We start from the raw sequence: 144,179 nt of genomic DNA on the forward strand, positions 1-144,179 counted from the left end.
CTTGGGCATTAAAACAGACAAGAAGGGCTCCCCTGGTTGTCCAGTGTCTAAGACTTTGCACTCCCAATGCAGGGGGCCGGAGTTTGATCCCTGGTCAGAGAACTAGATGCCACTTGCTGCACTAGAGAGTCCATATACCACAATGAAGAGAGAAGATCCCACATGTTGCAACTAAGACCTGGTACAGCCAAATAAATAAATAAATAAAACTAAAAATAGACAAGGTCCCTGCCCTCAGAGACAGTCAAGGGGGAAAGACAGATATATAAACCCACCAAGATAAGATTACAAAATCAGCACAAGTGCTACAGAGAAAAAAAGAGGATGTTTCTATTTTGATTCACAGCGTCAGATGTTGCAAAGGTAGGGCCCCAGCAGGGAAGGAGCCTACCCTGCTGACCCAGGACTCATATTTGGTCCCTCTCCTCTGCAGCCAAGATGTCTGGGCCAAGGCACTTCCTAGCTGGCATTACTGACTGGGAGAGAGTCAGGGGGACAGATGGATCCCTCCCACACAGTGTGGTGAAACACTTACAGCAAAAGGGACTTGGCCAGAGGAAGACTGGGGACCAGGGCATGTTATGTGAAAAAATAAATAGCCTTCCCACTTCTTCAGCACCAAAAGAAAATGTGAAAATAAAATCTTGAGAATCCACTTGGCAAAAGAAAAGAAACATTTTATCTCCTGCTCTTCTAAAGATTTTTTTTTAATGAAAGTGCAAACCACAGAGTGAGAGAAAATACAGTATATATATTTGAAAAAGGATTAGTGTCCAGATAATGTTTTAAAAATTTCTGCAACTTAAAAATAAAACAATGCCCAATAAAAACTGAGCCAAAAAAAAAAAGTGAGTAGACACACCACAAAAGACATAAAAATAACCAATAAGCCCACAAAAAGATACTCAACATCATTAGTCATCAAGAAAGCCCAAATTAAAATCAAAATGGAAAGATACCAGTGCACATTCAATAAAAGAGCTAATACTAAAAAGACTGGGGCCTTGTGAACTTCCACTGGCAGGGGATGGGCAGGGCAGGGGGCAGGGGGTGCTGGGGAGGTGGGGGGCAGATTCAGTTCCTGGTCTGGGAACTAAGATGCCACATGCTAGTGCAGCATGGCCAAAACCACATAAAAAAAAGTGGGGCGGAATGGGGGGAGGGAAGACCAACATCACGCATCATCAGTGCGGACGTGGAGTGACCCAAGATTCTTACACATCGCTGATGGAAATGTAAAACAATCTCCTTGGAAAGTAGTTGGGCATTTTCCTTAAAGGCTATCTGTTATCATATGTCTCCTGGGTACCTACCAAAGAGAAATGGAAGTGCATGTCCACGCAAAATCTTAAACAAGGAATGTTCATGACCGCTTCACTCACACTGTCTAAAAACTGGCAACAACCTAAATGTCTACCAAGAAATAAACGAACAAACAAATTAGAAAAACACAACGGAATCCAGTCAGCAACAAAATGAACACGCAGGATCTATATGAGTCTCAAAACATGCTGGGATAGTAAAGCCAGCCATGAAAGGATTCTACTTACAGAAGCTCTAGAAATGGCAAATCACATCTTCAGTGGCAGAAAGGAGATCCGTGAACACAAGGAAGTGTGGAGTGATGTCAGTGTTCTATATCTGAACATGGTGGCAGCGGACGCCTGGGTGTAAACGTTGGCCAGCGCTCGTGCCACTGCACACAGAAAAGGGATGCATGTTATTGTGCAAATTCTATACCTCAGTAACGCTGGCTTTAAAAATATCTCAGGCCTGGAGACTTAAAGCATGACGCCACTGAAATAAGGAAGCCAGGAGAATTTTCTCGGTGAGATAAGAGAGTTGAAACTTGCCTCTGGCCCTACCTTCTCATGCCAGCTCCACCCTCTGCTGGCCTTTTCTCCCAGTGAGTCCAGATTTTCCAGCTGCCCAGACAGAGTGGTGTCTCATCCATACAATAGTCCTGCAGAGAATTCTCTAACAGTCCAGTGGGTAGGACTCTGTACTTTCACAACTGAGGGCATGGGTTCAATCCCTGGTCAGGGAATTAAAGTCATATAATTCCAGTGGCACAGCCAAAACAACAACAACAAAAAAATAGTCTTGCAAATATATAAAGAAAGGAAAATACTAGGTTGTAACAAGACCTAGAGTGAGGAACCAAAAGCCCCTCAGCGTTGCCGTCCACCCCCACCCCCAGCTGGGCAGCCCTAGACAAGAAGACGCTATACTCTGTGGCCCTTGGCTTCCCGTCTGTAAAACCCCTGGTGACCTGCAGAGGGCGGCTTGCTGGAGTGACGAGGCTGTAGCTGGACCACCTGGACTGAGAAGGGAGGCGCAGGAGAGCACAGTGCTCTGCGTTCCCGTCTCATCCAGCTCAACCACAGAACTCACGGTTCTTAATTCAGGGCATTAATACCGATGAATCCAGTCAAGAAAACAGGCCTGGGACTTCTGTGATGGGCCAGTGGTTAAGACTCTTCGCTCCCAGTGCAGGGGGCCAGGGTTTGATCCCTGACCAGAGAATTGGATTCCACATGCTGCAGTTAAGACCTGGCACAAATAAATTAAATAAATAGGTCAATTTTTTTTTTTAATAAAGAAAACAGATCTGTGGGCCCTTTGCTCAAATGGTACAGAATCTGCTTGCGATGTGGGAGATCCAGGTTCAGTCTCTAGGTCGGGAAGATTCCCTGGAGACGGGAATGGAGACCTGCTACAGTATTCTTGCCTGGAGAATCCCACAGACAGAGGAGCCTGGTGGGCTGCAGTCCATGGGGTCGCAAAGAGTCGGACAGGACTAAGCGACTAGCACAAGCAATTGTAAGAGATTGGCATTTTGTCCCACTCCTGCATTTTCTCTCTTAGCTTATTCCCTCAACGGATCTTGACAGGACAGTTTTCTCCTCCCTAGATGCGTGTGCCTGCACATGGAGCAGGCACCTTATTTCATAGGAATTCCCTTTCTAACACTGCAAGTCCTTTTCCTTGGCCCTCTTTCCTCTTTTCTGTATAATCCAGTCTATGGTGGAATTGGCAGTTTGAAGCAGCTTCGATACAGTCATTGTATTCAATCATTTTAATATTCAAGTTCATTCAGACCCATAAGCAGAGATGTAGCCCTTTTTCGGGGAGGGCACAACTCAACACTAACCCTCTCAGAAAAACAGCCAGTCCTCAGCTCAGTGTTTCCCTGGAGTCATGTGAATATACCTTCCTTATCCTGCTGAATGGAGAAGGCAATGGCAACCCACTCCAGTACTCTTGCCTGGAAAATCCCATGGATGGAGGGGCCTGGTAGGCTGCAGTTCATGGGGTCGCTAAGAGTCGGGCACGACTGAGCTACTTCACTTTCACTTTTCACTTTCGTGCATTGGAGAAGGAAATGGCACCCCACTCCAGTATTCTTGCCTGGAGAATACCAGGGATAGAGGAGCCTAGTGGGCTGCCGTCTATGGGGTTGCGCAGAGTCGGACACGACTGAAGCGACTTAGCAGCATCCTGCTGAATTGCTATTGCATATTCCCTTGAGCTGCACTTAGTTGCTCAGTCCTTTGCAACCCCATGGAACTGCAGCATACCAGGCTTCCCTGTCCTTCACCATCTCCTGGAGCTTGCTCAAACTTGTCCATTGAGTCAGGGATGCCATCCAACCATCTCATCCTCTGTCATCCCCTTCTCCACCTGCCCTCAATCTCTCCCAGCATCAGGGTCTTTTCTAATGAGTCAGCTCTTCGCATCAGTGGCCAAAGTATTGGAGCTTCAGCATTAGCATCAGCCCTTTCAATGAATATTCAGGGTTGATTTCCTTTACCATTCACTGTTTGGATCTCCTTGCAGTCCAAGGAACTCTCAAGAATCTTCTCCAACACCACAGTTCAAAAGCATCAATTCTTTGGTGTTCAGCCTTCTTTATGGTCCAACTCTCACATCCATACACAACCACTGGAAAAACCATAGCTTTGACTAGATGGACCTTTGTTGGCAAAGGAATGGCTCTGCTTTTTAATATGCTGTCTAGGTTTGTTTCTTCCAAGGAGTAAGCATCTTTAATTTTATGGCTGCAGTCACCACCTGCAGTGATTTTGGAGCCCAAGAAAATAAAGTCTGCCACTGTTTCCATTGTTTCCCCCATCTATTTGCCATGAAGTGATGGGACCAGATGCCATGATCTTCGTTTTTCGAATGCTGAGTTTTAAGCCAATTTTTTCACTCTCCTCTTTCACTTTCATCAAGAGGCTCTTTAGTTCCTCTTCGCTTTCTGCCATAAAGGTGGTATCATCTGCAGATCTGAGGTTATCGATATTTTTCCTGGCAATCTTGATCCCAGCTTGTGCTTCACCCAGCCCTGCATTTTGCATGATGTACTCTGCATATAAGTTAAATAGGCAGGGTGACAATATACAGCTTTGACATACTCCTTTCCCAATTTTGAACCAGTCCTTTGTTCCATACCCAGTTCTAACTGTTACTTCTTTACCTGCATATAGATTTCTCAGGAGGCAGGTAAAGTGGTCTGGTATTCCCATCTCTGGAAGAATTTTCCACAGTTTGTTGTGGTGCACACAGTCAGAGGTTTTAGTGTAGTCAATGAAGCAGAAGTAGATGTTTTTCTGGAATTCTCTTGCTTTTTCTGTGATCCAATAGATGTTGGCAATTGGATCTCTGGTTCCTCTGCCTTTTCTAAATCCAGCTTGAACATCTGGAAGCTCTTGGTTCACGTACTGTGGAAGCCTAGCTTGGAAAATTTTGAGCATTGCTTTGTTGGCATGTGAAATAAGTGCAATTGTGCAGTAGTTTGAGCATTTTTTGGCACTGCCTTTCTTTGGAATTGGAATGAAAACTGACCTTATCCAGTCCTGCAGCCACTGCTAAAAGAAAGTGAAGTCGCTCAGTCACGTCTAACTCCTTGCAACCCCATGGACTGTAGCCCACCAGGCTCCTCTGTCCATGGGATTTTCCAGGCAAGAATACTGGAGCGGGTTGCCACTTCCTTCTCCAGGGGATCTTCCCAACCCAGGGATTAAACCCAGGTCTCTCATATTGCAAGCAGTCTCTTTACTGTCTGAGCCACCAAATTTGCTGACATATTGAACACAGCACTTTTACAGCATCATCTTTTAGGATTAGAAATAGCTCAGCTGGAATGCTATCACCTCTGCTGGCTTTGTTCATAGTAGTACATCCTAAGACTCACTTGACTTTGGACTCCAACTAACCTAATTTTCTTTAAATCAATTTCATATCAATTTATTATTTTTTAAATATCATTTATGGGCTGGAAGAAGCACAAGCAGGAATCAAGATTGCCAGGAGAATTATCAATAACCTCAGATATGCAGATGACACCACCCTTATGGCAGAAAGTGAAGAGGAACTAAAAAGCCTCTTGAAGAAGGTGAAAGAGGAGAGTGAAAAAGTTGGCTTAAAACTCAACATTCAGAAAATGAAGATCATGGCATCTGGTCCCATCACTTCATGGGAAATAGATGGGGAAACAGCGTCAGACTTTATGTTTTTGGGCTCCAAAATCACTGCAGATGGTGACTGCAGCCATGAAATTAAAAGACGCTTACTCCTTGGAAGGAAGTTAGACCAACCTAGACAGCATATTCAAAAGCAGAGACATTACTTTGCCAACAAAGGTCCGTCTAGTCAAGGCTATGGTTTTTCCAGTAGTCATGTATGGATGTGAGAGTTGGACTGTGAAGAAAGCTGAGTGCCGAAGAGTTGATGCTTTTGAACTGCGGTGTTGGAGAAATTCTTGAGAGTCCCTTGGACTGCAAGGAGATCCAACTAGTCCATTCTAAAGATCAGCCCTGGGTGTTCTTTGGAAGGAATGATGCTGAAGCTGAAACTCCAGTACTTTGGCCACCTCATGTGAAGTGTTGACTCATTGGAAAAGACTCTGATGCTGGGAGGGATTGGGGGCAGGAGGAGAAGGGGATGACAGAGGATGAGATGGCTGGATGGCATCACCAACTCGATGGACGTGAGTTTGAGTTGGTGACGGACGGGGAGGCCTGGCGTGCTGCGATTCATGGGCTCGCAAAGAGTCAGACACGACTGAGCGACTGAACTGACTGACTCACCAGGTCTTAGTTGCAGCATGCAAGGATCTTTAGTTGCAGCTTGTGAGATTTAATTCTCTGACCAGGAGTCAAACTCAGGGGTCAAACCCAGGCCATCTGCCTTGGGAGCACAGAGTCTTAGCCATGTGGACAACCAGAGAAGTCTCCAGTTTATTAGTTTTTAACTGAGTGCACTCTAAACAATAATAACCACGAAAGCATGGGTATATGTGTTAATAACACATTTTCCCATTTTTCAAACAGAGCTTCCACTGTATCTGCTCTGTCTGGACTGAGGTTTTTGCTTTGGGGGCTTATATTAGTTTGCTAGGGCTGCCATAACCAATTACCACAGCCTGGAAGGCTTAAACAACAGAAGTGTATTTCCTCTCAGTTCTGTAAGTCTGAGATCAACTTGTTGGTGGTGCTGATTTCTCCTGAGGCCTCTCACCTTGGTGTGTGGATGCCGCCTTCCTATGGAACAGGCAGAGACTCTATGAGGTCAGCAGCTCAAATAGTGTTACCCGCTGTCCTACAAACTCAGAAAGATCAGGCGAATGACTTGCCTGTGATTCCCTGGGTAGGAGAGAAGGGCACTCATGCCAGAACCCAGGTCTGACTCCTGGCCCAGTGCTCACTGCATGGCTCCAGTAAATAAAATAGCACAGGTCTAATGACAGTCTAAAACGTAGGGGTCTACGCTGGAAAGGCCTCCTTCTCTTGCTACAGAGGAAACATACCAAAAACTGTTAGGACTGGGGACTTCCCTAGGGGTCCAGAGGCTAAGATTCCATGATCCCAATGCAGGGGGCCAGGGTTCGATCCCTGGTCAGAGAACTTAATCCCACATGCCTCAGCTAAAGATCACATGTGCATTTGAATCAGTTCTAATGAGGTGGATGAAACTGGAGCCTGTTATACAGAGTGAAGTAAGTCAGAAAGAAAAACACCAATACAGTATATTAACGCATATATATGAAATTTAGAAAGATAGTAACAATGACCTTATATGTGAGACAGCAAAAGAGACACAGATGTAAAGAACAGAGTTTTGGACTTTGTGGGAGAAGGCGAGGATGGGATGATTTGAGAGACTAGCATTGAAACATGTATATTATCACATGTGAAACAGATCAGCAGTCCAGGTTTGATGCATGAGACAGGGCGCTCAGGGCCGGTGCACTGGGATGACCCTGAGGGATGGGATGGGGAGGAAGTTGGGAGGGGGGATCGGGATGGGGAACACATGTACACCCATGGCTGATTCATGTGAATGTATAGCAAAAACTACTACAATATTGTAAAGTAATTAGCCTCCAATAAAAATAAACTAATTTACAAAAAAATAAACAAACCCAAGGAGGGGAACCATTGAGAAGTTTGCATTCTGGGGCAATTTCAAAGAAATAAATTAAAATGACTAATAAATATATACTGTTCAAAACTTCAAACAAATAAATAAATAAAGATCACACGTGTGGCAACTGGGGAAAAAAAAAAAAAGATCCTACCTGCTGCAAAGAAGATTGAAGATCCTATGTGCCACAACTGAGACCCCACACAGACAAATAAATACATAAGCACTAAGGAAAAATAAAAAGAAAGAAAGAAACTGTTAGTATTGTTTGCTCTGGAGCCAGGCTACCCTGAGTTCCCTCCTAGATCTAGCCTTCACCTCCCAGAGCCTGAACAAATCGTTTCATCCCTTTTCATCTCTGCTCCCGCAGCCCTGCAACATTACCTGTTGCAACAGTACCTGCTTCAAATAAGCTAATCCATGAGGAGGACTTGGCGCACAGTATGAGAAAGGCTCAGTAGGATGTAGCTATCAATTATCCTGTTACCACAGACCGACTTCATTCTCCCCAGTGGCATTCTGAACGGTAATGCCAGGCTCTTGCCACAGGGTGGCACTCTTGTCTCTGGCCTCCGTTCTTTCCTGAGACAGTTAAAGCTTCATTTCTCAAAACTCCAGATTGGGCAAGGATGAAAGACACACAGAAAAAGATGAAAAAGTCTGGGTACTACAGCCAAAAGGATGTCTACCCTTTCACATCAAAAGTGCAGAAACTGCTTCATTCATTTATCTCCGCTGGCTCTTACAACTATGTTCCCAAGCCTGGCTGGTCCCCAAGCTTCAGAAAAGGCTGAAGGAACTGGTAAAACAAGATGGTCCAGCCCTCCACCCTCACCGCCCCCCCACACCCCCACCCCCACACACGCACTGTGGTGAGGGGTCAGGAGTCTGGCCTGGAAGGAGTCTGAGGGAAAAGGGTGACTGAAAGACACTGCTGCAGAGCAGACTCTCAGACTTTTCTTCTTTTTTCCTTTTAATATTTACCTTTATTTATTTATTTGGCTTCGCCAGGTTGGGTCTTAGCCATGGCACATGGATCTTTGTTGTGCCATGCAAGATCTTCCTCATGGAATCTTTAGTTGCAGCATGTGACTTAGTTCAGCATGCAGGATCTAGTTCCTTGACCAGAGATCGGACTCAGGTCCCCTACATTGGGAGCAGGTCCCCACTGGACCAGCAGGGAAGCCCCTCTCACTAACATTAATGCATATTCAAAGCACCTGGGGACCATGCTAAAATGCAGCCTCAGATTCAGCTAGTCTGGGAATGGGGACCTGGAATTCTACATTTCTAACAAGCCCATCAGTGATAGACTTTATTTTCCTGGGCCCCAAAATCACTGCAGATGGTGACTGTAGCCATGAAATTAAAAGATGTTTGCTCCTTGGAAGAAAAACAATGTCAAATCTAGACAGCATATTAAAAAGCAGAGCCATTCCTTTGCCAACAAAGGTCCATCTAGTCAAAGCTATGGTTTTTCCAGTAGTCATGTATGGATGTGAGAGTTGGACCCTAAAGAAGGCTGAGTGCTGAGGAATTGATGCTTTTGAACTGTGGTGTTGGAGAAGACTCTTGAGAGTCCCTTGGACTGCAGGGAGATTAAACCAGTCCATCCTAAAGGTGATCAGTCCTGAATATTCATCGGAAGGACTGATGCTAATTCTGAAACTCCAGTACTTTGGCTGCCTGATGTGAAGAGCTGACTCATTAGAAAAGACCCTGATGCTGGGAAAGATTGCGGGCAGGAGGAGAAGGGGATGACAGAGGATGAGATGGCTGGATGGCATCACTGACTCAATGAACATGATTTGAGCAAGCGCTGGGAGATGGTGACGGACAGGGAGGCCTGGTGTACTGCAGTCCATGGGGTCTCAAAGAGTCAGACATGACTGAGCAACTGAACAACAACAAGCTCTCAGGGAATGCCTATGTTGCTGGTCCCTGCACTGCTGAACCTTGAGTACCAACAGCCTAAAGGACCTGGCCCTTTGCCTGGAAAAGAGAAGCAGCGTGCACTCTGAGCACTTACTGTGTGTAAGCTCCTTATGGGCACTGACTCTTCAAGGCCTCACAGTAGCGCCACGCAATCAGTGCTACTGCCCCTCCTTTATGGATGAGAAGCAAAAATGGTAACTATCCCAGAGTCATTGCAGCTAATTAGCCCCAGATCCGAGGCTCACAATACACTTTTGCTAAAGCAAAGGTGAAACGTGGCCCAGCTTTCCTCCTCCACTTTCCAGGACAAACAGGAGAGGCCGCAGAGGCAGCAGGGCAGTGAAGAGCACAGACTCCGGAGCCAGACTCCCCAGACTCACGACCTCAGCTCTACCACGCAGGAGCTGTGGGGCTTGGCCGGGTGGCCTGACCTCTCTGTGCCTTGTCTTCTTCATTTGAAAACTGAGGCTAAGGATAGCACCTATTTCAGGGAGTCGTTACAAGGACAAAGTGAGGCGCTTGAATAAGGTGCTGAGCAGGCACCCGGGACAAGATCAGGGCTCGGTGTTGCCTGTGCCCAGGTGGTTCCTCCAAGGCTGAGAGAACAGCAGGGACGACGGAGTCTCCACTTCAGCTCTTTAGGAGCTCACAGTTCCGTGGGAGCAGTGGAAGAAAGTGCTAGTGAAAGGGCCGTCAGAGCACTCACGGAGTGCCCCCATGTGGCACTGGAAGAGGCGGCACCCAGCACGTCTGCGAGCAGTTTATATGGATTCACTTGTGTGCATCCTCCCCCCACAGAAAACTTTAATACCTTGAGTGACTCCCCCACCACGCCACCCAGCTGATCTCTGCAGCCTTGGCCTGCGGTGGCTTAAAGCGGGATTTCAATTCCTGGCCGGAGACTGAAGTCAGGCCAAGGCAAGGAGAGCACTGCATCCCAACCACGAGAACACCAGGGATCCGGGGCCAGGGACAAGACTGCGACCATCAGCTGCGCAGAGATGAATTTCCACGTAGAGATGGAAAGTGGTGAAGCAAGCGTTTATTAGGAGGAGAAAGCATACCTGTGGGTAGTCACAGGGGCGGGCTCAGAGAGAGACTTGCTGCACCCTTGTGATAGTTTGAATCACTTACACGGGCATTTCTTCCAGTTTCCTCTGGCCAATTAGCTTTCTTCGCCTGCTTCTGAGCCTGTATTTGGTCTGTCCTTGGTGGTTCAGACGGTAAGGAATCTGCTTGCAATGCAGAAGACCTGGGTTTGATCCCTGGTTCAGGAAGATCTCCTGGAGAAGGGAATGCCAACCCACCCCAGTATTCTTGCCTGGAGAATTCCAAGGACAGAGGAGCCTGATGGACTACAGTCCATGGGGTCGCAAAGAGTCAGACACGACTGAGCGACTAACACATGCAGGCTCCTCCTGTGTGCACATGGGCGTCTCTTGGCCAAGACGGATTCTAGGAAAGAGGCCTATGAGTAGGCTGGCATCACCTACTATGGGGTGACACCTCCTCCCTTTATGATCTTCAAGGAGCCTTTCTGCGCTTGTGTGGTCAGGAAGGCCTCCTTGACTTTGAGAATGACGAATATGCGGGTTGTTTTTTTTTTCAAATCTAAATATTTTATTATATTCAGTTCAGTTCAGTTCAGTCACTCAGTCGTGTCTGACTTTTTGCGACCCCATGAATCGCAGCATGCCAGGCCTCCCTGTCCATCACCAAGTCCCGGAGTTCACTCAGACTCACGTCCATCGAGTCAGTGGTGCCATCCAGCCATCTCATCCTCTGTCATCCCCTTCTCCTCCTGCCCCCAATCCCTCCCAGCATCAGGGTCTTTCCCAATACACCCAACTGTGTTTTTGCTATATACTTTTAACTTGAGGACATCTGTAAAACCAGTACATTAGAGAAATCCTGAAATTCCATTAGCTATAAGCTATTTAAATATTGCTTATACAAAGTATTTAGGGGGTGGGGGACGCGGACAACGCTTATTTACAAAACAGAAGTCAGATGCAGAAAACTCACGATGATCAGGGGATACGGGGGAGAAGGGTACACGGGGAGCCTGACACTGGCACCCACACACCGCTGCTGCTGAGTCGCTCAGTCCTGCCCGGCTCCGCGCGACCCCAGAGACGGCCGCCCACCAGGCTCCCCGGCTCCGCGCGACCCCGGAGACGGCCGCCCACCAGGCTCCCCGGCTCCGCGCGACCCCGGAGACGGCCGCCCACCAGGCTCCCCGGCTCCGCGCGACCCCGGAGACGGCCGCCCACCAGGCTGCCCCGTGCCTGGGATCCTCCAGGCAAGAACACCGGAGTGGGTTGCCGTTTCCTTCTCCAATGCATGAAAGTGAGAAGTGAAAGGGAAGTCACTCAGTCGTGTCTGACTGCTAGTAACCCCATGGACTGCAGCCCACCAGGCTCCTCTGTCCGTGGGATCTTCCAGGCAAGAGTACTGGAGTGGGCTGCCACTGCCTTCTCCCATGTACACACTACTATACGTAAAACAGATGAGAGTAGGAAATGGCAACCCACTCCAGTATTCCTGCCTGGAGAATCCCATGGACAGAGGAGACTGGCGGGCTACAGTCCATGGTTTTGCAGAGAGTTGGACACGACTGAAACAACTTAGCATACATGAAACACAGAACTAAAACTCTGCATAGCGCAGGGAACTCTACTCAGTGCTTTGTAATGGTCCATATGACAAAGCAATGAGTGGATACATAACTCATTCACTTTGCTAGATACCTGAAACTAACACAACATTGTAAACCAACTACACGCCAACGAAAAAATAAAATAAGTACTAAAGGAAAGCCAGCACTGTGTAAACAGCATACACTTGAATAAGAGATGAATGTTTCACATACAATGTTTTCTATCCACTGATAAGCTAAAGGTCCATTTCAAGATGTTTCTTTTGTATGCTTAATTAGTTTTATTAGCAAGCAAAGCCCTACGAAGGATGGCATCACCTAGTCCTCAGACGCAGATTCACCTTCATCTTGACTAATCTGGAAGTAACGAAGCTCATAAGTCTCCTTGTCAGATGCAACCACATGACGCCAATCACGAAGATTGTTCTTTTTAAGGTATTTCTTGGTAAGGTACTTCAAATACCTTTTAGAGAACTGTTTCTCAGAAATGACTATGAGTTTATCCTTGAAGCGTTCAATGTGAACGACATTGCCAAGATTTCCAGTTTTTCCATTCACTTTAACCTGCTCCCGCAGAAACTGTTCCTATTTTAAAACAGAAAAAAAATGCCACACTAGGGAAGAAAACCCTAGATATTCACTAGGGAAGGTACCAAAATTTCCAGAATCAAAAATTCCATCTTCTACTGGATGAGTAAGATCCAAGCTAAACTTCCAGGTTGACTTCTTAGGCTTCTTGTCTTTCTTCGGCGCCAACTTGAAGGCTTGCCGCGCGATGAGAGAGCAGAATACGTGGTCTTCTATCTCTTATCTGGGCAGGACTGAGCTTTTCCTCCCTCCCGCTATTTTAGAGAATCTGTCCACAGGGGATGAATTCTGGTGCTCAGCCTAGGACCCGTCTATTTCCTGCCTCACAACAAACCCAGAGAGAGCCTGAGATGGGGACTGAGAATCTGCAGGACCCTCTGCGGCATAAGCCTTTCATGGTGTGGGGTGACCCCACCGTGTGAAGACACTTGGTTTGGACCACAAGGCCCCTAAAGGCACAGCTGATACCCTATACGGCACGTGATCCATTCCAGTACTGGAAGAAAACCAACCTGGGATTTACTGAGGGAAGGGGTCAAGGCTTGAACGTGGGCCTGTCCATTTTCAAGGGTGAGTCTAAACAGTACATTTTATTTTGATGTCATGATTTAAACTCTGGGTAAGTTGAATGGGCTCCTTTGGGTGATTAGTTTCTTGAGTCTTCAAGAAACTGGAATTAACCGTAACGCCCATCGGCAGGGAGTGGTGAGTGCAACCGTGGTGTCTGTACGGTGAGCAACTGGAGTAGCTAACAAAGGCAAGGAGGTGTGGCATTATTTATTACACAATAGCCAAGATGTGGAAACAACTCAGGTGTCCAGGGATGAATGGATAAAGGAGACGTGAATTTGTATGTACACAATGGAACACGATTCAGTCATTAAAAAAAAGAAGGAACTCCTGCCATTCGACGTGGGTGGACCTTGAGGGTATTAGGCTAAGGGAAATAAGTCAGAGAAAGACAAGCATCATATGATCTCACTTATATGTGAAACCTAAAACAAAAACCACACCCACAGCTGCAGAGCAGGGCGTGGGAGGGTGGAAAATACAGGCAAAGGGGGTTAAAAGGTACAGACCTCCAGTTATAAAACAGATGTCGTGGGGATATGGGGTTTCCCTGGTGGCTCAGACAGTGAAAAATCCGCCTGTAATTCAGGAGTCCCGGGTTTGATTACTGGGTCAGGAAGATCCCCTGGAGAAGGGAATGGCAACCCACTCCAGTATTCTTGTCCGGAGAACTCCATGGACGGAAGAGCCAGGTGGGCTACAGTTCACGGGGTCAAAAAGAATCAGATACAACTGAGCGATTAATGCTTTCACTTTTCACAGGGATATAATGTACAGCATGGCAACTCTAGTTAATACTGTACTGAACAGATATGAAAGTCGTTAAGAGAATTAATATTAAAAGTCCTCATCACAAGAAATTTCTGTAAGGTGGCAGATGTTAACTGGACTTATTTTAACTAACTTATAGACTTATTGTAGTTAATGTATACAGATGTTGAATCATTATGTTGTACACCTGAAGCTAATATAATATTACATGTTGGTTATACCTCAATTTTAAATTTTTCATTATTAATTAATTTTAAAAAGGAATGAGGGGCCTTGCTGTTCTGATATACAAAGATCTCCAAGACATAGTGTCCTAGGACAATAACAAGATGCAGATTGGTATGGATAGTTTGTTATTCTTTGTGCAAAAAGGAAAGGAATAGGATGTGTTTCTATTTACTCCCGTGTGCTTTAAAAAGGGAAGATTGATATGAAACTAACAGCAATGCTTACCCATGGTGAGGGGTCACTAGACAACAGGGGACAACGGCAAGAGAGAATCCTTCCACAGAATGCTTCCTTTAAAAAATTGTGGTTTAAAAAAAAAACACATATTAAAAAATAAATACATAAAAAGGAATAAATTTATAAAAACATATAAAATTCACCATCTTTAAATTTTCAAGCACAGTGGTTAGGACTGTGAAGCGTATTGACACTGCTTTGCAATGTGCTGAATATGTTTTAGTAGTAATACTTCAGAAAATTGCTGAAGGTGTCCCTGCTGGCTCAGTGGTTAAAATCCTCCTGCCAACGCAGGCGACATGGGTTAAGATCCCACAAGCCTGGGAGCAAGTAAGCCTGTGTGCCACAACCACTGAGCCTGCGCTCTAGAGCCCCAGGAACTGCAGCCACTGAAGGCCATGCACCTAGAGCGCGTGCTCCGCAACAAATGAGAAGCGCACACCGCAGTTGGAGAGCAGCCTGAGAAGGCCCTCTCACGGCAGCTGGAGAAAAGCCGGCGCCAACAGTGAAAACTCAGCGCGGCCAGATACATGAATAAGTAGATATTTTAAACATTGTTGAGACGCATACCTGTATTGCCTGTTTTAAAAACTAACTGTAAAATCACTATACCCAAATAATATGAATAAAGAAAATCACTGTATTGGGACAAGTTGAGGGAAAAGAACATATACCTTGAAATCAGAATGAACTGAATTTCAAGCCTCCCCCTGCCATTTACTGGTCTGGGGCAAATCAAGTAATCCTCTAAGCCTTAGATCTCCTCTTTCTTTAAAATGTACGGAATGAAGGTGCCCGCATAAAGGGCAGTTGTTGTTCAGTTGCTAAAGTGAAGTCGCTCAGTCGTGTCCAACTCTTTGCAACCCCATGGACTGTAGCCTATCAGGCTCCTCCGTCCATGGGATTTTCCAGGCTAGAGTGCTGGACTGGATTGCCATTTCTTTCTCCAGGGGATCTTCCCGACCCAGGAATTGACCCCGGGCCTCCTGCATTGCAGGCAGATGCTTTACCATCTGAGCCACCAGGGAAGTCACTTAGTTGTAAGCTGAGTCAGACTCTTTTGTGACCCCGTGGGCTGCAGCCCACCAGGCTTCTCTGTCCATGGGGAATCTCTAGGCAAGAACACTGAAGTGGGTTGACATTTCCTCTCCAGGGGATCTTCCCCACCCAAGAGTCAAACCCGCATCTCCTGCATTGACAGGCAGATTCTTTATCACCGAGCCACCTGGGAAGTCCCTTCAAAGGGCAGTGGTGAGTTTTAAATGAGAATTCTCATAATGTCCAGGTGTACTACCTAGTAGGAAGTTTCCCATCCACAATCAGTTATTTTTTTACCATACCTGGAAGAAGCCTGGACAAAGAGGTGCCTTTCAGGCCAGTGCAGTGGTGTGCAAACTTTGGAGGACACTGCAAAGAATCACTGCAGGGGTGACTTCCTGGACCCAAACCCACTGCCCCATAATCTACGGGGGAGACCAGAACACTCCACTTCTAACGTCCGCTGCCCCCCGCCCCATTCCATCGAAATGCCCCACCCTCCCATCCCCACCACAACTCAGACCAAAGCGAGAAAATGCCTAAGGTGGAAAGCCTGTGCTCCTGGGGGCATCCCGGCCTACAGCTGCAAAACCTAACTGGACTTTGAGCTGTTTGCTCAAGTTACCACTAAGTGGAGGTGGTGGGGTGCTGGGGGTGGGGGGGCAAGAGGTGGCAGGCCCAAGCAGACTGAAATGGAGATGTCACTCTGGATGCAGAGAAGTTCCAGCCTCCTAGCTGAGGCTGCTAAGAAAGAGAGCTTTGGGGAGCAATTTCAGTATGTGTTGCCGGGGGTAGAAAGGGGGGATGCCGTTTCTGTACCTTCGATCTTGGATCGCCTTCAAAATAGCAAAAAGAATGCACTGTCCCAACTAAATTCATTCATCATCCACTTGCTGAGCTTCTGGTGCAGCTCCGCAGCTTCTCTCTCCACACGGTGGATGTGGTGGGGCATAGTCCCAGCGACTCGTTGCTTGCCTGTGGGTGCCAGGTGTAAGCGTTTATGTCAGAGAAAATCACGGCGGGACGGGGCTGCTGCTGCTGCTGCCCACTTTTCTTCGGTTCCCTCCGAGGCCCTTCCTGCCGTGGGAGGCTTTTTTGCCTATCACCCGGATCTGTTTACTTTGCATTCCCTTTCGGCCTTGCCATTTCCCTGGGATTTTCATCCTCTGCCTCCGCAGGAAGGGCGCTCGAAATTGGCGGCTGCACTGCCCCATAGAGACAGCAGGTGGCGCCCTGAGCTTTAGAAGGCCTTGCGTACCAGACTTTCCTAGAGAGAGCCGAGTTGCCCCGTGCGGAGGGACCTTATAAAAAAGCCAGTGTGCACGTGAAACGTGAAGTCGATTCCCGATTCCCGTTACACCGTATCCCGGTCTAAGCTCTAGAAGTGGCAGGAGAGGGAAAGAAGAAGGCGTCTGCTGGAAGGGCGGCAACCTCCTCATTGCAGAAAAGGGGAACTCAGCACAGGGCAGGGAGGCCCCCAAGAGGAAGGGCAGAGGCCAAATTCTAGTTCTGGAGCTGGCTCTAAGACCCACCGACTGGGCTCAAAAATTTCCACTATTCTCCCATCCCTGCTTACCGGAAGGTGTGCTGGATTCTGAACTAAGATGAACAGTTCCCGCATCCAGGCTTTTACATCCCTCTACATGATTCTGGACGTTATCTCTACATCACCCAAGTTATAATCTGGTTATCATCTGTCTTAACATCAACTAACTTTTTAAAGTTAAATATAACTATACAGGAAACACTTTATTGCTATAATAACTAGAAGCCCGATATTTCTTGCCAAAACAGGACTGTAAAAATAAATACTTAACAATTATGATTCCTTAGAAGTCGGGCTATTTCCCAGTGAAAATTGTTTGCCATAGCAGCAGTGTCACGTTTTCCACATTTTAGGAAAAACAGATTCTAGCACAAGCTCTCCCAGGAACTCTGAATGAGAGGAGACAGATGTAGGGGTGCGGGAGAAGGAGGCAGGGGGAGCTGGAGAGAGAGGCAGCTACACTTTTTACCCAGATGCAGAACAAAGAGAGCCTTGACGGATAGCCCATGTCCTTCCTGCAGTGTGCACATATTTCCGGAAACTGCAAGTTATTTTTTATTCTGGAGAGCTGGAGGAAAAGGGTGGAGGCTTGGCTTCCTGTGAGCCTGCCCCACCCTGGAGCTCTTATGGAAAGCAAGATAACATCTCAGGGTAAGGAGCCAGAGTGTTAGAGTGGAATGAAGGCAGGCCTCCACCCTTCTGCTTTTGCAGAGAAGTCTTCAATATTCCAGACCTGCTTGGCCAGTTCTGCCTCTATCCCTTCCTCATGATGGAAACCAGATGAGTTCCTTCACCTCCCTAAATCTCAGTTTCCTCATCTGTAAAATGGGAATGATGCCTGATTCTTAGAGTTGTTTGTGGGAGCTAAATAGGATTGTTTGTGTAGAGTCAGCCAATCAACAATTTCCAGAACACCTACTATTTTAAGTGCTGAGTGCACAGCTCAGTTCCTCATGTAGGGTTAAGCATGCACAGAGTATTTGGAAAAATAGCATATGTAATATACATATAAGTTAGTATAGTGTCTCTTCCACGCTACAGCAGTTTCAGCCAATCCCCTCCTCACATGTGGTCTGCATCCTCTGAGCCCCCCTCAGCACTCCCTCATGGGGTGACGCATCCTCCCTTCCACTATGGAGACATCGACTTCCCTCTCCTTCTCCAGGAAGACAAGCAGAACCCACTTTAGTCATCGCTGCCTCCTCCCTCCCACCCAGCTTCTGTAGAACACCCTGAACATTACAGGCACTCATGTGAAGTTTGTTGTCTCAAATTCCACTGCCCACATAGCTCAGACCAGAGGTCCCACAAAGCAAACACCTTTTGTTGCGCCATTTTGTTCTGAAAGCCTAACGAGCCAGGTGCTAAACCTGATTAAGGTTGAGCACCCAGAGGCTCCCCATCCACCCCCCAACTTGGTGGCCTCCCCAGCTCGTGAACCCTACAGCCCCTCCCACCTCCCCGGCTCAACCATGCCTCCCACAAACAGAAAATCTAATTACCGGGATGCTGAAGCCCTTGCCTCTGTGATTTGGAGCCCTCATTTATCAAGGAACATTGATCATTCTCTGATGACTTTCCATCTCATGTAAAATAAAATCTAACATCCTTCCCCAGTTCACTTGGCCCCCATGCTCCAGCCACTGCCCACCTCTCAACTTCAGTCCCTTCTCTTCTCACCCTTACTCCCCAGCTTCAGGCACACAGGTCTTCTTGCTGCTCTGCAAACATACTAACCACTATCTCTGCCTAGAAGCTCTTCTCCAGATGTCCCCATGGCACCCGCATCCAGATTTCTGCTCAAACGTCAGCCTCTCCAAGAGGCCTTCCCTGCGCAGCCTGTGTGGTGGTGGTGGTGTTCTGTCACTAAGTTGTGTCCAACTCTTTGCGACCCCATGAACTGCAGCACGCCAGGCTTCCCTGTCCTTCGCTATCTCCCTGAGTTTGCTCAAACTCATGTACATTGAGTCGGTGATGCCATCCAACCATCTCATCCTCTGTTGTCCCCTCCTCCTCCTGCCTTCAATCTTTCCCACCATCAGGGTCTTTTCCAATGAGCGGGCTCTTCACATCAGATGGCCAAAGTATTGGAGCTTCAGCGTCAGCATCAGTCCTTCCAATGAGTATTCAGGATTGATTTCCTTTAGGATTGACTGGTTTGATCTCGTTGCTATCCAAGGGACTCTCAAGAGTCTTCTTTAGCATCACAGTTCAAAAGTGTCAATTCTTTGGCACTCAGCCTTCTTTATGGTCCAAATCTCACATCCGTACATGACCACTGGAAAAACCATAGCTGTGTAAATAGCACAAACACAGCTGCTCCTTTGCAGAATCCTTGTCACTGTCAGGACACTCTTTTTTCTCCATTTTTCATACCTCCATGCGGAGGGAGACCAGCAGACCATCTCTCTTGGCTTGTCGCCCTACCCGTCACTCCCTGTTCTCCGCGGGAGGACTGGGTTGCCAGACTGATGAGTTTGGGCAAGACACTGGCTCCCTTCTTGGGGAGCCAGCCTTTCTGAGGGAAGCAAGTCCTCTTCTCTGGTCTCAGTCTCACAAAAGAGGCCTCCCACCTGCCCTGGATGGAGGGGGAAGAAGAGCAGGCCCGAGGGTATCCAGCCGCACCAGTCACTGGACTCTAGTTCACGAGTAAAGCATTATCTAGACACATCCTTCAGTCAACATTGCTAGTGATAAGCTCAAACATCTATTGCTCTTATGTTGACCTGTCAATTGGTTATGGATTTAGATGTGTTTCTGTTACCTACCATTGCACAACAAATCACCCCAAACTCAGTAGCTTAAGTTAAGAATGTACTATTTTTCATGAGTCTGTGGGTTGACCAGATAGTTCTTCTGCTTCCCAGGTTGTCAGTTGGAATGATGGACCAGCTGGAAAGTCCAAAAATGGCCTCCCTTGCATGGTTGGTACTTGGCGCTAGCCACTAGCTGGGAACTCATCTGGAGCTGTCTGCTGGGCCTGGAAAAGGGGCTGTGGGGGAGGGTCTTGGCTTTCCTCCATATAGCTGCTTGGGCTTCCTCTCAGCATGGTAACTAGGTTCCAAGTAGGACTGTTCCACAAGCAAGTGTTCCAACAGGAAGGAAGTAGAAGTCGACAATCTTTTTTTTTTTTTACATATTTATTTATTTTTAGTTTGGAGAAGGCAATGGCAACCCACTCCAGTACTCTTGCCTGGAAAATCCCCACGGACGGAGGAGCCTGGTGGGCTGCAGTCCATGGGGTCGCTAGGAGTTGGACACGACTGAGCGACCTCATTTTCACTTTTCACTTTCATGCACTCACTGGAGAAGGAAATGGCAACCCACTCCAGTGTTCTTGCCTGGAGAATCCCAGGGACGGGGGAGCCTGGTGGGCTGCCGTCCCTGGGGTCACACAGAGTCGGACACGACTGAAGCGACTTAGCAGCAGCAGCAGTTTTGGTTGCACTGTGTCTTTGTGGCTGTGAGCGGGCTTTCTCTAGCTGCAGTGAGTAGGGGCTCTTCTCCATTGTGGTGCTCGAGCTTCTTCTCTTGTCATGGTGCATGGGTTCAGTTGTCCCACAGCATCTGGAATCTTCCTGGCCCAGGGATTGAACCCATGTCCCCTTCATTTGCAGGCAGATTCCTATCCACTGCACCACCAGGGAAGTCTGCCAGCACTCTCCTTAAGAATTGGCCCTAGAAGCCCTGGATCGTCACTCCTACTGAATTCTATGGGTCAGTGCAGTCACAGAGCCAGCCCAGAGTCTTGATGTGAAGAGCAGTCTTTACATACAGGGAGGGAAGAGCCAGAATTGAAGATTACTTACCACAGATGGGGGATGGAATATTGAGCCCTCCAAATTCCTACAGTTACTTCCCCACACTGTATCATTCATTCATTCATAATTCATTCATTCATTGTCTCTTCCCTTCTACTAAGTTCATGAGAGCAGACACATTGCTTTGTTGATTGCTGTAATCCCAGGACTCAGAACAATGCTGGACGCATCGTAGGCGCTCAGTAAATATTTGCGGAATGAATGAATTAAACAGTCATTCAACAGCCCTCACCGACTACAGGAAGTTGAACAGGCCAACACGAATTCACGAAAGATTTAAGCTTGTATTTAAAGGCAGGTAGTCCTGGCAAGCACATGTTCTACAGACAGGTTGAGGAGAAGCAGTGATAGAAGCTGAGTTGCTCAGCCACTTGCCTGGTGGACACATGACTGACCAGAACTCTCTTGAACTCTGCTGTTCAACATTTGATACAGACAGGAGAGCAAATTAAAAGGAACTCAGGGAGCTTTCATTACACTCGTGTGTGTGTGTGTGTCCCTCAGGGAGTGTGCAGAAAGCAGGAGGAGGTGGAATCTGAGTTTCCATTAGCTCAGCCCCAGAGACAGGGCTTTCCCTGCACTTGTGTAGCCCAGTCATTCCCATTAGAGATAATGGTGGGATTAGCGCCCCCAACACACACACACACACACTTCCTCAGGCCGTATATCTGGACACACTTTTGTTGTGGTCACAAGTAAGGTGGGATGGTGCTACTGGCATCCAGTGAGTGAGGCCAGGGATGCTGCCAAACAGCTAATAATTCAAAGGATAGGCCCCCACAACAAAGAATTAACTGCCCTAAATATTGACTGTGTCTTTGTTGAGAAACCCTACTGTAAAGAATGATGGGAAAATACTGTGAATTAGGAGCATCTGGGAGCTGGCAGTCAATATCTGTAGCAGCATTTGGTCCAGAAATTGTGTTCCCACTTAAGATGACTGAGTTTTATAAATAACTCCTCCTCAACATTGTAGCAGTTGTAGTACATTAAATTGATGTAAAGGGAGCTTCAATAGCATGGATTGGCACCCCACTCCAGTACTCTTGCCTGGAAAATCCCATGGACGGAGGAGCCTGGTAGGCTGCAGTCCATGGGGTCGCTGAGAGTTGGACACGACTCAGTGACTTCACTTTCACTTTTCACTTTCATGCACTGGAGAAGGAAGTGGCAACACACTCCAGTGTTCTTGCCTGGAGAATCCTAGGGACGGTAGAACCTGGTGGGCTGCCGTCTATTGGGTCACACAGAGTTGGACTGAAGCGACTTAGCAGCGGCGGCAGCCCCAGCAGCAATAGCATGGAAAATAAAAATGCAAAGGAGTTATGGAGGCAGAAAAATACATGATGAGAAGTAGCAGAAGCAGCAAGGTTTTTTCTGCAGTGAAGGAAAGAGCCCTTTGCACTTTAAAAAAATATTTATTTTTATCTATTTATTGGAAGGACTGATGCTGAAGCTGAAGCTTCAATACTTTGGCCACCTAATACGATGAACTGACTCATTGGAAAAGACCCTGATGCTGGGAAAGATTGAAGGCAGGAGGAGAAGGGGACAACAGAGGATGAGATGATTGATGGTATCACTGACTCAATGGACATGAGTTTGCGCAAGCTCTGGGAGTTGGTGATGGACAAGGAAGACTGGTGTGCTGCAGTCCATGGGGTTGCAAAGAGTCAGACATGACTGAGCGACTGAACTGATTCATTTATTTGGTTGCACTGGGTCTTAGATTTGGCACAGGGGATCCTCGATCTTTATTGTGGCCCTTGGAATCTTTGGGGGACTTCCCTTGTGGCTCAGCCAGTAAAGAATCTGCCTGCAATGCGGGAGACCTGGGTTCGATCCCTGGATTGGGAAGATCCCCTGGAGAAGGAAAAGGCTACCCACTCCAGTATTCTGGCCTGGAGAATTCCATGGACTCTATAGTCCATGGGGTCCCAAAGAGTCGAACACGACTGAGCGAGTTTCTCTTCACTTCTGGAATCCTTTGGCTTTGGCATATAAACTCTCAGCAGCATGTGGGATCTAGTTCCATGATCAGGGATCGAACACAGGCCCCTGCATTGGGAACTTGGAGTCTTAGCCCCTGGACAACCAGGGAAGTCCTGAAGTCCTTTCATTTTAATGCCAAGATTCCACCACCAAAATCCCACTCAAATTTCCCTTCTGTCTCCATTCCAGTGTTCCTGGTCCAAGCCTCTGTCATCTCCCTCCTAGACCCACGGTTTCCCCACTGGCTCAGCAGTAAGGAATCCACTCACAATGCAGGAGCCACAGGAGACATGGGTTTGATCCCTAGGAAGATCCCCTCGAGGAGGGCAATGGCAACCCACTCCAGTATTCTTGCCTGGAGAATCCCATGGACAGAGGAGCCTGGCGAGCTACAGTCAATAGGGTTGTACAGAGTCCAACACTGAAGTGACTGAGCATGCCTAGACCCATATCCCCTGAATGCTTTTCCCAGGTTCACCCTGCCCCCTTTTCCCCCAGGCTTCCTCCCCCAGGGAAAGGCAAGAGATCCTGGAACATAAAACAAATGCACTTGCTGTTTAAAAACCTGCGAAGGCTTCCCGCTGCACTTAAAAATGAAACACAGCATCTGTAACTGGCCCACCAGGTTCTGAAGGATCCAAACTTATTTGGGGCTTCCCTAGTGCTTCAGCTGGTAAAGAATCTACCTGCAATGCAGGAGACACGGGTTCACTCCCTGGGTTGGGAAGATACCCTGGGGGAGGGCATGGCAACCCACTCCAGTATTCTTGCCTGGAGAATCCCCATGGACAGAGGAGCCTGGTGGGCTACAGTGCATGGGGTCACAAAGAGTTGGATGCAACTGAATGACTCAGCGACTAGGCGCAGCATAGCACAAACTTGTTTTACCTGTGGGTGCCCCCTGCCTCACAGCATACTCCAGCCATGAAGGGCTACTCACCATTCCTGGAATACTTCCAGCTCAATCCAGTCTCAAGTCACTGCCCCCTTGAAACTGAAGGTCTGATGACATCTAGAGATGGGCATGGACCAATCATATCACACAAATACATGTAAAAACTGGTCCTAGTGCTGCGAGAGGGCCGGAGGGACCCGGGAGCCTGGGACCAGGGGGCTTGACTCATCAGAGAGACCAGTGAATGAATTCTTGAACAAATCATTGCAGAACTGAGATCTGATGGGTGGGCAGGAGTTAACTCAGCAGGGGGAAAAAAGGCTGGAGGAAGTAATGGCTTGTGCAAATACCCCCAGGCAGTGTAAGCGAGGCCAAGTGGAGAGAGGAGCAGAGGAGTAAGCAGATGGATCTTGCAAGTGCTGCAAATCAAGGTAAAGATTTTGAATTTTACTCTGAGCACATTGCAAAGCTCTTGTAAGGTCTTAAGCGTGAGATTAACTGACGAAATTTGCAATTTGAGAAGAGAACTCTAGACACAGCATCAATACTTGTAAATAATTTCTCCCAATCTTATAGCAGTCGTTGCTCCTGAAATTTAGAGACAGGCCAGGAAGAATTGTGAAGGAGACCCCACAACTGTCAATGGGAGAGATGACATGACTTGGACTAGTGACAAAGGAAATCAGAAACACTGAACAATTTGCCACTGTATTAAAATTTGTGTGTGGCTAAGCACAGTTGTATTCCTGTTTCTTAAGTCCTAGGTGTTATTACACCAAAGTAAAAACCCAGGAAGACCTGTCATCTTGAGTCTGTTTATCAGATTAGTGGGTGAACCAAGCAATATGACAGGTGCAAGCCTGTCTGGTTTTGACAGCATCCCGAGGTAAGGAGGATCGAAACATTAGGGGGTTGGTGGGCTTCCCTGGTAGCTCAGACTGTAGAGAATCTGCGTGCAATGCAGAGACCCAAGTTCAATCCTTGGGTTGGGACGATCCCCTGGAGAAGGGAATGGCATCCCACTCCAATATTCTTGCTTGGAGAATTCCATGGACAGAGGAGCCTGGCAGGCTACAGTCAGTGGGGTCACAAAGAATCAGACATGACTGAGCGACTAACACACACACAGGAGATTATATTGTCTTCTCTTGCTTACTGTCAACATAAAAAATATTTGCAACCTAAAAGTTGAGAGTTATGTTTCATTTGGCAGGAATATTTAGGACCGGCAGCATCTCAAGTAGTTCTGAGAGAACTGCTCTGAGGAGGCGAAGGCAGGAACCAAGTTATATAGAAGTTCCGCAACAAAGGGCAGGTAATGTGAACAGCAAAAGATTGTTACAGGAAGATGCAAGGGTCGAGGCTCACTGGAATCATTCCTTTGACATGAACCTCACCTATCTGGGGTCAGTATCCTGTTTTCACATCCTGAATTTCCTCAGGGCTCACTGTAGGTCTGATGGCTACTAGGTGGCAGGTATTATTTCCTTCTTGAGTTCCCTCAGGGCTCACCATCAGTGGTGGCTGCAATCACTGAAGACTGTGATATCGCTGTTTACTGATATGGCAGGAAATACTTCATTTCTCATTACTTTTGCATAAGGGCAGAAAAGGAGGCCCATTGCACATAACAACACTCAGTACAGAGTCAGGCTGCCTAGATTCAAATGCCTATTCCTAGCACTTCACTTACCAGCTCTGTGGAACATTCCAGAATCTCTCTATGCTTCTCTTTCCTCATCTTTAAAGTAAGCATGATAAAAATAGCAACCACTGCTGGAGTTTTTGGAAACCAATAAACACTCTTTCTGCCCCTCCTGTGTTCAGAACTGAGAAATAAAAGCAGGTGTCAGACAGGTAGAGATCAAAGTGTCATTTTTATTACTGACAAAGCTGGACTGGAGGATGTGGCTGAGGTGACAATACTTCACCCAGTCACTGACATAGCGAGCAACCACAGACAGCAGACACACCCTCTCTGGGAGCAGAGATCCTTCTCGGAAAGTTGGCAATTGGTGGGGTCTGACAAGTTCTGCTCCTGCCCTGGTGGAGCGTGGGCAAGTGGCACTGCACCTGTTCTTCCACAGTCAACCCTGCTGGAGACAAGGGGAATACACTTTCTCCCCTCCCATGAAAACGTGGCAAGGGGAAAAGTGATTCCCTCAACACCCTCTCATTGGTTGCTATGGAGACTAGAGAAAAACTGCTACAGCATCTGTAAGTAGAATAGAGACCATGAAGGTCTCTTCCCTGGTGCCAGCTGTCGTGGGTGAGAGAAACCAGCCAGATAGTCAAGGCTGACCAACAGATGGAAGTTGTGGTTCAGAAACTGCAGGAAGCAAGGGAGTTTCTTAAAAGGGGATTTCTCTCTCTCCTTGTTCCCTATACTCAGGAAACCTTGAGAGTTCCCTAAAGGGAAATGCTGACCAGGATGGGAACTGGCAAGTCTTCTAACCAGGGGAAAAAAAACCAAAGCTGTATCTCTGGCGATACACGAACCCAATGACTTCTGAACAGAGTCCAAATGCCCAGCTTTCTTTCATGGTTGTGTGTATGCACTACTTAAGTAGTTTCAGGATGAGCTTTGGTGGAGAAAGGGGAAGAAGCTGTAGTATGCTTTTCAAAGCAGTGTCTCTCTCAGTCCTAACAAGCAATTAGGACTCACCAGCAGGAAAGTCGTTGGGAGCAAACAGGAACCACCCGGGGAAAGCCCTGTCGGATTACTGAACAATAGCAACTCCATTTAAGGCGAGGGCACTGGGAAGACAGGAAGTAACATGCTGTGCTGACGCCAGCTCCGAGTGCAGTCTATTTGGGAGGCCACTGCTCTCCACCTGACCTGCCTCAGCCAATCTCAGGTCATCCACCTGATGGATGAAGGTGGCGGGCTATTCGGACACCTAGGGAAAAGCCCAGGGGAGCAGGAAGTTATGCGTCTGTTAAGCCTAGTGGTTCTCTTCCCTGTGCTGAGTCATCCTTCGGTGGGGGTACCAGGGGACCACACCTGTCTGAACTTCTGAGGCATATGGAAAACCCCAGCAGCCAGGATTCTTGAGAGGTTTTACCTTGGGTAATCCCTCTCACCAAGACCTTTTCCCCTTTGGCCTTTCCAACGGCAACATTTTTAGATCCCCTTCTTTCTCCTCAAGGGGTAATCCGTACAGAGCAAGGGGGTCCCCAGGCTCACTAATTCAGTATGGCTGCATAATCCATAGCACAAAGCTTTTCTGTGAAAATAGAGCCCTAAATATATTGCGAATTTAACAATAATAATAGCTAATAATGCATGCTCACTTAGGTACTATATTGATTTTCATAACAGCAGGAAGTACTGTTGCTATCCACATTGACAGATAAGAAAATGTGGGCTTAGACAAGTAATATGCTCATGGTCCCGAAGTCTCTTATTATATGACAACATTTAGGACAGAGAAAGGAAACCACTTTATCTTCCACAATTTGTTTTCATGGAGTCAGAGAACATAAAATCTGGAAAAGACTTTGGAGATATCTGGGAGCAACCCAGGTATCTAAACCCCAAGAGGGTTTAGAGTGTACTTGCCCACGTCCCACATTAAAAAATCACACAAGAGCCCCCAATCCCCCAGGTCTTGTACATCTCATTATAACACAACCTCCTCCTCCCCTCCCAAAAGAAAACATGTTTTGACTTTTCTTTAATCATTCCCTTTTCAACTCTCCATACACATTATTCCCACTTTCTTCTCTGTTACCATTTTTACTGAAATAACAACGGAAAGAGGGAAAACAAAGGAAGCGAGGAGGAGGGGGTAGGAGAGGAGGAGAGAGGAGAGTGAGAGGAGGAGGGAGGAAGAGAGAACCATCTATCAACGCATGAGAAGCTGGATAACTCAATTTGCTAGAGCCCTAGGTTGGACTTCAAAATGTCTGAAAGCAAGCCAAATCCCTAGCGTGACACTGGGTCAGTCTCGCGTACTGGCTGGGGGCTTCAATTTCCCCATCTGTGAAACCATTAATTCGCCAGCCACCAGGCCACTCAAAAGCCTCAGTGCCCTCACCGACGACCACCCGGGGCCCTCTCGAGCGCCATCGTTGTGCCAACAACAAACATGGCGACTGAGCGTGACGTCCACTTCTACCGCCTCCGCCCCACGCCCGCCCTCACGCCCGCCCTCACGCCCGGGGGGTGGCGACTCTCAATGACGGCGGCGGGCGGGGCGCATGCGCGGCGGCGGGGCCCGGCCCGCGGCGGCGGCGGCGGTGAAGGGGCTATCTGCCCTCAGTTGCCCAGTTGCGGCGGCCGCGGCGGGATGGTGTAGCTGGCCTTCCGGCCAGGCGGCGGGGCGCGGGCCGGGGCGAGGCGGCCGAAACGGCCGACGCCGCCTGACGGGCTCGGGTGCAGCGGCAGCACGCTGAGGGGGCGTCGCCGCCGCCGGCCCCCGGCGCCGCCGCGGGAGGCCGCGCCCGCCATGGCGGCCCGGGCCGTGCTGGACGAGTTCACGGCGCCGGCCGAGAAGGCGGCGCTGCTGGAGAGGAGCCGCGGCCGCATCGAGGGCCTGTTCGGCGTGAGCCTGGCCGTGCTCGGCGCGCTGGGAGCTGAGGAACCGCTGCCCGCGCGCATCTGGCTGCAGCTCCGCGGGGCGCAGGAGGCGGTGCACAGCGCCAAGGTGAGTCCGGCCGCCGCCCCCGCGAGATGGCCTTCCCCGGCCCGGCCCCCTGCCGCGCGCGCGGCCTTGCGTTAATCGGGGGTCCCTGGGCGGCCCACCCCCTTCTTCCCCGCGCCACCGCAGCCAGGCGCGGTGCTGAGAGCGCCGTTCCGAGCCTCGGCGCTCGAACCATGTGACCTTGGCTAGCGGTTTCATCTCCGGCGCCTCAGTTTCCCCGTGTGTAAAGTGGCGTTGACGAAAGCACCTGACGCGGAGGGCTGCGGCGAGGCTTCGCCTAGGTGATGTGCTGAGGCTGGCCCGGAGTGAAGGCGTCGAGAGTGTTGCCTGTTGTTCAGGCTGGTGCGTAGGGCCTTGCTGGCTGGGCGCGCGACCTCCGGCCCACCACCTCAGCCACTCTTCTCTTCCCAGGCCTCCGCTACAGGGATTCTGACCCTTCGAGGGATGTCAGTCCCTCTGAGAATCTGACAAAACCTTCGTAGTAGTGTAGTACTCAGAGAACATCAACAAGAGAAGGGAATGTTTAATAGTGGTGCTAAAAATAGCATGATTCCTCGTATTGGTTTTGTGTGCCACTAACATTTATCGAATGGTTATAGCACATCAGACGTTATGTGCAATACTTCAGAAGGATTATCAGCTGCAGCCCTTAAAAAAAAAAAAAATCCAGTGAGGTAGATTTTATTATCTTCCTGTCTGTAACAGCTGGGGAAACTGAAACTTTCGGAGAGGTGACTCACCTTCTCTCTAAATCAGCATTTCAGACTTACACCTACTTCAGACATCTACTCCCTTCCCTCCGCAAGCCAAAATACTGCAAGAGTACATCCTCCCCTCACCCTCATCCCACCCCCACCAGCCAAGTTTCTCCAGCTTTTCCCATCAAGTAAGTGGGAGAGTCACAACTCAGACAGAGGCAGTTTGTTTCCAGAGACCTTGTTCTTGATACCATCTTCGAAATGATGAGCACTGGGGGTGGGGGGATCCTTTGTTCGTGTTCTCCTTCAGAAATTTCACAATGCCCTTGAAGAATCTGATTAGCTGTAACTCTTTGACTTTTCTTAGCTTAAAGAAAAAAAAAAAAAAAACTGGTTGCTTGCTTTTAATGTGTTTAGAAAAGATAGGACATTTAACTGTATGATTCTTGTCCAAGCTTAAAGCAGTGCAGATGTTGAATCAAGTTTACTTTGCTGTTCTTGATTTTTTTTTTTTAATTACCTTCCTGATTTCAGACAGCTGGTCTTAACTTCTTCGCAGTCCTCTTCCTGGTTTTCTCTTCCAGCTACTCAGTCTTTTCCCACTCAGCAGGGCTGAAAAGCTTGACATGACCAAGTCCTATAATGGCTTCTGAAGTCTCTTCCATGCACTCATTCCGTTCTTTTCCATTACTTTTGCAGCAGTTAAGACCTTCTTTCTTGGTATGTGCCCTTTCTATTTCATTGCCTTCCGTCTCTCCCCACTACAACTTGCATGAGACTAATCCTCCCACAAGAAGTCTCCTATTGCCCAGCTCATTTCACTCTAAACCTTTCTGATTTACGAAACACTTATTAATCCAAGCCTACTTTATTTTTGCAGTTTTCTGCCTTAGCATCTCTCAGCTTAAAACTCAGCTGTAGTTTGACTACTACACTGCTTTTATTGTGTACTCTGCCTGCTCCAAGTTCAGCTTCACTCATGGCTCACTGCAAAGCGTGGAAAGTGCTGCTTTTGCTCTGCAGAAAAACCCTGCCAGACCCTCCCAGCTCCAGTCCTCTTGCCTGTCCCTGCTGTGCAACTCAGCATAAGCTAATTGGAAAAGGTGTGTCTTACCTTATCTTGGTAGTATGTGTCACCTGCCCGTTTATCTTTGTTATATGTGTTGTGCATAATCCAACCTTCCCACTTGTAAGAAATCTGTTTTTTTCCCCCATTGAGAGTTGCTGGTAAGAGTTCAATGCCATACTCAAAGGCTTTGTTCTCGTTAATTCATTTTGGAGGTTGCTTTACCTTCTTTTGAGAAGAGAAAATTTGATTTTTAAAAAATTTACTTGATTTCTAAAAACTAAGAACAGAGGGACTTCCCTGGTGTTTCAGTGGTTAGCACTCCGTGTGTCCACTGCAGGCAGGGGGCATGGGTTCATTCCTTGCCAGGGAGCTAAGATCCTGTATGTTAGGCAGTGCAGCCAAAAAAAATTCAAGAAGAGGAGAACAAACTTCAACATCTACAATATTTTAAGTTAAGCTGTGGAAGAAAAGATTTAGGGGAAGGAAGTTTCAGGGGAAGGACTTTTTGAAGCTTTTTTAGCTTAGTTGTGGCTGACTCTGTGTGACCGTATGGACTGTAGTCCGCCAGGCTCCTCTGTCCATGGGATTCTCCAGGCAAGAATACTGGAGTGGGTTGCCATTTCCTTCTCCAGGGGCTTTTCCCGACGCAGGGATTAGAACCCATGTCTCCTGCATCTCCTTGCATTTGCAAGCGGATTTTTTTTTTTTTTTTCCACCACTGAGCCACCAGGGAAGTAGAGTCTCTGATTAATTGCAACTTTCTGGGTCTCATCAGATGGTTCCTGTTGTTTTCCTGCTTTAAAAATGTTAATTCACTACTCTTCAGCAAATGCTCAGGTAGAGGAGAATGTGGAGGTATAGTTAGGGCTCCATGGAGAGATGAGGTGTGGCCTCTGATAGAAAGTGATAATGTTCTGGGAAGGTTTTTTTTTTTTTAATAAAGGCACATGCTCTAGGAGTGACCACTTTTGTCAAAGGGAAATTTGTTGGAGGAAGTAACACTTGGGCTGGTCTTTGAAGAACCAGGACATTCCCAGGTAGAAATGGTTGCATGCAAGGACCTAGAAGCCAGAAAAACATGGAGTGTTTGGGTAGGAAGTGTCAAGGTGCCCTGTGAGAGGTGAAGCCTCCAGGGACCCAAATGCAGGCCAGTTGGGCCTTATCAGTAGGGAGTCAGTGAGGATTTAGGGAAAGGATTTGCTTGAAATTCTGTATTTGAAGACTCAGACAGTAAAGCCTCTGTTTACAATGCGGGAGACCCGGGTTCTAGCCCTGGGTTGGGAAGATCCCCTGGAGAAGGAAATGGCAATCCACTCCACTGTTGCCTAGAAAATCCCATGGACAGAGGAGCCTGGCAGGCTGCAGTCCATGGGGTCCCAAAGAGTTGGAAACGTCTGAGTGACTTCAGTTCACAAGACCCAACTGTAGAGGGAACATTGTTCCAAATTAGAATTAGACATGAATAAGGTGAGGAGGTTTTCACTAGGACTGGCAACTAAGTGTGTGTAGGGACTGAGGGAGAGCCAGTGCAGAAAGGATGGTTGGTGGATACATTGTTTGACCTGTAGGTTGGTGGGATCAGCTTTCCCATACTTAAAAAACTCCTGTGCCAAGAAGTATGTTAGGTTGCCTCTTGACCTCAAGGAACCCACGGCGTAATATGAGAGACAAAGTTGGAAACATTATTAAAGAGTTGATGTGCAATGTGTTACATTAATAGGGGAAAGGAAGGGTTGCTCTGCCCAAGGGGGTGTAAGGCCATCAGATTTACATTTCTAAGCATTGCCTGCATCGTCAGTGTTTATACCGCTTGTCTTATGCTGCTATAGTACTACTTGCTGGTTAGTGATGATATGATTACAGAAATTGGGGATAAGTGTTTGCAACTTTTATAGCAATGTGACATTACTACAGGGGCTAGAGAAGCAGTGTCAAAGTGAGAGGGAAACAGGAAGGGGCATTGTGCGTAAAGGACCAGTGGGCGGGGACTGCAGTCCAAGGTGGTAGACATCATGGAAACAAAGGAGATTGACTTTCAGAGAGGAAGTGGAGGCACTGATATGAGCTGCCCAATTTACAAAGAAATCAAAGATGCAAAGCAAGGGTGGGATCTTTGGAGTCTGGCATTAGTGGGGAGAGATGAGGCTGAAGAGATCTCAGCTTCCGAGAGTGCCAAGGGTTAGATCCTTACTTCAGATCAAAGAGCCCCTGGGACCAGGTGAGGAGACTGCATGGGGAAGTGGCTGGTTGGTAGGAAGGAACTGGTGACCAGGGTGCTCCCGCACAGTGTGGGTGTCTGATCTTCTCACCCAAAGGAACCCAGACATCTTCATTTCATAATGGGAAGTCTGTTTTAAGAGACAACTAATTTATGTTTTGAAAACCATGCATGCTGTGAATTACAGCTCAATAAAAGTTCTACACCACTATATTTTTCAAGTACATATTCTGAAAAATAAAAATAAAAATCAATCACGGATACTAAACAGAACATGTCAGTGGACCAGGTTCAGCTTTTGGATTACATTTTTAGGACCTCTGCTTTAGATAGTAGGAGACAAGATGAATAAAGATACACTTTTTTTTTTTTTCCCATTTGGGAAAGAGGGCATTTGAAGGCCCAGACTTCACTTTCACTTTTCATTTTCATGCAGTGGAGAAGGAAATGGCAACCCACTCCAGTGTTCTTGCCTGGAGAATCCCAGGGACGGGGGAGCCTGGTGTGCTGCCGTCTTTGGGGTCGCACAGAGTTGGACACGACTGAAGCGACTCAGCAGCAGCAGCAGCAGTAGTGTCTCAGTAAAATAGGATGCCAGTTTACACCCCAAGAGGGAGGCTAAGAACTTGAAGACAGTGCAGTGAGTCAGCATAGATGCAGTGGAACTGTTGGAAGTGCATTGGAAAGGAACAAAAAAAGTACTGGAATTGAACTAAGGACCAGGGAAGATTAGATGGTTTGAATTTATTGTATCACTTGCTCTAGAAGTTCTCAAGTAGGTGATGATTTCCGGCACTCAGAATGTTGATGAGGCCAGCACATAAAGACTGCAGGAGTCTAAGGTGCAAATGAGGAAGGCAGAATGGGGCCCAAGAAACGCTTCTGAATGGTCATCTAGGACAGTCCAAGAATATGTAAGACTTGCCTTCTACTGTCAGTGAACTAATAGCTTGAGAGATTCAGACCAGAGAGGAGGGAGGTGAAGGCAGAAAGAATATAAAGAACTGTAAGAATCAAGGAAGGGACAGGACCTTCGACTGTGTCCCCTCCTAGACTCGGGATCCTGCAGGCAGAGGCCAAGTTCAGTGTTGAAGAATTCTAGAGGTGGTCGTTAGGCAGTTCAGAGATCAGAATCTTGGATATGGAAGATTTCTGAGGACCGAGGGGTGGTGCCTCAGTGGTCACGGGTAAAGCGAAAGCATTCTTTTTAACTTAGAGAAAGAAATGAAAGGCTAAAGGATGGTAGAGTGTGACATCTAGAAGATAATGCAGTGCTGAGGTCACTGAGGTCCATAGCAGGGAGCTGGGAGCTAGAGTTAGTCCATGAGCTAGGAGCCGGTCCTGGAAGTTAACAAACGAGGAGTGATCGGAAGTAAACAGCATGGCTGCTTGTTGTATGACTTCTCCATGAGCCTTTATGGTACTGAATTTGCTACAGCTGCCCATCAGTTGGTGTTATTTCAGGCATTACTTCATGGCAATGAATAGCCACCATGAAGCATAGCCAGTGACCTACCAAAACCATCAATCTGGAGGGCTTACAAGGAGGGTAATTTGGAGGACTTATCAATCTTAAACACTGAAATTATTACTCAGTACACCTGAGAAGCTGTGGTCAAGTAAACTTAACATCCAACCTGCTTTTAATTTGGGAGGAAAAAAAGAGAGGGTCTTATGAAGAGTTGGTGATTGTCTTTACCTGAGTTTTTGCTTACGTATTTGTGGAGTAAGAGAGGAGAAAGATAAGGGTAAAGAAAATGCAATTCCGGTAAAAGTGGTGTATATTACTTCACTGACTTCAGAGGGTTAAAATGCACCCTGTGTTGTTTAATTTCCTTTCGTGTTAGAAGAATTTGGTATCTGGTTTCATGAGCAGATTCTTGAACAGTAGATTTGTTCATGGAGGAAATAATCCATAGATGTAATAGTGGGTAGTGACAGTTTTTGTTTTGATTTTACCAGAAAAGAGGTTGGAGGCTTTTTTCCATTTCCTGGAATGATAATTTTTAACTGACTCTGGTTGTGAAAATCATCTTCTTAAGAAAAAGTGATTTGTTCAGTCTCGTTTTAATGGTTAATATTTTGGGGTTATATCCAGAATGTTGAAATAAGGGATACTTTCACTGCTCATACTAGGGTCAAAGTGATTGCTTATGACTGTAGTTTCCCCTTCCCGATTTGTTTACCAGCTAGTATTGCAGGGTTTTAATTAAATCAGGGATATTTTGTTCGGTGTTGATTTTCTACTAAATATAATTGTATGAAGTTAGAAATCTTGCATTTCAAAAACAGTTAATAGGGGGAAGATCCTTACAGTAAAGATCTGCTTTTTAAAAGATCAGTTATGTCTTATGGAAACAACATAGGAAAATCCTTTTGTTTAAAGAAACCAAATTATTTCTTTTTTTTAAGTTGTTTATTGAATTTGTTACAATACTGCTTCTGTTTTTTGTTTTGGTTTTTGAGCAGTGAGGCATGTGGGATCTTGGTACCCCCATCAGGGATTGAACCTGCAGCCCCTGCATTGGAAGGCACAGTCTTAACCAGGGCGCCACCGGGGAAGTCCCCCAAAGTCTATATCTTTTTTTCTTTTTCTGGCTGCGCTGGGTCTTTGTTCCTTTGTGTGGGCTTTCTCTAGTTGCAGTGAGTGGTGGCTTCTCTTCATTGTCACTGTGGTGTGCTGGCTTCTCACTGCACTGGCTCCTCGTGTGGAACACAGACTCTCGGTGCTGCAGTATTGGTGACTCGCGGGCTTAGTGGTGCACAGGCTTAGTTGCTTCCCAGCATGTGGGATCTTCCCAGACCAGGGATCAAACCTGTGTCCTCTGCCTTGGAGAAGATTCCTATCCACTGCACCACCAGGGAAGTCCAGAATAATTTCTTTTAATTGTTAATTTAAGAGTTTCCTTTCAACTTGGAGAAAAATTTTGTTCAGTTTTAGTGCTGACAGAATTAGCTACATTAATTGATGAGTAAGAGCTGTGTGGATTCACATCTGAATTTTCTGTGTAAAAGTCAGTTGTGATTATGGCACCTTTTCTTCAAAACTGTCTGCCAGTCACCGGGGATCTATATCCATTCTTGAACCTGCATGTTTAGTTCACAGTGTGTTTCATTATTCACCCTATTTTTAGGCCATTTTAAAAATTAAGATAGTTTAGGTTAATGCTGATGATATTATCTCTAATAGGCTGATAGATAGATCAAGATTTGGCTGAAGTGACAGAAATCTATACAATACAAAATGGTTTAGTTTTCTTTCACTCAACAAGAAGTCTTAAAACAACAGTTCAAAGCTGAGTAGTAGTCGGGAGCCATCAGGGTCAAGGTCTCTGCAGTTCCTTTGGCCTTTCCCTTACGGTCACAAAGTAACTGATGCAGCTCTTCACCACATCTCTGTTTCAAGGAGGAAGAAAGAAGACACAGTAGCTTTCAACAACATCCCAGCAGACTTTTCCTTATGTCTTGTTGACCAGGATGATGTCATATGGCCAGTATGGAAAAGGAGCTAGGTAATGCTCAGGTTTAACTAGATACATTACTGCCCTGAACACAATCTGGATTCTGTTGTGAAAGAAGCAGAACATGGGTATTGGTAGACAGTAGCAAGGACCGCTGCACCATGTCATCTGCTTCTTAAAATGGGCCCTGAATCTCCACTGTTTTTTGGGTTTTTTTTTAGTTTTGTTTTCATGAATAGGATTTTTTTAAATGAGCACTTTAGTTTCATTTTTATAAAAAATGTAATTTCTAAAGATACAAAGTGAGCACACATCAAACATTTACTTAACTCATCTGTGGGGTAACTAGCTGCATAGGAAAACTGGCTCAAGAAACAAGATATGATCAGAAGTACTGAAAAAAGAATGTTGGAATAAGACTGCTAGACTGGATCCAAAACTTGTTCATACCGTACAGGATAATGAAACTGTGATTTTGGAGGTTATCTCAGAAATCATCTGTGTCTTTACTGGACAAAAATCTGCAAGTTAATGTGTTCTTGCTTTTTTTCAATATAAAATAGTATGTTAAAAAGCACATACTCCTAGAGCATACAGACATGGGCAAACTTTTTCCATAAAGAGCCAGATAATAAATTTTCAGACTTTGCCATGAAAGGTGAGGAGACTCAGTAGAAGTGGACCAAGTTTCCCTTTTGATTTGACACAGTTAATAAATATTCCCAATTTAAGAAATGCCGAGTGCCCCAAAGAAAGGAATAGTTTTAGCATCCTTTTGAGGTGAAAGAGAAATCTTTGTGATTGATTGCCTAGTGACCTTTGCAAAACATCAAAGATAGTTTAGGTGTAGAAGACTTTCAGAGTGGTATACTACAAAGTAATAGAAAAGACAAATTATTCAGACATTCAGTAACATGGATGAATCTCAGAAATATTAGGCCAAGTGAGAACAGTCTTACACAAAACACTGCATACTAATTCTATATGTGTGATGTACTAGGCAAGGCGAGACTTAATTGTATAATTATGGTGGGGGAAAAAGATTAATCAGAGCAGAACAACTGGAAAAAGACATTAAATACAGACTGGGTATTAGATGATACTAAGGAATTACTGTTCATTTTGTTGGGTACAATAATGACATTGTGCTTATATTAAAAAGAAAACATGTAGTGTGTGTGTTTAAACTATGCTTGGCGTCTCTCACTTGGAAATTAGCCATGTATCCAAAGAATGTCCGTTAGGGAACCATTTACTGTTAGTCCAACCAGGGTCTTAAAATTAAGATATTGGAAATTATGCTTAAACTGACAAGTACTGAGCAACATATAACTTCTGATATATATTTTAAAAAGTTATAATTCAGTGTAGTTGAATGTGTACATTTTTCTTCTGCATAATCAGTCTTTTCATGAAAGGAAAACCTTAAAGTAAAAAGAAATCTTATGCATGCATTGTACTCTGCACTGGTAAAATCAGAGAAAGGACATCTGTTTTTAAGTTAGTATTAAAATGATCAAATCAGATAGATTTGTAGGACTTTTTTTTAGCCATGCCATATGACCTGGATTATCTTAGTTTTCTTCCAGGGACTGAACCCAGGCCACAGCAGTGAAAGCGCCGAGTCCTAATCACTGGACCACCAGGGTTTGTTTTTGTTAAGCATGAATTTATATTCTAAAAACAACTGCCTTTGGAGTTTCAGCTTTTGTGCATTTTAGGTTGTTTTTGTTGTTGAGAAGTTAACTCATTATGAGTTCAGATGTTTCATTTTTTTATTTTCTAGGAGTAATATAGATTTATGTGAAAGCTTGTTGTTCTCTATAAACCAACTTGAACAGAAGTTCTTTAGGAAACTTTATTATCTACTTTATTAATAACCCCTGGAGATAGGAATATATTTCACATTCACACCATGAAGAAATAAATGCTTTTTCTCATTTAGAGACACAGAAAACTTTTAGCTTTGATTCCCTGATCTTAGCCACAGGTTGAAAAGTAATCCCAAACCACAAAACTGGTGCAGGTTTATAAGGGCTGTTCTGTCAGTAGGCCTGAAACACGTTCTTGCACAAACAGAAGAACAGAAAAAGCTAAAACCAGATATTCCTGTAGTCTCTCATGCCACAAAAAGTGGTTCCCTGTTACCTGCTGACAGGTGGCCGTGTGCTCAGATGCTAAAATCAGATTCCCACAGACTAGATTCATGTGTGAAACCGAGTAGGTGGAAATGCCCAGGGGATAGTCTGCAGCCTAACAGTATTAAAGGCTAGATGGACATTTGGAGTTACTGTCAGAGAAGTAAAAGTTATCTTTGGAACTTAAAAGAGCCTATTAGAGTATAATTGAGGGAGAGGCCCAAGACAGAACCTTATGGAATATCTGCACTTAAGGGACAGTAGAGAAAGGCAGCAAAGGATTTGGGGGGATAGTCAGAAAGACAGGCTTTCGTTGTCATTCAGGAAAGTGGTTTCAGTTTAAATGGAGGCAGAATCCAGATTTCAAGGGGCTGACAGGGAATGGGGTTTGGGATACTTTTTCACACAGCGTGAAGAGGAAAAGACAGAGCGGCTCTGTGCATGCGCAGTTGGGCTGAAGGAAGTGTTTTTTTAGGATCAAGGAGACGCACACCGGTTGAGTGGGTGGATGAAGGGGGAGTGATGAATCAAGGTCTAAGAAAATGGCATGGCTTTGAAGGAGAAAAAAGGAGAAGGGTTTATGAAAGGTAGAATGTTTAGATGAAAGCAGAGAGGCAGTCAAAGGAATTCATACATTCCCGGCTCATTTACTAAGAATAAGGAGAGTGACAGAAATGACATTGGAGACCCAAAGAGCTTACTTGGTGAAGAGTGAAGATTAAATTGCTCAGGAGAACTGAAAGTTTGGGAAGCTGTAGGATTGGAGAGACTCTCAGTTGTAATGGGGGTGAAGTCTAGAGTGAAGTGTGGCTCCTAGTACTGTCCCCAGAAGTACACTCAGAGTGAGCATGCGGGGAAGTGTCTGCAGGGCTCCTGGGAAGAACTTGTAGGCATTTCAGAAATAAAATTGAGAAGAAAGATGGAACAGAAAGCAAATGTTGGAAATGCACTGAAAAAATGGTTAAAATGGTTATTTTAATTCTCTAGCAATATTATTAATGTTGCTGGTCAGATAGAGACATGTTATCTTAACAGGTTAAAATGTTATCTTAACATGTTACAGATTTGTCAGTCAGTTCAGTTGTTCATTTGTGTCCGACTCTTTGCAACCCCATGGATTGTAGCACGCCAGGCTTCCCTGTCCATCACCAGTTCACAGAGCTTGATTAAACTCATGTCCATCGAGTCAGTGATGCCATCCAACCATCTCATCCTCTGTCGTCCCCTTCTCCTGCCTTCAATCTTTCCCAGGATTGGGGTCTTTTCCAGTGAGTCAGCTCTTCACATCAGGTGGCCAAAGTATTGGAGCCTCAGCTTCAGCATCAGTCCTTCCGGTGAATATTCAGGATTGATTTCCTTTAGGGTTGAGTGGTTTGATTTCCTTGCAGTCCGAGGGACTCTTGAGTCTTCTCCAATACCACACTTCAAAAGCATCAGTTCTTCAGTGCTAAGCTTTCTTTATGGTCCAACTCTCACATCCATACATGACTATTGGAAAAACCATAGCTTTGACTAGATGGACTATGCTGTCTAGGTTGGTCATAGCTTTTCTTTCAAGGAGCAAGTGTCTTTTAATTTTATGGCTGCAGTCACCATCTGCAGTGATTTTGGAACCCAAGAAAATAAAGTCTGTCACTGTTTCCATTATTTCCCCAATTATTTGCCATAAAGTGATGGGACTGGATGCCATGATCCTAGTTTTTTGAGTTGAGTTTTAAGGCAACTTTTTCACTCCTCTTTAACTTTCATCAAGAAGCTCTTCAGTTCCTCTTTGCTTTCTGCCATAAAGGTGGTGTCATCTGCATATCTGAGGTTATTGACGTTTCTCCCGGCAGTCTTGATTCCAGCTTGTGCTTCATCCAGCCTGGCATTTTGCATGATGTACTCTGCATGTAAGTTGAATAAGCAGGGTGACAGTATACAGCCTTGACATACACCTTTCCGAGTTTTGAACCAGTCCATTGTTCCATGTCCAGTTCTAACTGTTTCTGGACCTGCGTGCAGATTTCTCAGGAGGTAGGTAAAGTAGTCTGGTATTCCTATCTCTTTAAGAATTTTCCACAGTTTGTTGTCATGCACACAGTCAGAAGCTTTGGCGTAGTCAATAAAGCAGAAGTAGATGTTTTTCTGGAACTCTCTTGCTTTTTCCATGATCCAGCAGGTCAATTTGATCTCTGGCAATTTGGTCTCTGGTTCTTCTCCCTTTTCTAAATCCAGCTTGAACATCTGGAAGTTCTCAGTTAACATACTGTTGAAGCCTTGCTTGGAGAATTATGAGCATTACTTTCCTAGCGTGTGAGATGAGTGTAGGTAGTTGTGTGGTAGTTTGAACATTCTTTGGCATTGACTTTCTTTGGGATTGGAATCAAAACTGAACTTTTCCAGTCCTGTGGCCACTGCTGAGTTTTCCAAATTTGCTGGCATACTGAGTGCAGCACTTTAACAGCATTATCTTTTAGGACTTGAGATAGCTCAGCTAGAAATCATCTAGCTTTGTTAGTAATGATGCTTCCTAAGGCCCACTTGACTTCAGACTCCAGGATGTCTGGCTCTAGATGAGTGATCACACCTTCTTGGTTATCTGGGTCATTAAGATTTTTTTGTACCGTTCTTCTGTGTCTTCTTGCCACCTCTTCTTAATATCTTCTGCTTCTGTTAGGTCCATACAATTTCTGTCCTTTATTGTGCCCATCTTGCATGAAATGTTCCCTTGGTATCTGCTTTTCTTGAAGAAATCTCTAGTCTTTCCCATTCTATTGTTTTCCTCTATTTCTATGCATTGATCACTCAGCAAGGCTTTCTTATCTCTCCTTGCTATTTTTTTGGAACTTTGCATTCAGATGGGTATAGCTTTCCTTTTCTCCTTTGCCTTTAGCTTCTCTTCTTTTCTCAGCTATTTGTAAGGCCTCCTCAGACAACCATTTTGCCTCTTTGCATTTCTTTTTCTTGGGGTCTTGATCACTGCCTCCTGTACAGTATCAACGAACCTCTGTCCACAATTCTTCAGGCACTCTTATCAGCTCTAATCCCTTGAATCTATTTGTCACTTCCACTGTATAATTATATGGGATTTGATTTAGGTCATACCTGAATGGTCTAGTGGTTTTCCCTGCTTTCTTCAGTTTAAGTCTGAATTTTGCAATAAGGAGTTTGTGATCTGAGCCACAGTCAGCTCCTGGTCTTGTGTTTGCTGACTGTATAGGGCTTCTCCATCTTCGACTGCAAAGAGTATAATCAGTCTGATTTTGATACTGACCATCTGGTGGTGTCCATGTGTAGAGTCATCTCTTGTGTTGTTGGAAGAAAGTGAAAGTCACCCAGTCGTGTCCAACTCTTTGTGACCCCATGGACTCTATAGTCCATGGTATTTTCCAGGCCAGAATGCTGAAACAGTTTGCCATTCCCATCTCCAGTGGACCACGTTGTGTCAGAACTCTCCATCATGACCCATTACAGATTTGTAGGTATTTATAGTAAATGTTTGTTTTCTGCAAGGCATTGTAATGCTTCTAGTTTACATTCATTCTGTAGGACTCACGTGTCAATGTCTAAAAATATTACTCTTCCTCCTTTCTTTTCTCTTAGAGATAACATACAGTTTATGCAAGGGCATCCTGAGTTACGAGAAATCTTTAGAATCCTTAAGTGTACAGCCAAAGCAGAGAACTACTGGTCGGAATGATTTTAGAGCTCTGCCTGTAGTACACTGAAGCTTCCTCGCCTGTGTCGTTTCTCCTTCCCCACTGACGTGTGTGTCTTCTGTTATGTTGTGCCAGAGCGTGTCAGCTCTGCGGCCATGACAGGTGACCCCGCGCTGCTGTGCTTTCCCTCCATTGTGTCCTGCGTGTTTTTGCGCCTGTGCTGTCGGTTATCTGCTGTTGCGTGCTCTGCAGGTAGCACCCCCTGCTGCTCCTTTCACACTGTTACTCAGCTGCCTCAAACCACATGTGACTTGGGAGACAAGCTGATAAAGTCCTTCAAGTGTGTGCCCAGAATAAGAGATGGTAGCTGGCGAACAGTGGTGCCAAGAACCCTTTCCCCAGGGCGCACATATTCCGGAACAGCCACTTTGATCCTTTCTGTTTTTAGCTGTTGTGAGTAGCAGGGGTTGCCAGGAGCTTCTCCAATACATGAATTGTTATGATCGAGTTAAGAAGAACTGAACTTGCAGAAAGTAGAATAATAGAAATCCGTCTTGCCATATGCAAGGGAAGTTACTGTTGTATATATTATATATTCTCCCCCACCCCACCCCACCCCGACTTTTTTCCTTAAAAGCCTGAGTAAAGTAAAACAGTGTTAACATTACAGGATGGAAGAAAACAGTTTTTGACTAATATTGAAATGTTCAGATGCCAAATACAGTCAAATGGAAATGATCACTGCTTGGATCCACAGAATCTTTCTTATCAATACAGCTGATGGCCAAACATCTAGAATGTAATAACACTGTATGCCTGTATACATTATTTCTCACTCCTGGAGTATAAAAATCAATTGTTGCTACTTAGTAATTTCCCAAAAGTAAATCATTTATGAAAAAAAATTGAATCTGAATCTCAAGGGATAATTACTCATTCCTCTTGGGAAATAACTCAAAGGAGTTTGGGGTAGATGAAGCTATAACATTAGCTCCTAGCACAGCTCTTCCTCAAGCCTATGCAGTTAGTCTTGCATTAATAGTTTCGGTTATCTGGGGATAATGTCAGACAGCTCTGCTTGTATTGGGCATGTCTCTGCCAGTCTTCCTAGCGCTTACACAACAGGAGTTCTCCTGAGGCCCTCTGTAATCTTGTCATACAGCATCAGAGCATGTTACACATCCACTTAAAATTAGGAAGGAGGGAAGGTAATAAAATAATATTTGCACATGGGTAAAATAAATCAGATATTACTGAAAGCTTTTATGGTGAAGAATAGCAGCCCCTTGCTTTCTTCCCCACCCCCAGCTTCCTAAAGGCATCTGCTGTTTTTAGCTATTTGTTCTGATGTTTACCTAAATAGTTATGAATAATATACTGCTATTTCTTATCAATATTGGACATTATTCACTTTCTTTAAGAAAAAGGATGAGGCAAAAACTAGATCCATTTGCCCAGTTGCTATGGTCTGAATATTTGTGTCTCCTCAAAATTAATGAGTGTTGAAATTCTAATGCCCCCTGTGATGGTATTAGGAGAGTGGGCTTTTGGCGGGTGATTGGGTCATGAGGACAGAACCCCCATAGATGAGATTAATACCCTTAGACAGTAGGCCTGAGAGAGCTCCACTGCCCTTCGCCACATGAGGACACGAAGTCCAGTCTGAAAGAGGGCCCTCACTCGACCATGGTGGCACCCTGATTTTGGACTTCCAGCCTCCTCCAGAGCTGAGAGAAATAGATTTCCGTTGTTCATACGCCACCCAATCTGTAGTATTTGATACAACAGCTCAAACAGACTAAGACACCAACTTTTTTTTTTTCTCTCACTTAAAGGAAGCTTATATAATTATGATATATGAATACTACTCATTGCAAGGGCAAGTTCTATATATATTACATTATGTTCTCTTTCTGATTTAGCCTTTTTTCTAGGATTTTTATCTGTCCCTTTCTCATCTACTTAGGAAATTTGCTCTAAGCGCATCTCTAATAGTTTATAAATATTCCTTTATATCAACTATTCTTTGAGTCTCTTTTTCCAGGAAAACACCCCTAGAGCCCTCGTCCCTCCTCCAGTCAGCTGGTTGCTCATCTTATCTGCTGCACGGCTGTAATCTGTGGACTTCTATTCTACTCTTGGATGGAATTTATTAATTACTTCATCTCCCATATTTTTGGTGGCCTTCATCTTAAAATAGTTTCTCAAGAAAAGAATCTGTGGGAGTAATTTTTTCAGCCTGTAGCATGCTAGAAATGTTTTTATTCTGCTTTATATTTGGTATGTAATGTGGACATTATAGACTGAAAATCATTTTTCCTTAGAATTTTGAATGCATTGTTAACCTTTTCCCCCTAGTTTTCCAGAATTGCTGTTGAGAATTTGACATTCTGATGGTCATTCTCTTATGTATGTCCTGTTCCCACCCTGCACCCAGGATTTTTCTCTAGTGAACCTTTAAAAACTCATCATGTTTGGATATTCTGTGGACCCTTTCAAAGTGGGATTTGGGTGCATTGGCCTCCAAACAAGACTTAATGTAATTTTTTGACTAATTATGCCTGGGGTCTTCTATATTTTAGTTTGAGGGAAAGATTTGTGTTATTTCTTTATTAAGCGTCACCCTGTCTTTTGGAAATGCCAGTTATTCAGATTTAGGATATCCTCGATAGACCTTTAAAGTTTCTTTTCTGTCATTTTTTTCTGATACTTTTGGAGAGTTCTCTTCCACTTTGCCTTTCAGTTCTTCTATGGACTCTGTTAATACTCTTTTTAAAAAATGTTCACTGTTTAATTGGGCTGCACCGGGTCTTCTTTGTGGCGCCCAAGCTCTAGAGCGCACAGGCTCAGTAGTTGCAGCATGTGGGCTCTCCAGTTGTGACACAGGTTTAGTTGCCTCTCAGCATGTGGGGTCTTAGTTCCCCAACCAGGGATCAAACCACGTCCCCTGCTTTAGAAGGTGGATTCTTAACCACTAGACCACCAGGAAAGTCCCTGGCCATTATATTCTTAATTTGCTAATGCTCTTATTCTGATTATTTTTCTTTTTTTTTAATTTGATTCCTGTTTTATGAATTCATTATCATCTTACATCTGTTTGAAAGCACTAATTAAAAATTTGTTGAAGTTTTCTTTTCTACCCTGAATTACCTACTTTCCCTCCATTTTGTGTTCTATTTTATTGGTTTCTGTCTTCATATTTGCCAAACTTTCTTCTGACAGGTTTTTTTTTTTTTTAATGCTAATGCTAAGTCGCTTCAGTCGTGTCCAACTCTGCGTGACCCCATAAACGGCAGCCCACCAGGCTCCCTCGTCCCTGGGATTCTCCAGGCAAGAACACTGGAGTGGGTTGCCATTTCCTTCTCCAGTGCATGAAGGTGAAAAGAGAAAGTGAAGTCGCTCAGTCATGTCTGACTCTTAGCGACCCCATGGACTGCACCCTATCAGGCTCCTCCGTCCATGGGATTTTCCAGGCAAGAGTACTGGAGTGGGCTGCCATTGACTTTATTTCATATTAAATCTGAAAAGCCAATTGGAAGCTTTGTGTCTGGGCAGGATCTGTTGATAGGTGGCCTTTATTTTAGATCAAGTAGAGAATCAGCCCTTGTTTAAGAGGGTATTTGTTTTAGAAGTCTGTTATCTGGAGAAGAAACTTCTCTCCAGGTTGATTCACTGTTGCCGAGTGGATATAACCAGCTTTTTCTCATCCAGTAGCTGCATAGTCGTCTCCGCATATTTGACTCCTGTGAATTCAACCTTACTTATGCTAAATAGGCAGCATCATTTACATATTAGCAGGCAGCAGGGAGCAGCTCCAGTTCTGAGTAAGACTCCACCCTGCCACTCATACTGGTACAGTGATAAAACTTGGGCAAAAAGCACTGAGCAGCTACTTGAGAACTCTGAGAAGTAACCAGCAGGCAGAGTGGGAAGGAGGACCATGGTTCACAGTACAACCAAACCAGTGGTGAGTTTACATTCTACCCCTCTGTTATCCCTCAGCCTGGACTCAGTACAGCCTAACCTGGAAGTGGAAATGGGCACTAGGGCACAGAAAGAGCACCAGGAGAAGCCCTCCAGTTTTAACTCACGGGACAGAGAATGGAGTATCTGTGATAGAATGTAAAGATCTCTCTTTGTTTTTCTTCATTCCATTGGATACCAGGTTCTGAACACCCATGATGGTGGCAGTAGCCTGCAGAAGCCAAAATTCTGAGGGAGGAGAACCTTCCCCTCTGATTGGTAGGGCTGTCATCCTGAGAGGATAGGGCCAGTCTTGTTGCTTTCTCTCCCTCTCTGTCCCTTGGCTGGACCCAGGCACGGTTGCAGAAGTGCAACAAAATGGGATAACCAAAGCCCTAGCTTTCTGACTGGAAGACTGAAAAGAGGAGCCCAGGGAACCAGAAAGCACTAGAAAGATGGCAGAGAGGGAGGAGCTCAGAAAAAGGACTACCTAATAGTTGTTTATGATCTCCCAGGCTCATCCCCAAGCTGCACACATGCATGGATCTACTCCTTGTCAGCACAGCAAAGACTTTCAAGTACTGAACTAATAGGAAAACCACCAGCCAGGTCCAAGATTGGCTACTGGGTACCACACCTGTGGGACAGATACACATAGCACTGCAAAGGCTTTAAAAAATGAGCTGATATTGGAACCACAGCTCACAGAAGACTGGGTACCTCTTGCAGCCTGAATCTAACTAGATTGAATACCTGCTAGAACAAAAGTGCTGACTTTCATCACAGACTTATTTAAATGAGCTAGAACTCACTATTAAAAATGGATACAATACAAAATTACTTGGTATATGAAGAACCACGAAAATGTTGGCTCTCATGAGAAAAGCGGAGAAGGCAGTCAGTGGCAACCCACTTCAGTACTCTTGCCTGGAAAATCCCATGGATGGAGGAGCCTGGAAGGCTGCAGTCCATGGGGTCTCGAAGAGTCGGAGACGACTGACCGACTTGACTTTCACTTTTCACTTTCATGCATTGGAGAAGGAAATGGCAACCCACTCCAGTGTTCTTGCCTGGAGAATCCCAGGGATGGGGGAGCCTGGTGGGCTTCCGTCTGTGGGGTCACACACAGTTGGACATGACTGAAGCGACTTAGCAGCAGCAGCAGCATGAGAAAAGACAGAGGACATCAGTGCCAAGACAACACAGGTGTTGAAATTATCAGAATTTAAAATATGTATTATAAAAATGCTTCAACAGGCTAATGACAAGTACTCTTAAAGCTGTTAGAAAAATAGTTTCAGCAAAGAAGTAGAAGACATAAAGAACCAAATGAAAAGGTTAGAACTGAAAGCTACAATAACCTAAATAGCACCTCTCTGGATGAACTTAGATTTTTAAGTGGAGATGACAGAGGAGTTCAGTGAACTTTGTAATCTGAACAAGATGAGTAGAGGACAAAGTGTGGTTCCTAAAAAAAATATTTGGAGAAATAATAGCTGAACACTTCCCAAAAAATTTGGCAGAAGATGTAAACATAATGATTCAAGAAGTTGTGAATGCAAGCATAATAAACTCAAAGAATTCCACACCCAGACATGTCATAACCACACTGCTGAAAACTGAAGACATATTAAAAATCATAAAAGCATCGAGACAAAAAAGTTCAGGGAACAACTATAGTGAGTAAATGATCAGAAACCATGGAGGCCAGAGAAGTAGCACATTATTATTTAAGTGGTGAAAGAAAAGGACCAAGAATTCTCTGTACAGTGAAATTATTCTTTGAGAATAAAAGTAAAATAAAGCATGATAAAGTATTCTTGGCTGAGGAAAAAACTAAAGAGAAATCATTGCCAATAGCCTGCTACAAAAGAATTGCTAAAGGAAGCTTTTCAGACAGAAATGATAACACTGTATCTGGTAAATATAATAGATTACTGTCTCCTCTTGAGTTCTTTGAGTTAGTGGTTGAAAGTGAAATTTATGCCATTGTCTGATAGGATTTCAACTTTATACTTATGTAATTTATGAGATAGCTATAACTTGCAAGAGAATAAGGAGGGTAGACCAAGGGTAAAGGAACTCATGTGATGAGTCCCTACAGGAGTTTAAGTTATGGAGGTGGCAGAGTGATGGCATGGAGAAGTCAGTGCTGTTAAAAGAAGATTCTGATTACTTACATTTTCCAAGAAAAGAGAGCATGCCTCCCCCTGGCCAGGCGTTTCTGGTTGCTGCTGTTGTTCACTCGCTAAGCCGTGTCTGACTCTTTGTGACTCCATGCAACTCCAGCACGCCAGGCTTCCCTGTCCTTCACTATCTCCTGAACTTTGCTCAAACTCATGTCCATTGAGTTGGTGATGCCATTAAACCATCTCATCCTCTGTCGTCACCTTCTTTTGCCTTCAGTCTTTCCCAGCATCAGGGTTTTTTCCCCCTATTGAGTCACTCTTCACATCAGGTGGCCAAAGTATCGGAGCTTCAGCTTCAGCATCAGTCCTTCCAATGAATATTTGGGATTGATTTCCTTTAGGATTGACTGGTTTGATCTCCTTGCACTCCAAGGGACTCTCAAGAGTCTTCTCCAATACCACAGTTCAAAAGCATGAGTTTGTTGGCACTCAGCTTTTATGGTCCAACTCTCATACATGGCTAGTGGAAAAACCGAAGCTTTGGCTATATGGACCTTAGTCAACAAAGTGATGTCTCTGCTTTTTAATACAGTGTCCAGGTTTGTCATAGGTTTTCTTCCAAGGAACAAGTATCTTTTAATTTCATTACTGCAGTCACCATTCTCAGTGATTTTGGAGCCCAGGAAAATAAAATCCATCACTGTTTCCACTTTGTCCCCATCTATTTGCCATGAAATGATGGGACCATATGCCATGATCTTTGGTTTTTTTTTGAATGTTGAGTTTTAAGTCAGCTTTTTCCACCCTCATAAGAGGCTCTTTAGTTCCTCTTCACTTTCTGCCATTAGAGTGGTATCATTTATATCTGAGGTTGTTGATATTTCTCCTGGCAATCTTGATTCCAGTTTGTGAGCAGTCCAGCCCAGCATTTCACATGATGTACTCTGCATATAAGTTAAGTAAGCAGGGTGACAATATACAGGAGACAGAATCCCAGGTGCCACAGTGGTAAAAAACCTGTCTGCTAATGTAGGAGATGCGGGTTTGATCCCTGGGTCAAAAAGAGCCTCTGGAGAAGAAAATGGCAACCCACTTCTGTATTCTTGCCTGGGAAGTCTCATGGACAGAGGAACCTGGCAGGCTACAGCTCATGGAGTCACAGAGTCAGGTACAGCTGTGCAGCTGAGCACACAGGCAGAAGCAGGAGTAAGGGAAAGACGCAGTGGGGCAGGGGGCAGCAGTTTAGGATTGGCTAGTCTGGATAACTGCTGTTGGTTTGGGGGCATAGGGGCTGTCCTTAGTTGTTTGGTACCTGGCCTTGGATTGTTACAAGGCTTGGTATGTGAATTAGATAAGGAAAATGGGCCTCTGTATGTGAAAGGGAAGCTCTAAGCAGGCTGCCCACAACTCCCAAGGAATCAACTAACCCTGGCTAGGTGGGGGAATCTCTCCCCATGTCTGAAAGGCCTCCCAAGATGTCAAAACATATAAAGATACAGGAAATAAAAAACAAAATAGTATGGGTGGGAAGGCTTATACATTCTTCTTGAAATGGTAGAATATTGATTTTAAGTGGACTGTGAAAATTAAGTGTATATTGTAGTTGACATGACTATTATAAAAACTAAATAAAGAGATACAGTAAAAAGAATGCAATAAATTAAATTGTAGTACTAAAAAATGTTTGCGTAAGGCACAAGAAGTCCAGAGAGGGGAAAAGGAATTAAAAATAGAGAACAAGCTGAAAACAAACTAATGGTAGGCTTAAATCCAAACTTACCAATAATTTCATTAAAATTAAATAGTCTAAACACACCAGTTTAAAAAGAGATTGTCAGAATGGATTTTAAAACCAAATTATGTGGTGTCTTGAAGAAACTTGTTTCATTAATATAGGTGAGTTAAAATTAAAAGGAAGGGAAAATATACTGTGTAAACATTAATCAAAAGAAAGCTGGAGTGGCAATACGCAGATAAAATATTCAGGCAAAATACCCTTCAGAGTGAAGAGTCAGTTCACTGAGAATACATAGCAGTGCTAAATGTGTATATTCCTAATAATATAACTGTAAAATAAAGATGAAAAACTGGTAGAACTGAAAGGACAAATGGACATATTCACAGTTACAGTTGGATGCTTCAACATGTTTCACTTAACAAATGATAAACCCATTAGACAGAAAATCAGCAAGAATATAGGAGGACTCAACACCATTAACCAACAAGGTTCTAATCAGTGTTTATAGAACATTCTGCCCAGCAATAACACAGTACACGTCTTTTTCAAGGCCTGTAGAATGTATATCAAGATAGACCTAACCTGGGCATAAAACAGCTAACAAATTTGAAAGAACCAAATCATATGGAATGTGTTCTCTGATCACAAAGGAATCAAACTAGAATAACAGAAAGATAATAAGAAAATATCCAGATACTTAGAAACTCAATAACAGACCTGTAAATATTGGATAATTTGAAGAGAAATTTTAAAATACACTGAACTGAAGAGAAAATGAAAATAATATATATCAGAATTTGTGAGATGTAGCTAAAGTGAAAGTTGGTCAGTTGTGTCCCATGCTTTGCGACCGCATGGATTGTAGCCTGCCAGGATCCTCTGTCCATGGAATTCTCCAGCCCAGATTACTGGAGTGGGTAGCCATTCCCTTCTCCAGAGGATCTTCCCAACCCAGGGATCAAACCCAGGTCTCCTGCATTGCAGGCAGATTCTGTACCTTCTGAGCCACCAGGGAAGCCCAAAGAGAAAGTCTGTTTCCACCCCAGTTTCAAACCAGGCACCTTTCCTGTGAGGCAAACGTGATAACCACTACACTATGGAAACAAGGTCTGTGTAGCTGAAGCAGTGATGAAAGAAATATAATACATAATTAGAAAAGAAGAAAAGTCTCAAATCAGTAATCTTAACTTTCACCTATCTTTTTCACTGGAAAAAGATGAGTAGAATAAACCGAAAGTAAGCAAACGGAATGAAATAAAGAGTGGAGGTCAGTGAAGTTGAAAATAATAGGTAAACTTGATTAAATAACAAGCTTGTTCTTGGGGAAAAAAATCAATGAAACTGACAGACTTCAGTAATACCGAAGAAGATATAAATTACTAATACCAGAATATCAACTACAGTCCCTGCAAACATCAGAGATAAGGAAATCCTATAACTTTACACACATAAATTTGACAGCTCAGATGAAATTAGCCAATTGCTAAAAAAGTATAAACTACCATAACTTCAGTTCAGTCACTTAGTCGTGTCCGACTCTTTGCGACCCCATGAATCGCAGCATGCCAGGCCTCCCTGTCCATCACCAATTCCCGGAGTTCACTCAGACTCACATCCATTGAGTCAGTGATGCCATCCAGCCATCTTATCCTCTGTTGTCCCCTTCTCCTCCTGCCCCCAATCCCTCCCAGCATCAGGGTCCTTTGCAATGAGTCAACTCTTTGCATGAGGTGGCCAAAGTACTGGATTTTCAGCTTTAGCATCATTCCTTCCAAAGAACACCCAGGGCTGATCTCCTTCAGAATAGATTGGTTGGATCTCCTTGCAGTCCAAGGGACTCTCAAGAGTCTTCTCCAACACCATAGTTCAAAAGCATCAATTCTTCAGCGCTCAGCCCTCTTCTGGCACCCCACTCCAGTACTCTTGCCTGGAGAATCCCAGGGACAGGGTAGCCTCGTGGGCTGCTGTCTATGAGGTCGCACAGAGTTGGACACAACTGAAGTGGCTTAGCAGCAGCAGCCTTCTTCACAGTCCAACTCTCACATCCATACATGACCATAACTTACCCAATATGAAATAGATCATTTGAATAGACTTACAGTTATTAGGGAAATTGAATTAATAATATAAAAATTCTCATAAAAGAAATTACTGGGCCCAAGTTGTAGCAGAGAAATCTGCAAGGTGTTTTTCAAAGTTAACATCAACTCTATGCAGTCTCGTGCAGAAACTACAAGGAGAGTGGAGACTCCTATATTCATTTGCAATCTGTGTTTTCTCAATGCCCAAACCAGACAAAGGTGGTACAAAATAATAGCAAGTAGAATCCATCAATCTACAAAGAATTATACCTCAATGACCCAATGGTGATTATCCCACAATGCAAGGCTGGTTCAGTATTGAAAAATCAGTCAATGCAATCTATCATGCTAACAGGCTGAAAAAGTAAATCAGGACATGATTACATCGGTGCATTTAGTAAAGCATTTAACAAGTTTCAACACTTGAGTTTCATGTTCATACTCATAGCCAAGTAGGAATATAAGATACCATTGTATCTACTACCGTGGGCAAGAATCCCTTAGGAGAAATGGAGTAGCCCACATAGTCAACAAGAGAGTCCAAAATGTGGTACTTGGGTGCAAATCTCAAAAGTGACAGAATAATCTCAGCTCATTTCCAAGGCAAACCATTCATCACAGTAATCCAAGTCTATTCCCCAAGCACTAATGCCGAGGAAGCTGAAGTTGACTAGTTCTATAAATACCTATAAGACCTCCTAGAACTAACACTAAAAAATGATATCCTTTTCATATCATAGGGAATTGGAATGCAAAAATAGGAAGTCAAGAGATACCAGGCCTTGGAGTACAAAATGCAGCAGGGCAAAAGCTAACAGAGTTTTGTCAAGAGAACACATTGGTTGTAGCAAAAACTCTTTCCTAGCAACACAGGAGATCCCTTTAGAGATGACTTCACCATCACCAAATAGTATTGAAATCAGATTGATTATGTTCTTTGTACCCGAAGATGAAAAAGTTCTATACAGTCAGCTAAAACAAGACATGGAGCTGACTGTGGCTCAGCTCATCAGCTCCTTACTGCAAAATTCAGGCTTAAATTGAAGGAAGTGGGGAAAGCTACTAGGCCATTCAGCCTAAAACAAATCCTTTATGATTATACAGTAGTTGTTGTTCAGTTGCTAACTGGTGTCTGACTTTTTGCAACCCTATGAACTGCAGCACACCAGGCTTCCCTGTCCTTCACTGTCTCCCTGAGTTTGCTCAGCCTCATACCCATTGAGTTGGTGATGCCATCCAACCATTTCATCTTCTGTCACTCCCTTCTCCTCTTGCACTCAGTCTTTCCCAGAATCAGGGTCTTTTCCAGTGAGTCATCTCTTTGCATCAGGTGTCCAAAGTATTGGAGCTTCAGCATCAGTCTTTCCTGTGAATATTCAGGGTTGATTTTTGGGGGGATTGACTGGTTTGGTCTCCTTGCTGTCCAGGGGACTGTCAAGAGTATTCTCCAGCACCACAATTCAAAAGCATCAGTTCTTTGGCACTCAACCTTCATTACAGTCCAGCTCTCAAATCTGTACATGACTACTGGAAAAACCATAGCTTTGACTACATAGATCTTTGTTGGCAAAGTGATGTCTCTGCTTTTTAATACACTATCTAAGTTTGTCAAGAGAAGTTGCTCAGTCTTGTGCGACTGTTTGCAATCCCATGGACTGTAGTTTACCAGGCTCCTCCGTCCATGGCATTTTCCAGGCAAGAGTAGTGGAGTGGCTTGCCGTTTCCTTCTCCAGGGGAACTTCTCGACCTGGGGATTGAACCCCGGTTTCCCGCGTGGCAGGCAGATGCTTTACCCACTGAGCCACCAGGTCTGTCATAGCTTTTCTTCCAAGGAACAAGCGTCTTTTAATTTTGTGGCCACAGTCACCGTCCACAGTGATTTTGGAGCCCAAGAAAATGAAAGCCGTCACTGTTTTCTCTTTTCCCCAGTCTGTTTGCCATGAAGTGATGGGATTAGATGACATGACGTAGTTTTTTGAATGTTGAGTTTTAAGCCAGCTTTTGCACACTCATCTTTTACCTTCATCAAGAGGCTCTTTAGTTCCTCCTCACTTTCTGCCATTAATGTGGTATCGCTATATCTGAGGTTGTTGATCTTTCTCCCAGCAATCTTGATTCCAGTTTGTGCTTCATTCAGTACTGCATTTCGCATGATGTATCTACATAGAAGTTAAGTAAGCAGGGTGACAATATACAGTGTTGATGTACTCCTCTCGATTTTGAATGAACTCATTGTTCCATGTCCAGTTCTAACTGTTGCTTTTTGACCTGCATACAGGTTTCTCAGGAGGCAGGTAAGGTGGTTTGGTATTCCCATCTCTTTCAGAATTTTCCACAGTTTGTTGTAATCCACAGAGTCAAAGACTCTATAGCATAGTCAGTGAAGCGAAAGTAGATTTTGTTTTGAATTTCCTTGCTTTTTCTATGATCCAGTGGATATTGGGAGTTTGATCTGTTTACCTTGCCTTTTCTAAATCCACCTTATACATCTGGAAGTTCTTGTTTCATGTATTGTTGAAGCCTAGCTTGAAGGATTTTGAGCATTACCTTTCTAGCATGTGAAATGAGCACAGTTGTGCAGTAGTTTGAACAATCTTTGGCATTGCCCTTCTTTGGGATTTGAATGAAGGCTGAGCTTTTCCAGTCCTGTGGCCACTGCAGAGTTTTCCAAATTTTTTGATATATGGAGTGCAGTGCATTAACAGCATCATCTATTAGGATTAGAAATAGCTCAGCTGGAATTCCATCATCTCCGTGAGCTTTGTTTGTAGTGAGGCTTCCTAAGGCCCACTTGACTTCACATTCCAGGATGTCTGGCTCTAGGTGAGTGATCACACCATTGTGGTTATCTGGTTCTTTAAGACCTTTTTTGTACAGTTTCTTCTGTGTATTCTTGCCACCTTTTCTTAATGTCTTTTGCCTCTCTCAGGTCCTTGCCATATTTCTGTCCTTTATTGTGCTGATCTTTGCATGAACTGTTTCCTGGGTATCTCCAGTTTTCTTGAAGAGATCTCTAGTCTTTCCCATTCCATTGTTTCCCTCTATTGCTTTGCTTTGTTCATGAAAGTCTTTATCTCTTTTTGCTATTCTCTGGAACTCTGCATTGAATTGGGTATATCTTTCCCTTTCTCCTTTGCCTTTCACTTTTCTTCTTTTCTCAACTATTTGTAAGACCTCCTGAGAAAACCGCTTGACCTTCTTGCATTTCTTTTCCCTGGGGATGCTTTTAGTCACCACCTCCTGTACAGTGGTACAAACCTCCATCCATAATTCTTCAGCACTCTGTCTACCGGATCTAGTCCCTTGAATCTATTTGTTACCTCCACCGAATAATCATAAGGGATTTGATTTAGGCCATACCTGAATGGCCTAGTGGTTTTCCCTATTTATTCAGTTTGAGCCTAAATTTTGCAATAGGGAGCTGATAATATGAGCCACAGCCAACTCCAGATCTTGTTTTTGCTGAGTGTTTAGAGCTTCTCCATCTTTGGCTGTAAAAAATATAATCAGTCTGATTTTGGTATTGATCATCTGGTGATGTACATGTGTAGAGTCATCTCTTGTGTTATTGGAAGAGGGTATTTGCTATGACTGGTGCGTTCTGTTGACAGAACTGTTAGCCTTTGCCCTCTGCTCCTGGGCGTCCTCCAACATTGGCTCCAGCCTTCTCCAGATCCCTTCCCGGTGACTCCAGCAGGGCCTCTGCCTTGGCCCCTAGGTGGTACGCTGACTAACACTGAACGGCCAGTGAAGGTTTACACACTCAATAAGGCAGTGGGACAACCAGTGTGCCAGGCATGCCATCTAGCTATGGTGGAGTAGCTAAAAGGCACATCCCTGCTAGTCAGGGCCTGATAAAACGTGGTCGACTGGAGAAGGGAATGGCAACCACTTCAGTGTTCTTGCCTTAAAACCCTATGAACAGTATGAAAAGGCCAAAAGATACGACACTGAAAGATGAACTCCCCAGGTTGGTAGGTGTCCAATATGCTACTGGACGAAGCTACTGGGGAAGAGTGAGGAAAGAGCTCCAAAAACAATTAAGAGGCTGAGCCAAAGCAATGACAATGCCCAGCTGTGGATGTGTTTGGTGGTGAAAGTAAAAGTTTGATGTTGTAAAGAACAATACTGCATAGCAACCTGGAATGTTAGGTCCATGAATCAAGGTAAATTGGAAGTGGTCAAACAGAATATGGCAAGAGTGAACATCAACGTTTTATGAATCAGTGAACTAAAATGGATGGGAATGAGCAAATTTAATTCAGATAACTATTATATCTACTACTGTGTGCAAGAATCGCTTAGAAGAAATGGACTAGCCCTTATAGTCAACAAAAAGAGTCCAAAATGCAGTTCCTAGATGCAATCTCAGAAACAACAGAATGTCCTGGGGAGCAGAGGGCACCTCACCTCTTCCCTGCCACCCGCTGCTTTAGGACCAATCTGCTGCCCAGGGCAGATGGCACCCCAGATTATACAGTGGAGATGATGAATAGATTCAAGGGATTAGGTCTAGTAAACAGAGTGCCTGAGAACTAAACCGTCCCCAAGAAAAAGAAGAGGTGGCAAGAATACACAGAGAAACTATACAAGAAAGGTCTTAATAACCACGATGGTGTGGTCAATCAGATAGAGCCAGACTTTCTGGAGTGTGAAGTCAAGAGGGCCTTAGGAAGCATAATTACAAACAAAGCTAGTGGAGATAATGGAATTCCAGATGAGCTATTTCTCATCCGAAAAGATGATTCTGTTAAATTGCTGCACTCAACATGCCAGCAAATTTGGAAAACTCAGCGGTGGCCACAGGACTGGAAAAGGTCAGTTTTTATTCCAATCCCAAAGAAGGGCAATGCCAAAGAATGTTACGCTCACTTGTCATGCTAGTAAGGTTATACTCAAAATCCTTCAAGCTAGGCTTCAACAATATATGAACCAAGAACTTCCAGATGTACAGGCTGGATTTAGAAAAGGCAGAGGAGTCAGAGATCAAATTGCCAACATTCGCTGGATCATAGAGAAAGCAAGGGAATTGCAGAGAAACATCTACTTCTGCTTCATTGACTCCACTTAAGTTTTTGACTCTGTGGATCACAACAAACTGTGGAAAATTCTGAAAGAGACAGAATACCAGATCACCTTACCGGCCTCCTTAGAAACTTGATGCAGGTCAGGAAGCAACAGTTAGAACCCTACATGGAACAACTGACTGGTTCCAAATTGGGAAAGGTGTACAACAAGGCTGTAATTATTACCCTGCTTATTTAATTTCTATGCAGAGTATATCACACGACATGCTGGGCTGGATGAACCACAAGGTGGAATCACTATTGCTGGGAGAAATGTCAGTAACCTCGCAGATGGTACTACTCTAATGGCAGAAAGTGAAGAGAAACTAAAGTGCCTCCTGGTGAGGGCAAAAGAGGAGAGTGAAAAAACTGGCTTAAAACTCAACATTCAGAAAAATAAGATGGTACCATCTGGTCCGATCACTTCATGGCAAATAGATGGGGTGAAGAGTGCAAATAGTAACAGATTTTACTTTCTTAGGCTCCAGAATCACTGTGGATGGTGACTACAGCCATGGAATTAAAAGGCATTTGCTCGTTGGAAGGAAAGCTATGACAAAAGTAGACAGTGTTTTAAAAAGCAGGGACATCACTTTGCCAACACAGGTCCCTCTAGTCAAAGCTGTGGTTTTCCAGTAGTCGTGTACGGAGCACTGTAAAGAAGGCTGAGTGCCGAAGAATTGACGCTTTTGAATTGTGGTGCTGGAGAAGACTCTTGAGAGTCCCTTGGACTGCAAGGAGATCCAACCAGTCCATCCTAAAGGAAATCAACCTTGAATTCTCACTGGAACGTCTGATGCTGAAGCTCCAGTATTTTGGCCACCTGCTTCAAAGAGCTGACATTGGAAAAGACCCTGATTATAGGAAAGATTGAAGGCAAAAAGAGAAGGGAATGGCAGAGAATGAAATGGTTAAATGGCATCACCAGCTCAATGGACATGAATTTATGCAAACTGGAAGATAGTGAAGGACAGGGAAGCCTGGTGTGCATGGGATCAAAGAATGTCAGACCTAACTTAGCAACTGAACAACAACAGTCCTTAATGTGATAAAGAATATATACAGAAATCTAACTTGGTGGTGAAAGACTGCATGTTTTCTTTATAGCTTGTGATCAAAGGAAGCATGCCACCTCTCATGACTGCTCTTTGGCACATTGCTAAAAGTTATAGCTGGGACAGTAAGGTAGGAAAGTAAAAGGCATATAGACGAGGAAAAAAAAATCTACATGATGTGACTATCTAACTGGAATACCCCAGGGAATATAGAAAACTCCTGGAATTAGAAATCGGGTCAGCAGGGTCACCAAATATATGGTCAGCATACAAAAGTCAGTTGTATTTCTGTTTATTAGCAGTGAACACATAGGAACCAAAATTAAAATGCAGTGCCATGTTCAGTTACTCAAAAACAGGAAAAACTTGGGAGTAAACCTCACGAAACATGTGTAGGACTTGTATGCCCCAAACTATGAAACAGTGATGAAAGAAAGCAAAGATCTAGAGAAATGAAGAGCCAGCATGTTCATGCAAGAGTCTACAGATGTAATTTATCCTCAAATTAAAGTGCAAATTTAATATAATTACTAAATAAGAGTAAAATTTGATACGGAAAGGCAAAGGAAGTAGAACAGCTGAAAATAATTTTTAAAAGAAGAAAAATGTGGAAGCAGTCACTACCCAGTTTCAAGAGATTATATAATTACAGTAGTTGATACTGTGTGGTATTGGTGTGGTGTTGATGAAGGGATAAATTCATAAGTTGATGGAACAGAATCAGGAACCCAGAAATAGCCCCACACAAGTATGTCCAGCTGATATTTGACGAACACACAAAAGCAACTTAATAGAGAAAAGATAGTCTTCTCAGGAAATGATGCTAGAGCAGCTAGATAACCACAACCAAAAACATGAACCTTGGCTTAAACCTTGCATTTGATACTAAAATTAACTCAAAATGGGTTCTAGATTTAAACGTAAAACTTTCAGATGCTGACACACAAGAAGTCTTTGGGACCTAAGGCTTGGTAAAGGAAAAAACCAATAAACGGACTTCATTAATATGAAAAATGTTTCCTGTCATGAAAGATCCTGTTAAGAGGATGAAACAAGCTATAGGAGAAAAAAATGCCAGCCTCTTACTTCACAAAGTATTCATGTCTAGAATACATGAACTTTCAGAGTTCAATAGTAAAATCTACACAGTCCATTTTTAGAAAGTGAACTAAAAGAAATGAGCAAACAGTTCACCCAAGAGGGACTATAGATGTAAATAGAATGTGCAGAACGTTCAACATTACTTGCCATTAGGGAAATGGCAAAGACCATGATGAGATACACTGCACTCTTACTGGTTTGGTCTAGTTGCTAAGTTGTATCCAACTCTTTGGGACCCCATGGACTGTAGACTGCCAGGCTCCTCTGTCCATGGGATTCTCCAGGTGAGAATACTGGAGTGGGTTGCCATGCCCTCCTCAAGGGAATCTTCCTGATCCAGGGATCGAACCCAGGTCTCCTGCATTGCAGGCAGATTCTTTACTAACTGAAGTACGCGGGAAAAACTCTTACTAGAATTTCTAAAATAAAAGCTAGTGGCAATACCAAATTCTGGGAAGGATGCAGAGAAAGTGGATCTTTTATACATTGCTAATAGGAACATAAAATGGTTTAGTTGTTCTGGAACATACTTTGGCAGTTCCTTGTAAAACTAAACATGTACTTATCATAGCACCCAACAGTTGCACTCCTGGGCATTTATTCAGAGAAATGAAAATGTAGGTCCACATTAAAACCTGTACATGATTGTTCAGAGCATCTTTATTTGTAATAGCCCCAAACAGGAGCAACCAAAATGTCCCTCAATAGACAGATGATTAGAAAACTAGTTAAGAGGACTTCCCTGGTGGTCCATTAGGTAAGAATCCACCTTGCGATGCAGGGGAGGTCCGCAGAGCAGCTAAGCCCTGCATACGGCAACTAGAGAGTCCGTGTGCCACCTGAAGCAAAAGATCCCACATGACACGATGGTCCCGTGTCCTACAGCTAAGGCCCGACGCAACCAAATAAATAATCCATGTTGTAGAGTAGTACTCAGTGGTAACAAGAAATGAACTGGTCGTACATGCACCAACTTGGATGGATTTTAAAGAGTTACATTGAGTGAAAAAAAGCCAGTCTCAAAAGTCACATATGGTATGAGTCTGTTTATATAACATTCTCAAAATCACAGATTAGTGGTTGCCAAGGGTAGGCATAGTAGATGGAAGTGCAGTAAAGTGTGATTATAAAAGGATAACATGAAGGAAATCTTTGTAGTGATAATTCTGTGTCTTGATTGAAGTGGTGTTTTCATGAAATCTATACTTGTGAATTAAAAGACGCTTGCTCCTTGGAGGAAAAGCTGTGACAAACCTAGACAGTGTATGAAAAAGCAGAGACATTACTTGGCTGACAAAGGTCCGTATAGTCAAAGCTATGGTTTTTCTGCTAGTTGTGTACGGATCTGAGAGTTGGACCATAAAGAAGGCTGAGTGCCAAAGAATTGATGCTTTCAAACTGTGGTGTTGGAGAAGACTCTTGAGTATCCCTTGGACTGCAAAGAGATCAAACCAGTCAATCCTAAAGGAAATCAATCTCAAATATTCATTGGAAGGACTGATGCTGAAGCTAAAGCTCCAGTACTTTGGCCACCTGATGTGAAGACCGACTCAATAGGGGAAAAAACCCTGATGCTGGGAAAGATCGAAGGCAGGAGAAGAAGGTGACGACAGAGGATGAGATGGTTAAATGGCATCACTGACTCAATGGACATGAGTTTGAGCAAACTCTTGGAGATAGTGAAGGACAGGGAAGCCTGGCGTGCTGCAGTCTATGGGGTCACAAAGAGTCAGGCATGACTGAGTGACTGAACAGCAATACTTGTGGTAAAATGGCATAGAACTGTGTGCACTCACTGTATAAATGTAAATGTCCTGGTTTTGATTTTGTACTGCAATTATTAATATGTATTATGTAATGATTGGAGGAAATTGGGTAAAGAGTACACAGAACTTTTATGTACTATCTTTACAACTTCCTTTGCAATTTCAAAATAAAAAACTTCAGACCACAGTCTACATGCAGCATAAGTTCAAACAAGTGATAGTAAAATGTCGCCCATTTGGAAATCTTAAAAAGACGCTCACATTAATATTTAACGCTGCTTGCACATCTAGGGAAAAAGGACAGTTGATAACTGTATTTTGTGTTTAACACAATTACCATGGTACAAAAGTCAGTTCAGTTCACTCAGTTGTGTCCAACTCTTTGTGACCCCATGAACTGCAGGGCGCCAGGCCTCCCTGTCCATCGCCATCTTGCGGAGTTTACGCAAACAAATGTCCATTGAGTTGGTGATGCCATCCAACCGTCTCATCTTCTGTCATCCCCTTCTCCTCCCACCTTCAGTCTTTCCCAGTATCAGAGTCTTTTCCAAGGAGTCAGCTCTTCACATCAGGTAGCCAAAGTATTGGAGCTTCAGCTTCAGCATCAGTCCTTCCAATGAACACCCAGGACTGATCTCCTTTAGGATGGACTGGTTGGATCTCCTTGCAGTCCAAGGGACTCTTGAAGAATCTTCTCCAACACCACAGTTCAAAAGCATCAATTCTTCAGCACTCAGCTTTCTTTATAGTCCAGCTCTCACAAAAGTAGCTCTAATAAATTGTTCTTTTTTTTTCTTTTAAGGCTCCTCTGTCCAGCATCAGTTATTTTTATCCTTTACTAACAAGCCCACAAATATTCCAGGTTTATCCAAAGGAGCCTAAGGAAGTAAAGAACTCATGACTGAACATTATACTACTTGGGTCGAGTTTTTCCCCTTGTTTTCCTTGTATTCCTTATGTTTCATCTCTTCATCAGGAATTTTGTATTCTAATTGTGTAAACATGGAATATGTATACATTTGTATATAAATTATAGTAGAAGTTATGTGGCCATTGTAATACGTATACTACATGGTAGGTGCAGGTTTGTAAAGCCTCATAACTACATAGGTTGAACTTTTAAATAGCATCGTTTTGGATAACACCATTCCAATTTTAGTTTCAAGTTTAGATTGGGTATCCCCAGGCTGTCTGTCCAGAAAGCTTTCACTGATAATTTAAAGTAACAGTGTTTCTATTGTTTGGAAAGCGCTTATGACACCCTGTTGTTAGAACTTTACATTCATTATTTAGTTGAATTTCTTCACAGCACCTCTGAAATGGCACTAGCCTCTCTCTCTCTCTCTCTCTCTCTCTCTCTCTCATAGTTGCAGAAACCGGGCTGAGAAGGGTTAGGTAACTTGAGCAAGGTCACCAGTTGTATGGCTGCAGTTTGAGCCTGGGAACTGACTCCAGTGCCCAAGTTACTAAGAACTGTGTTCCACTGTGGGTCTGAGGGCTCACATGTTTACTTGATTCACACTTCTCCCTCCAGTGGCAACCAAATTGCTCAAGAACCCAGTTCCCTTTCTTACCTCGTACAGGCCTCTTTCAGTACCAGATTTCACTAGAAACTATGGCTTCATGTCTGCGAATGGCGGCACTATTCAGCATTCTCTGGTTCTTTATATTTAGATCTGCGTTTCAGTAGTCTGGTCATTCTCAGAAAACAGACATAAAATTACGTAGGGTATATACATTGTTCCAGCCAGCTAGGCAAATTTTGTTGTTAAACTGATCTTATTTTAAATGTCTTCAAAAATCAGTCTGTTTCATCTGGAAACAATAGTCGCAAAGAAAAAGCCAAGGTTTGTTTTAGAGTAAATCCTTTGACTTAACTCCTCTCTGAATTATGTCATAGTAGTAATAAATGACAACTAGTAGCAAGCAAAGATATTTATTCTTTATAGGCATCAATAAATCCAGTCTTGGTCATTATCAAGTGTGCAGCTGGGCAAACTCCTAAAGATTGCATTGTAAGATACACTATTGAAAATGTTACAAATACCTGCCTTTTATGCTTAGATGCAGAGTTTTCAGTTCCTCTGAAAACAATTAAAACAGCTTATATCTTTTGTTTTAAAAACATGTTATTTTTTTCAAAGATACTAGTAGGCTTTTGACTTTTGTAAGGTTTGGTATTTGTATTTCGTATGTAGCATAATATGTGCTGTAAAGTGCTTTTATAAATTGATCTAATTTCTTATCTTTTCTTTACAGGAATATATTAAAGGAATCTGTGAACCTGAACTAGAAGAAAGAGAATGTTACCCCAAGGCCATGCACTGCATTTTTGTTGGGGCGCAGAGCCTATTTCTGAAGAGCTTGATTCAGGACACCTGTGCCGATCTCTGCATTCTCGACATCGGTCTCCTTGGCATCAGAGGAAGTGCCGAAGCTGTGGTCATGGCTCGGAGTCACATTCAGCAGTTTGTAAAGCTCTTTGAGAATAATGAGAACCTACCCAACAGCCAGAAAGAATCAGAGGTAAAAAGGGAATTCAAACAATTTGTTGAAGCTCGTGCAGACAGTTACACAATGGATTTGTTAATTTTACCCACTTCCTTGAAAAAAGAACTCTTGGCACTCACCCAAGGTGAGGAGAATCTGTTTGAAACAGGAGATGATGATGATGTTGAAATTAGAGATTCTACACAAGGAGAGTTTACACAGAATGCTGCCACAGGGCTGACTATTTCCAGAGATGAAATTGTTTTGCAGGAAGATGCAAGAAATAAAGCGGGGACTCCCGTTTCTGAGCTTACAAAACAAATGGACACAGTCTTTTCTAGTTCACAAGATGTACTTTTTGTTCCAATGAATGGTGTAACCCCAGATGAAGAGGCACTTTCCAAAGACAGAGTTTGTCACAAGAGGAGGTTTTCTGATTCTGAAGAAAGGCATACCAAGAAACAGTTTTCTTTGGAAAATGTTGAAGAGGGAGGGCTTCTACATGATGGTAAGACATTAGCTGGACGTGTAATCACTGACGTCTCTGATTCTTCCACTGAGGCCGAAAATTTAAGTCCAGACATAAAAGACACTACTGAGGAAATGGAGTACAACATTCTCGTGAACTTTTTTAAAACCATGGGCTATTCCCAAGAAATTGTTGAAAAGGTCATTAGGGAGTATGGGCCATCTACTGAACCATTATTACTCTTGGAGGAAATTGAAAAAGAAAATAAGAGATTCCAAGGAGACAGAGAATTTTCACCTGGTAGTGTGTATCCAGAGACCAACAGAACCAAAAATAAAGGTGTTTGTAGCAGCATAAATGAGCTTGCAGCAGATTCCACTCCAAAGAAAACACAAACTCACACACAGCAAAATATGGTGGAAAATTTTTCTCAGTTACCATTCAGAGTTGAATCAAAACCATGTACCTCAAATTGCAAAATGGATACTTTCAGAACAGTGCCAATAGAACAGAAACAAGAAATCTGGAGTTCAAATCAGAGCTACATTTGTAACATAGACCTTGAGACTGATGGCCTTTTACCCTCTGTTGTCCCTTCAAGTCCCAAAGAAGTTGTCAGTTTTGTTTCAAGAGGAGCTTCAAGTCACCAGCCCAGAATTCCGGTTTTTCCTGAAAACGGTTTGCAGCAGCAAGCAGAACCTTTGCTTCCAAATAGTGTGAAGTCTGCCTCTGAAAACCGCTCGAGGTGTTGTAGCTCTCCTCAGTCTAAGCCCGGCTGTCCACCCCTTTCTCCACCGATGCCGCTCTCCCAGCTGTTGCCTTCAGTTACTGATGCTAGGTTGGCGGGACCTTCTGAGCATATTGATTGCTCAGTTACGGGGGTTCAAAGATTTCGAGATACTCTGAAAGTGCCCTACAAGCTGGAATTAAAAAATGAACCAGGGAGGACGGATTTGAAGCACATTGTTATAGATGGAAGCAATGTTGCGATTACGTAAGTCCACTCTCTTCAAATTATAGCTTTCAATAGGGCTCTTAGCCATGTCTCAGAATTGCAGTGTTTATAGGAACTATCCTGTGTGTAGTTGACCCCATTCTCTGGCATTGTAGACTCTTCCTTCACTCTGCTAAACCTATATTTCTGAGGACAGGGAATGATGGAAGATTTGGCTTTTCACATTGCATTTCCCAGTGATAAGCAGTAGAGAGACTTAAATCCTCAAGTTCTTAATGCTGTCTTAACACCACTGGGTTCTGAATACAAGGATGAAGCTTAAAACAAAAATGAGATTTCTTTTTCTGTTTCTGTACATGCCAGGTCTTAACCCAAGAATGTGCAGTGATAATAGGCGTGATGTATTTCTATAATACTTTTGTTGATAAGAGTGACAGCAGTTTCCTTTCAAAGGAATTCTTCAGTTTGAGTTTCTTTATGGGCCTCTCCTCTTACTGAAAGTTTGTATAGTAAAAGAAGTTAAATGATCGTTTCTATTTAACCTGTCTTAGAACTCTTAAGGGGCAGTTTGATATAAGAAGAGTGTAGGGGTCAGAGTCGAGTCTCCGCCCACTGGGAACCAGCTGTTTTGACCTCAGACGGGTTTCAGCCTGCTTGGTTTCACTTGATACAACCTTTTGCCCTGAGCTAAAGGACATCTTTATCATGCTATTTCAACAACTGCTAGGTAATATCTCTCCCTGGTTTTCAAAACCAGTCACTCAACTGATTTTGAAGATGTCTTTAGTTCAGTTCAGTCGCTCAGTTGTGTCCGACTCTTTGTGGCCCCACGAACCACAGCACACCAGGCCTCCCTATCCGTCACCAACTCCCGGAGTTTACTCAAGCTCATGTCCATTGACTTGATGATGCCATGCAGCCATCTCAACCTCTTTTGTGCCCTTCTCCCCCTGCCTTCAATCTCTCCCAGCATCAGGGTCTTTTCAAATGAGTCAGCTCTTCACATCAGGTGGCCAGAGTATTGGACATCAGTCCTTCCAGTGAACGCTCAGGACTGATCTCCTTTAGGATGGACCAGTTAGATCTCCTTGCAGTCCAAGGGATTAGCATTTTAAGTAGTTGCAATTCAAGAAAAAGGGCATCTGGACATGGAATGAAGGAGAAGTTGAAATACAGTTGGCCCTCTAAGGTTGTGGGGTTGGGGGCCATCGACCCTCTGCATGGTCAGAATTAACCTTATTGTCAGCCCTCCATGAAGCTGTTCTGTATCTTATAGTACTGTAGTATTTACTGTTGAGAAAAGGTCCATGTTTAAGTGGACCCTGTGTTCAAACTTGTGTTGTTTAAGGCTTATATGTACTTTCCTGAATTGCTGGATGCTTATATGACCTCTTTCCTCGGAGTTCTAAAACATCAATTAATCCCCTGATTTTTCAGGAATACTTGATAAAATTGAAAAATGAATTGAAAACTATTATTAAATTATGCATCTATTACATACTTGTTATTTTTTGTTATAATTTTCAGAGAAATTCACAAGAAGATAATATGATGAATTCCATTCATGTTGGGATTCACATTCATTTGAGATTCCATTCATTTGAGATTCACATGTACCCACCAGCTAACTTCAGTAATTATCAACTCATGGCTTGTCTTGTTTCGTCCTTTCACTTTGTTTCATCTGTACCCCACCTGCTGCCTTTCACCCATTTTGAAGGAATTTTCAGATATCTCATTTCCATCTATAAATATTTTAATATTTTAGTATCTATTTTTTTAATATAAAGATTCTTCTGATTTTTTTTGAATGGTGCTGTTCTTTGCTGTCAAAAATAAGAAAAGAAAATGCCAGCACTTCACATGTAAAAGTGAATATAGGCAGTAAAAATAAGTAATCTGGTTGTCTTCATTTCCAAATAATGCTGTTTATTGTCATTTCACTTTGTTTTTTGGCAGTTCTTTTGGGGGGAAACCCAGCAAATGGCCCACAACTGTACGGCATTATCTAAGTAAAAATGTAAAGTGCAATTTTAATTACTCACAGCCCAAGCCCGACAGCAGTTCCTCATTGTTAAACAATTTCTTGAGCCTAATGATGATATAAAATTTAGGTCACGATTATGAGTAATATTAATCCTTTTTCATTTTTCTGTATGTGGAGAGATTTGGGTGTTCAAAGACTAAGAAATGCAAATTAAGATGGAATGAACGGTGATAATGATACTTTTAAAAAGCCTTTTTGTAGTAACTAGTGTATTTCTCAGAGGAGTTACTGTTGGAATTTATAGAGTCACACTGGCTGTACAGAAAGGATGTTTTTGCATATCTGGTCCCTCCTACTTTGCCCATAATGCCCCCAGGCCATTGTGACACCCCAAAACACTGTTACATAATTCCTAACCTCCTGCAGTACAGTGCCATTTCTTTTGAAAACCACTGAATTAGTGCACTAAGGGAAACCACAGGCTGATTGAGAGGATTTTAATTTTCTTTGAATTCATAGATGTCTCAAGTAAAAGCAACTCTTTTACAAAGGATATATTATCCTAGACAGACAGACTTATACTTAATTTAATGGAGATTGATCTCAAAATGTCAGTAATTAAAATTAACTCTTATTCTTGGAAGAAACTGTTTAATGGGTACAGGGGTTTTTTTGGGGGGGGGAGTGATGGAAATGTTTTGGAACAAGATACAAATGGTGGTTGCACAACGTTGTGAATATACTAAATTGACTTTAAAATGATTATTTTACATTGTGTGAATTTCACCTCAGTTTTTTTGAGTCAGAAAAAAAATTTTCATTCTAAATCAGCTGCTTCAGTTTAAATGGGAATTATAGACTATAAATTCCATAAAGGAAGTGATTCATGTGTGTTTGGCTCACTGAACTATCCCCAAGGATTAGTAACCACTTGGTGACAATGTGTTGAATGAATGAATGAATTAAAGACTTAATGAAGATTAGAATTGTTTAAATGACTTTTCACCACCTATTTATAGCTTGGTCTTCCAGTTGCTGTAGTAAATCAATTTGGATTACATTTCAACAAATATTTGGAATCTTAAAACTGAAACACTTGTTATATGTCAGGTACTGACTTTATCTTTTAAAACATAACCTTTACACCAGTTTTGTGAGATAAAAATTATCTGTAATATACATAACATGAAATGGCTTGAAAATCTTTTCCAAGATTATGCAGCTACAAAGTTTTGACCCATGATACAGTTCTCCAGAGCCATCGTGCACCCCACCTCTTCCCACAGAAGTTGAGATTGAATTTTTAGGCCTTAGTGCCACTGGATACATTACTCCTGAGTTGCTTAAGCACTGCTGAGTAAACTTCACTAGCTTGACCTAGCTAGTTGGGGAAGTAGTTAAAAAGGAAACTTGAGTATTTGAGCAATAGGTTTGAACCCTTCCTTAAAGCCACTCAAGCCCACTCATCCCTGGGTTTCTGTAAAGCTTTATTTATTTGCCAGGCCAGTGTGAAGTCTGCAGCTTCTAACACACCGTGAGAAATTCCGAAATACCCTACTTAACGCTGCTGATTATGCATATCTCTACTTGGTTTTTCCCCTTTGTCACCGTGAATGAGTCAAACGATGAGTAAATGGAAATTGTATGTGGTGTATGGCTAGACATCACCGCAGTGGCCAGATAACATTTGGTCTCTGTCAGTCTGAAACTTCAGCAAAGAGCACCTGACTTATCTGAATAGATAATTTTCCATGTAGATGAGGTTTGTCCCTTCACTTGCCTATGTTTTAACCATTTTTTCATGGTAGTCTTGTATATCAGGGTTCCATGGCTCTTGTTATTACATGGAGGCTGTAGAAAAGAATTACTCTTTCCTGGGTAACTCAGAAAGGGTTTTTCTCTCTTTCCCCACACTACCCTGCCTGGTTCTGTGATGGCCCTGCATTTTCATAGTTTTTATCAGGTGTTTATCACCCATCTCCTCTCTGCTTTGAATCCTCTTCTTTCTAGTTGACTGCTACAATACAGAAGAGGAAAACAACACAGTGGTGTAACTTGTCTCCAAGTATATGGAAACAGAATCTCCCTTGAGAGCCTGCACATCTGGCTTCTCAGGCTTAATATCTGTTAATTCTCCATTTGCATCTGGGAACCCCAGAGTTTTGGCCTTCACCAGGGTAGAGAGGTATTATTGTATGTGTACCCTTTGTCTCTGAGTCAAAAAGGACAGTTGGTCTATGTTTACCTGTCAGCAAGTTGTTTTTTTGTGATTACAGAGAGGCTAGGAGACAGCACATCTTTTGTTTGGTTATGATATGAAAATAAAAGTGGGACCTTATTATTTTAAACTCAGTAATTTGGCTCTACTTGATTTTATTTATTTCTCTTCTGGATTAGTCCATATATTCTTTACCAGAAGTTTGAACTGCGATTTATTCCTGAATCAGCTCTAGAAATTTTTCAGGGTATTAAAAGTGTTTTGCTCTTATCACTGAGGATAACTAACCCTTTGAATTTTTTTTTTTTTTTTTAATCTGTGCTGATTCTTCATTGCTGCTCAGGCTTTTCTCTAGTTGTGGACAGCAGGGGCTCTCCTAGCTGCAGTGTGCAGGCTTCTCTTTGTGGTAGCTTTTCCTGTTGCGCAGGGCACAGGCTCTCGAGCACACAGGCTTCAGCAGTTGGGCACATGGGCTCAGTAGTTGTGGCTTCCAGGGTCTAGAACACAGGGGCAAGAGCCTAGTTGCCCCTAGGCTTGTGGGATCTTCCCAGACGAGTGATCAAACCCGTGTCTTCTGCGTCAGCAGGTGGATTCTTTACCACTGAGCCACCAGGGAAGCCCCTGGAATTTTGTTTTCGTGCTAATGTTTCGAGAAACTCCACTTTCCCCCTCTAAGCTTGAGAGAGGTTCCAGGGCAGTAGAATTTTACCTACTGTCATTTCCCTCCTTTTCCTTGAAAAGCATTAGTCGCTTGATTGTGTCCAACTCTTCATGACCCTGTGGATTTTGGCCAACCAGACTCCTCTGTCCATGAAATTCTCCATGCAAGAATACTGGAGTGGTAGCCATCCCTTCTCCAGGGATCTTCCTGACCCAGGGATTGAACCCAGGTCTCCTGCATTGCAGGTAGATTCTTTACCATCTGAACCACCAGGACCCAAAGGAATGGACTGAGACTTTATTTCCACTTAGTTTCTGCTGTTGCTGTCAACAGAAACATTTAAGGAAAAGAGGAAAAAGAGTTGATATACATTTGTGTCTGATGAATTAGCTAAGAAGGCACTTAATAAGCTTTTTTAGTGCATGTCTCTCAAGACTAAGACCCTCTGTACAAAAACTACCCCCCTCAAGCCGATTTTCCAGTAACAAATGCCATATTGCTACATTCCTGCCTCATTTAAATGCTTTTAGATAAACAAGCCACTGCTAAGTTATTTCAAGAATGGGTTTGTTTACTTGTGTACATTTCCTGGTGTGGAGCTGATGCCTGTGCAGTCTCTGATTTATGATTCACTGAGAAGAGTGGGTTTTAGCCTCTAAAAGGAGGCATTTCTGAGCCACTCCTCTGGATGTTAGATGCTTGTTACAGGTCCAGCCCATTCTTGCTCCATGAAAATGGAGATTTAGTTGGGGACAGTACCACTGGCGATAGTGGAAAGGGTTAACACCTCTGCTTTTCCTTAACTGCTGGAGAATAATTTTTAAATATTGTTCTTCATTTCTTTTGAAATTGGTTTTGGGGTGGAGAAACAGTTTTTAATCCTCTGAACCATGAGTTACAAAGTAAGGGCCCGATCTGGCCACCACCTGTTCTGGTAAACATGGAACTTAGCTCCAGCCCCTCTCTTAGAGTTGACAGTTCTGTGGTGTGGCCGTGTCTGGTGCTCACTTGTGTTCAGTACCGTCCCTTGTTTAATTACTTTCCCCTTGCTTTCTGCTTCCTTCACGAGAATCATATGCCAGGGCCCCCAGGTAGTTGCATGTGAGTCTTGCCGTCAGCTTGTTTCCTGGAAGCTGTAAACTGAGTTGGTTTCCCAGTTGTCCAGAGAGGGGATGCAGCCCTCCTGGATGGAGGCAGATGCATTTGAAACCCCTGGGAGCTGTGGTGAGAACATGTCACGGGATCATTCTGATCATAGCTGCTTCTGCTGCGGCCACAAAGTCCTTCTAACATTCATCAAAGATTCTTAGAGGCCAGTGGACTAGGCCTCTCGAGAATGGGCTCTTCATCTAAAACCAAACATAAAAGGTTTCGTAAACAAGTATAGCCCCGAAGCTCAAACTGCCCTCTACCACAGAAGCACACTCAAAGCAACTGAATAAAATAAAACAGAAATCACAAAACTACTGAGTCACATCTCCTGTCATGGTTTCTCTTGGCTTTGCAAAGCAGCAGACTGTTAAAGGAAATATTGTCCTAATTGTTTTTGTTGTTTGTGGATTTTACTTTTTCACTTCATTCTGGTAAAACTTAACATGCTTGAAACATGCTTTCAACTGAAATAAATTTTACTTATTTTCATATAGCCATGGTCTGAAAAAGTTCTTTTCTTGTCGTGGAATTGCAATTGCGGTTGAATATTTTTGGAAGCTCGGCAACAGAAACATCACTGTATTTGTTCCACAGTGGAGAACAAGGCGTGATCCTAATGTCACAGGTGAGATGAACTGATTTTTCCAGGTTACTAATAATTAGGTAATCAGTTGGCTCTTAATTGCAACACACACTACTTAGAATAGTGCCATGTGTCATAGGCAGCAGCTTTAAAGCTTTAAAAACAGAACTAAATTTGTTGGACCCAGTTAAAAAAAAAATCAGTTGAAGAGAGTGTTATAGCATAAGACATACTTGGGGGAGGGATGGAAAGTTTAATAGATGTTTATAAAAAGTTATGTTAGTCTTCATTATATATCACAAAAGTTTTCTTTGACTTTCTAAAAGGTTGATTAAATATGTCTTTCTACTATGCTAGGTTTCTTCCTCTTTAAATAGTATTTTTGAAAATGATCATTTGATAGATTTGGAACCTTCGCATAAGATGTCTTTTTAACAGTTTGTTTAATAGCTTAATATAAGTCATTTATGTTCACTGTGTAGTACTGCATGGCTGACCTGCAGGCCCCACACGGAAGATTTTAACTTATTATGGATCCTGAAATATCCAGAGAAAGTTAAGGTTTTTCTTTTCTTGGGTCTTAATAGGAAGATTGGTGAAAGGGCTGTGCCAAGCAGCTTGATGCATCAGACTGCTGCTGCTGCTGCTAAGTCGCTTCAGTTGTGTCTGACTCTCTGCGACCCCATAGACGGCAGCCCACCAGGCTCCCCCATCCCTGGGATTCTCCAGGCAATACTGGAGTGGGTTGCCATTTCCTTCTCCAGTGCATGGAAGTGAAAAGTGAAAGTGAAGTTGCTCAGTCGTGTTCGATTCTTAGTGACCCCATGGACTGCAGCCTACCAGGCTCCTCCATCCATGGGATTTTCCAGGCAAGAGTACTGAAGTGGGCTGCCATTGCCTTCTCCGATGCATCAGACTACCTGGAAATAAAAGGTAGACTGGGAGGAGGAAGGGTGAGAACAGGACCCACGCAGCACATTCACCAGGAAGTAATAAAACTCAGTTGCTATTGAGGGTAGAAATGGTGACAGTACATTTCCCAGGTATCCCAGCTTCCCTCCCTCAGGGGAAGTGTATTTGTCCTAGCAGAGGGTACTTGAGAATAAGGCAGAACTACTCATTTCAGTCATTTTTGCAGTAGGATCCCTGAAAGAGTCTTGTAAGCCTTATGTGCTGTGCATTTCTAGAGCCATAAAGCACTGTGTGTGGACATTTCAGCCTGAGTCAGTGGTGAGTGCCACTGTAGGGAATGCAGTAGTGGGACTCTCAGACCCTGAGCCTGAAGCTGCTGTTTTGCCTATTACTCGTTTGTGGTTTTGGCCCTCTTCTTTCTCTGTCATGACCCACTCCCATGAAAATCAGTAAATATTTGTACCGATAACAGAGAAGAGATTAGATAGGGTAGCAATCAGAGGGAGGTTTGACAGACTCTTGGAATAGGGACCAAGCAGTCCTTTTCGGGATCAGGACAGAACAGTCTGCCTGCCTCTCTGGCATCCCTCTTAGTCCATCCCCTGCCCTCTCTCAGGGACTTTGGCCCTCACTCTTTGTCCTCTATTGCTTGTAATAGAGCTGAGAAAAAGTTCTTAATAGTAAGATCCTTTATGTATAGGTTTATGGTTTATTCTTAAGCAAATAAGTTGAACATTTTTAAGTTTAAAAAATAGCTAAAGTCAGTTTTTACATTACATTTGTTTTGGAATATGTCTTCCTTGGTTTTTTTCCCCCTTCCCAGTAAGTTCATAAAATGCAATCTTTGTGAGTCAATAGAAAAAAAGTTACCCACAAGTCTCCAAGTGAAACATTTGGGGGTGCTTTCATTCATTGAAACATCTGGGTAGATAGCCTTTTTCTGAATGTGTATTCAACTTATTCCATAAACAGAACAGCACTTCTTAACCCAGCTCCAGGAGCTTGGAATATTATCTTTAACTCCTGCACGGATGGTCTTTGGAGAAAGAATTGCTTCTCATGATGACAGGTATGGAAGGCTGTTTTCTTTCTAAAGTGGGTGTGGGGTGGTGAGGAGCCAGCCACCTGCTCCACCAGACAGTTCATCTGGCACTTGAATCCACATCTTAAAAGGACATGCTTGACCCAAGTTTGAGAATTTTAACATTCATAGTCTTTAAGGTTATACATTCAGGGACATTACCAAAGAAGGTATTGAGTTAAAAAACTTTTTTAATAAAACATGGCTGAGAATCTGTAAGTAAAAGCCCACATTGAGTTGTAGTCTTTTTAAATACTTCCTAGAAGTAATGTTTGTCTTGTCTTAGTGTGGCAGCCTCAAGAGTGCTTTTCACACTCCTCTGTCTCCTCCTGGTTCTGTCTGGCTGGTGACTTAGTCTGTCACTGTGATGCCTGAGCCCTCAGCATTTCTTCCATATCATAGAAGATGGTCTCAGCTGACCCTCGTGTTAAAGGAATAAGCCGCCTTTCTTAGGTTGGTACATTGCTCAGGGAGCAGGTGCTGAGGCGAGTGTCTAGGAACTGAAGTGCTGGCGTCCTGTTCTTTGCTCTCCTGCCCTCACCCTCTGTCACTCTGACCTCTAGCCCTTACAGCACCCTGGTGGTGTTGCCTCATTGTTCTACCACAGTGCTCCCTCACGTGGAAGACAGCGCTTAGCTTGTAACCCAAGGTAGTGAATGATGGTCAGATGGGTGAGAGATGAAAAGAGGAGCTTGGCAGGGGAAGATAACTTGGAGTGATAGCAGACATTCAGCAGAAGGTCCGAAGGGCCTCCTCACTGACAACCTCTCGCCCTTCACCAGGCTGGTATGAGAGACCAGATCTGGGGAGAATCCGAGATGGCACGAAAGAGTGCGGGAGGAAGCACCTGGGGGTAGGGGCGTAGGTGAGAAAGTATTGGGAGATTGGGATGGAGGGATTACCCTTGCTCCAGAGATACTGGGTAGGGACCCTGGAGAGCTCACATGAAAAGGCGGGCTGGACTGCCAGGCTCATGAAGAGCCTTCCAGTGCTGTTAATGCAGCAGCTTCCTTCTCACACCTACAGAATTTGAATGCATATGCAAGTATGTAAACTAGGTTTTCACTTAATTTATATGGCTCTCTGGGTTTTTAGCAGATGTGAACATGTGTCCTGATTCACAGTACACGCCCAGAAGCTTTACTGCCTATTTTCATTCATACTTGTAGCCAAACATTACTACTTACTGTTCATGCCAATTAGAAATAATTTAAGATACTCATGCTAAATATATTTACTTATCAAGTTTTCCTAAGATTTCTGAAACTAATGAGGCTTGTTTTTTGATCTCCTTTTAAGTACCCCCTACTGATAATAAAAGCAGTTGTTTTGCGCCTTTAATTCCAGTGATTTCACTCATTTTTTTGTTTCATTATCTTTGTTTGCATTGCCTCAGACAAATGTGGTCATCCTGACTAGGGGACGAAACTCATATTATCCTCAGAAATCTCTCATTAAGAGGGTTTGAACATGAATAATCTCGAATGATGAAACAGTTCTCTGTAATGTTTACTTGTTAAACTTTTTGGTCACCATATGAAAGTGAAAAGTGAAAGTGAAGTCACTCAGTCGTGTCCGACTCTTGCAACCCCGCGGACTGTAGCCCACCAAGCTCCTCCATCCATGGGCTTCTCCAGGCAGGAATAGTGGATTGAGTTGCCATTTCCTTTTCCAGGGGATCTTCCCAACCCAGGGATCGAACCCAGGTCTCCTGCACTGCAGGCAGACGCTTTAACCTCTGAGCCACCAGGGAAGCCCATACGATCACCATATATCTTCTCATAATTTGCATTTGAGTGTATCTATAACTTGGACTAAACCTAATGCCAGTTCTGGACATCATCTTAAGTCAGAGCAGAAAATGTGAATTTAGGCTAAAAAAAAATGCAGGGCTGACTGTGGCAAGGCTAATCTTAGAACCAAAGTACTGTAGCTTAGCAACTGGAAACTGACTAGCGATTTCACAGGCATCGGTCCGATTCATTCCTTCTCTAGTCCTCATGCATTAGCATTTTACCGCCCTTTACTGGCAATACAGCTTGTCTAGAAAAATGTGTGAGTTGTGGTTAAGATTATTGTTTAAAAAGATTTTATGAAAACCAGACCTTCATTTATAATCATTCTAGTAATTTTAGGTGTTCAGTATTTCAAGTTGATGTTCAGTTGACAGGGGCTTAACTTTTCTGCATCCCAACCTTGGTTAAATTCTTTGATTTTCCTGTGAAGAGGAAATCCTTTTGTTTTTTATAGTAAAGCTACTCTGAGCTAGGGATGCCTGCTTGCCTGTTTTAACCACTCTTATATTACCATAGGTTTCTACTACACTTAGCAGACAAAACTGGTGGCATAATTGTAACAAATGATAACTTCAGAGAATTTGTTACTGAGTCAGTCTCCTGGAGAGAAATAATTACAAAAAGGTAATACATTTTTCTTTGTCTTTGGTCAGAGATGTTTTTTGTTGTTTACTGTTTGTGTTTTGTCCACCTTGGAAGCAGTTCAGGAGACCACAGGTACCATAAGACTGTGCTTCCAATCCGCAGGGTCGCTGGCCCCTGTCAGTGAGCGGGAGGGCTGGGCACAGAGCAGCACCAGCAGGCGACGTGTGAACGCGCTCTGGTGCCCACAGGCGTCTCCTGTAGACCACTGTCCCCTGGCAAGAGGAGTATCTTTGTGGCCCAGCTAACTGTGTGATGGAGCAGAAATGACCACCTAGCTTGACCGTGGCCTGATGCCGAGGGACACTTGAGCAAGGCATTGGGCCTCCCCCGGGCTTTACCCAACAGTGAAATATGAAGGCTAGGTTTGATAACAGCTGTGATTTCAGCAAGAGGATAGTACCAAAATCAGTATGCTGACTGGGTTTTCACTTTGGGGAAAGGAAAGAATACTTCTACTTTTTAATATTGGATACTTTTCTTGAGCATTTTACCATCAAAGTTTAGTCATCTGTATTGAAAGCACATTGAATATCCAAAATAACAAAGTAAGTTTTCTGTTTGTGATGACACCGAGTGTGTTCAGCTGCATTAAGATCAGTGAACACTGGCTTCCAGGACTTTCTGTAAACAAGCATCATCTGACAAGTACTTACCAAAAACCAGTAGTCTTATGGTAGTGCCAGGGATGAGTCATAAGTGCCGGATATCTAAAAAACATATCTTGAGGTTGTGTATATCTGGTATAACTGGTATATAACTAGTATAACTACATACTTACCTGTCTAGGGGGTTTCATGGTTGCCTCTTGTCTGATATTTATGTTTTTTGAATCATTAGAGGGTTTTAGAAAATGATACCCAGGTGAAAGTTAGTTACTATATGCATTTGACCCATATGCTGTTAAGAAACTGTTGTTGATAGCTGAAGTGAGAATTGGTCTTTGACCTTCTGGGCACAGTTAACAAGCCATTAATCTTCTAGCACGTTTCTGTTGGATTTGTGCCCTGAGCTCATTGTCAGTGTCTATTGGACACTCATCTGTGTGTGCATAGAAGGTTTAAGTGAAGACTCACTCACACACCAGCCCATTGCCTTCAGAAGTCATAAAGCAAGGCAGAAACCAAGATCTAGGCAGCAAATCAGCCATTTGGACTTTTAAAAACATTTTTCTAGACTTGATAAATCATATTCAACTGACCTTCAGTATTTCTTGGTATACTAATTCCCTTTTTTAAAAGAACATCAGTAGGTCTGCTTATGAGCTCATTTATTCAAAAATTAAACCTTTGTTGAGCACCCATTGTATCCTATGGTGACAGTCTTTCTATCTTGTTTTTCAAAGTTATATTGAACATTATATTAAGAAAGGAAGCTGCTTCCCAAGCCCAGATAAAAATATGAAAGGCTTGATCAATATGAGAGCCAGTAGGTAAAAGTTTCTCACTCTGTTATATTTGTATACAAAAGAGAAAGTGGTTTCACTGGGGTGTGTTTGGTTTTCTTTGCTTTAGCTGTTAAGTGAAAGTCTCTCAGTCACGTCCAGCTCTTTGTGACCCCATGGACTATACATACACAGTCCATGGAATTCTCCAGGCCCGAATACTGGAGTGGGTAGCCTTTCCCTTCTCCAGGGGATCTCCCCAACCCAGGGATCAAACCCAGGTTTGCATTGTCGCAGGCAGATGCTTCACCAGCTGAGCCACAAGGGAAGCCTAAGAATACTGATAGAAGAATACCCCAAGAAGGGATGGGTAGCCTGTCCCTTCTCCAGTGGATCTTCCCGACCCAGGAATTGAACTGGGGTCTCTTGCGTTGCAGGTGGATTTGGTTAAGCAGTCTTTTAATTTACTTTTTTCCCCCCACACTGTAATTATTCTCCCTGTTGTAGATTGCTCCAGTATACCTTTGTGGGGGACATATTTATGGTTCCTGATGACCCTCTGGGAAGAAGTGGACCTCGATTAGAAGAATTTCTTCGGAAGGAAGTCTTCCTTAGGTATTTATTTCCTTTTCCGGGTTGTCCTGTGCTCACAAATCTGTTTCAGTTGGTTGTGCGTCAAGTGCAAGTGCACTCTCCCTGAATGTTATGAATGGTATGCTGTTTCCAAGAATAGCCTTAGATTTAGTGCTGGTGAAATATAGGGGGAATGTCTCCCAGAGACCGAATCTTCATCTGTGGCTCATTCGGTTTTAGTCCCGGAAGAGAGGGTGGGGGCCAGACTTTCTGTGGTCGGAGAAGACAGGGCAGGCGGTGCTGGCGGCCGCGCACTCGTGGGTGCTGACCAGGCTCTGTGTGTGTGTGTCTCTTTAAGGTCATTTCGCCAAGTCATCTACTTTGGATATTTTATGCTTATATGAATTTACTTACTATTCAGGAATCACTACCTGGGAAACTGTTACTATCTACCTCACCGAGTAGAGAAGCAAGTATTCTATATTTGTCTGAAATGAATTTGATAGCTTAGGTTTTCTTTCTTGTAGATTGGGGTTTGTTTGTTTTTTTGTGTTTAAAGACATGTTTCCATTTTCAGAGTTCTCAAGAATGGACATTGTTAGTCCTGTGCGCCTAAATGGCAGATCGTATTCCCCAGCGATAGGCCTTTTAAAAAGTGAAATAAGCTACATTTCTGTGTATTTCTCAGCTGAAATGGGTGTAAGCTGAAAGGAATGAGAGACAGCTCCCCCAGCGATTCAAGACAGTGAGACTTTAGAGCTGATCCTCTCCGTTTATGACAGGGCCTTTGGGGGATTCTGGGTTTGGATTGGAAAGGGCAGGTAGCTCACACAGAACTGTCTTCAGCACACAAGACCAGCATGATTCCCACTCCCAGGTCTTGTGAATCATTTCCCTTTTGAGCCTTTGTGTTTCATTACACAGATGAGGGCCCCGTTCCCAAAGGCCCTACTTCTCTACCTGCCTCCACCAAGAGAATGGTAGCATTTTAAGCACCTGCTGAATGGCCATACATCTTATTTTTCTTCCAAAGTCTTAGCTTGGAAATTCTCTGCTAGGCTTTAAGACCTGAGGCCTGTGTGCAAGCAGCAGGGTCCATGGTCAAACTTAACGGAAGGAGAGTTCTTTCTCCTTCTCCAGCCTCAGCAGCCTGGCATCAGGGTCAGTCCTGCCTGCTCACCTAAGAGCCATTGAATACGAAGTTAGTCATTGCACACATACATCCGCCCCCACGGAGGGACTGAGCTTTTGAAGTTGGGAAAAGTGTTCAATCAGCCCCGTTTCTCTCCTGCAAGCAGAATCAAGTGGAGGATTTTTAATGGTAGAGATGCCCTAGACACACTCATGTGCATTCAAGTTGTGGACACCAACATCTCACTCAGACTTGAGGGGCTGGGGAGGCAGCCTCTCTGCCCAAAGATCCCCATCAGCCTGGCCCCACAGAGAATCTGAATCTGCAAGAGAGTATGGTCCTGTGTCCAGATCTTTTGAAAGCTTCCTGGTACACCCTGGTTCAGAGCCAAGCAGCGGGCTGGGGTCAGTCCTCACAGCAGCAGGCCAGGAAGTGGAGTGGCTCATGAAGAGCCAGCATTCCCTGTCATGACTGGGCTGGAATTGGTGTTAGCGGCATCCCCACCAGCCTGTCTGTGGGTGGTTGCCCTCCCTGCCATGGCTGCAGTCTTCTCTTGCCTTCAGAGGCCAGGGAGCAGCTCCTTGAGTTTTGGCGTCAGCGGCAGATATTTTTAGACAGATTTCTTGTTTGTCTCCTAACCTAGCTCACCAGGGCTTGCTTCCATTCACAGAGATATGCAGCCCCTACTCAACGCCTTGCCAAATGTGGGCATGTTTGACCCCAGCTTCAGAGTCCCTGGCGCCCAGGCAGCCAGCACCAGCCACCAGCCTCCAGCCCGGATTCAGGGCACCCCACCCAGCCACTGGCTTCCTCAGCAACCCCGCTTCCCACTTTTGCCCAACCTTCCCAACATCCAGCAGAATCTGCCCATGCCAGCACAGAGATCTCCTGCAGAAACCAACGAGCTGAGGGAAGCCCTTCTGAAGATCTTCCCTGACTCGGAGCAGAAACTGAAAATCGACCAGATCTTGGCGGCTCATCCATACATGAAAGACCTGAACGCGCTCTCCGCCATGGTATTGGACTGAAGGCTGTGGGGAGCTGGGGCTCCGGGCTGAAGACACATACACGCAAGCTAGTGTCTGCATGTGGCAGCAGAAAGTGACATAATGTGAAGAAACCAATTTCCCAGTGGAAATGCTGTTGTAGTGTATAGGAGGAAAAACACAGATGTTTTGTGTATAAAAAAATCTGGGTTTTCAAAACCAGCTTTTTTATATATATACATTATGCTGCTATTACAGATTTAACATTTTCTGTAAAAGGAAAGTCTACATTTTCTGCCTGTTCAGAACTGTTTAATAGCAGTTACTCTTGAGTGCACTTACATTTTTATGTTTTTTAAACTATTTTCCTTAATGCTGAAAATATTGACAAATGGATATGGTTAGCCTTTCTTAAAAAAAAAAAAAAGTTGCTTTCTTAGGGAAAGCAAGAACTCTTAAAGTATATTTTCTTGAGATGACTGTGTCACGTCCACTGACATGACGTGTGCTCACCCTCCTAGCCTCCTCTACCCTCACCCCTGGAATTAGAGTCCGTAGGAGTTAATTTTGCTCCTCGGGGGTCTTTCATTGGAGCCATTTGTGAGAGTGGACAAGTGGTGCCACTAGATGGCACCTTGTGCCTAGCCATTGTTAATGACCAGGGCAGAGTTAGATGCACGTAGTATCCGGCTGGGAGAAACTTGAGAGCCCACGTAGTCCAGCCCTTCCTCCCTTCCCACCCTGCAGAAGAGGGAACTGAGGCTCTGAGTGCCCTCTGTCTGGACGCGCGCCCAAGTCCACAGCAGTGGACTGGATCCCTCATGCATGGCTGGGACACTCACCACTCAGTCCCTGACTGACTCTAGAAGTCACATCTTAGCTCTGAAGATACTAGTGGGATGTGAGGAAGTTTAGTGAAGAGTGTCATTATTACAGTAGTTTGGTGTCCACAACCTTGGGAGACGCCCCATGTGAAGTTTGTGCAGCTTTGCCAAAAAAATGGTTTTCTATTCTCAAGAATGACCCAAGCCAATAAATAGCATTAGTAGCTTCTGTGGGGGCCCAGAGCCCCATATTTATTTTTCCTGTATTAATCTCTTTAGTGTTCTCCTAAGCTGCCCTTCCTATGGGTCTTTCTCAGAATTGATATCTTAGTATTGTGTTTTCAGTGTTGCCTAAATTCTGTGTCAGTGAAAATTCTTTTTCTGGATAATTAACTGTTAACATCATTCTTGTTCTCTGGACCTTCAAAGGGCTTTGTATTTTATACTTGTACTTTCCCCAGGCTGCTCACGATCAGTTTCACGTCTGCCTTGTAGATCACATCTCTTGTGGCCCCCAGAAACAATTCCAGAGGACTCAGTGCAGGTTTGTTCTTCATGGTGAAGGGACTTAGTTGGCCTTGAGCAGACCTGGCTGGCTCCCCACAGTGCTCCCTCCAGTCATGTATGATCCTGCATCCCTCTAGGGGTGAGTCCAGAGTCCTTGGGTGGCCAAATTCGGACTTCAGTCATGTTTTCTCTTGGATGCCTTTAAGATGCATTCTGGTGTGGAGCTGGTTGTCAGCTGGGGGTAGGATACCCAAGTCATCCAGCTGTGCACGTGGAGGCCAGAAGGCAACTTCAGTCACAGCCCCTGTGCCTCAGCTTCACAAATGATGGTTTTTAAAAACAACAGCAGAGGTGTGAGGGCTGGGTCCCTCTCACAGTGACTTTACCTTCCAGGGCAAGTGGCCTTGCCAATCCAGCACTGCTCCTGTTCAGAGAAGGACCCGAGGGGCACGCCTTGACTGCCAGGACTTAGCCACTGGTCTTCCTGGAAGCGGGGCTGAGGCTCCACTGATGCTAGGTAGAGCTGGCTAGGCCTAGAGGTCAGGAGTTTTGTAGGCTCTAGAAGTGACCTGACCTTTGAATTACATAAGCCTCTGTGATCTTAATATTGTCTCTGAGAGCTCCACCAGCCCCTTTCCTCTTTCTTGGGTGCAGGAAGGAAGAGTGCAGAAGGTAAGTGGGAGGAGTTGCAGAAAACCATTACTTACTTGCCTTGGTAAATTATAACATGAAACAGAATCCACGGTTCTTTCTGAAATCTTGTCAAGTGTAGCTAAATTTAATGTTTTAAAGCTCAATTCTCAAACCATTCTTTTAAGAAGTCATTACCTATTCTCAGACTCCTCTTAATACCAGGCTCAGTGTTGACACTCGCGGTCTGCCTCCCCTGGTAGGTGTTCGGAGCCACCTTGGGGAGTGTCTGCAGCAGTGTTGTAACTCCTCCAGGCAACTCAGCACCCTGTATTCCATGGCATTCCTGCGAAGCAGGTGGCAGGGCAGAGGGCGCCACCCTCGTTCGGTAGACTCAGAGAAGTTGTCCGGAGTTAAAGAATAAGTAGGCAGTGATGCTGAATGATCTCTGGGCCTGCATTCTTCCCCAGGCCCCAGACTGCCACCCGGGAGAAGAAAGACTCGTTTGGTCTTTCTGTCAAGTAGTCAGTGTTTGAGACCCTATATTCCAGTGGCTAGAAAAACAGTAAGAAGGCTCAGCCGTCCTGGATGAAGGGTCAGCGTTGTTCTGGCAGGCTTAGCAGGGCGTAACTGCCACCAGGGACTCCGTTGACCTGTTGTAGCTTTTGGTGTCAGTGAGAGGAGGGATAATCTTCCTTTATCGCTTAGGCTTATTGTGGCGTTTGTGGAATATGATCCGCAAATAGAATCCGTGATGCTCTGAACCTCCACCCCCGCTGAGTCTCATGCCCTTCCCCTCACCATGGGAAATGGCACTGGGCCCGCTGGAGTTGGGCCTTGGCACCACTCCCACCTCGGGCCCAGCCTGCCTCCCATACATCCCTGAGACGTGGCCTTCCTCAAGGAACTTCCCCCCACCTCTACCTCCCCAGCACCCTTCTACGTCCCCACCTGTCCTCTTCATCCTGGGTCCCTCGGCCCATCTCCTCTCATCTCCCAGCTGTAGTTTGTTTGGTTAGTTACTCTAACTCACTCCATTTCTTATCTACCTCTCTCATTTTTCCCTACATATTTCAGATCCTGAGAGTAAAACAACCTGATTTCCCTAAGGATCTCTGTTCATTGCTACCTTCCTTCCCCCTCCCACTTTTCACTTCTGTGTCTGCAAACTTGGCCTCCACCCCATCACGTGGGATTAATTGAGGGAAGTCATTGGAGACCAGTCAGTTTCCAAATTCGGAAACCTTTTCCCAATCCTGAATCTCCATGTCCACATTCAGTAACTGTAGCATGACATTGTTGACCCTTCAGTTCAGTTCAGTCGCTCAGTCATGTCCGACTCGTACCCCATTAATTGCAGCACGCCAGGCCTCCCTGTCCATCACCAACTCCCAGAGTTCATTCAAACTCATGTCCGTCGAGTTGGTGATGCCTTCCAGCCATGTCATCCTCTCTCATCCCCTTCTCCTGCCCCCAATCCCTCCCAGCATCAGGGTCTTTTCCAATGAGTCAACTCTTTGCATGAGGTGGCCAGAGTATTGGAGTTTCAACTTCAACATCAGTCCCTCCAGTGAACACCCAGGACTGATCTCCTTTAGGATGGACTGGTTGGACCTCCTTGCAGTCCAAGGGACTCTCAAGAGTCTTCTCCAACACCACAGTTCAAAAGCATCAATTTTTCGGCGCTCAGCTTTCTTCACAGTCCAACTCTCACATCCATACATGACCACTGGAAAAACCATAGCCTTGACTAGACTGACCTTTGTTGGCAAAGTAATGTCTCTGCTTTTTAATATGCTATCTAGGTTGGTCATAAGTTTCCTTCCAAGGAGTAGTTCAGTTCAGCGCTCAGTCGTGTCCGACTCTTTGCGACTGTTGACCCTTACTTTCCCTATTTTCTGAGATTTCCCTCACTCCTAAACAGTCTTCATTCCTTTTCCTTCTTGTACCTAAAGGCCAGTTCAGCAGAAAGACCAGCTCAACAGGTGGTTTCCAAACTTCAGACCAGCTGTGGGACGCATGATAGGGAGGGCAGTTCTTAATAAAAATGCAGATGACTGGGCACTACCCCCAGAGAGGTTTATTCAGTAGCTCTGGCGTAAAGCGTGGAAATCTGCCATTTCAGCAAATTCCCTGGATGGTTCCCACACAGGTGGTCCATGGCCCACATTTTGAGAATCGCTCACCCTTAGAGATCAGCACACTTCCTTGACTCGAACCATCCCCTCTTTGCTGAAGTGACTCCCAGCTCCAGCCCTGCCCCTTATGAGTGCATATTTAGCTCTACTTAGAAGCCCTGAGACATCCCCAGACCCACTGCCCCCAGGCCCTCTGCCTGCATCTGTTCTCTTGTCTTTTCCCACCCACCCTGCCACAAGGTCCACCTTTGTCCCTTTTTGGCCATTGCCCCCTGCCCCGCATCTTGTGCTCATGGCCTCCCTGTGGGCATCAGGCTCTGACCTGTCAGCCCACCTCACAGCTCTCCCCCTCTACCCCCCTGAGACTGCACAGCTGCTAGATTTATCTTCTGAAGATACGCTTCTGCACACCCCTCTTCTTGGTCAGTGACCAGTGGCTCTCTTGACCAGAGTATCAAGTTTAGACCCTCCTGAGCTTAGTATCCTTGGCAGTCTACCTCCCAGTCGTACATGATGGCCCACTCACTGCAGCCGCACAATTTCCTCCGTCACCTGTGGGCTCCTACTCCGAGTGAATGTCTTCTCTGCTAAAATGCCCTTTCTCCCAGATGGCTTCCCCCTCAAAGGCCCAGCCCTGTGCCCTCTCTGCCCTTGCCTAAAGCTGCTGGCCAGAAGCAGCCTCCTGGTGTTCCGTGACCCCGCAGCACTGTGTCTTGCTCCCGGCACTGGCCACTCTGGTTGGTGTCACTGCGGCTGATCGTGTACTCTGTCTTACCTCTCTTTCTAGACTGTGAGCTCCTCGTGGGCAGGGCTTTCTGTGTTCACTCTCTGTATTTCCCTCAGCACCTAGCACAGTGCCTTGCACTTAATAGGTGCTCAATAAAGTCTGCTCAATTGACCTGGAGGATGGTGCCTTCTTGACAGCGGCATCTAGCAGCCAGCAAGGCCTTCAAGTATCAGATTCTCGGCAGTTGCTCCCTGGAACCCACTACTCTCCATTTTTCCTTCTTGTCAAGTCTCTACCACCACCAGGTCCAGGAATGGGCACCTGCCCCCAGCTGAGCCAAGCAGTGTGCTCTGACCTGCTGCCCACAAGGTGGCCCATCTAGGCCAAAGTATGCCTTGTGATTGCCCCCTCTGGTGGTGGGGGCTAAGACGTGTCATGCGCAGATCTCATGGAGGCCGTTTTCTGCCCTGGGTGCGAGGCGGGGTGGAGAGAAGCAGAAGCGTGACATTGTGATTCCTGTTGTCATGGAAACCTGATGGCACTCGCATTCTTCCCCAGATGCCTGTTACCCTGACACGCTTCACTTTTCCTTTATGTTGGGTTTACATCCCTTGAAATCAAAGACTCTTTAAGTGAAATACATATCACTGTCCATACACGTGGCAGATTAAATAAGGGAGGCTCATCACATCTTTAGGGAGATCCCAAAGACCAGCGCTCCCCAGGTGGCTCGGTGGTAAAGAATCCGCTTACCAAGCAAGAGACCCAGGTTTGATCGTATGTTGGGAAGATCCCCTGGAGGAGGAAATGGCCACCCACTCCAGTATTCTTGCCTGGAAAATTCCGTGGACATAGGAACCTGGCGGGCAACCGTCCATGGGGGTCACAAAGAGACACAGCTGAGCGACTGACAACACACACAGCAAGACCATGCATCAGTGCTGCAGGAGAGGCCCCTAGTCAGCTCTCACGGAGCCTCAGGAGACTCCACCCCAAGACCATGCGCCAGTGCTGCAGGAGAGCCCCCTAGTCAGCTCTCATGGAGCCTCAGGAGACTCCACCCCAAGACCATGCGTCAGAGCTGCAGGAGAGCCCCCTAGTCAGCTCTCACAGAGCCTCAGGAGACTCCACCCCAAGACCATGCGTCAGAGCTGCAGGAGAGCCCCCTAGTCAGCTCTCACGGAGCCTCAGGAGACTCCACCCCAAGACCATGCGTCAGAGCTGCAGGAGAGCCCCCTAGTCAGCTCTCACGGAGCCTCAGGAGACTCCACCCCAAGACCATGCACCAGAGCTGCAGGAGAGCCCCCTAGTCAGCTCTCACGGAGCCTCACCCTCACACAGGCTGGTTCCTCCTGGCATCTTCATCCTCTTGCAGTTGTGTCTCACAGACGCCTTCATGTGGATTTTCTTGCTCTGTCCCCTAGCTGGACAGAGGCCAGGCCGGCTGCTTGGGAGTTAGACCTTCCACGTTCTGCCATGTCTTCACTGGTTAGACAGCCATGATGGGGCCAGCCCTCCTAGTCTGGGGCTGCCACGAGGAAGAAACGGGCCTAGAGCAGCGCCTGCCAGAACCCCCTCAGTGATGGTCACGACCGGCTCCGCCCTGCAGCCCAGCGGACACTTAACGAGACTGTTCACACCCTGTAGGCCATCTCAGAGGCGGAGACCTTGTCTTCCGGATGCTGAATGTTCTCTGTTCCTGCCAACTCATCCTGAGTGTGGTCTAGACCCTCCTCAGGGCCGCAGCGGTCCTGCTGTCTGCTGGGCAGGACGTCAGTGCTCTGACAGGGTCGGTGCCCTTGAGTGCCTGGCAGGCTCATGGCAGGGAGGGACCCAGGGGGGATGCCGGCAAAGCCACTGCTTGGCCACAGAGTGAGGGAGCGCTGATCCCCTGGCTGACACAGCCCCTCCAGGCTGCGTCTTGACTCATCCACCCCTCCCACCGCTCCTTGAAGTCTCCATCTTGGAGGCTCGTGTGTGTGTGTGTGTGTGTGTGTGTGTGTCTGTGTGTCTGTGTGTCTGTGTGTGTGTGTGTGTGTCTGTGTGTCTGTGTGTCTGTGTGTGTGTGTCCAGGATGCAGGACTTGAATTCCTGAAGGCTATTTCAGGCTCATGTGTGTGTCTCAAAGCGTGCGTGCGTGTGTGTGTGTGTGTCCAGGATGCAGGACTTGAATTCCTGAAGGCTATTTCAGGCTCATGTGTGTGTCTCAAAGCGTGCGTGCGTGTGTCTGTGTCTCTGTGTGTGTCTCTGTGTGTGTCTGTGTGTGTGTGTGTCCAGGATGCAGGACTTGAATTCCTACAGGACATTTCACCTCCCCAAGAGGCAGACTCCGCCAAGGTGACTTGGCCGCCGGAATGGCACCCGAGATGGACTGCCTCCCTCCATCCAGTGACCAGAATGGAGGGCTTGTGACCTGGGTCAAGGTGGTCAGCCCGCTGGCCAGAGGGAGGCTGTGGAAGGAAGCTGCCTCCCCCGTTCCTGAGGAGTGGGGCCCACGTCCAGCCTGGTTCCTGTGGGAGGTGCTGGGAGCACATTGTTGTTTCTTATTTGTTTGTTTTAACTTGACCGGCACTGTAGAAGCGCCGTCTGGAGTACACTTCTGTGTGCGTCATGCCCTCCTTTCTACTCCTTTACGGGGACACAGAGCAGTCAAACGGCCTTTGATGGCTTTTGAAACTGAAAGCAGCCTTTTTGCAGCTCGGGTTCCAGTCTCCTGTCATGTGGTTCCAGGGCTGGTGACAGCCATCAGGGAAACGGAGCCTGGGCAGGCAGGGGTTTGCCCAGAAACTGGTCATCAGCGCCCAGATTAAGCCCTGGAGCTGCAGCGCCTGTGCCTCGGGGCTTCTGGAATCAACCCCCTGTCACCTCCTCCCATAAGACTCCGCGCTGCAGACAGTGGCCCTTGGGGCTTTCCTTCCCACTCCCTCCACAGGTCCCCAGGGAGCCCAACTTGGCCTCATAGCCTGAAACCCAGTCTGGGGTCAAGCCTGGGCAGGCCCTGCCCTCTCCCCTCTTGGCTCTCAGAGAGAGGAGGAGGGGGCCTCCCCTGAAAAGAATGCCTTGTCTGCCCGCCTGTCTGGCTCTGAGATCAGTCTAGGGTTTCAGCCACCAAAAAAGGCCGCAGGAAGGAGAGGGCCTCCTGCAGCTGGCCGGGAGAAGCTGTGGACACTGGCTCACAACCTCCCAGACCAGAGGGTCCCTCGACAGCGACAGCAGGTCCCACCCCCGTCTTGTAGCCCCTTCCCACTGGGGTGTCAGGGCCCTGGCGCTTACTCCCACTTTAAAGCTAAGGAACTTGAGGCCCAGTGGTAAGTGGTGGGGGGAGGGCTGGAGGCCCAGCACCAAATCCTCTGTGCTCTACTTGCCAGCCCCTCTACCCCGTCCCCCAGCTGTCCCGAGCAGCCGCTGCATGCCTTGGATGGTGCTGGGGGAGGTGAGAAGGCCAGAAGGGCCCTTTCCAAAGCGCCCCATGCTCCCCCAGCCCTAGCAGTGAAGGTGTGTCGGCCCTGCTCTGGCCCTTCTTGCTGTGTAATCAGAGGAAGTTACCCTCTCAGATGAGGCCAGTCCCCTCGTCTCTGAATGAAAGTGAGGGCGCCACCCTCACAATGGGTGGTTTTCAATCCTGATGTGTGTCAGAGCCACCTGGAGGAAGGGCTGTAAATGCACTGGCGCCCAGGCCTCACCCCGGACTGGGGAGATCAGTGAACGGAAGCCCAGGGATCCCAGCGAGCCCCTGACTGAGAACCAACGTCCCGTGAAGAGTTGGTCCCACTGGGATGAAATCCCAAGACAAGGCCCTGGCCCCTGACGGTCCTTCCCACATGCGGCTCCAGTAAGGGCTTGTCCTCAGTGTCTCATCCAACTTCCGGTATTTTACAAATCCTTGGCCCCACAGAGGCAAGACTCAGGGCAGGAGGAGAGCAGAGGGAGCAGGGGCATGGGGCCCTCTCTCCTGTGGCCAGTGGCTGCAGCTGGCTTGGCCATTTCTGCCACCACCAGCCCAGCTGTGTGTCCTCGATTCCCGGCTCTACTTACACCTGGGGACGGTTTTGAACAAAGACAGAGTGGAGTTCCTGGTGACCTCCTAGCACATCGGCCTCTTTTCTACCAAGCAAGGGCCTTTCTGCCAGCCATTACCCACCCTGTAGACCCCTGTCACTGCTCCACACGTGCTGACAGGGCCTGGGAGCCTAGCGGGGTCAGTGCGTGCCTTGAAGACAGGAGGAGTCTGCCACATGAAGACCTCCTATTTCAACAGGCAGAGGCCAGCGGGCTTGGGCTCCAGCACCCCCCAGCCATTAGGTGAGGCAAGCCCTTGTCCAGATCTCATCTGCTGCCCCAGGAGAGGCGGTGTCTTCCTTCAGAGTGTTTCTAGTCTGACACTTTCAGCTTCCTTGGCCCAGAGCCTGAACATGAGCATTGAGCATCAGCCTGAGCATCACCAGCAGATGGAAGTTGTGCTGTGTGGGGACAGTGGAAGGTGACCGGCTGATGGCACAAGCCAGCTGGTGGGAAGAAGCCCTTTTCCGCCACAGCGCAGGTGGCATCAGAGGGCTTCCTGCCTCAGAAGTCTCAGCATCCAGCTCGAAGCCATCTGCTGCTGCCACCTGAGAATTACTGTCAGAATTACTGTCCCGGCTTCACCCACCTTTGGGGCCTCCATATCCGCCATCACTGTCAAGGTGACTCCCAGGAAAGTCTGAGGCCGGGGGTTGAGAGCCCTCCCAACAGGAAGTGACTTGACGACATGAACCTTGACCCTCTCCCTTCCCCACGGCCCCATCCAGACTGAACCCAGACCCCATTCGTCTGGTCTTTCAAGGTGTCCTTCACAGGCCCACCCACAGCTATTCTCCATCTTCCTGCTTGGGTGGGTCTCTACAGCTGCCCAGTGGGGCAGGCAAGAATGATTCCCCTATCCTACAGATGTGAAAACGGAGGCAGGGCTGTTCTGAGACGAGACCTAAAGGGCCAAGACTTGAACCCTTGTGTCCATACGCCTGTGAGTGACTGTCCAGTGAATGACTCCAGAAGCCACAGCGGGGTGTCCACACACCCACTCACTGATGTCAGTCTCTAGTCCCTTCTGAGTACTTTTCTGCTGGGAGGGGCAATGATAGGAGGAGACCAGAGACAGGTGTGAGTGTGGTGGATGGGGGTCAGCCTGGTGGAGGGGGTGGGCCTGTGGATGGAGAGCACTCAGGGCAGAGGATCAGCAGCTGGAGAGGAAGGCCATAGGGGAGGCTGGAGACGTCAGGGAAGAGGGCTGGGTTCATCCTAAGGGATGTGTTCTGCCTTCTTCTTTCTCTGAATTGGGGGCCAGCTGGGGTACATGGTCCTCTCTTTGGAAAAACCTTTCCCAAGCCTGTTCCCGCACCTTGTAGACAGCCCTTGCTCCAGCCCGTCCTGGCTCTTGGAACAGAAAGTTGGCCTAAGTTTCTGGCTAACCCAGCTCTGTTCCTGCGGTGGGTAGAGGAGGTGACGGGATGGGCTCCACCCAAGGAATCCCCGCTGGGCTCCCAGGAGACACCCTGGGAGCCCCACCTGTTAGCAGGATGTGGTGGCCTTTCACCAGATGGTCACACTTAGATCTTCCCCCAAGACGGCTGGGCAGCAACACCTCGGGCCCTCCATTTGTCGCTTCCCTGAAGAGCCGGGATCGAGGTGTGTTCTGTCCAGTCGCCTGTGACCACAGAGTTGCAAGGCCTTCCCTGGTATAGGAAAGGCACTTTGGCTCCTCTCTGGGAAAAGGGCAAGTTGGCTTTTCTAGGAGCAAAGATTCATTCCTAATCACAGCAGTGTATAACCTCCCTAACTCCTGCATGCCTCAGTTTTGGTCGTCCCCATTTCACAAGATAATGCCTGTTGTCTGCCTCATATTACTCAAACAGACTTAATTCCTGTGTCCTTTTTTTAAACTTCTTTGTTTTAGCCAAATTCATTTGTTTATTAAGTTATTGGGTTTTTATTATGTGCCAAGCAGCATGTTTTGCTAAATTCAGTATAATTCATGAGAGAAAACGCTCAAGAAAGAGATCACTCTAATTCATAAAGCAGTTTCATTGCAAAATTTGCAAACCAAGTGATTTCGGATAAGCTTTTGTTAATAAAATATTTGAAATCTGATTTTTTTTCATGTCGAAACTTTATTATTTCTTTAAAATGAAGCTAACGTTTATTGATTTAACTCAGGCCTTTTTTTTTTTCTTTTTTCTTTTTTTAACTGTTTGAAGTGTGGTTGACATATAGACAAGCACACAAGTCATAAACAGGCAGTTCTCTGAGTGTTCCCAAACCCATCATACCATACCACCAGCATCCCGACAAAAAACAGAACACGTGAGCTTCCAGGAGCCCTCAGTGCCCTCCCCACCTCACCAAGGTAACCACGACCTTGACTTCCAATGGGCTTTAAGAAGGCATCACCCTCTTCCTTCTGTACAGGATGGACCAGGACCCTTAAAAAGAAGGTGAGAGAAAGAGCAGAAAGGCGGCTTCCAGGATTCCTGTGTACTCTCGTGCCCTGGAGCTGGTTGGGGCCCCATGAACTCTGGGGCTTTTCTAGCCAGCTGTGCCCAGGAGTAACCAGGAGTCCCCTCTGGCAAGTGAATCTACAGAAAAACCCTTGTCCATTGCTTTCCAAGAAAAAGAGCACTTTTTTCTTGTTTTTAACAATTGTATGAGGTCTTCAGAATCACATGCCCAATTGGTGTGGGCCAGAGAAAAGTAGCAAAGTTTCATTTTTTAGAAAGCTGGAACATTCGAGGAAGAGCCGTCCAGCTGGCTTGCATTCCAGGGCATTTTTTTCAGCACCCTGCCTTCCCTCACCCTTCTCTAAAGGCAGGGCGCCCCTCGCCTGCCTGTTATCCTGCCCTTGATAATTGCAACCAGCTGTCCAGAGCGGAAATTCACACTTCCAGGTCCATGCAGGCTGCTCTCTGGGTGACTGTGAAGGCGGAAGTCCCCTGCCACCCCCAAGCCCATCTCCTCTCAGGTCAAGGAACGCCCCCCACCACCACCACCAATTCTGGTTCCAGCTCTTCTGTGAACTCCCTCGGGCTTGTCCCTTTCCCTCTTGGAGTATCAATATCCCCAGATGTAAAACAAGTGAGCCCCCACCCTGCTACTGGACTGGCCTTTGAGACAGACCCATGGAAGTAAGATTGCTGCAAGATTTGGGAGGGGTAGTTCTCCAGGCATCAGCTCCATGCCCACTCTTCCAGGAAGTCCCCCAGCAAGGCCCCTGTCCCTCAGCACATCAGCGTCTGGCAGCTAGTCCTGTGTATTCAGCAGGTCCTACATGCGCTGCAGGGAGCAGACACCTGTGCACAAGGCAGTGTGGCGTCTGTCCTACTGGCGCTGTGGCGTGGGTCGCTTACCTGGCTGGCATCTCCCATTACTCCTTCGGGGTGAGTGTTACGTGAGTAGTAGGCCGGGGCTTGAGCTTGCAATTCTCTTCATATATTTCTCTCAAGAAACCTGGTTCCAAGAACAGATGCGCTCAACCTGGCTGAAAATAGGAGCAAATTTTTCGGGAGCCACCAGTCCCAGGTGGCGCTAGTGGTATAGAACCCACATGCCAATGCAGGAGATTAAGGAGACCTGGGTTCAACCCCTGGGTCCAGAAGATCCTCTGGAGGAGGGCATGGCAACCCACGCTAGTATTCTTGCCTGGAGAATCCCATGGACAGAGGAGCCTGGAGGGCTACACAGAGCTTCACACATAGCTTCACAGAGTTGGACACGACTGAAGCGACTTAGCATGCAAGCACCAGTCCAGTTCTGGCTCATCCAGGTCTCACCAGGCTTCCTTGGACAGACTCCACCCCTCCCCCACTTCAGGGTGAGGGGTGGGGGGCTGACCTCTGAAAACTCGTCCAGCTCTGATCTTTGCTGATTCTTGGAATCTGTTTTTCTCATCCAGAGAACAGGAGGCCAAGAGCAGGAAGAATAAACTGAGACTTCCTTAGAAAGCAAGCAGATGTTTGTTAAAAGTTAAATATCTACCCTATGGCCCAGCATATTCCACTCCTAGGTATTTACTGAAGAGAATGAACACATATGTCCAGAAAAAGACTAGTACAAGAACATCTTTAGCAGCTTTATTCCTAATCACCCAAACAGGAAGCAGTTCAAGCGTCCAAGAGGTGACATGACAAACCAATTGTGGAACATCCAGACGATGGAATATTACTCAGCAGATACTCAGACGATACCATTCTGGCTGTACAGGTGATGCAACAGGATGTATGAATCCCACAGTCGTTACACGGAGGGAGAAAAGCCAGAGGAAGTGTACATGCTGCATTAATTACATATAGAAAGTTCTAGAACAGGCGAAACCACTCTATGGGAATAGCAATCAGAAAGTAGTGGTGAAGGGAAGCTCTGAGGGAACTTTCTGGGGCAATGGAACTCTTTTATTTTTTAATATTAATATTTATTTGGCTGCACCAGATCTGAGTTGTGGCATGCAGATCTGGCCAGGGATGGACCCTGAGCCTCCTGTATTGGGAGCTCAGAGTCTAAGCCACTGGACCACCAGGGAAGTCCCCTGGAACTGTTTTATATCTTGTTTTGAGTGCTGGGTATATGGGTCAAAACTACTGTCAAAACACTGACTAAACAATTATATTTTTACATTATAATGTATGCAAATATTGCCTTAATTTAAAAATTAATTAAAACAGGAAAAGAAGGAAAAGCAGCTAAAACCTTTCGGTCAGGCCAGGAGGCCACAGGCTGGGAGTGCAGTTTGTCTTGTTAGAAGTTAACAGTTTGCAGGCCGGAGACATGAGAATCCTGGTGGGCCATTTTCACAGGCACAATGTCATCAAGTGAGACCAAGAGGGTGGGGGTGCAGAGGAAGCAGGGACATGAGGAGCAGCTTAATGTTTCATTGGCTACAGCCCAGGAGAAGGGCTCATCTGTCCTTGAACTGGACGTTCACTGAGCTCTCCCCCGTGCAGACACCATGGCGGGCACTGAAGATACAGCAGTGACCAGAAGACATGGTCCCTGCCCTCAGGGAGCTCTGTGAGAGAGAGACCTTGAACCACGTGAATCACACCAACAAGCCCCTCACCCCAGACAGAGGACTGAGAAAGCACAGAGAGCTCCCAGATCACCAGCCTGGAGTCCTCCCCCTGTTCGGGTCCAGAAGAGTCACTCAGAAACCCTGAGTTTAGTTCTGAACTGAGTTCAGAGCTGAGTTCTGAACGACTGCAAGATTTTAACCAGATGCAGAGTACCGAAGAGGGCATCTTTCCGCAAAGCCAGAGCCTAACGCAGGAACCACAGACCCCAGGGCCAAAGGGGCGAGGCGGGCAGCAGCACTGCTGGAGCAGAGCATGGGACAGAGCAGCGGAGACCGTTGCCGTGCGACAGTTGGTACAGGCCTGGTGTGGCCCCATCTTCCTGTTTTTGTTTTTCAAGAAAACCCTAGAAATCTGGAGTTTCTTCAATGTAAACACAAATCAGTTTTCAACTCTTGTCACATTTTAAAATCACTTTTATAGACTTATCACTTCTTTAAATCACTTCAGAGCAGCTCCAATCAAACTTCCAGCAGGATTTTTTAGTAAAAACATGCCAAATGATTTTAAAACATGTTGAAAAGCAAAAGAACCTAGAATATCCAAAAACAATCTTGGAAAAGAACAACAAAGTTGGAAGAGTCTCACTACCTGATTTCCGGATTTAGTAGAAATCTACCATCTCAGGACATTATGTTTCTGGCCAAAGGACAGACGTGTAGATCAATGGGATAGAAGAGTGTCCAGAAATAGACTCACACAAATATGATCAACTGATTTTTCACAAAAGTGCAATAAGGATTCAATGAAGAAAGGGTCATCTTTTCATTAAATGATATGACAGTGTGACAGATGGACTCTTAGGTGGCCCCTCACGACCCCTGCCTTGTCATGTTCACACCTTTGTGTAAACCCATCCTCTTGAGGGTAGGGAGAACCTGTGACTTGCTTCTAACCAATGGAATACGGCAAAGTGATGGGATGCCATTCCATGGCTTCCTTATGTTGTATGAGGCTCCGTCTTGCTGGCCACTTGCTCCAGAGACTCTCCCTGATGACTTGTTGGAGTAGGCAGCTGTGTTTGGAAAGCCCGCAAAGCAAGGAACTGCAGGAGAGAGACTTCTAGGAACTAGGTGGCCTGTAGGAGCTGAAAGTCACCAGCAAGAGGAATTCCCCCCAAAATTTGGATGAGCTTGGAAGCATACTCTTTCCAGTCAAGCCTCCAGATGAGAACATAGCCCAACGAGCCCCTACAATGACCCAACTACGCTGTGCTCAGACTCCTGACCCATAGAAACGGTGAGATAATAAATGTGTTTTGTTTTAAGCCTTTTAGCCTCTAAATTTGTGATAATTTATGATGCAACACAGAAAATCCATAAGCCAAAAAATAAAATCTCTGGGCTTCCCTGGTGGTCAAGTGGTTAAAAGACGTGGGTTCCAGCCCTGGTCTGGGAAGATTCAGCATGTCTCAGAACAGCTAAGCCCATGACTATAACTACTGAGCCCACATGCTGCAACTGCTGAAGCTGTGTGCCTAGAACCTGTGCTCTGCAACAAGGGGAACCACCACAATGAGAAGCTCTCACACAGCAACAAAGAGTAGCCCCTGCTCCCCGCAACTAGAGAAAGCCCATGCAGCAGCAATGATAAATTTTTAAAAATAAAACCTCTACCTAAATCTCATATCATATACAAAAGTCAGCTCTCAATGCAAAAGCACAAAACTTCCAGGTAAACACTGAACACAGGTATATTTGGCCAGACAGTGGCCAAGGTGGGAGCCACGGGGCAGGGCAGAGGCAGTGACGGAGGGAAGCACAGTTGTGACCCACTAGGACTCCAGGTCCAGAGCTGCCCAGGGGTCACGTGCATAGCAGCAGCTTCAGCCCTGGGATCTCTCTGGGGGCAACTCTGGTCTCCTTTTGCTCCCAGCTGCTCAGTCCTTCTGCTTTCTCTAATCTAGAACAAATCTGATCGGTTTAGCTAACACCACCCCGAAAGGGCAGAGTTCTTTGCCGCATCGTAGGCGACTGACCAACCTATGGATGCACAGTCCTGGCTCAGTGCCCCCCTAGTTCTTTCAGTTTCCACCCCTAAGCTCAGCCAGCCACTGCCACCTCCCAGTGGGGCCGCAGGAGGGACGCTGGATGACACAGATGCTGTGACTGTCTCCTGAGAAAGACACAGCTCTGTGCCTAAGTCCCTTTGTGCCATCATTCTGAGGTTCCCTGGAGAGGGACACAGGCCTGGGATGCCATGTTCCTCTGGTGCCCCCCGCCACACCGTTATTCCTGCTGCGCTGCAAGCTCAGGTGAGCTGCAACTGCCGGAAGCCCCACTGAAAACGCCAGGAAGCAACCCAGAGACAGGTGTTAGAAGCTGGGGCAGCGGGGGGTTGGGGGGGGGGGTGCGGTGCAGAAAGCTACCTGGGTAGGCAGGGCCATCCCTTTCTAAGAAGAGGCTCTGGGGAAATAGGCAGTGCTGCCCTGAGTCACCACTGCCAGCCGGCTCCCAGAGGCCTCTGGGCAGAGTGAATTCAGCAGCACGTCTGTGTGCAAGAACGATGCAGGCCCAGGAGATGGGAGAACTCAAGTAACTGAAGAGAACGACTCATGAGCCAAGCAAGTGTCACCATGTGTGGAGAGAAGAGCAAAAGGTCCTGTGGAACCAGAGTTAGGTAGAGGGTGCTGGGCTCCCCATTTAAGAGGGGCTAAGTTTTACACTGCTTTGGCTAATCTACCCAGATCAGTCCCTGACACAGCACCCCAACAAACACCCTCCTGTGTTTTTTCATTCATGGACAAAGCCCCCAGGGTTCTCAGAACACTCTGCCTCCCTCTCTCCCAGGCTGGTGATTCAGTCAAGTCTGTACAAGCACAGCCTTGAAAGAACAGAATAGAAGGATTAGCTGACTTCCCGATGGGCAGTGGGTGGCAGCAGGGTAGGGTGGGGACCATGACTCCTCCTCGAATGTCCAAAGGACACAAAAGCTGTCGCAACAATCACAAAAAGTAAATCGCAGTTTGTTTTTTCCTGTGGCCTTCATCAAGCTAGGAAAGTAGAAGAAAGGAAACGGGTACTACGCAGGAGAAGGGGTCACCGTGCTCTCCCTGGTCCTAAACAAGAGGTCAAGCAGGCATCCAGCCATTTGGAAGACCTTGGAGGTAAGAGAGGGGGCAAAAACCCCTGTGGACAGATGGAGGCAAAGGCCTGTGACTCCCAGGCCTCCTACAATGCCGCTGTTGCTTGTCATGAGATGCAGGTTGCCATGGTGGTGGGTGGATGCAAGCCCCGGCCAAGGAGAGGAGACTGGGAAAAGGTCTCAAGGGAAGATGCTGGGGGAGGCTATTTTCTTGTTGTGTACCCCACAATGGTCTGAGGACTTTACACGGCCTCCCCCTAGTGTTGACCAGGGGCCACTGGGTGCATGAACCATCCTGTGACAAGCGACAAGGGTGATCCAAAATATAAGGGACTCCATGGTGGGAGGCTTCCTGGAGGAGACACATGTGGGATGGGCCAGGCTGTAACAGCTATGGACTGTGGGAGCGTGCAGAGGGACAGAGCACTCCAGGGTGAGGGGGCACCAAGGCCCCTGCAGGAATCAGCTAGTTGTGTGCAATGCCCTGAGAAGAGACCGAAGGATCCTCAGCCATGAAGGGGAGCTGCCAAGTGCACCAGTCTGAAGTCTTATCAGCTCCAGTGGCCATCAGGGTCTGCCGTCTGCAGCCGCCCACTGGTCCCCAGCCATCCTGGTGCACCTCCTCACTCACTGTCACCTGCTGGTGCCCAGGAGACTCCTGGAAGCATCGGAATTCTGCCCTGAGGTTGCTGGAGCAGGCCCCTGCCTCTCACCAGCTTCGTTCAAGCCTCATGTTGTGAACACAGAGCCAAGCACTGTGCCCACTGCGGGGACAAAACAGAGAAAGCAGACAGGGTTCCGCCTCATGGAGCTTACGTTCCAGTGGGAAATGAAGCATCGCTCACAGAGCATGCAAATAGCCATCATGCCAGTGCTGCTGTGTGCACGTGGCGGGGAGGCGGGCCACGGAGTCGCCCAATGCATCTGTAGCTGCATAGCAAATTACCCCCAGATGCAGTGGCTTAACAGCAACGACCGTTCACTATCTTTCATGGTTTCTTTGGATCAGAAATATAGAAAGAAAGGACCCATTGAGGGTGGCCTATCTCTGATGCCTGGGGACTCAGCTGGAGGACTTGAAGCCTGGGTGCTGGAACTACCTGAAAGCTCACTCACTCCTGTGTGAGCCTGGCTTGTTGGTTAGGACCCTCCTGTGGTCTTTTTCTGAGGCCTGGGCTTCCTCACAGCATGACACCTGAGTTCTAAGAACAAGCAGCCCAAGAGAGAAAGAGCCTGGAGGAAACTGCATGGCTTTGAAAGGATCTTCAGGAATCATATAGTGTCGCTTTGACATTTTCTTCTGGTTGCTGCTGCTGCTGCTGCTAAGTCGCTTCAGTTGTGTCCGACTCTGTGCGACCCCATAGACAGCAGCCCATGCGGCTCCCCTGTCCCTGGGATTCTCCAGGCAAGAACACCGGAGTGGGTTGCCATTTCCTTCTCCAATGCATGAAAGTGAAAAGTGAAAGTGAAGTTGCTCAGTCGTGTCCAACTCTTAGCAACCCCATGTAATGTGGCCCACCAGGCTCCTCCGTCCATGGGATTTTCCAGGCAAGAGTGCTGGAGTGGGGTGCCATCGCCTTCTCTGATTGAAGAGAACCAACTTCAACCAACTTCTTCTGGTTGAAGCAGTTATAAAGATGAAGCCAGGTCCAAGTGTAGGAGACAAAGACTCTGACCCCTTGGAAAAGAAGCATCAGTGGCATTTGGTAAGAACCTGAGGGATGGATATATATAATACATATATCATGCTCACGCCTAGTTATTCAGTCTGACTCTTTGCGGCCCTTTGAACAGTAGCCTGCCTGGCTCCCTGTCCATGGGACTTTTCAGGCAAGAATACTGGAGTGGGTTGCCATTTTCCTGCTCCAGGAAATCTTCCCAACCAAGAGACTTAACCTGTGTCTCCTGCATAGAAGGCAGATTCTTCACCAGCTGAGCCATCAGGGAAGCCTATTACATATATATATAATATTAATGTATGTATACGATATATAGACGCAGCCTTCTTTGGAAAACAGTCACTACATCCCAGAAGCAAGCCTTGCAGGATGCTCTGGAGTCAGCCAGATTCCAGGAAGGAACACTCCAGGCAGAGGGAGAGAACAGGGACTACTCTGAGGTAGAAAGGACTCAAGGGCACATGAGCTCTAGGGAGAAGCCCTGCGCTCTTAGAACGAGGGTGTGCGGGGTCAGAAAGTGAGGCCAGGAAGGCAGGTGGGGCAGACAACACGGGGTTCTGGGGCCGGGTGTGTGGGCTTGGGCTCTGAGCCTGAGGGCACACTGAAGCCAGGGAGTGACCCAGTCAAACAGCTGTTCCAACAGGCTTCATCTGCTGCCGAGTGGAGATGGGCTGGATGGGGCAAGAGTGGGCGACGGGAGACAGAAGCGTCTGTGCCCCTTGGTCTGAGAACCACCTGCCTAGAGGCAGTGGAGTGAGGACTGAGCCCACCCAAGGGTGTGAAAAAGGCCCCCGGAGAAGGCAGGGGGTGGGATGGGCAAGGTGGTGCCAGGCAAAGAGGGAGATCCCAGAAGGAAACCTAAGCTAAGCATGAGCTAAGAGCTGCCCCAAGAAACCCCCTGACCTGGACCTGGTGAAGAACCTGGTAAAATCTCTCTGACAGGTGCAAATCCCCCGAGGCCCCCTGGGTAAAAGGAATACTGTATTTCTTGGCACTTCGTGATGACATCTCTTGGTCTTTCTAAATAAAATTAAATCCTTTGGGGGCCCCATTTGCTAAGGTTGCAAAGACCAGATTATCTACCATGGTTCAAGGTGTCTTCCCCTGCCTCTGGTTGTGCAAAAACTGCAGAATGTTGCCATCTGGATCCATGGGGACAAGGTCCCACTACCCAGCTGGGGTGTTCCTTGCTGGGGGCCCTGGTTTAGGAAGATGAGAGCCATTCAAAGACAGACCCACGTCTATAGACCCAGGTCTGCATGCCAAAAACAGTCTGGCCCCGACCAGCAGCTTCCTGGAGCCAGTTCTCTGGGATGGAGGGGAATACTCCATCCTCCAGAAGTCCAGCTTCCCGTTCCGGGGCCCCTCCCTCTTCCTCCTTCAAAGCCCACAACCCAGCTCCTCCCCTCCTTGGCCGTCTAGCGCAGTCCTGCCAAAGAGCCCCCTATTCATCCACAAAGCCTCTCTGAGGAGCTCTGCCTGGAAATCAGACAGCCATTCATTTCCTCCCCTGGGCTTCAGGTGAGTCACAGACCTGACCTCTGCATTCTGGGGATGCTTAGACATCCTCCAGTGTTGACAGCAATGGAGAGCAGACCCCAGGCTACATGTTTACAGAAATCCTCCTGCTGCTTTGCCCTTAGAGGATAGCATGGTGGGGCCTCAGGTTTTCCAAGGGTAGAGGGAATTGTTGCCCCCCCGATCTCAGAGATCCCCTCCAGCCCTGCTGCTCTGAGATTCCGGGACAATAGAGCCACATGCAGCGGCCATGGCATCAGAGGGAGCCCCTCCCCCAGGCCTGCTGGGCAGGGCTGCAGACAGTACCCCAGAGGCTCCCAGAGCTCAGACAGCCGCCGCCCAGGGAGAGTTTGCCTCCCCAACAAAGGCTGCCGTTTCCTGTCTTCCCACACGCGATTCCAAAACAAAACAAAACCCAACACGCTCTTTCCAGCCACCTGGTTGCCCCTGCAAGTCACCTGCCTGGATGCCAGACAAGGCGGCCTTCCCTGGAGTCCCTAGGGATCCCAGCAGACCTGCATCCAGCCAGGCTGCCCTGGAACAGGGAGTCAGGGCTCCGAGCTGGTGGGAGTCAGGCCAGCTAACAGCATCCCTGAAACTGGGTGAAGCCTGGCAGCAGAGGTCACCTGAGTATTTCCCTGCCTAAGACTGAGGGGAGCTTAGTCCAGAGCCAGGAGCCGGGGGCTACCCTCCCGGGGCTGGGTCTGTCTTCAGCATGGCGGCCCTTGAGCTGGAGTTCTGCTCTGGACTCCTAGCCAAGCCTCGCTGCTAGGACTGATTTCCCAGAGCCCTGAGCTGCTCCGAGGTTCTGAACAGTTTAGAGCCCAAGGCTCCTCTCTCCCCTTGACCTTTCATCCATCCTTGTCACCTCTCCTTTAATGGACCTATCGCCCCTCTAGGTAACTCCCACTCCGCCCTCAACCAAAAGCCACCCTCCCACCCAGTGCTGCGGCCTGGAGCCCTGGTGTCTCTCCAACCAGGGATCTTGGAAGTGCTGCTGGCTTTCAGGGCAATGCCAGCACCCTCAGGCCCTCTCCTGGGACCAAGTAACAGCGCCTCACATCTCAGGTGCCTCTCATGTGTCTGAGGATCAGCAAAGTGATGACCACTTATGCGTTCCTGTTTCACCTGGCTCAGGGGGTTAAGTGTTTCTCCCAGGAAGACACAATGGGAATTCAATTCAGGTCTGTCTGACCCCAAAGGCCATGCTCCCTCTCTCTCTCTCTTCTGCACAGCCTTTCCTCACTTCAACCCACCCCTGAGCCTCAGCTGAGTCCTAGCCCTCTGCACCCCAGCTTGGCTATTGTGGTGGCCAAGTGCCTCCTTTGGAGAAAGCAGCGCCCCCTGTAGGTTAGGACAAGGCTCCAGGAAGAGCTGTCAGCCAGATAATCTGCAGCCACCAGGCCCTGCTGGCTTCCAGGTGACTTTTCCACTATGCGCTCTGGTTCCCTCTGCTACTGGGCCCTGCCCTCCTGCCCCCGGGGAAGGCTGGTGGTCCACTTCATTCCCTGCACATCACAAAACTCTGTTCCTGACTTCCTTTCCTCAAATTTGGAAACCAGTCTCCTGCCAGGTCCCTATTACTTTTCTTTTTATCTTTTTTAATTTAGTTTTTACTTTATATTAGAATATAGTTGACTTACAATGTCGTGTTAGTTTCAAGTGTAGAGCAAAATGATTCAGTTATATATATACATATATCCTTTTTGAGATTCTTTTCCTATATAGATTATTACAGAGTATTGAGTAGAGGCTCCTGTTGATCATCCAGTTCATACACGCACGAGTGCGTGCTCAGTCGTGCAATCATGTCTGACTCTTTGCAGCCCCATGTGCTGCAGCCCCCCAGGCTCTCCTGTCCCCGGGATGCTCCTGGCAAGAATAATGGAGAGGTCCTGACCCAGGGGTCAAACCCGAGTCTCCTGCATTTCTTGCACTGGCAGGTGGATTCTTTACCACTTAGCCACCTGGGAAGCCCCATTTTATATATAGTAACGTGTATATGTTAAGCCTAACTCCTAATTTATCCCCACCGCCCCCGTGTTTCCCCTTTGGTCACCGTGTTTGTTTTCGAAGCCTGTTTCCTGTCTCTGTTCTGTAAATATGTTCATTTGTGTCATTACACCCAAAAGTGAAAGTGAAGTTGCTCGGTCGTGTCCAACTCTTTGCGACCCCATGGACTTAGCCCACCAGGCTCCTCCATCCATGGAATTTTCCAGGCAAGAGTACTGGAGTGGGTTGCCATTTCCTTCTCCAGGGGATCTTTCCAACCCAGGAATTGAACCCGGGTCTCCTGCATTGCAGGCGGACGCTTTACCATCTGAGCCACCAGGGAAGCCCAATTATACCTGAGGAACTTTCAATACTGATGCTCAGATCCCACCCCCAGAGATTCTGACCCAGTTGTTCAGGAGTGTGGCCTGGGCATGGGCAGCTTCAAAGCTCTTCAGGCGACTAGAGTGTACAGCCAGGACTGAGAGCCGCTACAGCGCACTGGAGCTGATCCATGCTGATCCGTCCCGGGGCTGGCACTTCAGTCTCATTCAGCGTTGGCTGGATGAATGAGGTGGCCCCCATAGTCCAGGGAGTTGGGGTGGCTGCTGCTAGTGCCCTGAGATGGGACAGTACTGCCTGTTCCCTTCTCCTGCACCTTTTTGCTCTCCCTGACCCCTCCTCCTTCTTCTATCAATGAATAAACTTCATTTCTTAGAGCAGCTTATGTTCAAGGCAAAATTGAGCAGGAAGCACAGAGATTTCCCATATACTCCCTTTCCCTACACACCTACCTATGCCCCCACCAGAGAGGTACATTTATTACAATCAGTGACCCTAAATTATCACCCAAAGTCCATAGTTCACTCTTGCTGTTGGACATTCCATGGGTTTGGACAAGTGTATAATGACTTGTGGGACTTCCCAGGGAGCACTAATTATAAAGAACTTGCTGCCAAGACAGGAGACATAAGAGCTGCAGATTTGATCCCTGGGTTGGGAAGATCCCCTGGAGGAGGGCATGGCAACCCACTTCAGTATTCTTGCCTTTGGAGAATCCCATGGACAAAGGAGCCCGGTGGCTTATAGTCCATAGCGTTGCAAAGAGTTAGAAGATTACCTTATTGATTTTAAATCTTTATTCTTTTCTAAAACATACATTCAATGCTATAAATTTTCCTCTAGATACTACCTTCGCTACATCCCATAAATTTTGATAAATTGTGGTTTCATTTTCATTTAGTCCAAAATGTTTTAAAATTCCTCTTGAGATTTCCTTTTCGACCCATGTGCTATTTAGAAGTGTGTTGTTAAATCTCCAAATACTTTGGGATTTTCCAACTATCTCTCTGTTATTAATTTCTAGTTTAATTCTATTATGGTCTGAGAACAGACTTTGCATGATTTATACTCCTTTAAATTTGTTGTGTTTTGTGGCCCAGAATGTGGACTATCTTGATTAAGGTTTCATGTGACCTTGAGAAGAATGTAAAATCTGCTGTTGTTGGATGAATTAGTCTATCGATGTCAATTATATCCAGTTGACTGATGGTGCTGTTGAGTTCAACTATGTCCTTACTGATTTTCCTCCTGCTGAATCTGCACATTTCTCTTAGGGAGTGATAATGTCTCCAACTATAGTAGTGGATAAACCTTTGCTCCTTGTAATTCTATCTGTTTTTGCCTCACATGTTTCAATGCTGTTGTTAGATTCATATACCAGAAGATAGCTGTGTCTTCTTGGAGAACTGACCTCTTTATCATTATGTGATACCCCTCTATCCATGATAATTTTCCTTGCTCTGAAGTGCGCTCCTTCTGAAATTAATATTGCTACTCTTTCTTTTAATTACTGTTCAGTTCAGTTTTTTCACTCTGTCATGTCCAACTCTTTGCAACCCCATGTACTGCAGCACGCCAGGCTTCCCTGTCCATTACCAACTCCCGGAGTCCACCCAAACTCATGTCCATTGAGTCAGTGATGCCATCCAGCCATCTCATCCTCTGTCGTCCCCTTCTTTTCCTGCCCTCAATCTTTCCCAGCATCAGAGTCTTTTCAAATGAGTTAGCTCTTTGCATCAGGTGGCCAAAGTATTGGAGTTTCAGCTTCAACATTAGTCCTTCCAATGAACACCCAGGACTGATTTCCTTTAGGATGGACTGGTTGGATCTCCTTGCAGTCCAAGGGATTCTCAAGAGTCTTCTCCAACACCACAGTTCAAAAGCACCAATTCTTTGGCACTCAACTTTCTTTACAGTGCAACACTCACATCCATACATGACCACTGGAAAAACCATAGCCTTGACTAGATGGACGTTTGTTGGCAAAGTAATGTCTCTGCTTTTTAACACGCTGTCTAGGTTGGTTATAACTTTCCTTCCAAGGAGTAAGCATCTTTTAGAAGGGCATAACTTTCTCCATTCATTTATTTATAATTTACACATATTTTTATATTTAATGTGGGTTTGTTGTAGACAACATATAGTTGGGTCTTATTTTACTTCACTCTGATAATCTCTTTTAATTGATTTATTATATTTAAGTCATTGATATTTAAAGTGATTACTGATATAACTGGATTAATATCTACCATATTTATTACTGATTTCTATCTGTTGCCCTTGCTCTTTGTTCTATCTTTGTCTTCTATACTTTTTCTACCTTTTGTGGTTTTAATTGAGCATTTTTTACAGTTCTATTTTTTCTCCTTAGCATATGAATTATACTTCTTTTTGTAATGGTTGGCCTAGGGCTTGCAATATATATTTACAATTAATTACAATTAATCTAAGTCCACAACACTATACCACCTCACCTAAGGTAGTACAAGGGCACTGTAATGTTTTTAATTTCTCTCTCCCATCCCTTGTATCATTGCTGTCCTGCTGCTTCTGCTTAGTCACTCAGTCATGTCCAACTCTTTGCGACCCCATGGACTGCAGCTGGCCAGGCTCTTCTGTCCATGGGATTCTCTAGGCAAGAATACGGGAGTGGGTCTCCTGCATTGCAGGCAGATTCTTTACCACTGAGCCACCAGAGAAGCCCCAGTGCTGTCAAAAATATATATGCGTGTGTTCAGTTCAGTTCAGTTCAGTTCAGTCACTGAGTCATGTCCGACTCTTTGCAACCCCATGAATCACAGCACGCCAGGCCTCCCTGTCCATCACCATAAAAAAAAATATATATATATATATATATGCTGCTAAGTCGCTTCAGTTATATCCAACTCTGCGCGACCCCATAGACGGCAGCCCATCAGGCTCCCCTGTCCCTGGGATTCTCCAGGCAAGAACACTGGAGTGGGTTGCCATTTCCTTTTCCAATGCATGAAAGTGAAAAGTGAAAGTGAAGTCGCTCAGTCGTGTCCGACTCTTAGTGACCCCATGGACTGCAGCCTACCAGGCTCCTCTGTCCATGGGATTTTCCAGGCAAGAGTACTGGAGTGGGGTGCCATTGCCTTCTCCGATATATACATATATATTCAAATGCATTGTTGTTATTATTTTGAGCAAGTTGTTGCCTCTTAGATCAATTAAATAGTAAGTTTTTTTTTACATCCACCTTCTCATTCTGGCTCAGAGGGTAAAGCATCTCCCTGCAATGCAGGAGACCTGGGTTCGATCCCTGGGTCAGGAAGATCCCCTGGAGAAGGAAATGGCAACCCACTCCAGTACTCTTGCCTCGAAAATCCCATGCACAGAGAAGCCTGGTAGAGTACAGTCCATGGGATTGCAAAGAGTTGGACACGACTGAGCGACTTCACTTTCACTTTCTCATTCTCTAATGCTCTTGATTTATGTAAGTCAGAACTTCTGACCTATGTCATTTTCCTTCTTATGACAAACTTCTTTTAATATTTAAGACAGTTCTATGATAACTAGTTTCCTCAATCTTTATTTATCTGAGAAAGTCTTAATCTCTTTTTCACTTTTGAAGAATAATTTTGCAGGACACAGAATTCTAGGTTGGAGTCTTTTCTCTCTCAACACTTTAAATATTTAACTCTACTTTCTTTTAGATTGCATGGAGAGAAGTCAGATGTAATTCTTATCATTGCTCCGCTGTAAGTAGGAATTTTTTTTCCTCTGGTGTCTTTCAAGATTTTGTGTTTGTCTTTGATTATCTGAAGATTAAATATGAAAAGCCTAGGTGTAGTTTTTTTGTGTTGTTTTGTTTTGGCATGTATCGTGCTTGCTGTTCTGTGAGCTTCTTAGATCCATGCTTTATTGTCTAACACTAATTTTGGAAAATTCTCAGTCATTATTGTTTCATATGCTGCTTCTGTTCCTGTCTCTCTCTCTTTTCCTGCTAGTTCCATTGCACTTTTTAAGTTGTTCCACAATTCTTGGATATTTTGTTCTGTGGGGTTTTATTTTTAAGTCTTTTCTCTTTGCTTTTTAATTTTGAAAGTTTCCATTATCCTGCTTTCAAGCTCAGAGATTCTTTCCTTAGCTAATGAGCCCATCAAAGGTATTTAGCGTTTCTGTTACTTTTTTAATTTCTAGCATTTCTCTTTGGTTCTTTCTTAAAAACTACATGTTTCTGCTTGCTTTATCCACCTGTTCTTGCCTGTTGTCTACTTTTCCCATATTTACCATAGTTCTTTTTTTAAAAAAAGATCCTGTTCTAGTAATTCTAACATTCTTGCCATATCTGACTCTGGTTCTGATGCTTGTCAGTATCTTCAAACTGTGGTTCCTGCCTGTTAATGTGTCTTGTATTTCCTTTGTTGAAAGGCAGACATGATATATTGGGTAAAAGGAACTGTGGTAAATAGGCCTTTAGTAATGTAGTAGTGAGATGGAGGAGGAGGGGAAGCATTCTGTAGTCCTGTGATTAAATCTCGGTCTTTTGGTGACCCTGTGCCCTGAATTATGAACTATCAGTGCTTCTCATTTGTCCCCCACCCCCTGCCTTAGGTGGGGCACAACGGCTGGAAGGGGCTGGAATTGTGTGTTTCCTTTCCCCTGTATGGAAGGCTAGAGTGGACCAGAGATGGGTATTTCCCTTCCCCCAGGTTGGTGGTGGTTGTTCAGTTGCTAAGTCATGTACAACTCTTTGCAACACCATGGACTGTAGCATACCAGGCTCCTCTGTCCTCCACCATCTCCTGGATAGATTGATTAGGTTGATTAGGCTCTGATAAAACCCCAAATTTAGGGCCTGGCAAATAGTCTCCTTGCCTGTTGAGAACAGAGTGCTGTGGTATATTTCAAAATGATGTCTTTTCCTTTCCCCCTGCCAGAAGCACAGGGGATTTTTTATCTCCAATATTCACTGTGAGACCCTGATAGAGCTCCTGGAGATAAAATTCACAAAAGCATGGTAGAACTCCTATGATTGGGTCCCCCTGGAGTTTTTAACCCTCAGAGTTGTTCATATTGAACCTCCAACAATTCACTAATTACCCTTCAGGTTTCCTTACACTGGTTCTTGCAGACATTTCTGCTCTAATAAGTTGTAATTCTCTGTATCCCACCTATCTGAGTCTCCAGTTTTGCAACCTCACTTCTCTGATGGTCTTAAGAAGAGCTGCCTATTTTTCAGTTTGTTTAGTTTTTTAACTTGTTGTTAGGACACAGTGGCAACTTCCAAGCTCCTTCTGTGCCAGACTAGAAACCCAAAGTCTGTTCCTCTGCTTTCCAATGCCTTTGTTGCTGTTCACTCAGTCATGTCCAACTCTTTGAGACCCCATCGCACCAGGCTCCCTGTCCTTCACTATCTCCTAGAGTTTGCTCACATTCATGTCCATTGAGTCATTGATGCCATCCAACCATCTCATCCTCTATCACCCCCTTCTCCTCCTGCCCTCAATCTTTCCCAGCATCGGGATCTTTTCCAATGAGTCAGTTCTTCACATCAGGTGGCCAAAATATTGGAGCTTTAGCTTCAGCATCAGTCCTTCCAATGAATATTCAGGGTTCATTTTCTTTAGGATTGACTGGTTTGATCTCCTTGCCATCCAAGGGACTCTCAACAGTCTTCTCCAGCACCACAATTTGAAAGCATCAGTTCCTTGGTACTCAGATTTCTTTATGGTCCAACTCTAACATCCACGCATGACTACTGGAAAAACCATAGTTTTGACTAGACAGATCTTTGTTGGCAAAATAATGCCTCTGCTTTTTAACATCCTGTCTAGGTTTGTCATAGCTTTTCCTCCAAGGAGCAAGCATCTTTTCATTTCACTGCTGCAGACATCCTCTGCGGTGATTTTGGAGTCCAAGAAAATAAAGTCTCTCACTGTTTCTGTTGTTTCCCCATCTCTTTGCCATGAAGGGATGGGACCAGAAGACATTATATTAGTTTTTTGAATGTTGAGCTTTCAGCCAGCCTTTTCGCTCTTCTCTCTTACCTTCAACAAGAGGATCTTTAGCTCCTCTTCACTTTCTGCCATTAGAGTGGTGTCATCTGCATATCTGAGGTTATTGATATTTCTCCCAGCAGTCTTGATACCAGCTTGAGCTTCATCCAGCCTGGAATTTTGCATGATGTGATCTGCATATATGTTAAATAAGCAGGGTGACAATATATGGCTTTGACGTACTTCTTTCCCAATTTTGAACCAGTCCGTTGTTCCATGTCTGATTCTAACTGTTGCTTCTTGAAATGCATGCAGGTTTCTCAGGAGGCAGGTAAGGTGGTCTGGTATTCCTATATCTTTCAGAATTTTCCAATGCCTGCCCTCCAGCAACTCCTCCCCACTCATGGACAGGCCCATGCAGGTGAATCTTTGGGGCCTCAATAGTGAAAGAGAAGAGCACTTGCTGGGGAGGTTATATCTGACCAGGGAGATGGACCAGCAGGTGGTCCACAGAAGAAGCACCCCGCCCCATCCCATTCCACTCTCCATCCTTGGGCTCCACTGCCTTCCTCTGGGAAGTAACTAAGTTCTAGGACCTGTACATTCTCAGTTTAAAGTACTCTCCACACACACTCACCCACCCCAACCTCTCTCCTAACTTTCCTAATTAGCTCTGACTCAGCCTCAGGAATAACTCAGATTGGACCCCAATCTAGTTTGGGATTTTCTGATACACTGTCATGGAACAAAGCCTGACTGTAGAAGGCCTTCAATAAATCTTTGTCGCAGAGGGACTTCCCTAGTGGTCCAGCCCTTAAGAATCCACTTTGCAATGCAAGGGACATGGGTTCGATCTCTGGTCGGGGAACTAAGATCCCACATGTGGCAGGGTAACTAAGTCCATGTACCACAACTTCTGAGCCCATGCCTCAGCATGAGAATCCATGTGCCTCAAACTACAGAGCCCATGTGCTCTGGAGCCCGCCTGCCACCAGGAAGATCCCGTGCTATGCTGTCGCTCAGTCATGCCTACCTCCTTGCAACCCCATAGCCTGCCACGCTTCTCTGTCCAGGGGATTCTCCAGGCAAGAGTACTGGAGTGGGTTGCCATACCCTCCTCCAAGAGATCTTTTGAACCTAGGTCTTCCACTTTGCGGGAGGATCCTTTATCATCTGAACCACCAGGGAAACCCAAGGATACTGGAGTGGGTAGCCTATCCCTTCTCCAGCGGTTCTTCATAGCCCAGGAATTGAACTGGGACCTCCCGTACTGCAAGCAGATTCTTTACCAGCTGAGCTACTAGGGAAGCCCAACTAAGACCTGACACAGCCAAAATAAATTAATAAATAAATATTTTTAAAAATTCTTTGCGGTAGAAATGAGTGCAAAGAACTGAGTTTCCTTCCTTTAGTGGGTGTAGCTCCTGCTGTAATCAAACATTCATTGAGGTTATTATATATAATGTCCATCTTTCCTTTTAGGCCATGAGGATTTATTTTTTCATCATTGAACTCCCTACATTTGGCCCAATGTGGTATGTATTAATAGTAGTTAATCAACAAATAGTTCATGAGTGGATGGGTGGATAAATGATGAGAGACGAATTGAGCCCTCACTGAACAGAGGGGTTTAAACGTGTTTGGGAGGCAATGCCACATACATGGCAGCAGGGGTGGGAAAGCACTGTTTGGGGATGAACTCACTGGCGTTCTGGGGAGACTGTCAGCAAGACAAGCTTGCACCTGGAGGCTAAATACCTCGTGGATTATGCAAAAGCATTTTTTGGTGGATGTGTTGGGGTGGTGGAGAAAGGAAGTATTCTACCCCAGTCTGCAGCTCATGTCAAAGGCAGGCTGTGGGAGAGCAGGCAGGCCCGGGTGGGAAGAAAGCTTGTTGCGACCAAACACCGAGAAACCAGTCAGTGTTCCCAGCAGCCACTGACTCATGGGCAGCCTCTAGGCAAGGGGCAGAAATGGGCCCTCCAAACCCAGCGTCTGGGGCCCTGCTTTGGTGGGGAGTTTCGTATCCTAGTTGACTGTAGGAAACAAACGTTGATAGGATGATGAAGGCTCATGGGGGCATCAGGATCCTGGTCAGGGGTGGGGCTGAGGTCAGGAGCAGGTCCTCCGTGGGTGGTCAGGGCCCTCAGTGGGAGGAATGGAGGCCAGGCTCTCACGGAGCTCGTCGTAGACTTCTGCCAGCCCATGGATGGAGCCCCATGCTGTGGACTGCAAGGTTCTGGCTCTTCCCGTGTATGAGACCTCAGATTTGTTGTGGCAACACAGAAGCCCAGAGCCCCACGGGCTCAATGTATAAATGGGAAAATAGGCCTAGAGTGAGTAAGACAATGTCCAGGGTGCCGCAGGAAGGCAGCAGGTAATCTGAACCTGGGACCAATGTCCCAGGACACCAGGGCCACCCACTTACTATCTTTAGAAGGTTGCCCTAACCTCTCTGAGCTTCAGTGCACTCATCTATAAAATGGGAATAATAATACCTACCTTAGAGGACTGCTGTATCAAATGATTCCTCCATTCAATAAGTACTTACTGAGGGCTATGGCAGATTCTGCTTGTTATTCTCCCTTGTTGGAAACAGAACCCCTCTTTAAGCTGAGAACACAGCCGCCTGGCATAGATTACATTTCCCTGGCATGTGTGGTGATGAGAAGGAAGGTAAGTGGAAGTGGTGTATGAAACTTCTGAGAAGCCTGACAAGAGAGCATGATGTGCATTCCCTCCTCCTTGCTGGCTAGAGTTTGGCCGTGATAGCCAGAGTGGCCGTCATGGACCATGGCACTGAGGTCAAGGTAGAAGGTGCCTGGGTTCCTGACCATCATGGGGTCACCATTCCACAATCATGGTGTAAGCAATGGGACTCCTTACCAGCAGCCTTTGATCACATGAGACAAGAATGAGTGTGTATTTCTTTTAAGTCACTATTATTCTGGGTTTTCCGTCACTCACTGCTAAACCCAATCCTAGTTGACATGAGAGCCATTTACGCACCAAACACCGAGAAAGCAGTCAGTGTTCCCAGCAGCCACAGACTTAAGCCTCTGCACTGGGGATAAAACAAAGTAGAACTGCAATCAGCCCCTTCCTTCCTGAAGCTTCCGGTCTGCTGGAGGCAAGAATCAAAGAGAAAAGCACACACGGAAGTGAGAAGTACAACCGTGCCCAGAGGGTGGACCATGCACGGTTTCTGAGGAAACCACACGGAAGCAGCAGCGTGAAGGGTGAGGGGATTCACCGGGAAGTGGAGAACTGAAGATGGCTGCAGCGTAAAGAAACACCCTGCGGCAGGAGGCGCCGTGGAAGAGGGGCAGGGCGGCCACGGGCAGAGCTGGGCCTGCCTGACGTGAGGCGAGCAGGGCAGACCACGCCAGCCGCTGCAAGCGCAGTGTTGTTCCTCAAAGCAGTATGGAGGACAATCCCTGTAAGGGGCGCACGGTGTGCGCCCAGCAGCAGCCAGGCTGTCTGCGGTGTGTTTTGAGAGGATGGGACGGTAATAGGAGACCTGGGGCGCAGAAGAGCCCCAGGCCAGCAGAGTGAGGGCAAGACATCAGAGCATGAAGAGGACAGGCCTGGAGGAGGCGAAGGGGAGGAGCAGGGAGAGGGCCAGGAAGGCCCTTGGTCACTTTAAGGGCTTGCTCTGTGGCCCATGTGTGACCCTTTCTCTTGAAGCCTCAGACATCTCTCACTCCTGAGCCCTGGGTGAGACTGTCCTTTTATCTTTTTGCACAGAAACTGACCAAGGGCTTCTCTGAGGTCCCCAAAGTGCAGAACAGAGACAGCAGACTGAAGGGACAGCCAAGGCCAAAACCAACCACAAGAAAATGAGGCCTCTGGGAATCTGCCCCAAACTCGAGAACACTGGACTCCCCAGAGCACAGTGTGGGTGTGAGCTGGCTTGTCTGGACCTCAGAGGCCAGATGCCCCCTCCCTGCTCACAGTCAGTGATGCAGCTCTGAGCTGCCTGTCTAGTAGGTGGGGGTTGAGGGTGAGTCACTGGCTGGGAGAGGGATTTAGGGAAACTTGAAAAGCCCTGGGGCCAGAGTGATGGATGGTCCTCTCAGCACTTCTGAGTCATCTACCTGCACTGGCTGGACCACCAGCCCTCTGGGCATCGGGGGTGCAGTTTTCCCAGGCAAGGTGAAGGAGAACGCCCAGGATGCTGCTGTAGTTAGGATGGACATGCTAAGTTAAGGCTTCATCAGGCCCCTGAGCACACCTGCCCTGGGGTGAGAGCCCAGGATCAGGACAGCTGAGGCACCTCTGAAGCTCTGAGGACTCATCTGGCAGGAAGGGACCCAGGCCTCCCTGCCTCTCACCTGAGACAGCTGGTGGCGGAGCTGGCTGGTGCTTGCCCCTGCATTTACTCTGGATTTCCTTCCTCCCTCTGTCTTCCTCCCTCCTTCCCTTTCTTTCCTCCTTCCCCCCTCCTCTCTCTCTCTCCCTGTCTGCTTCCCTTGCTCTCTTTCTCCTTCCCTCCCTCTCTTTCTTCAAATTTTAAGGATTTAGTATAACAAATACAAAAAAAAAAGAAAAATACCCAAAAGAATAAGGAAGAAAATAAAAATCTCTTAACACCCACACTCCCTGAGCTAATTACCATTCTGGTGACAATTTTATTCTTTCAAAAACCAGCATTTTTTCTTAAATAAATGGTTCAAAAATGGATTTAGATATTCAGAAAGTCTGCAGTGATAATCCAGATAGTTCCTATATATTGCCCCTGTCTTAGTTTGGGATGGTATAACAAAAATGCCATAGACCAATGGCTTAATCAATAAACATTTGTATCTTACAGTCCTAGAGGCTGAAGAGTTCGAGATCAAGGTACTGGCAAATCCAGTGTCTTGATGAGGGCCCTCTTCCAGGTCGCAGACAGCTGTCCTCTGTAGCCTCCCCTGGAGGAGAGCAGAGACCATAAACAAGCTGCGTCTTCTTATGAGGCACTAATCCTCTTCAGGAGGGCTCCACCCCCATGACCTAATCCCCACAAAGGCTCCACCTTCTAATATCATCCCATCTGGGGAGGACACAAATATTTAGTCCGTACACTCCCAATAGCAATTGCTCCTATTATTGTTAACATCTAACTAGTATGTTTCACACATTTGTTACAACTACCGAGCCAACGCATCATTAACTAAAGCCTACACTTCCCTCAGATTCACATTAGTTTTCCCTAACGTCCTTTTTCATTCCAGGATCCCATCCAGGAGTTACCTGCCACGTTTCCTTAGGTTCCTCTTGGCTATGATAGTTTCTCAAGACTTCCCTTGTTTTCAATTAACTTGAGAGTTCTGAGAAATGGCCATATTTATTATACAATGTCCATCAGCTGGGATTTGCCTCAAGTTTTTCTCATGATGAGGCTGAGGCTATGGGGTGGGGGTTGAGCCCCTCTGGAAGAGGCAGCATCTAGTAGGTAGAGGAAAACCAAGAACTGGGACTTCCTTTAAGAGAATAAGCTTGTCTGGTTCCTGTTGACACTCCCGGTACCGGCTCACTTCTCAGACCAGCAGAGAAGAGGAAAAAGGATGCAGCCAGACTGGAGGTCCCCCAGGACAACGTCTGCCCCCCATGCTTCCTTCCCAAGCAACTAAGTTCATGACCTTAAGTTGATTATTAATAACGATGGATGGCATGTGTGCAGCCCTTCAGAGCTTACGAAGGATTCTTATTAATAACAAAATGAGTCACTAGAAAGCTGCCCCAGAGCCCAGCACTGAGGTCAAGTAGCTATTGTGAGTAGCCCTGCAGCAGACCAATACATGCCCATTTCACAGATGAGAAACAGGCTTACCGACACTACGTGACTCATGCAGTCACAAGGTTGAGAAGAGAGAAAATGGAGATTCAGAATCCAGATATGACCTGACTCAGTTCCAGGCTTTCTCTATTACACAGCCCTGCATGCATATTAACTTACAACCAGGTCTCATGCGTACGGATGAAGAAACCCAGGCTCACAGTGGCCCAGACCAGCCTTACCAAAGCACCTGCCCGAGTCCAGGTGTCCCGATCCACCCAGGGTCAGTGTTGGGGCACTAGGGTGTGGTCTGAGGGGCCACTGGCAAGCGGCCCACCAGGTGGCATTCATGGGCAAGGCATGTGTGAGTGGAGCCTCGTTAGTTTGGTGGTCCTGTCTCTTTGCTCCCTGCAGGGCTGCCCAAGTGTGGTCAGCATTACCAGCCACACCTCAGCAGCAAAGGAACCAGAAAGGACCTTTGCAGTCACCTATCCCCAGACCCCGGAGAGCCTAGGGGTGTCAATCCACAGCTGCTCCCTCAGCACAGCCTGAGCCTGGCGCAAAGCAGCGCTCACAGTACTGAGGCGTGAACAAGTCAGGCCACTGCCTGCGGGCTGGAATGCCAGCCTCCCTGGCCCTACTGTGCCACCAGTCCCTCCTACTTCCCAGAGATGGGGTGCTCGCTTCCCACTCTCAGAGCACCTGCCTCTGTTCTTGCAGGGTCCTGTCTCTTAACTTGGGCTTCCCAGATGGTGCTAGTGGTAAAGAACCCACCTGCCAATGCAGGAGACATAAGAGACACAGGTTTGATTCCTGGGTCGGGAACATCCATGGAAAAGGAAGTGGCAAGCTGCTCCAGTATTCTTGCCTGGAAAATTTGCTACTCCTTGGAGTAGCAAAGAGTCGGGCACCACTGAGGTCACATACACACCTCTAAACATACAGGTTTCCCTTTAATTGAACCCAAACATCCTCTCTTTGGCTTTAGTTAAACTTTCTGGAACCACACGCAACAAAAAGGTCTTTTCTTTTAACGCTCAGGTGGGTGCCCCAGCCTCACCCGCAGCTTCCCTGGCTTCGCCTCCAGGCCCCGCCGTCCCCCTGTCCTCTCACCCTAACGCAGTTTCACCTCCCGCCCCCCTCCTTCTCGTTCCCCTTTACAGGTTGAATTGCACCCTCCCATAACCACCCTCTGTTAGCTGTTTGGGTTCCCCTGGTGGCTTAGACAGTAAAGAATCTGCCTGCAATACGGTAGGTCCCAGCTCATTCCCTGGGTCAGGAAGATCCCTGGAGAAGGGAATGGCAACCCACTCCAGTATTCTTGCCTGGAGAATTCCGCGGACAGAAGAGCCTGGCGGGCTACAGTCCATGGGGTCACAAAGAGTCAGACATGACTGAGCGACTAATATCTAACTGATATAGTGATGTCCCAACCATCAGTACCTCAGAGTGTGACCTTATTTGGGAACAGGGTGGTAGCAGAGAAAGTGAGTTAAGACAAAATCATTAGGGTGGTCCTAATTCAATATGACTGGTGCCCTTATAATAAAGGGGAGATGTGGACCCAGAGGAGAACACACACAGAGGAAAGGGGCTGCGAGGATCCACAGGAAGAAGATGCCAATCCGTGAGCCAAGGAGAGAGGCCCAGAGCAGTGCTCCCTCGCTGGCCTCAGAAGGAACCAGCCCCCCGACTCAGACTTGATCTCAGGCTTCCAGCTTCCAGGAGTGGAACATATTCCTGCTGTTTAAACTCCCAGTCTGTGGTCCTTGCCATGGTAACCCCTGTCATTTATTTATTCAAAAACACTGAGCCCCTGACGTGTGCAAGGGATAAAGCAGTGAAGATTAACGTAAGGGGCAAATGATAGATAACGTGAAGGGGATGCCTTCACGGGCTTGCATTTCATGAGGCTTACACGGGAAGATAATAACTATCTTAAGATGAAATAGTTCCACACTGCTAAAAGCTCTGGAGGAAATAAAATGTGGACTCCTTTGGCTCTTCATCACTTCTCTCCCCATCAGCCCTTTAGCCTCTCCTGAACAAATGGCTTAAGACGCTCCCAATCTAAGAAGTTCTTTGCCCAATCCTGCCTGCCCAGCCATCCACCATCCCATCTCTGGAGAAACCCTTGAGAACATGTCCCGCCTCCTCGTGCCTCCGGTTCTCCTACATTCCCGAGACCGCAGCGTCCTTTCCACAGTCCCTCAGACTGCTCTTCAGTTGCCCCCCACCTTGCCACCTACCTGCTGCCTTTGCTGCCTTTGTGGACTCACGTCCCCTCTTGGCTGCCAGGAGCCAGCCCTCTCCTTGCTGCTTTTCTCCTTTGCTGCCTCCTCTCACTATTCCCCCTTCTTTTCTTTAACCTTTCATTTGGAAGAATTTCAAGTCTACAGAAAAGTGGCAAGAACAGTACAGTGAATACCCTTATATCTTTCATCTAAATTCACCAATCGTTAACATTTTGCCTCTTTGTTTTCTCTCTACATGTGTATACTTACTACTAGTATTTGCTGAACCATTGGAGAGGAAGTTAGAGCCATCGTGACCCACCATCCTGAAATATTTCAGCTGTATCTCCTAAGAGCGGAAATTCTCTTATATAATCACAATTTAAATATTAATTAAGGGAATTTGATATTGAATTGATATTTACTATCATTGAAACTACAATCCAAATTTAAATTTCATTCAGTTCAGTTCAGTTGCTCAGTCGTGTCTGACTCTTTGCAACCCCATGAACCACAGCACGCCAGGTCTCCCTGTCCATCACCAGCTCCTGGAGCCTACCCAAACTTATGTCCGGTGAGTCAGTGATGCCATCCAGCCATCTCATCCTCTGTTGTCCCCTTCTCCTCCTGCCCTCAATCTTTCCCAGCATCAAGGTCTTTTCAAATGAGTCAGCTCTTCGCATCAGGTGGCCAAAGTATTGGAGTTTCAGCTTCAACATCAGTCCTTCCAATGAACAACCAGGACTCATCTCCTTTAGGATGGACTGGTTGGATCTCCTTGCAGTCCAAGGGACTCAAGAGTCTTCTCCAATACCACAGTTCAAAAGCATCAATTCTTTGGTGCTCAGCTTTCTTTATGGTCCAACTCTCACATCCATACATGACTACTGGAGAAAGCATTAATTGCCCTAATTCATGTCCTTTGAAACATTTTTCTCCTGATCCAACAGCCAACCTGGAATCTCACATTGCACTGAGCTGTCATGTGCTGCTCGCCTTCAGAGAGCCACCAACGCAGAGGGCAGCCCAGAAGTGGCTTCGGTCACAGGGATGTATGGACGGCCCTGGGTTTGAACCTGTGCCATGATCTCTGGCCCTGCTTTGCCCCCTTCTCTGTCTCATGGTTATTCACTGTTCCCTGCACTGCCAGGTCCCCGGGGCAGGGGTCTGAGTCATCTTGTTATCCCTGCTGCCAGACCAGGGCTGGAGAAGCACATCAGGAAGAGCAGAAGAAACACTGACCTGGAGGCAGTCAGACCTGGGTTTAAACTGTGGACCCACCAGCCTCTGCCGTCATGCCCTCCATCAGGTTATTCAACAGTAGCTCTGAGCAGATAATACGGCCTACCCTGCAGGATTACTGTGAGTATTAACTTAGGTACTGGCACATAATAGCCTGGAAGGAAGGCAGGAAATAAAAAAGGGAGGGAGGATTCGAGGCAGTGGGAAAGAAGAAGGATGTCCAGTAGAGCTCACAACCTAGGTGTGCAATCGAGTGTCAACCCTGACCACCCTGGGGCTCCTGGGTTCACTCGCACTCCCACCCCAAACCCCTGGCTCTAAGCAGCCTGACCCTCCCAAGCTTGGTGGAGAGAGAGCCTTGTGTGAAAGAAAGCACATTGAAGGACACGTGAGATCAAGCTAGTTGGACTCCTCTGGCGGTCCAGTGGTTTATAATCCACCTGCCAGTGTGGGAGACGTGGGTTTGATCCTTGGTTTGGGAAGATCCCACATGCCACAGAGCAACAAAGCCTGGGAGCCACAACTCCTGAGCCAGTACACCTAGATCTTGTGTCTGAAACAAGAGAAGCCGTCACAGTGAGAAGCCCGAGCAACTAGAGAAAGACTGACCAACAACGAAGCCCCAGTGCGGCCAAAACTAAGTAAAAATTAAGAAAAAATATACATCATATATGTAATATATATAATATTATAAAGATAGTGGGATTAAAAAAAAAAAGAAATGAGAAATCAAGCTGGTCTGGAGCTGACTCCCAAGATGAAGAAGTGAGATTTAATCACCTTTGAAAGAGACCAGCCCATCATCTTGACCAGATACTTGATCAGCATGATAACCGGGCCATATACCAGCCCAGCTGGGGAACACTGCCCACAGAAGGAATGACCCACGTGGGGTCCAGTGGGCCCAGGGCCCTCTAGAACTACCAGAACTGAGCTGCAAGCTCAGGGCTGCCCTAGGAACACGTTTGTTAATATCAGATTCCAGGGCAACAGCTGGACCCAATTTAGCTGTGGAACATCAACAGGGAGGCCTGGCTGCCTGCCAGCACCCCGCAGGAGGCCTGAGCCTACCCTTCCCTTTTCCACGGAGATAGAGTTGCTGAGGGCTCACCCTGGCCCACCTAGCCACCTTGCACCTTCCCAGCACCCCAGGGAAGTTTGAAAGGGGGCAGCCAGCACTGACTGACAACTCAACATTTGTCTTTTGCAGACTGGTCTCCCTGCCTGCCTCCCAGATTTTCCCAAACACTGAAGTGATTGCCATGGCTCTCTGTCTACACGGATTTGGGGGTTTCTGGGAGTAACAGCTCCATCCACCCAGGCAAAAGGACCCACGTATACTCATTATCCCCGAAAACACACACACACAGGTGCACCCTGCCACCCTCTGGCATTGGGCTTCCATCACGCCTGCACTCAGCAGTCCCAGGTTCTCAGAGGAGGCAATACATCTAGCTCAAGCCTCATTGCCTAGAGACGGGCAGGGACTTGGCAGAGGTCAATCAGCAAAGCAGGTTCAGATCCCAGTGTACTCCACGTAAATAAATACTATTAATGAGAAAATAACATTATGCTTACTGGGTGCCTAGTCTAAATCAAATCTCCTGATGAGTATTTGAAATACAGCCATTCTTTTAAATTAATCCTCAGAATAACTGGAGGCTTGGTGAGATTAAATATTTCTCCCAAAGATACAAACTTCTAAAAAGTGGCAAAGCTAAGACTCAAACTCAGGGCTGCCTGACATCAAATGACTGGGTTTCCTCCACAGCAGTTCTGATGTCTGAAATTCCACCAGTTAGCTTTCTCAGGTCCTGTGGTTAAAATGTAAATGGCCCTGGAAAGGTCCCCCTTAAACCGTTCCCAGCCAACCTGGTATGGGGAGCAGGAGGGAAGGTCACCAGAAGGGGACCTGCTACCTCCCACAGGGAGGTGAAAGGGTGTGAAAGACTCTTGTTCCAGCCTTCCCAACTTGTGAGCCTCAGAGATGTGAGGTGAAGGTGGAGACTCCTGAAAATGCCTTCCTGGGAAGAGACCAATTCTGTGCAAGGACAGTGTTCTAGCTGGGCTGTGCTGGGACTCGGGAAGAGAAGAGGGTCACTGTGAGTATATAGATGGAAGCTTCTTGGGACAGTTTGGTCATTTAGATCAAGAGATCTTCAAGTATGCTTACTTTATGACCCAGTCTTACTGTCCCACACTTCTTGCTAAGCTTAGATTACTGGGTACACTCAATGCTCAATAAATATGTGAAAAAGACCATGTTACAAAAAGGTAGAGACTGTTCCCAAAGATACATCTGTCTAGGGATCATGAATGTCTTTAATGTTCCCACTGTGTCCTCGGTTCTTCTTGTTTTTTAAGTAGACATATATATAAAGCCATTGTTCTAGTCTGACATTCATCCCCACCCTTTTTAATAACTTAACCCTGGTTTCCCTCCTAGTCAATCAGTTCATGTATTCCAGGCACATGACCTGGGCACAGCTGATCAGGATCCTCTGACTTGGCCACAGTGATTGGTTCATATGACTTGAACTAAGCCAAAGGGATTCGATTTTGAAACTATTGGGAAAGAGGGCTTCCCTTGTGGCTCAGCTGGTAAAGAATCTGCCTGCAATGCGGAAGACATAGATTGATTCCTGGCTTGGGAAGATCCCCTGGAGAAGGGAAAGGCTGCCTACTCCAGTATTCTGGCCTGGAGAATTCCATGGACTCTATAGTCCATGGGGTCGCAAAGAGTCAGACATGACTGAGTGACTTTCACTTTCTTTTTCACTTTCGTTGGGAAAGAGAGGCTTATTTTCACAGTTGTTATGAAGCTAGCAGGTGAGCCTAGTGCTGTCCACAGCCAACCAGATACTCATTCCAGGTGTGTGTGTAGAGGGGTTGCTCTCTTCCTCATTATGAGGGCTGGAGTGCGAAATGGGAGCCAAATTCTTCCTGACTGTTAACCACACCATGGGACATTCTACCATCATTTTTCCTTTGCCTCATATAGGCTTTCTAGACTCAAAATGGCAATGCCCTTGGAAGCATTATATGGGCTAGTGACTAAAATAGATCAGAATCCTCCAATCTGGGCCTGCTTGCTGTGGTGTGTGGTGAAAATAAGACCAAGGCAGGCAGTGAGGTTGGCAAGATGAGGGACCGATTGACAGCATCCGAGTTCCTCCGTCTATCCCCTGTAACTCCTTGAGAATATGAAAAATTCCCTTGGGTGGGTGGGGGCAGGGCACGAAGGCACATGAGAGTCAGGATGCTTAAAGAAAGTAGAGAGAAAATGTGAGATTGTGATACAAAAAGCGGGTTGAATGGAAAAAAAAAAATCTTGCTGGGCCTGAAGATTTAAAGTGGCACAGACTGACTTCAGGGGAGTCTTCATTCCTGTTAGAAGCCAGAGATTTTTGCTCCTCACTCTAAGCAGGGAGTCGTTTGTTCTGGGTTGGGCAAACACCAGAAGTAGCCAGGAGAAACTGAATCTACATTTGAATCCGCTTACTTTAGGTTCTACTTATGGATGTGGCAGAAGTCACAGGGAGACAGACTCAGGGGTGAGGGGTGGGGAGAAACACACCATCCCTCTCCATGGTCACGCCCAGCCACCAGGCATTCAACCAGCTGCTGAAATCATGGGGCATCTTATGAAAGTGTGTCTTTTTTTTTTCCTTCTAGAATTGCAGCCTGTAAGAAGTTGGGGCTGTGAATTCATTAAGGATCAATTGATTAAAAGCCTTGGATTACACAACTTTCATAGTTATTTGCAGGGGCAAAGTGCCCAGGAGGAGCCTGCGTTTTTGCTTTGACATCTGCAGAGGTCTGTCTTTAATGTCCATGTACACTGGTCCTTACTGGTTTGGAACTGAGCTCTGGATTGGGGTGATAGGTTTTTGCTGTTCAACATGCTCTTTTTAAAATTTTTTGTGTAAAGCTTTTAAAGAGATGTGGAGTTTATTTTTGAGTTAGAGACTCTTCACTTTTTCTCCATTGTGAAAAACATTGTGATAGTCATGGGCCTGAAGAATTACAAGTGTGTGATTTTAGTTAAGAATGTGCTTTTTATTTTTCTTAGACGCTTTCTTACTTCGAAGCTAGTTTTCAGTGTCTGACAACCATATTGGCAGAGACCAGAGGGAAATGAAAGGGATGTAGATTGGCAACCTGCCTAGAAATGAGAGAAAATTCTTCCTTACTAGAGTCACTAGCTTAGCCAAGTCTATAAAAAAAGAAATATTCTTGTGCCATTTTTTTCCTTTAAATTTTCTTGTACCAAAGTAACAAAAACATGTTAAGGAAAAAAAAAAAAGATACAGAAGGGCTAATAATGAAAAACAATTGTTTCTTGCTCCTAATAAAAAATTACTTTGAAGTCTGCCTTTCCATGAATCCTTGCATATCTCCAATACTTCACTTACACAGCTTTTTCTGTTCTTGTTTTTGTTTTGTTTTTTATTGACATGCAATTCACATGTAACAAAATTCACTGTTTTAAAGAGTACAATTAAGTGGTTTTGTTTGGGTTTTTTTTGGTATAGTCACAATGTTGTGTGACCATCACCACTATCTGATTCTAGAACATTTTTATCCACCCCCCAAAAAAATTATTCATTAGCAGTCATTCCCAGTTGCTCCACCCCTCAACTGCTGACAAATAATAATCTCCTTTATGTTTCTATGGATTTGATTCATCTAGACATTTCATGGAAATAGAGTCACACAATATATAATATTTTGTTATCTGGCTTCTTTCACTTAGCAAAATGTTTTCAAGTTTCATCTATGTTGTGCTACATATAAGTATTTCATTCCTTTTTAGGACGGAATAATATGAGAGACACCAAGAGAACATTTCATGCAAAGACGGGCACAATAAAGGACAGAAACAGTGTGGACCTAGCAGAGGGGGAAGATGAGAAGAGGTGGCAAGAACACACAGAAGAGCTGTACAAAGATCTTATGACCCAGATAACCACGACGGTGTGATCACTCACCTAAAGCCAGATATCCTGGAGCGTGAAGTCACGTGGGTCTTAGGAGGCATCACCATGAACAAAGCTGGTGGAGGTGATGGAATTCCGGCTCAGCTATTTCAAACCCTAAAAGATGATGCTGTTATAAAGTGCTGCACTCAATATGCCAGCAAATTTGGAAAACTCAGCAGTGGCCAAAGGACTGGAAAAGGTCAGTTTTCATTCCGATCCCAAAGAAAGGCAATGCCAAAGAATGCTCAAACTACTGCACAATTGCACTCATTTCACATGCTAGCAAAGTGATGCTCAAAATCCTTCAAACTAGGCTTCAACAGTATGTGAATTGAGAAATTCCAGATGTAGAAGCTGGATTTAGAAAAGGCAGGGGAACCAGAGATCAAATTTCCAGCATCTACTGGGTCATAGAAAAAGTTAGAGAACTCCAGAAAACATCTAGTTCTGCTTTATTTACTGCACTAAAAGCCTTTGCCTTTGTAGATCACAACAAACTGGAAAATTATGAAAGAGATGGGAATACCAGACCACCTTATGCAGAGAACAGATAAGAACATACAGGGAAACCTGTACACAGGTGTGGGGAGAGAGGAAATTGGCCCAGATGGCATGTTCAGGCTTTCCTGCCCCACGTTTTGTAAATGATGACGATGTAAGAGCTGAGACCATTTGTAGCACTGCGTATGCGTGTCACGAGGTACTCGCTTGGATGTGGGCTACTTTGTGTGGCACCCCTATATCAGCTCCACCCTTAAAGCCACGGGAATTACTGCTTTATCATAGCTGTTTGTTGGGTCAGCCAGGAGAGGAGAGAGCACAGCGTGTCTGCTGCTATGGCTGCTGTGTCTGCCTTGGACTGCAAGGAGATTAAACCAGTCAATCCTGAAAGAAATCAACCCTGAATATTCATTGGATGGACTGATGCTGAAGCTAAGGCTCCAGTACTTTTGCCACCTGATGTGAAGAGCTCGGTCATTGGAAAAGACCCTGATGCTGGGAAAGACAGGAGGAGAAGGGGATGACAGAGGCTGTGATGGTTGGATAGCATCACTGATTCTGGGGACTAGAGTTTGAGCAAGCTCTGGGAGATGGTAAAAGACAGAGAAGCCCGATGTGCTGCAGTCATTGGGGTCGCAAAGAGTCGGACACAACTGAGTGAGTGAACAACAATATTCCATTCTATGGATATACCATTCTTTGTTTATCCATCAATCAGATGATGAAGAACACTGTGTTTCTCGGGGCTATTACGAATAAGGCTGCTATGAATATTCAAGTACAGTGTTTATATGGACATACGCTTTTAGTTTTTGAGATACATATAACTATTTTTGATGTATCCCTTTAGACTTCCTGTTATGAGAGATGAGTATTTAGCTTGTTTATACTACTCTTTCTCCTGTGCCCCATCCCACCAATATAGTATTAGACGTTTTTACTTCCTGTCTTCATTACATTTGAAACTATAGCAGTTGTGATTGCTTTCCACTCAAATAATAGAAACCTGACTACAGTGACTTAAATGCATATGGAGATATCTTCCTCACTTAATAAATCCAGTTTATTGCTAGTTCAGCTGCCAACAACTGCCAGTGGGGGCCCAGGTTCGTAGCTTTCCTTTCTGCTATCCTTAATAGACTAGTTTTTATATTCAAGCTTATCTCTTTTTGATTACAAGATGGCTGCTGCAGCTCCAAACATCACATCTGCGTACAATCAAGAAAGAAGAGACTGGATGAGAAACAGAAGTTATGTGGGTTGCCTTTTATCAAGAAAGCCTAAGATTTATTAGACCTCCTCCCACTGGCAAACCTCTACTTAAATCTCATTGACCAGAACTATATTACAAAAGCAAAGGGTGGCAGAGAATGAGATGGTTAGATAGTATCACTGACTCAATGGACATTAATTTGAGCAAACTCCGGGAGATAGTGAAGGACAGGGAAGCCTGGCGTGCTGCAGTCCATGGGGTGCCAAAGAGTCGTACACGACTTAATGGCTGAACAACAGCAACAACATCACATGGCCACGTCTTACTGCCAGGGAGTTACAGAAGCTTGCAAAAAAAGGGATTGACATTGTCATTTAGATCAGTGGTTCTCAGCTGTAGCTGCGTATTAGAATCTTCTAGGGATATTTTAAGATGTCCTGATGTGCACATGGTCTTACCCTAATTTAGTGGTTTCCAACCAGGGGTGATTTCCCACCCGCCATGGGACGTTTGGCAATGTCTGGTGCTATTTCTTATTGTCATGATTAGGGGTGCAGTGTTCCTGATATTTCATGGGGAAAGGCTAGAATACTGCTAAATAACCCACAATGCACAGTACAGCCCCCCACAACAAACACTTATTCAGTCCAAAATGTCAGTAGTGTCAAGATAAGAAACTTTGCCTTAGGTCAGTTAAATTATAACTGGTAGTTCCAGTGCGCGACCAGTGTTGGAAATCATTGCTTTGTGAATGACCCATGACCTGGGGCTGGGCACATTGACACTCTGAAAAAAATTGGCATTCTGTTACTAAGAAGCAGAGGGGAGTAGATATTGGTTGGGTAGTATGTCTTCTTCGGAGAAGACAATGGCACCCCACTCCAGTACTCTTGCCTGGAAAATCCCATGGATGGAGGAGCCTGGTGGGCTGCAGTCCATGGGGTCACTAAGAGTCGGACACGACTGAGCGACTTCACTTTCACTTTTCACTTTCATGCATTGGAGAAGGAAATGGCAACCTACTCCAGTGTTCTTGCCTGGAGAATCCCAGGGACGGGGAGCCTGGTGGGCTTCCGTCTATGGGGTCGCACAGAGTCAGACACTACTAAAGCGACTTAGCAGCAGCAATAGGGATATGCCTTCTTTGGCAACCTTTGGTCATATGCTGACACTTTCACCTCTAATTCCATTAGTTATGTAGTATCTTTTGGGTCTTTCTTCGTGAGGTGAAGTTAGCCCTCTCGCTTTGCATTCTTATGCCCCCTTCTGCCTTTCAAACTTCTATAATTTGAACTTTTACACTGACAATATTAACAGCATTTATTGTCTTTCCTGTAATCAAAGTTATATCTGTATGTTGTCTCTCTGTAGCTTCTAAACACTGAAATTTAATAAACAGGATTTATATTTTGACAATATGAAATTTCACTGAAGAACCAAGAAATGTTTTATAATAGCTTTTTTCCTTTATCGGTTTCATTTTTCTGGAGTTTGTAGTTTCCTTTTCCCCTTGCACTATATAACTTAGGCCATTTTAAAGGGTTGTTCATATAACCCCATTTCTATCTGGTATTAAAAAAAAAATGATCAAGGAAGAGATAAGCATGAAAACTGACCAAATTCCTTGAGAACAGAAAGCTTTCACAATCTCAACTTTCTATTACATGGGAAAAAAAATGACTTAGAAATTTAGTTAATGTGAAGTTGGGGAATACAGAATTGAATGCTAATATGAATTTTATGTATCTTATGTTTAATCTTTAGGATTTGATATAACTCAGCTAGAATTCCATCACCTTTGCCAGCTTTGTTCGCAGTGACGCTTCCTAAGGCCCGGTTGACTTCGCACTTCAGGATGTCCGGCTCTAGGTGAGTGATCACACCATTGTGGTTATCTGGGTCATGAAGATCTTTTTTGCAGAAGTCTTCTGGGTATTGTTGCCACCTTTTCTTAGTATCTTCTGCTTCTGTTGGGTCCATACCCTTTCTGTCCTTTAGTGAGCCCATCTTTGCATGAAATGTTTCCTTGGTATCTCTAAGTTTCTTGAAAAGATCTCTAGTCTTTCCCCTTCTATTGTTTTCCTCTGTTTCTTTGCACTGATCACTTAGGAAGGCTTTCTTATCGCTCCTTGCTATTCGTTGGAACATAGCGTTCAGATGGATAGATCTTTCCTTTTCTCCTTTGCCTTTCACTTTTCTTAGCCATTTGTAAGGCCTCCTCAGACAACCATTTTGCTGCTTTGCATTTCTTTTTCTTGGGCATGGTCTTGACCACCGCCTCCTGTACAATGTTATGAACCTCTGTCCATAGCTCTTCAGGTACTCTATCAGATCTAATACCTTGGCCACCTGATGCAGAGAACCAGTTCACTGGAAAAGACCCTGATGCTGGGAAAGATAGAAGGCAGGAGGAGAAGGGGATGACAGAAGATGAGATGGCTGGATGGCAAAACTGACTTAATGGACATGAGTTTGAGCAAACTCCAGGAGATGGTGAAGGACGGCGAAGCCTGGTATGCTACAGTACATGGGGTCACAAAGAGTCAGACACAACTGAGTGACTGAACAACAACAAATGTTTAATAAGTATTTGGTGAATGTTGTTAAATATTTGCATCCATTTAGAATAATGTCACTGAATACTTCTAATTAAAAAGAAGGAAAATCTCTTGATGCATTTGTCAGAAATAATAACACATGATTTTATATATCATGTAGGGTGACCTAAGGATATAGTGATGGATCAGCTAGCAACGGAACAACTGCAAACATTTCTTATCTGCAATGGCTATTTGTCATTACTGACTGCTGTACAGCTGACGAACTTTAAGTGAAATTATGCTCAGACTTCCTGTTACCAGGAAGCAAGTTCCCTGCTGTTGTTAATGTCTGCAGCAGGAACATGCTGTGACCTCCAGGCTGCTGACCATCTACCCTGATTGCAATTCCACATGTGAATTCCTTCTGGACCTCAGTGGTCATTTAAATAGCTTTATGATATACTTCCAAGAGCTCTACACAGCCGTGTAGATGAATATGTGGATTCCCAGAAGCTGTGTAATTTAACTTACCCTATAGGTAGTACAATATCATATTTCCACAGATTATTTTAGTATGCAGTATAGTTACATTGTTTTTGTTACTACTGATTGGCTAATTTTTATTAAGATAAAGTTTATATACACTGAAACACAGATATTAAGTACACTCAAGGGATTTTGACAAATGCATACAGTTGTGTTATCAACATCTTAATTGGCTAGTTTTCCCTTTGGTGAATTTAGTGTTATTTTGAAATAATGTCTAAAGATCTCTGAAAAGGATTTTTTTTCCTTTTGCTTTCTAGAACAGTTTGTGTGTGTGTGTGTGTTAAAATATACATATCATAAACTTTACTACTGGGGACATTCAGTGCCTTCACAGTGCTGTGCGATCATCTCCACTATGAACTTCTAGATCATTATCATCACCCAAAGAAAAACTGATACACGTTAAACATACTTCTCCCTCCCCCCGCCCCTCGTCAACCACTAATCTGCTTTCTGTCTCTATAGATTTGCCTAGTCTGGACACTTCATATGAATGGAATCATACAGTATATAGCTTTTTGTGTCTGGCTTTAAAAAAAAAATTTTTAGTGTAAGTGGAATTCCCCGGTGGTCCAGTGGTTAGACCTTTGTTGTTCCGTTGCCAAGGGCGCAAGTTTAATCCCTGGTCAGGGAACTAAGACCCCACATGCCATGTGGCAAGGCTATAACTAATTAATTAAAATGAAATTAGCATAAGGTTTCAAAGGTCATCCATTTGGTCGCATGTATCAGTACTTGCTTTCTTTTTATGCCTGAATAATAGTCCCTGGTGTATATATACACCATGGTTTGCTTACCCGTTCATCTGTTGATGGACATTTGGATTGTTAACACATTTTGGCTCTTGTGAATAGGACTGCTATAAACATTTGTGTATGAGTTTTGTTTAAACACTTGTTTTCCATTCTGAAAAAGGTATTTTATTTGTCTTCCAAGTAGCCCAGATCCGGCAAGTATCTTCAAGATAAGAGAGGCACTGGGAGCAGGCTGTTTTGTTCTCTCACTGCCTGTTACTTCCACTACAACAGAAGAAAACAAAAGAAAAAGATCAAATCCGTGGTGAAACCACCAAAGAAGAAAAGGTTAACAGCTGTGATTTTTGACGACACCCTCGACCACTGCTCAGGAATGTGTGAGTCACAGGAATGGAGAACAGAAAGGAGGCATTGGTGTGCTTTTAGTTATCAAAATCACAAGTTTTCCTAACATTTTGTGTGAAAGGTTTTGGTTCCCACGCCTGCATCCAAAGGGGATTGCTGTCTGAGCTACATGACTTCTTAGTAGCTAATTGTAACCAAGTTGAAACGTGTAAAAACAGTAAAAGTGATTATTACTCAGCAGGTGGTCCTGGCAGTGGTTGTTAAGCTTGCACTGCAGTGTGCAGACATTAGGAAGGAGCATGCAATGAGAGAGAACATTTGTTCAGCCCTGTAAAAGCGTTATCCAAGGTGAGTGCACCCTGCAGGTTGAGAATCCCATTAAGTTTCCCCTGCCCTCCAGCCTTCCAACCCAACGTGATTCCCCCATCCTTGGCATCCAGGCAATTCTAGAACCATGAGAAAGGGATAACCCCAAGTGCAATGACCCTGTTGGATCAGTACAGACCGTGGGTGGGAGCTGGGGGCTAGCTAAAGACCAGTAGCAGCTCAGCCCAGCATGCCCCAGGGTAAAAGTCCCCGGAACCTGATGCAGATCCAGCCAGGCATTTTCTCCTATTTCCATCAGCCCAGCCCACCAGAAATGGTCTGCCTCCCCTTGTCAGTGACTGCCTCGGGGTACATCAGTTCTTTTACAACCTGCCTCTGACTGTGCGATCTTGGGTGAGTTAGTTAGTAAATCTCAGCTTACGTTTCCTCAGTAAAGTGGTGGCCATCAAAGGGCCTACCATTTAGGATTGAAAGAATTGAGTTAATCCATATAAAGCGCTGAGCAGAGTTTCAGGCAGATCACTCGTGGAAAAAAAAATTATTCTGCTGACAGGATGAGAAGTGCACAGGAGCTCATCAGATGTGATAGAAACTGCAGGGCACCTGAGCCCCTCCCTAAGGGCCTAAAAATGGGAACAGGCTGGTGAGAAAGCCGAGTATATCCAGATCTCCATATGGCATGGACCAAGAGAAGCCAGCTCGGCACCTTGACTGCCAACTGTATACCCGTAGCCTGTCCTGTTAACCACTGTGGTTCAGCCCGGGTGAAAGTGTTCCAGCTGATTAAAGGTCTTGTGATTGTACTAATTCTGCAGGTACATTTAAATCTATAAAACTCCCTCTAATACACTCATTCATTCATTCAATAGCCATTTACTGATCTCCTCCTGTGTGTTAGCAACTGTCCTAGAACCTGGAGAAACAACAACGAATAAGACAGATAAATGTTTATGATCTCATGGAGCTCTTGTCCCAGAAGGGCTTTTTGCCACATGGTGCCGGTGTCCTTAGCTCCTAGTCACTGGACTTTTCTATGCTTCAATTTCCTAATCTGTAAAATGGAGATGATAATAATAGCTACCTCATAAAATTGTCATGAGGCTTTTGGTGAGGGGCGGGGGTGGTTATTTGTCTTTATTGAGGTATACTCGACATATAACATTTTCTTAGTTTCAGATGTACAGCATAATGATTCAATATTTGTATATATTGAGAAATGATCACTGCAAGAAGCCCAGTCAACATCTGTCACCAGAGGTAGTTTATATATATATTTTTTTCTTGTGATGAGGACTTTTAAGATCTATTTGCTTACTAACTTTCAAATATGAAATAGAGCACTATTAACTAAGGTCTTCATGCTACAGATTTCATCCCCATAAATTATTTATTTTATTATTGGAAGTTTGTACCTTTTGATTCCCTTCACTCATTTAATACAAACCCCAACCCCTGCCTCTGGAAACCACCAATCAGTTCTCTGTATCTATGAGTCTATGTTTTTTGTTAGTTGGTTGGTTAGTAGGTTGGTTTTAGATTCCACATATGAGTGAGATCATATAGTATTTCTCTTTCTTTGTCTGATTTATTTCATTTATTATAATGCTCTCAAGATTCATCTGTGCTGTTACAAATGACAAACTTTTTCTTTTTTATGGCTAATATTCATATATATCTAGGAGAAGGCAATGGCGACCCACTCCAGTGTTCTTGCCTGGAGAATCCCAGGGACAGGGGAGCCTCGTAGGCTGCCGTCTATGGGGTCGCACAGAGTTGGACACGACTGAAGCGACTTGGCAGCAGCAGCAGCAGCATATATATCTATCACATTTTTTTCATCCATTCATCCACTGTTGGACAATTACATGGTTTTCATTACCGTGATTCTTATAAATAATGCTGTGGTGAACATGGGGGTGCAGATCTGTTCCGAGTTAGTGCTTTGCTTTCTTTGGATAAATACCCAGACGTACAGTTGCTGGATCACATCATAGTTCTAGCTTTGAGTTTTTGAGGACACTCCGTACTGTTTTTTTATAATGACTGTACCAATTTACAATCTCAGCAACAGTGCACAATGTCCGCTTTTCTCCACATCCTCACCAACACTTGTTATTCCTTGTCGTTTTGATAATAGCCATTCTAACAAGTGGTACCTTATTGTGGTTTTGATTGGTATTTCCCTGATGATTAGTGATGTTGAACATCTTTTCATGTAGCTATTGACCATTTGTGTGTCATCTTTAGAAATATATTTATTTAGACCTACTTCCTATTTTTAATCAGGTTGTTTCTCCTAATGAGTTAATATCATAAAGCACTTGGAACCATGCAAAGCATAGAATAAGCACTGGGTAAGTGCTAGCTAGTATTATTTGGGTTAAGTTCGAATGAAAAGCAGGTTTGGGAGAAGATCAGCAGTTTCTTTGGGGTGCTTGTAAATGCTGCTGCTGCTGCTAAATCACTTCAGTCGTGTCCAACTCTGTGCGACCCCAGAGATGGCAGCCCACCCGGCTCCCCTGTCCCTGGGATTCTCCAGGCAAGAACACTGGAGTGGGTTGCCATTTCCTTCTCCAATTGTTAATGCTGAGATGCCTGTTAAATATCCAAGAGAAGATTGTTGATCAGGAGCTCAGATATACACGTCTAGATGTCAAGGGATGGGTCTGAGTTGGGGATGTAAATCTGGGGATAATTGGCATAGAGCTGATTCAGATCAGCAAAGGAGCAGAGACAAGACATCCCAAGGGCTGAGCCGTAGAGCGCTCAAAGTTTGAGAGTTGAGGATCTGCGGAGGAATTAGCAAGGAATACTGAGAAGGGGCGATCAGAGAGGTAGGGGGACACTGGGAGAGTGCAGAGCCCCAACACCCAAGTGAAGCAAGCCTTGCAAGCAAGGGAAAGGGAAGGTGCACTGCCTACGGTCCTGGTGGGTCTGGTGAGATGAGGACTGTGAAGTGGTCATTGAATGGGGCCACAGGAAGGTCCCAGGTAACCTTGCAACGGTTCTGTTGAAATGGTGGAGACAGACGTCACTTTAGAGCATGTTTCAGAGAGGATGGGAGGTCATGAGTATAGGTATTACTTCTGAAGATATTTCTGTAGAGAAGAAAAAGGGAAAATGAGGTCAAGAACATTTTCTTGCTTGTCTTTATTTTTGTAATAGGCACTTTATTTGCAGTGATATGAAAATATATTTGAAGTATTCCTTTGTGAGACTTTTTGGCTGCACTGTGTGGCTTGAGGGTCTTAGCTCCCTGACCAGGTATTGAGCCTGGTCCCAGCAGTGAAAGCACCAAGTTTGAACCACTGGTGGTTGTTGTTGTTCAGTCAGTAAGTCATGTTCAACTCTTTGAGACCCCATGGACTGCAGCGGGTCATGCTCCTCTGTCGTCCACTATCTCCAGAGTTTGCTCAAATTCATATCCATTGAGTCAGTGAAGCTATCTAGCCATCTCCTCCTCTGCCACTCCCTTCCCTTTTGGCCTTCAATCTTTCCCAGCATCAGGACCTTTTCCAATGAGCTGCCTCTTTTCATCAAGTGTCCAAAGTAGTGGAGCTTCAGCTTTGGCATCAGTCTTTCCAATGAACATTCAGCCTTTCCTTGGGGCTCAACTGGTAAAGAATCTGCCTGCAATGAGTGAGGCCTGGGTTCCATCCCTGGTTTGGGAAGATCCCCTGAAGAAGGGAAAGGCTACCCACTCCAGTATTCTGGCCTGGAGAATTCCATGGACTCAACAGTCCATGGGGTCACAAAGAGTTGGACACAATTGAATGACTTTCACTTTTCATTTAGGATTGACTCATTTAGGTTTGATCTCCTTGCAGTCCAAGGGACTCCAAAGAGTCTTCTCCAGCACCACAATTTAAAAGCCTCAATAATTCAGCACTTGGCCTTCTTTATGGTCCAACTCTCTCACCTGTACATGACTACTGGAAAACCATAGCTTTGAACTTTTTTGGCAAAGTGATGTCTCTGCTTTTTAATACACTGTGTACATTTGTCATAGCTTTCCTTCCAAGGAGCATGCATCTTTTAATTTCCTGGTTGCAGTCACCATTTGCAGTGATTTTGGAGACCAAGAAAATTAAATCTGTTACTGCTTCCACTTTTCCCCCTTCTATTTGCCATGACATCATGGGACTGGATCCCATGATCTCAGTCTTTTTAATATTGAGTTTCAAGCCAGCTTTTTCACTCTGCTCTTTCATTCTCATCAAGAGGCTCTTTAGCTCCTCTTCACTTTCTGCCATTAGAGTGGTATTATTTGCATATCTGAGGTTGTTGATATTTCTCCTGAAAATCTTAATCCCAGCTTGTGATTCACCCAGCCCAGCATTTCACATAATGTACTCTGCTTATAAGTTAAATAAGCAGAGTAACAATATACAGCCTTGACGTACTCCTTTCCTGATTTGGAGTCAGCCAGTAGTTTCATATCTGGCTCTAAATGTTGCTTTTTGACCCACATACAGATTTCTCAGGAGGCAGATAAGGTGGTATGGTATTCCTATCTATTTCAGAATTTTCCACAGTTTGTTGTGATGCACACAGTCAAAGGCTTTAGTGTAGACAATGAAATAGAGGTAGATGTTTTTCTGGAATTCCCTTGCTTTCTCCATGATCCAATGAATGTTGACAATTTGATCTCTGGTTTCTCTGCCTTTTCTAAATCCAGTTTGTACATCTGGAAGTTCTCAGTTCATGTCCTGCTGAAGGCTAGCTTGAAGGATTTGGGGCATAAACTTACCAGCATGAGAAATGAGCGCAATTGTGCAGCGGTTTGAACACTCTTTGGCATTGCCCTTCTTGGGACTGGAATGAAAACTGACCTTTTCCAGTTCTGTGGCCCTGCTGAGTTTCCCAAATTTGCTGACATACTGAGTGCAGCACCTTAACAGCAGCACCTTTTAGGATTTGAAATAACTCAGCTGGAATTCCATCACCTCCACTCCACTAGCTTTGTAGGAAGGCTTCCTAAGGCCCCCTTGACTTCACACTCCGGGATGTCTAGCTCCAGATGAATGTCCACACTATTGTGGTTATCCGGGTCATTAAGACCTTTTTTCATATAGATCTCCTTTTATTCTTGCCGCCTCTTCTTAATCTGTTCTACTTCTGTACATCCTTACTGTTTCTGTCCTATATTGTGCCCCTCCTTGAGTGAGATGTTCCCTTGATATCTCCAATTTTCTTAAATAGATCTCTAGTCTTTCCCATTCTATTGTTTTCCTCTATTTCTTTACACTGTTCATGAAAGAAGGCCTTCTTATCTTTCCTTGCTATTCACTGGAATTCGACATTCAGTTGGGTATATCTTTCCCTTTCTCCCTCGTCTTTTGCTTCTCTTCTTTCCTCAGCTTTTTAAAAATAATTAATTTACTTTAATTGGAGGATAGTTACAATATTGTGGTGATTCTGGCCATATATTAACATGAATCAGCCACGGGTGCACGTGTCCCCCCAGCCTGAACCCCCCTCCCACCTCTCTCCACACCCCATGCCTCTGGGTTGTCCAAGAGCACCGGCTTTGAGTGCCCTGCTTCATGCATTGAACTTTCACTGGTCACCTATTTTACATATGGTAATATACATGCTTCAGTGCTATGCTCTCAAATCATCCCAGCCTCGCCTTCTCCCACAGAGTCCAAAAGTCTGTTCTTTATATCTGTGTCCCCTTTGCTGTCTCGCATATAGGGTCGTCATTACCATCTTTCTAAATTCCATATATATGCGTTAATATACTGTATTGGTGTTTCTCCTTCTGACTTACTTCACTCTGTGTAATAGGCTCCAGTTTCATCCACTTCATTAGAACAGACTCAAATGCATTCTTTTTTATATCTTTGTCATCTATTTGAAGAGTCCTCAGACAACCACTTTGCCTTCTTTCATTTCTTTTTCTTTGGGATGGTTTTGGCCACTGCCTCCTGTACAATGTTACGAACCTCTGTCCATAGTTCTTCAGGCACTCTGTCTACCGGATCTAATCCCTTGAATCTATTCATCACCTCCACTGCATAATCATAAGGTTTTTCATTTAGGTCATACCTGAATGGCCTAGTGATTTTCTCTACTTTCTTCAAGTTAATCCTGAACTTTGCAATAAGGAGTTTGTGATCTGAGCCACAGTCAGTTCCAGATCCTGTTTTTGCTGACTGTATAGAACTTCTCTATCTTTAGCTGCAAAGAACATAGTCAATCTGATTTTGGTATTGACTGTGAAGAGTCATCTCTTGTGTTGCTAGGACCAGTGTGTTCTCTTGACAAAATTCTGCTAGCCTTTGCCCTGCTTTGTTTTGTACTCCTAGGCCAAACTTGTTGTTACTCCAGGTACCTCTTGACTTCCTACTTTTGCTTTCTAATCCTCTATGATGAAAGGACATCTATTTTTGGTGTTAGTTCTAGAAGATGTTGTAGGCCTTCATAGAACTAGCCAACTTCAGTTTTTTGGCATCAGTGGTTGGGGACTTGGATTACTGTGATATTGAATGGTTTGCCTTGGAAATGTACCAAGATCATTCTGTTGTTTTTGAGATTGCACCCAAGTACTGCATTTCAGACTGTTTGGTTGGCTATGAGGATTACTCCATTTATTCTAAGGAATTCTTGCCCACAGTAGTAGATATCTGAATTAGTAGTCATCTGAATTAAATTTATCCATTCCATAAATGGACCACCGGGGAATTCCCTGTGAGACATTTTAATAGGATAGTTTTATCAAAGAAAGGCACAAAACCCTAGGAGAAATTGTCACTGTTCTAGTTATACTGTTTCATGCATTTCTAATACATTGAGTAAAGCAGGAATGTTAATTCAAGAGCTTGATAATAATATAAGCCATATGTGTATAATAATTGATGTTACAAAATCATTGCAGAGCCTTGTAACTAATACCCTACATACAAGTAGTTTAATGTGACACATATCATGGTATCTAAAGAGAAGAAGAAAGCTGGGAACATAGAAGGAAGAAATAAAACCTGAAAAGTTCTTGTATAAAGTATGATGGGAAAGGCTTTAGTGAAACTCCTATACTGTCAATGAAATAAAGCTGCGTGGTGTCTCTGGGGTCACCCAATCAGGGCAGGTAACATAAAGTGCACCCCCAGGACCCAGAGTTCAGGCTTATAAACAAAAAACTTTTGCTGCAATTAAACCATCAGCTGCTGCAGCTGTCCGCCACAGCATGGCTTGCGGGGAATTCGGGATGGAGAAAAACAGGCTACTGGCCCTGAATAGCTATGATGCATATCAAAGCAATAATTTCAAGCAGCCAGGACCCTTGCATAGTGTTTTAGGAAAACACTAAAACTGTTGACTTGATACATCTGTTTTCTGTGATTAGCAATAATATTTTGATGTTCAGCTACATGATTGTTTTTGTTGTTTTTCAGAAAAACTGTACCCTGACTCCTCTCCTGTCTTGTTGGAACAATTTCTCAGAGCTATCTGAGAGGCTGATTCCCAGACTATAGTCCTCAGTAAGAGCGCTGAATAAAACATAACTCTCAAATTTTAGGTTGTGCATTTTTTTAATTTGCATTCTTTTACCAAAAGGAATCAGAGCCTTCCTGATGGGAGGTGGGGGTGGATGGGGACTTACCGCACAGTTAGAAGGCTTGAAGCATCTCGTGATGAAGAAGCAAGGATGCTTTCAAGACCTGAGGGTTCTGTGGAGCTAGGGAAAGAGGCCAGCCTGGGGGAGGACCTCACTTGGAAGGGAAACCACGGAGTGAGGAGTTCAGAAGGAAAATTCATAATCTCAGCCTTTCTGAAGACGCTGAGACTGTAAAAGTTCTTGAGTCCTGTGAAGGAAATGTTAGCACGGTATGTTTTATAAGGTAGTTATAATGCCTATGTGAATTTTCAGCATTGTTTACTACACAAAATGTTATATATTGATTGAACCAAAGTATGTACCAATGGAAATGTTGTCTACTAAGATTTTGTTCAATAAGGAAAGTAACAGACTAATTTATTTTGCCCTATATCTTTATCAGTTTGGACTGCTATAACAAAAACACCGTAGACTGGGTGGCTTATAAACAATAGAACTCATTTCTCATAGTTCTGGAGGCTGGGAAGTCTGAGATCTAGGTGCCAGAAGATTCAATGTCTGGGTCATAAATGGCTGTCTTCTCTCTGTGTCCTCACACAGAGAAGGGGCAAGAGAGCTCTATGGGCTCCCTTTAAAGCACATTGTTGACTGGGGAAAAAATGCATAATCTAAAAGTTGAGAGTTATGTTTTATTTGGCGAACTTTCTGAGGACTTAAGCACAGGACACAGCATCTCAGATAGCTCTGAGAGACTGCTCTAAACAGGCAAGGGGTGGGCGGGAGGGGTGCGCCAAGATATATAGGAGTTTTTGCAACAAAGACCAGGTAGTAGAAACATCAAAAGATTGCTGTTAATCAAAGACAACCAGATATCTCAAGTTAAGGAATTTAGTGCTTTTCTATGAATGGGAAGATGCAAGAATCTGGATTCATTGAGATCATTCATTTGATATGCACCTCAGTTATCTGGGGCCAATATCCTGAGTTTTTCTCAGGGTGTTTCTCAGGGTGCACTGTCTGGGGCAGCTGCAGCAGATGACTACTAAATGGTGGGCATCTTGTTTCTCTCCTAAGCTCACCATTGGCAAGGCTCTAATGTGATGCCTTGATGGCAGCAATGTCCTGTGTTTACTGAGATGGCAGGCACTGTTTTTCACTCACAATGATAATCCCATTCATGAGGGCTCTGCTATGATGAGCTAATCACCTACCAAAGGCCTTACTTCCAAATACCATTACAATGGAATTAGGTTTCAGCACATGAATTTTGGGGAGAGCACCTTACAAGCCATTTGGTCTCTCCAAGTTGTTTGATTAAGTGGATATTCAGGATTTCTGAAGCTTCTGTCTGCTCCGAGTGGTTTTTGATTGGGAGCTAGTGTTGATTAATGTGTTAAAAGGTGTCTATGATAGTCTGTGAGAACTGTTTTAAACTCAGTGTACATACAGGCTTGTCAGTTGCCAGTATAGAAACTCAGGATGACATGTCCACCTGCTTTTTTCATGAGGAAAGTAGGTCTTGTTCTTAGTCTAAAGAATATTGAGGAAGTATTTCAACTAAAGACCAAGGACAGAGATGTCTTATTCCCTTGGTCCACTTGTCTATTTTGAAACTTCCATTTTAATTACCTACTCCTATATCTGTTTCTGGTCTCAACCCATATTGCAGAAGCCAAGCTCTACTTGTACATTCTTCCTGCTGTCTGATTCCCACCAAAATTGACTTTGCCATCCACCTCGTGCTTGCTGCAACTAGAGAGAAATTACTTTCACACTTGGATTGATGAATAAGTCACAGGGGACCTTTCTGGAGAAACTAGAAGACTGATACATATAGAGAAGCATAAGGCAGCTAGAGTCAAGGGCCTAAGCTGCCCAAAGTGTCTCACTCTCAGAGCCAGAGCTTCTGCTGCCCTTCGTGGCTGACTGGGAGAATCTAGCTGTGATGTTCCAGGTTCCTGGTGCACAGCTCCTAAGACCCTTGGAAAGTCCAGAGTGATCAGTGTCTTTTGTATGCTAATGACGTGACTAGTGGCTGGGGGGATGGGGGCTGACCACCAGAAAGACCAGGCAATTGGTCAACTGATTCAAATCAGTTCAGTTCAGTCGCTCAGTCATGTCCAACTCTTCGCGACCCCATGGACTGCAGCACGCCAGGCTTCCCTGTCCATCACCAACTCCAGAGCTTACTCAAACTTATGTCCATTGAGCCGATGATGCCATCCAAACATCTCATCCTCTGTCTTCCCCTTCTCCTCCTGCCTTCAGTCTTTCCCAGCATCAGGGTCTTTTCAAATGAGTCAGTCCTTCACATCAGGTGGCCAAAGTATTGCAGTTTCAGGTTCAGCATCAGTCCTTTCAATGAATATTCAAGATTGACTTCCTTTAGGATGCACTGGTTTGATCTCCTTGCAGTCCAAGGGACTCTCAAGAGTCTTCTCCAACACCGCAGATCAAAAGCATCAATTCTTTGGCGTTCAACTTTCTTATAGTCCAACTCTCACATCCATACGTGACCACTGGAAAAACCATAGCCTTGACTAGACGGACCTTTGTTGGCAAAGTAATGTCTCTGCTTTTGAATATGCTATCTAGGTTGGTCATAACTTTTCTTTCAAGAAGCAAGGGTCTTTTAATTTCTTGGCTGCAGTCACCATCTGCAATGATTTTGGAGCCCCCCAAAATAAACTCTGTCACTGTTTCCATTGTTTCCCCATCTATTTGCCATGAAGTGATGGGACCAGATGCCATGCTCTTAGTTTTCTGAATGTTGAGTTTTAAGCCAACTTTTTCACTCTCCTCTTTCACTTTCATCAAGAAGCTCTTTAGTTCTTCATTTTCTGCCATAAGTGTGGTGTCATCTGCATATCTGAGGTTATTGATATTTCTCCCAGCAATCTTGATTCCAGCTTGTGCTTCATCCAGTCCAGTGTTTCTCATGATGTACTCTATGTAAGGCAAATGCAGAGAAAAAGAGAGCAAGCCGGGCAGTCAGGCAAGAAAAGGAAATTTATTAGAGGGAAAAGAGGGGGTGACTGGCTCTTAAGGACAACCAGCGTTCTCCCTTTCTGACGGTGTCCTTCTTCTACCCCACCAATGAAAAATTTCTCCAAAGGGATGGTCACGTAGCTGGAGGTCTGGAATCCGGTGGTCTCACAGCTTTGAAAAGACAGGCGCCAGTGAGATAACAGGATGCCATTTGAGCAATTTAGTCAGTCTCACAGATCACTGTGATTTATTCTTTGTTTGTGAAGTTGACATAATGAGCCATCTTATCAATGAGACCCTTTGTGGGCCCTATCATTCCAGCCTTTTTGATGTAGGATAAGGGCTGAAGGTCAATCTTCTATAACTGCTTCCTGCGGGACAGGAAGAGGTAAGATAAGAAAAGGCTGGAATGTGGGTCAAGGGTATTTGTGTGGGGTCAAAGTTTTTGATAATTTGAGTGAGTCAGAAGTAGCTCGTGGATAGTTTGGTTGGTGAAGACTTGTAAATGGTCCTGAAGCAATTTTTGAAAAAGAATGCATTAAACACGGGCCAGAAGTTAGAATAAGGGTAAGGAGAAGGAGAGGGCCTAGAAAAGGTATGAGCCAAGGCACCCAATTCCAATTGCTTAACCAGTTTTCCCATGAATTACTGAGGTATTGGTGTATTCTCGAGGCCCTGTTTATCAGATTTCTTCCTGTTTCCTTTACAACGCCTGATTTATCGGTGGAGAAACAGCAGGCTTCCTCCAAAAATAGGCATAGGCCTCCTTTTTTCTGCTATGAGGAGATCTAATCCTCTCCTGTTTTGGAGGACCACAGCTGCCAGGGAATCTAGCTGGTTTTGGATAGTGATAAGGCTGTTAGCTATGTCTTCTAGGCTGTCAAGGAGATCTTTAGAAAGGCTTTGATAGTAATTTAAAGAAGTTGTGAATCCTGTGGTCCCTGTCCCAATCCCAGCGGCTATTCCTAAACCAATTAATAGAGGAATGAATTGAATTGCCCGTCTGGTTTGGTTATGAGTTAGCGGGATAGGAAGGGTCTGATTTTAGGAGCCATAGAAATATCTGGGGCCAGATATAGCAAGGTGCATGTTCCTGTCCAGTTAGTGGGAAAACAAAAATAAGTAGTGGTTCCACATAAGAAAAATATTCCAGGAGTAAGAAGACAACAGCTGAAATCGATAGCAAATAGGAGTCTTTCTGGGACCTTGTCAGTGGTCTCTGAAACTGACAGTGAACTCGCCAGTGTAGCCCCTACACGAGGAGTATTTACACCACACGCAGAAGGGAGTCTCCCTGAGAAAGGAAGAGAATGTCCTGCAGTTCCTGAGACATGATAGACAGATCGGCCTAAAGGGAAGGAGAGATGTGAAGTGTGATTACAGAGGTGTGCCGGTATACTTCCTAGTTGGGGGTAAGAACTGTTCATAGAGTTTTGTCTGAAAAAACAGAAAGAAGCCTGTTGTAGACGAACTTCAGAAATGGTGGGTATTAAGGAGCAGTAACCAGACTAGATCAGACAGTGGGCTTGGGATAGTAATAGAGGCTTTGAATTTTGAGAGAAGGTCTCTCCCAAGAAAAGGATTGGGGCATTTTGGGAGTATGAGAAAAGAATGGGAAAATGGGGTATCTGGAAGTGTGCAAGGTAGAGGCTCAGTTATCCGTGGTGTAGATGTTAAACCGTCAACCCCCATTACAGAGACCCGAGAAACCTTGGTTTTTCCGGAGTAGGCAGGCACAGCAGAGCAAGTGGCCCCCGTGTCAGTGAGAAAGGAGGTCGGCTTATCTTGCACTGTAAGAATTACCCTGGGCTCCGTAGAGGTCATGAGAGTCGGGGCCTGGGGCCCTGGGCACCTTCAGTCTTCAGCAGCGAGTCCGAGGAGGCTGGGCAGAGCTGGGTCAGAGGACTCCTGTTTGGGACCAGGAGGGGATGTCCAAATCCCTGGAGGGGGTTTTGGGCAGTCGACGTTCCAATGTCCCTTTATGCCACAGCTGGGACATGGCCCTGGAGGGGGCCTTGGCTTTAGGCATGAGCGTGGCCTTCTTTGCTGCATTTGAAGCAGGGCCCAAATGGCTTCCTGACTGTTGGTTGATGGAGGCTTGGAGCCATGTAGGGCAGTGGCTAAAATGTGGCTTTTGGTCTCATCTCGTTGGGCCTTCTCTAGCTTTGCCTGTTCTTCCCGGTTATTGAAAATCTTAAAGGCTAAATTTAAAAGGCCTCATTGGGGGGTTTGAGGGCTTTCTTCTGCCTTTTTTAGTTTCTTTTGGATATCTAGGGATGACTGGGAGATAAAATGGGTGTTAAGGACAATGGTGCCCTCTGCTGAAGTGAGGTCTAATTTTGTATATTTTTGTAGCGCTTCCGTTAACCAGGCTAGAAATTGCGTCTGGTTTCCAGCTAGTCTTTGAGTTATTTGCCGGAGCTTATCAACGTTGACAGCTTTATGCCCTGCCTTTTGAAGGCCCACAATGAGGCAAGCCATCATATGATTATGGGCTGCTCACCCAGGTCTCCCTGCCTGATCATCCCAGTTGGGATCTTCTCAGGGGACAGCCGTGGGTCAGTCCTGTGTATCTCATCAGCATGCGCCTGAGAGGCTTGCCATACTCATACCTTCTCTTCTGGGAGAAGAGTGGAGCAAAGTATGATGTAAATATGATGCCAGGTTAAGTCACAAGACCGGGCAGATACTTGAATTCTCTTAGATAATTATTCGCGTCTGAAGGGAAGGAGCCAAGACGCTTTTCAGTCAGAGACAGATCGGTGAGGGAGAATGGGACATAAACCTGAGCATGCCTTCTGCTCCAGCTACTTCCCATAAAGGGAGGAGTGGAGCTGGGGAAGGAACGGGGTCCTGCAGTGAAGTTTCCTGTTTTAAAGTTGTTCAGATGGGTGGGGAGGGGATCTAGGGAGGTTGGGGTAAAGTCTTGGGACCCTCAGGGTAGAGGGTGGGGCTGAGGTCTCAGAGCTTATCTCAGGCACAGGATGGAAGGGATTTGGAAGGCCTGTGCTTGAGAAGGAGGGAGGGAGGAGGCGACATATGGTGGAGGCTGTGGAACTGGATCTGGAGCTGCAAGGGGATTGGGAGCGATAGCGGGTGGGCTGTGGTCAGAATGGTCGAAGGAAGAAGAAGAAAAGTCTGAACAGGGATTGGAGACATTGTTTCAGGAGGATGTGGCCCAGAGTGGGCTAAGAGTATTTGAGAAGTAGAACAGGATTCACAGAGAGAAGGTCGAGAGCAAAGAGCAAAGAAAGTCTGCACATATGGGGTTTCTAACCGCTTGCCATCGTGGCAACAGAAGTGATCGAGGTCATGTAGAGTATTATAGTCGAGAGTTACGTTTTCTGGCCATTGGGACCTGTTATCAAGTGTGTATTGCAGCCAGAGAGTGTTAGAATCGTAAATAAGTCTTTTTGGTCTTATCTCCCCTTGGAAGCCCAAAGCTTTTAGGTTTCCAAGAAGGCATCCTAGAGAAGTAGATTTTAAGGGTTGGGATTGAGAATTTCCCATTGCAGTCGAATAAGGAGGTTAGACAAGGGCGAGAGAAAAGCAAGGAGAAAGGTCCGAGCGAAAAGGCGTCCCCGCTCTCAGGACTTTTTCAGAGAGTAATAGTCTGCTTTGAAATAGGCGTCCCCCATATAAAAGTCGGTACTTCCCTGGTGACTCAGACGGTAAAGTGTCTGTCTACAATGCGGGAGACCCGGGTTCGATCCCTGGGTCAGGAAGATCCCCTGGAGAAGGAAATGGCAACCCACTCCAGTACTCTTGCCTGGAAAATCCCATGGACGGAGGCGCCTGGTAGGCTGCAGTCCATGGGGTCACTAAGAGTAGGACACGACTGAGCGGCTTCACTTTCACTTTCACTTTTCTGTGTCAAAGTCAGACAGGGCGCAAGGCGGAGGGCCCGAGAGCCGTGGTGATCTTCCCGCCTAGCGCTAGGACTTGGAAACGAGGTGAGAGAGGATCCGAAGGAATGGGGTTTCATTCACCCCTCGTAACCCATGGATGAAATGTGGGCCGGTGTATGGATGTCAGTCCAGCAAGACAAGTGGAGCATCCTGTCCTGGAGCTCGTCTCAGTTTCTCGACAAGGTCCAAAGGAGGGGACCCCGGAGGTCGGCTGGTGAGAGGAGCTCACCCAGTTGCAGTGGATCTTCCCTGCAGGGTTTCGCACCAGAACGTAAGGAGAGTGCAGAGAAAAGAAAGTGAGCCGGGCAGTCAGGTTAAAAAAAGAAATTTATTAGAGGGAGGAGAGAGGGTGACTGGCTCTTAAGGAGAACCAACATTCTCCCTTTCTGATGGAGTCCTTCTTATACCCCACCAGTGAAAAAATTCTCTGAAGGGATGCTCACATAGCTGAAGCTCTGGAATCTGATGGTCTCGCAGCTTTTTGAAGACAGGCGCCAGTGAGATAATAGGACGCAATTTGGGCAATTTGGTCAGTCTCACAGATCACTGTGATTTATTCTTTGTTTGTGAAGTAGACATAATAAGCCATCTTATCAATGAGATCCCGTGTGGCCCTATCACTCTGCATATAAGTTAAATAAACAGGGTGACAATATACATCCTTGACATACTCCTTTCCTGATTTGGAACCAGTCTCTTGTTCCGTGTCCAGTTCTAACTGTTACTTCTTGAACTGCATACAGATTTCTCAGGAGTCAGGTCAAGTGGTCTGGTACTCCCATTTCTTTAAGAATTTTTCACAGTTTGTTGTGATCTACACAGTCAAAGGCTCTGGCATAGTCAATAAAGCAGAAATAGATGTTTTTCTGGAACTCTCTCGCTTTTTCGATGATCCAGTGGATGTTGGCAATTTGATCTCTGGTTCCTCTGTCTTTTCTAAATCCAGCTTGAACATCTGGGAGTCCACGGTTCTCGTACTATTGAAACCTCGCTTGGAGAATTTTCAGCATTACTTTGCTAGCGTCTGAAGTGAAGAAGTGAAGTGAAGTCGCTCAGTCGTGTCCAACTCTTTGCAACCCCATGGACTGTAGCCCACCAGGCTCCTCCGTCCATGGGATTCTCCAGGCAAGAATACTGGAGTGGGTTGCCATTTCCTTCTCCAGGGGATCTTCCCTACCCAGGGATCGAACCCAGTTCTCCCATATTGCAGGCAGATGCTTTAACCTCTGAGACACGTGTGAGATGAGTGCAACTGTGCAGTAGTTTGAGCATTCT

General features: G+C 45.5%; 1 protein-coding gene and 1 pseudogene across 1 annotated transcript; one reads left to right on the plus strand and one right to left on the minus strand.

Annotated features, from left to right (window-relative positions):
• On the minus strand, nucleotides 12,341–27,780 carry LOC102183901 (annotated as a pseudogene).
• Nucleotides 27,926–82,025, plus strand: N4BP1 (NEDD4 binding protein 1). Its single transcript, XM_018061957.1, has 7 exons — nucleotides 27,926–28,357; nucleotides 62,738–64,431; nucleotides 70,905–71,035; nucleotides 72,878–72,974; nucleotides 75,299–75,406; nucleotides 77,316–77,423; nucleotides 79,184–82,025. The coding sequence occupies exons 1-7, from the start codon at nucleotides 28,160–28,162 to the stop codon at nucleotides 79,539–79,541; spliced, it is 2,694 nt and encodes an 897-aa protein (XP_017917446.1). The 5' UTR covers nucleotides 27,926–28,159; the 3' UTR covers nucleotides 79,542–82,025.

Source organism: Capra hircus, chromosome 18 (genome assembly GCF_001704415.2).
Source record: "Capra hircus breed San Clemente chromosome 18, ASM170441v1, whole genome shotgun sequence".
Taxonomy (NCBI): domain Eukaryota; kingdom Metazoa; phylum Chordata; class Mammalia; order Artiodactyla; family Bovidae; genus Capra; species Capra hircus.

Coding starts and splice junctions, on each gene's coding strand:
- N4BP1 (XM_018061957.1), top strand. CDS start 28,160: ATGGCGGCCCGGGCCGTGCTGGACGAGTTCACGGCGCCGGCCGAGAAG. Junction 28,358..62,737: donor AGGCGGTGCACAGCGCCAAG/GTGAGTCCGGCC, acceptor TTTTCTTTACAG/GAATATATTAAAGGAATCTG. Junction 77,424..79,183: donor CGGAAGGAAGTCTTCCTTAG/GTATTTATTTCC, acceptor TTCCATTCACAG/AGATATGCAGCCCCTACTCA.